The following is a 144,179-nucleotide window of genomic DNA, read 5'->3' as shown; positions in this document are numbered from 1 at the left end:
TGTTGATCAGTATCTTTATTCCCATTGGTCAGAAGGTGTTGATTAGTTTTCTACTAGTTTTCAACAGCAGGAGTCTCCAATGTGTATGGTAACAATTGGTGACGTTTTTGCTACAGGATTGTCTTTAGCACAGAGTGGTTTGCTGTGTTTGACTTGTGTCAAGAAAGAAAAAAGAAAGGCTGATTAGAACGGCCATTTATAGCTTCCTTAACATGAGGCATGACAGGAACTAACTTGTGTATAACTATAAAAAAAAAAAAGGTTAAATACTATTGTCCTAAGTGTCACTGGCAAATGAAAATACTTGAGAATGTGCTGTTATTTAGAAATATACAACTTTGGGGTTGAATATTAACCACTTTGTCATTAATTATTTACCTCTTACATCATGTGCAGAAATGTTTTCTTTTTTTTATTAATAGTAATATTTGTTGTGTTTGTAACATTCTAATAACATCACGGTTAATTACACCTATGATACAGCAGAGGTATTACAGGGATTCTTTTTTAACAAATTTCTTTTAACCTACCTTTCTCTCTTAGCTAGTCTTAGCTAGTTTTTTTTTTTTTATTATTCGTTAATTCCTTTATCATTAATTATGTTTACCTTCTGCTCTGTGTTTATGTCCTGTAAAGCTGCTTTGAGACAATGTCTATTGTAAAAAGCGCTATACAAATAAACTTGAATTGAATTGAATTGAAAGTTGTGATACCGGCCGTAATATACTGTAGGCTGCACATTAGATATTCACATACGTGGACTACTGATGAAACCAAGAGGGTCTTCTAGGTTCTGGCAGAATTCACTGATGCCAGACGTGAGATCTTCTCTAACTGACAGGGGGCAAGCATATGCCTGGGGGCAGTCCTGGAAAAACCTGGACCATTTTTGCTACAGTGCCTTAGCTCAGATGCAAACCTGGCTCTGGTCCTTTCTTATTTAATTATGCTTACATTGCAGCTGCATTTTCATTCTTGAACATTGCACCATGGTCCTGAAAGCATGGTTCTGATCATTTTTTTGTCTGTTGTCCACGTGTAGATCTGCAAAGGAGGGCCAATAGAAACTGGATTCAGTTTGCTTGATTGAGTGGATCCAGATTCACAGAAAACATAGATGGTAAGTTTGCCAAAGCCAAAGAGCTGAATCAGAAGACACAATCAGGACTAAAGTAAAGCAGAACTCGTATTACATAAGGAAAAAAAATATTCCAGTCCTTTTAAATCAAATCTCCAAAAAAAAAAATAATAAATAAATAAAATAAAATGGCATTGATATAATTAAAAAAAACAAACACACACACACACACACACACACACACACACACACACACACACACACACACACACACACACACACACACACACACACACACACACACACACACATTAAGGTGCCATTTCGATTCCACACAAAGGAATTCACAAACAAAGAGCTTTGAGATTGCTTGATTGAAAAGATAATGCTAATGATGACATTCTGGATTTGGAAAGTCACACCAGATTTGCTTCGATGCACCCACATCAAGTTTGTCTCTGCTCCACAGCCAGGTGGACTGAGAATGAAGGTTCTTGCAGCACCAACCAGGCAGGAGAAAATGGTGAAAGAGAAAAAGATGAGATCTCAAAGGCCCTTTTTTTCATCTTGTCTAAATCTTCATTCCAGCATTTGATAATTTACTGCTGATTATACAGTGGGAACTGTACAGGGACATCAATGTACTTGTCTGAAGCACTGAAGCATTTCTCTCTCTCTCCCTCTCTCTCTCTCTCTCTCTCTCTCTCTGCACAGCCCTCGCTGTGTTTTTGGCAGTTACAACTGACCATCATGTGCCATGGTGCCAATTTTTGTGAAAACTGGCACATATGGCAGCTGAAGTGCCATATGCCATAACAGAATATTTTTGGCTGTTTCCACCATTTGTATAATCGCTGGATCCGGTATAAAAGTGGTTTATTATTAATTTATTCCTTTCCCCCGGTTTGTTGCCCTCCAGATGAAGCATTTGATGTGAGTCTGTCTGAGAGAGTTAATTTAAGGTGCATTGAGAAACAGCGCACAAGTGACCTGGGGTGGTGACAGCGGGACTGTGTATGATAGAATATTAGGTAAAGAGAGAGAGAGAATGGGAGAGAGAGAGAGAGAGAGAGAGAGAGAGAGAGAGAGAGAGAGAGAGAGAGAGAGAGAGAATGACCTCTTTACCCTCCTCTTAAGAGACACATGCTACACTTGGAACTTCTTCACTGTTGTCAGGGCCTCAGGCTCCTTCCCTTTCCTCTTCTGCCCTCCATTGGAAAAACTATGGAAGACCTTTACTCAAGCTGACATTTTTCTAATCCGATGTTTCTCATTTCACTTTTAATACATGATGCAACAACACCCCACCATGTCATTACACTCCTTGTTATTTCTTCATGCCAATCATTATAAATATAGAATTCACAGATTTGTGTCTAAGGGTACATACATGATACAGTGCAACAGCCTTTTAATGACATTAAACCATACAACATATGAATCAATTACTAGATTCATCTTCAGTAAGCACTTCATCCAGGCTAGCGGTTCCATAGATCCATAGTGTATCCCAGGAAGATAGGAAAATAAGATGGAAATGGACTCTTGATGGACTGGCATCCCATCGTAGGACACCATGCACACATACACACATTCACATTACCCATGGGGAAATACACATACATGCATGTTTTTGGTAGCTGGTAGGAAACCAGAGAACCCAGAGGAAACTCACATGAACTGGGTGAAAACCAGAGAACCCAGAGGAAATACACATGAACTGGGCGGAAACCAGAGAACCCAGAGGAAACCCACATGCACAACTTCACACAGACAGTAGCCTGAGCTTAGAATGAAAACTGACACACTAGAGCTGTAAGGCTATTTGCTAGTCTAAGCTGTTCAGTTTATTTTGGCAGAAATGTAAAACTGTTAAATTAAATCATTTATGTTGTGATGTATAAGAACAACAAACGTATATGTATATCAAGTTTATCTGTTTCATTACAATGCTAAACAGAAATGTCTCCAACATTTCCAAAAATAATGCATTGCATAAATTATTTAACATGTACCGAATGTATAGAACTATAAGTGTGTTTGGTCCACACACTTCAATCAGACATTTTCATATTTCAGACAAGTACAAAATACAAACAAGAGCTAGTTGGCATGGTATTGTTTAATTAAAGTGTGGAAAAATGACATCCATTACAGGTGGATCTATAACTTTAAGAAATAGGGTGATATGGGAGAGTGACCGTTAACACCTTGACATGCTTTTTTAACAATATCCTTTAATTTTAAAGGGGCATTAATAATCATTAGACAATATACTACTCAACAAAAAAAATACCCATGTGCATCGTTAGTTTGAGAATGAGTCAGTAAGAAAGAAAATTGGAATCCACCAGCATGACTTTAGAAGATTCATAAAAAATGTCAGATTAATGGTTAATGTCAAAACAGAAATATTTCAACAACATTTATAGTACTACTACTACTACTACTACTACTACTACTACTACTACTACTACTACTACTAATAATAATAATAATAATAATAATAATAATAATAATAATAATAATAATAATAATATAATCAATATAATTTCTTTTCAGGAGCTGTTTTATACGGAACCCATTATAAAGGTTGCAGTAAATACAGGGAACACTGGATGTGAGGAAGAAACATACTCTGAAAAAGCATCCTGCACATGCATATTTACACACACACACACACACACACACACACACACACACACACACACACACACACACACACACACACACACACACACACACACACACATTCAAACTTAGGGACAATGTAGAGTACTGTTATTTGGGATGTGTGAGGAAACTGGAGAACCAAGAGAGAACCCAGCTAGACACTGGGAGATCATACAAATCTCTGCAGACAGAGTAACTCGAGCTCTGGATCTAGCCAGGGACCATGGAGTTGTGAGTCAGGAAGCATTCCTGCTGTGACAGCAAAAAATAATAAGGCATGTAAGTAAATTAATCAATTTATAAATATAACAACAACAACAACAACAATAATAATAATAATAATAATAATAAAAATAATAATAATAATAATAATAATAATAATAATAATAATAATAATAATAATAATAATAATAATAATATAAAAATATAGAAATAATAAATAATAATATTTTGTCCATGAAAGCTCATCAAATCGCTATTGATAAAAATAAAAATTAAAAGATAAATATGTGATGGAAAACCAAAGAGTGAAGAGTCAAACACAAACCGATCATGATCCACAGCGAATCTCAACAATTAATGATGACAGCAAACTTTCACAAGATAGATTCTACAATGAATAAAAAAAAAACATCTTACTTGTTCCTCACCTGATACCTCAAGTCTGATGATGTCTGTCAGTCACTGATTATAAAGAATTTCTGTCAAGTAATGAGAAAAAATAAATAAAAAATAAAGTGTATAAAAATGATCATGTTGCTCAGATAATAACAGACAAACTGCTTTACATTTAAGCTGACAGTATGCAATTTCAATATTTAACGTATGAAAAAACTTATAAAATATAGATTATCCTTTTTCTTCATCTCTTTGTTAAAGTCAAAGCATCATTTCAAGAAACAAGTGTCAGGTCAAGTCAAAAAGCTTTTATTGTCATTTCAACCATATAAAGCTGTTGCAGTACACAGTGAAAGTGTCTCATTAAATGCAGAATTAAAGGAATAGACATTTATTGTTAAACATCCAACTATTTTTCATTCCATAAGGAATGTGCTCTTAATCTCCCAACATCTTAAAATTACACTTTTTTTGGAATTACACAAAATCCAGGCTGGTATTAATGTGGGTTATTTTAAATAGATAGTGAGAGGAGGGGAAGTACACTGTGCATTCTGCTTGTGACCATAAACTGCTGAAGCAGATGGCTACTGATTGTGGCTTTAATTCAGATCTTTGTATGGAAAATGATCCTTATTATGCTACACTAGTGAGTGAGGAACAGGACAGGATTTATAGCCATGAATGCATAAATAATTTCAGGCTCATGGCAGAGCCTTACAATAAAAACATTAATTGTTTAGAGGTAAAAAAAAAATCATAAATTAAACTTAAACCAATGTTTCTGCCAGAATGCTTCCATTAGATATGTGGAGATATATCTAAATATCTAAATATCTAAATATTATAAAAGAAAGAAAAACACTTTATCAAGTAAATAACTTTTTTGATTAACCCAAAGAGATTTATCCTCAGTGCCGCTTTAATGCACAGTTAACATTGGAACACATTATGATTTAATTTACCATGGAGATCTCGTAAATTGAGTATTAGTAGTTTGTACAAAATAAAATATTAATATTTTGATGAATCTTGGTGTGGAAGATATTATCGATATGAAGCAGACAATTAGATATGTATTCCTTTTCAGCAGTAAGGTCCTGGGCATACTGGGTGTGAAACTGAAATACATCATGTACACACACACTCACTCACTCACTCACTCACTCACACACACACACACACACACACACACACACACACACACACACACACACACACACACACACACACACACACACACACACACACACACACACACACACTCACTCACACACAAACTCATACACTCCCATTTACACATTATGGGGCAATTTAGAGTATCCTAGCATGTTTGGGGGAAGTTATAAGTAACCAGAGATCCCAGATGAAACCTGTGAAAGGCACAGGAAGAACCTGCAAACAGTAAACCTGAGCTCAGAATTGAACCTCAAAAGCTGTGACAAGACAATACCCACTGCTCCATCATCCATGAAGCATGAAGCAATTTTATGTATTTTATTTCTTCTTAACTTTATAAGCATATATATTTTAGATATTTACTTAATATGAACTTAGAAAAAAAATCTTCTCAGTTTAAGTGATTAGTAAGTAAATACATTTTACATGACAACAAAGGTTAAAAAACATAGCTATAAATCTTAATTTAATAAAGACAAGATAAATCACAGAGTGTAATGACACATGGATTACACACAGAACACAGATTAAATTGCTCATTTGTACCTTCTTGAAGAAAAAAAAGCTTTAATGAAGATGTACCTAATATATTAAACTATTATATATTTAGTTTAACTGCATTAAAAAAATCACACCTTTGTTTGTGGAGTAAGACCGAATGCCATCACTGTTAAGTTGCAATAGTCAAAAGAAACTTACTTGAAGGTTTAGAACCCAGAAGATGTGAAGATTGTATCTTCATACATACAAGCATTACTATGATTATAAGTAGAAAAGTTGGGCATATACAGTAAGGCGTTATAATTATTCTTAAATTAGACGTCTTTCTTATTCATCATATGCTGTAATGTCCAGTTGGACATGCAAGAGACATCTTTTTTAATTTCCCATGTGCATAATTAGGATTTGTTTCAATATATGCAGATAAAAATTGTTAGTGATATATTACATAAATTAACTTCTTTTCTCACGTGAAAAAGTAATATAAGTTCTAAAAAAAAGGTAAACACATGTAGCACTTACCTGATATTCATCAGAAAGCTCCTTCTTGCCAACATATAGCAGAGTCAGGACAGAAATAGCTCATTAATGCGGTTCTTCATCCTCTCTCCAGGGTTCATTGGTGCGTCAATGCCGGCGCTTGCGACTCGGAACTCGGACAAAACCTGCCTTGATACGCGGCCAACTTGCGTTTAAGTTCATCTTTATCATCCGTGTCGACTCTCACTTATTTAATCCCTACGAAGTGTAAGCTGAGGTCAGGACGCTCTCTTCCACAGCGCGCGCCGGACAGCGCGCACGGCTAAACGCGCGTTCTCGTAATGAAGACAGAGAAGCAAGCGCGCGCCCGGGATGTCCAAAGAAGAAAAGCATTCCACACGGCTGAAGGGTTTTAATGAAGAAAAAAAACACTAATGTGCAAAACGATGATTGGCAACACTTAGGGCTAGGATGCTGTAGGATGCTGTACAACTGACAATTTGTAATCCAAGCATTGCCTATTTTCAGTATTATTCACGAAAACATGTGATACTGTACCTATGCTAATAGTGTCTTTATTGTTTTATGTGTTATACAGTTTACAAACATCATGGTATGGAATGTTATGAATTAAAAACTAAGAGATGTATATTACAATAGGCTATTTGAACATAGTAACCTCATGAGGATTGCTTGGGGAAGTGTATTAAAACACTAAAGAATTTTCCCAAGAATCAAGAATTCTGAAGTTTCTTTTAAGGGCCAAGTGACAAATACTGAAGCCCCAAAAGATCTCATATTAATCTATTGTTGTACAACTACTACATTTCTAGTACTTGTTCTACAATAATAATAATAATAATAATAATAATAATAATAATAATAATAATAATAATAATAATAATAATAATAATAATAATCACTATTGTTATTGCATGAATAGTATGAATATTGTATGAATAGTGCCGCTTTCTTATTTCATCGTTCTGCACATCTCCAAAATGTCAAGAGATTTTTGTTTAGTTTAAATTGTTACTCAGAACTAAAGCGCCTCAAGCTTGGCCTCGGCTAGTGAAGAGTTAAAGGGAGGAGACGGAGAGTGACACGCCTCATTGGGCAGATTATGCGCAGCAAACAAAAAGTGTGTGTGTGAGTGTGTGTGTCAGTCAGTCAGTCGCTGCTTCCCGGCTCCATCTGCGCTCGCACCCGCCGGCACTCTCACCTTCAACTGGAGAGGGAAATGCACTGAGTGCGCGGACTTCGCGACTCTGTACGCACACGATTCACGGCTCATTCTTACAGCTTTACAAACCTTGTGGATTATTGTTTTTCTCCTTTGTTGATCGGTGAGTATGTCGAGCTGAATTCTAAACAGCTTGGATGCGCTCCATTCATTGCGAAAGCATCCGTTTGGCTGCCTGAACAGCAGCAGCAGCAGCATCAGTGCTGAATTCGTGCGTAAAAAAGGAACTTAGATGAGCATTGTATTTGATTTAAATGAAGTTAGATAAACACTATGTGTCGTTTCAACACTGGGGCTTTACTGTACAAAAGATGAGAGAGATTTCAGCAGATTTGAATCCAGAGAGGACGAAAGGCACATTGACTTACTATATATTTACCTTCACTAAACGTCACTAAACGACGTAAACGAGTTTGCTCGTTATTGTGCAGTCGTAAATCGACATCATAACAAAGCCGCGCACTGAAAGGGTTATAAATTTCACCGTGAAGCCTGGGGTCAGTGGGTTCATCTGTTGTGTTTTGGAAATGCCCGGGCTCTGTTATAGTGTTTAGCAGAGAGATGCATATTCATCGGGCTCTTTGTGTGGCTTTGCCCGACCGACCCGAACAGCTACAAAAGAAGAGCTCAGTACTAAAACTGCTAAGAGAAAAAAAAGAAAAGTAATTACACATATATAAAAATTATTTGTGCGCGAATATAAACTTTTTTTTAAACACTACGATTGGATCTATAAAAAGTGTATAACCTCAGCTGCGCCTATAAATGCCTGTTAGATGAAGTCGGAGAGTCGGAGGTTCAGTTTGGGTTCGTTGTACGTTTTCAGCATGTTAATGTGCACTTGGATGGTCATTTGAACTCTATACAGACAGTACACCAACAAAACCAAGAAAAGGCAAGAACAGATAGAATGTGATATTAGCCAATGAATATGTTAATAATAATAATAAATACGGTAAATTCATAAATAATAAGACCGAATAAATACGAACTGAAATGAATAAGATAGCTATATTAGAATATAGAATATATACGGAATATAGAATACACTTTCAAGTGTGTGTGTGTGTGTGTGTGTGTGTGTGTGTGTGTGTGTGTGTGTGTGTGTGTGTGTGTGTGTGTGTGTTTACTGCATAGACTCAGTTTCAAATCTAAATGAAAAGAAATTTCATGGCACATTATTTGACATTTCAATGCTACAAATAGAATATGTTATTTAACGCTTCTACAAATAAATATTATGGCAAGGATATTAACTAAAGGATTCAATTGCAGTAAAAGTGTAGGACATTGACATAAAATTAGTATAAAGTCTTACGTATCTGTGTATATATGACCAGTTATAAGCACTAAAAGTCATAATTTGGTGCAGCTTATAATATGTATTATTATTTAAAGAATACAAATACAAGATCGTTCTTAAATGTGCATTTAAATGTGGGTTTTAAAAAAAGACCTCTTTTCATTTGTTGGTTTAATGACAGTCTCTAAGGGAAAGTGCTGGATTATGTTAATGAACGGACATACGTTAGGTTGGTGTAGAATAGCAGAGAAACCTTCTGCACACGAAATCAGCGACTTTGACACTGCACTTGAAATCCATTCGACATGCTTCTCCGACTCTAAATGCTGCTAATATCCCTTCGTATCAGAGCCATGAAAAACGTGCAAAATAGCCTGATGCCACTAGTACTATAACGACTGATACGTGATTGTACCTGCTATGCATAGAATAAATGCATTTTAAAACATAATAATAATAATAATAATAATAATAATAATAATAATAATAATAATAATAGTGTTTTGGTTGTTTTTGTTGTTTAAAGTATAAATTTTAGGGGAAATATTATTATGATTATTATAATTAACAATAATAATAATAATAATAATAATAATAATAATAATAATAATAATAATAATAATAAATCACGTGTAGCCATGTTTTCCTTTTATGTTAGGGCTATTTTAAGTCACATACGAGGGCCGCATATACCTAAAATTAAGGCTCCTGTTAAAATCCCACGCGTCTTACACGTGTATTTATTACATTTATTTGTATTGTTTTCTGCTTGCATAAAGCATAACGTAATCAGATCTTAGTTGATGAGCCTGTATATTAAACAGAAATGCTGGATTTTCATCCCGGATCATTTTCTGTGTTTTGGTTAGAAAGTGATGGAGGAGTCCAGCTCGCAGAAGTTGGCGTGGGACGGAGACGCTAAAGCCATGCAGCAGTGTTTAACCGACATTTTCACGAGTGTGTACACCACCTGCGACATCCCCGAAAACGCGATCTTCGGTCCGTGTGTGCTCAGTCACACGTCATTGTACGACAGCATCGCCTTCATCGCACTAAAATCCACAGACAAGAGGACGGCGCCTTACATCTTCAGGGTACGAGTCATGATGAATGATTCCCACATTGCATTTTATCACTTTATGTTCGAAACTTTGGATGCAACTTCATTGATGGAGCCGTGACCCAGACGCATGATTTAGTGTTCAGTTCTGATTAAATTATATTAGATTTTCATGTAATGAGTTGATGTTGTTATATTGTTAGTACAAAATCCCCAGTGCTGACTTCGCATTTCAGTGTTGAATTAATTCTAACCATATCCATTTGTTTCGTATGCTTAAACAGCTAGAATGTGTACAGAATGTGTGCTTTGGTTATAATATTAAATTTATTTTAAAAAATAATGTTGCTTATATCTATGGTGATAGGTGGACACGTCAGCTGCAGGAAGTACTGCAGAAGGTCTGATGTGGTTGAGGTTGGTCCAATCTGCAAGAGACAGAGACGAGCAGAACCTAGAGGCCTACGTGAAGAACGGACAGCTCTTCTATAGGTCACTGAGAAGAATTGAGAAGGATGAAGAACTGTTGGTGTGGTACGGGAAGGACCTGATCGAGCTACTCTTACTCAGCTCTAGCAGAAATATCAAAAGCAAAGGTAATTCTTTATTTATGTATTGTAAAACTAGTAAATATATTATTACATTTTGAATAATGTTTAAATGCTAATAAATAAATGCATTTGTGTAACTGACCCTAAATTATTGAAATACTTGATAAGTAGTATAAAACTTTTTTCAAAACATGATGTTACAAATTAAATGTTTTCCATGATATAAATTAAAATAACTGTATAGGGTATATACCGTATACTACAGAATAATGCAGTGCCCAAATTTTTATTTATATTGGGCATTGGTTAACCTTAGCAATGCTAGCATATTACTATATACTATATTACTATATATTCTTTTTTTATTTAATACATATCTTGCAGCACAAATTTAAAAATCACAATTTATTTTATTTTATTTTTTGGTTTGTACAGGATCGCCACCTTATCTGTGTCCAGACTGCAGTCAGCGCTTCCAGTTCGAGTTCCCTATCCTCGCTCACCTGAGATTCCGATGCACCAAGAGACTGCAAATGATGGCCGGTGGTGAGGACGACGCTAAGGACATTAGAGAACAAGCCAGCATGCCCACTTCCAGTTCAAGCCCCAAATTGGGCCGAGCCGAAGGTTTCTCCAGCCCCCAGGATGGAAAGCCATCAACAGACTTCCACAACCTTGCCAGGGACTTGGAGAACAACAGGACAAGTCCTGCCACTGACAAGGAGGCAGAGATACTGAGCGAGAGCTCAGGGAAGCGCAAATTTTCTGATCTAGAGGACCACAACCGGGCCATGGGCTCAACCCCAAAGTCAAAGGAAGAACTGGCTAATTCAGCCCAGCACTACCGTGGAGCCTATGGTCTGGATGATAACAGGCGACCATTCTCACCCTCCGAAATCCCAGAAATGAAACGCAGTGCTTTTACTGAAGTCAAAAAGTCACCACAGGGCTTAAAGCATGGTGCCAAAAATGGTGGTTTCAACTCAGAGAATAAGACAGAAGCAGTGAGGCCTGGCAGTGAGAAGCATCCTAGCATTAGGCAAGTGCTGAGCGAGACACAGCCGCCTCAGTCACGGATCGAAAGCTCAGCTGTAGCAAGTGCTTTTACTTCAGTATCCCAGGATTCCGGAGGCTCAGAGCGCAAGAGTGCCTTCAGCCAGCCATCACGTTCTTTCTCACAGCTTTCACCCCTTATCATGGCGCCCAAGCTAATGCCTGGCATAGACTGCCACCCTCCTGTAGGTGACACTGTCACTTCCAGTAGACTTTATCAGGCTGATCACCTGGGAGCCAAGCTTCAAGGTTCTGAACTGGGCACCAATTGTCCTGTACCAGGTGCCATGTCAAAGCAGAACCCATTCCTCTACGCAACAACTTTCTGGCCTAAATCGTCAAGCGCCATACAGCTGCAGATGCCATCAGCCCTTACACTCCTTCCCCCGTCCTTCACCTCTCTCTGCCTGCCAGCACAAAACTGGTGTGCGAAGTGCAATGCCTCTTTCCGCATGACCTCTGACCTGGTGTACCACATGCGTTCGCACCACAAAAAGGAATATTCCATGGAGCCATTGGTTAAGAGGCGGCGCGAGGAGAAGCTCAAGTGCCCCATCTGCAATGAGTCTTTCAGAGAGAGGCATCATCTCTCGCGCCACATGACCTCTCATAACTGACTTTTTGGGGCACTATACTTTTCAAACAACATTATTATTATTTTTTTCCTATTGAAAGGGGAATATTGTCAAATCTTGTCAAATTGGAGATTTCACATTCTTAAGGACATTTCTGTTTGGATTGTATCTTTCAACATGTCATGCTTTTGTGTATGCAAAACTTTAAAACCCAAAAACTCTAAAAATCTATTTGAAAAATCTATTATAATATGAAGCACTTATTATTTGTGGGGGAAATGGGAAATAATAAAATGTACATGTCATTTGTATTTTGTAAATATTAATGTATTGTATAATGTATAGAAACGAATTGAAATGTAGTTCAGTTTCATGAAGAAAAATTATTCAATTGTTTTCCATGTCTATATAGGCCTAATTAAAATAATTTGGATTATGATGTTGAACTATATTTATGAATGCATGTACATTAGAGTTATCTGTTTAAGATACAGTCTATTTACAACAATGTAAATATTTGTTTGAATACAACAAAGGTGTAATATTTTGTGTCCGTGAGGAATAGATTCTGTGTCTCATCCTTTTTGCTGAAATTTACTATTTGATAGTTTATCTAACCATGTTGAATGCTTTGACAATAAAATAGCTTTATTTTCATTTTTACCTCGTGATTCATTCCGCTACAATAAATACGATCAACTACGTTTAAGTTCGTTTCATGCAGTGATGATCTTACACTCACAGTGTCAGCAGAGCTGCAATGCACAAGTTACAGTTTACTGCGTGTCACCAGGTCGGAAAATGAGTCTCGCGCGCGGCGCACTTTTAATCCCCGAACAGCGCGTGAAGGAGTTTAGAGCTCAATTGAAACAAACACTATGTCAACTAAATTAATCCTAAATGAGCCGGATTCTATTATTATTATTATTATTATTATTATTATTATTATTATTATTATTATTATTATTATTATTATTATTATTAAATAACGTTGTCCCACAAGAATGTTTTGCATGGTTAGTAATTTGTAAGAATTGTTAAAATTAATATTTATATATAAAACATTTCACTAATTTATCTTTTTTTCATAATATTAATATTACTAAATATGATTAGATTCGTACAATTTCAACCTGAAGGATTTTTTATTATGATTATTAAATAAAATGTATTTTGCTGTTTGCTTATGAGCAAAAATTATTTACAGGGATCAGCTGTCCATACTTTTGAGATATAAAAAAAAAATGTTCCTCTAAGTGGTGTGTCCCAGTCAACGCTGTTTTGGCTATAGTGATGGGGAAGAGGCACAAGCCTTTAATGAGTATAATTTACCTCCATCCACAATGAAGACTCTATATCATTGCTGCCTATGAAAAAGGGGTTATAACCTGAGCTGTGGAATAGCCACAGGCTACAAACAACTATAATTTACAGATTATTGCTATAATAATCAATAGTTACTACCATATGATTGTTTGCTTTGCGTTTTATTACATTCATATGTCCCTTCCAGGACGCAATGCAAATCCTTATTTAGCCCTATAGCCTATTATGGGAGTGCAGGGCGGGCGGGGGGAGGGGGGAGGGGGAGGGGTTATGGGCAGTGGTGTAATCGCTCTGAAAATAGCTCAACAGGGACACCAAGCTCTCATTGTGAGAAACGCAATTAAATCCGTTTTCCTTTATCCTTATTCGCACAACGAGGCCCAACATTCTGACTTCATTTTTTTGATCAATAAAATAAAAAAATTCAACATTTACGACAAATACATTTTTAGCTTATTTAAAACGAGATGCTCTTGCTAAGTTTATCAAATTGCTTTATGTAAAATATTTACTTGCATATTCTAACACTGTACTAACACCAGGGGAAACATGATGTTGAGTGAATGAATACAGTCCATATACGTTATCACCACTGCTGAAAGACCCAATGAGTTCTATTAACTAGGATACTTTGTTTAAAACTATAGGTTTGTAAATGTGTTACATTTTCTATTTTTAACCATAATAGTTATGGGACTATATCTAATGTCCACACAGCAGCATACAACACAGTTACAGAAAACAAAGCAATGAAAGCAATGAAAACCCAACTGACACTAGAGACTCCTTCCAAAACAAACAGATGAAAGGAAAGACAAGTAGGTGAAAATATTACATTTAACTAACTTTCAATAATAATAATAATAATAATAATAATAATAATAATAATAATAATAATAATAATAAGAAGAAGAAGAAGAAGAAGAAGAAGAAGAAGAAGAAGAAGCAACCCAACAGGTTGAGTATAGAAAATGTTTATGTTGTGCCTACATATTACTAAACAACATATTGCTAAAGGTAAGTTGCACACTCCTACAGGTTCTCCAAAATGTTTGTTATATACTGCACTACTAATTTGCTTTTACTATGTAATATAAAGAGTTGTCTCAGAGTTGTCCATAAGTTATGACTGAGTACAGGTCCAGATCAATGTGAAATTCTTCTATATTCTTCTCTATTCTTTTTATATATTTGCATTACTTTCTCTTTGCTGCTGTAACATAGACATTTTCCCATTAAATAAAGTTATATCTTATCTTATCTTATCTTATCTTATCTTATCTTATCTTATCTTATCTTATCTTATCTTATCTTATCTTATCTTATCTTAAATATAACCATGTACACTGCAAGTTCTGTATATAAAGGAAGTGTAGTCACAAAAGTCCTTTCCGATATATTGACAGACCATAATAGCAAATTTATGAAAAAGCATCTCAAGACAAGAAAGACGTTATAGAATACACATCGATAAACACATTACAATACACATTGCTGTTCAGATATAGAAGTCACACTAAAAACATGCCATTACTCCCCCCTAAGGGTGAATCACGGACTAGCACACACATTATTTCTTCAAATTAATCTTTCAAGATTGAACAGAAGCACAACATTTACAGCTTGCAATTTACAGCTTAGCATCAGTAGTTGCAAGTGTAATTAATGCAAATGCAACATCCTTCTGTATATTGCATGCACAGCAGTCAAACCCCTCCTTCGGATACAGTAGATAATGGAGTAACTCCAGCTGGGAGACTCTGACAGTCTTTGGAGCTCTGTGCACCTCTGCTTACCAGAGATATTTATTGCCTTACCCTGCTTTGAGCCTGAAGTCACTGCCCACCCCTTTCCTAAGCTCCGGTTACATTTGTCAGTCAAACACTCAGCACCTACCAGTCAACCCTTCCTGTATATGCTCACCCTTGGCCAACCTATCTGGTCAGCTTCTCATGGTTAATGTGTGATTGTGTCCTGTTGTGAACTATTCACCTCTTCACCATCTCCACATTTGTCCCTTTTGTTCGTGCTCCTGTTGTTCTGTAACCTCTGGCAACTTGGCTCATTGCAACAAAATAGGTATGAGAAAGAGCAGCAAGCTTGAATGGTAAGGTTCACGTTCAGTATTTATAGATTCTTCACACCAACAACACTGTGACACCTGAGATGATGGTGAAATGGACGCAAAAGTGTGATTTACCCCCACTGATTTATGAGAGTGTATATGTGCTTGTAATGTAGGTCATATGTCATGTATATAAACTAATTTGAGAATTATATATATATATACTGTATATATATATATATACTGTATATATATTATGGAATACATCACAGTAGCATACAACATGCAGTTACAGAAAAACCAACTGACACTGGAGACTCCTTCCAAAACAAACAGATGAAAGGAAAGACATGGCGATGAAACAGATAAAAGGAAAGACAATCTTATATTTGCACTTTTAAGGTTCTCCCTCTGTCTTTATTGGCATTCCTGTGTTCTTGGATTACTGCTTGTATAATCTATATGTATGTATGACTCTCAGATTCTAAGCATTACCAAAGAACATTGAGGTTGTTGGCCTCACACCTGTTTTTCCATCTCTAATATCTATTTCTCATGAGTTCTGTTTAAAATCGGTCTAATATATTAGCAATACATGCTTGTATTCATGAGAATACGTTAAGCATAAAGACGCTAAAATGAAACAATTTTCAGTTTTTGATTTGATATATAACATCAACAGTTTTTGATTTGATATATAATCAATTCAGAATTAATTGCACGCTTCAAGAGAATGGGCAAAAATCTAGTGTATCAAATAATCTACTCTGCCTTTAAGCTCATAACTATAGGCTGAATGAATATAACGTTGATGCAAATACGTGGTTTTGACCTGCAGAAATTAGTAACAGGGCTAAAAATACATAATATTAGGGCTAAAAATACATACCACACTCACAGAAATAATAATTTAAAAAAACAACTTAATTTTAATGAAATAGTAAATTATGTGGCTTTATGAGAATTTGATCCTCATGGTGAAAGAGGTAAGGAAGAACCCAGAGTTCATCAACTGTTCCGTCTCAATAACATCATGCTGGTCCAAAGGGTTACACTAACGAAGCTCTTCCTAAAAGCAACCAACATAGTGGAGCAACTGAACTTTATTAAGCAGCGCTGGAACTACTGGAATTCTGTCTTGCAGTCAAATCTATTGCATAACATTGAAATGGTGAAATGCATACTAAGTAAATTCCACATTCCTCCTGCAATGGTGTCTGACCATGCTTTGGGTCCGTTGTGTGTCTGGTGGTCAATGGGTACCAGATGGCTTCGTGCAATTCAGATGGCATCATGAATCCAGTTAAGTACCAGGATAATTCATGCCCCAAAAACAGATTTCTTCTGCAAGAAAGTTCGGAATTGGTTGTAGATAGAGCTTTAAATAAGATTATGACCCACATCACAATTAGTGGGAACAAAATGAATGTCATGCAGAGGGAATAAAAAAATCTGTGGTTCAAATGAAAGTTGATAGACTATATACACAACGTAAGAATTTATCGAAGCTTGCAATGTTCAACATGTCAAATTTTCCAGATCAAATCACCAAAAACATACCTGAAACTAGACAATTAGAAATTGAAAAGCATTTTCTATTCTTTACAATGAATACAACTTCATCAGGATACACACACATTTCTGATTTGCAGTATTCGCTAAATGACATTTAATCACCAACTGGTTCGACTGTTCCACTCCAAAATCTTTGCGATATATCTTCAAACACAAATGGTTCTGGATATCATACATCATCAATGTCTGCATGTTATCATTTATTGGTTTGTTGTAGCCTATTTTTGTGGAATTTGATTAGCTTTAATTCAGATTATTTACATTTGAACAGGATTGTGGAAGCAATTTTTGGCATAAAAGCTGTGATTCTGGCAACCCTGGGTTCAAAATTCTTTCTACTGACTGTCTAGGTCCTAAATAAACCTTTTGTTATACTCAGTGTGACCAGAAAACCAATAAACATCCTGAAATCTATCTATATTTTACTCTGGTATTTTGTGCAGTCACATGATCAAGCTGAAATAAGAGGATGCCTCTCTCATTACAATAAGTTCTTTACCTTATGATACTGTAGCATGCTTATCTTTTTTTAGCTTATAGATCAGTCATTGGCAGGCATTTGCACTCAAAGCAAATACCTCCGGTTCGCATAGCAGAGGCGTACAGTTATACTGAACAAGTCAGTGTCAACGGTTCAATCGCTAACAATGCCACGCACAGCTGTTGTGATCCTACTGTGCTACTTAACAAAACCACAGAGGAACATAAATTGTCCAAGCTCAAGAGATGCACCAATCTTTCACACATCACTATTAATATGGATGCTATTAATATACGAAGATGGTCATACTGTCTTTGCTGCATCGGGCCCAGTCAACATGTTTGAATGTTAGTGATGGGAACAAGCCTAGTATACATGAACATCTGAGAATCCTGAGGCATCTAGAGATCTACCAACTCCAGTTGGACTCTGTGATACTAAAGAGGAGATGTGAACTCCATGTGAGCTTTTGCATCAAAACAACATTTGTCAGACTGTATATTTATAATCACACCATCCAGTGTCACCCATATGAGGCTGGCTGAGTATTGAATCTGGTTCCTCTCAAGGTTTCTTCCTTTACCATCTAAGGGAGTTTTTCCTGGCCACTGCTGCCTGAGTCACCTCAGACTTGCTCATTGGGGATAAATACATACACATTGTGAACTAAATCTATCTAATATTAATCTTGAATTTTGCATTCTGTTAATCTTTATATTATTCTTTATATTAACCTTTTGTTCTATGTTTATGTTCTGTAAAGCTGCTTTGAGACAATGTCAGATGTAAAAAGCGCGATACAAATAAACTTGAATTGAATTGAATTGAACTTTAGACAGGTTGCAAAAATTGCGAAAGTATACTGTAAGTTTGTTGCTTTTTGTCATCTTGTACAATGGAGACAAGCATTAGCAGAGAGCTAAAAAAAAATTACATAAGGTTGAAATAAAGCTTTTATTTCACTCGCAGGTTCTTAGTATTGTGTGTAAAGGTAAGTGCCATCACAACAAGGATTAGCTTTAGAAATCACATTTCTATATCCTCAAATTACTGATTTATTAGACAAGCAGCATCTTTTAAAAGTATCTTTCAAATGGCTGCTTCCACCCTGATATTAACTGCATTGTTCTCAAACTTGCATCTTCATTACATGATGCAATATGTATGAAAAGAGAAGGCTACAATTAGGAATGGGCTGAGCATTTATAACCATTTAGATGAATTGAATGTTTATTTGACATTTTTTATTAGTTTATTAGGACAAAGTTCCCAATGAGATGTGAATGCCTGGAAATTAGAAATGCAGTATGCACAGTGTACTTAGCTGTTTTTTATAGAAACTCTATTTCTATACACCAAGCTTGTCTTACACTTGTTGCTCTTAACACTCAGAAACATACATTTTATCTCATTTCATACAACTGAGCAATTGAGGATTAAGGGTCCTGTTCAAGGGTTTGGTGGACCTGGGATTCAAACAAACAAACATTCTGACCTGTTGTCCAATACCTTAACCACTAAGCTACCACATCCCTGGATCTGTACATCAGCCCTGGTTTGTCTGATATTTTGCATCTACTTCCTTTATCTAAGACCCTATATACCCCATGCCACATTCCACTTGCTGAATTCTGAAATCTGATTGGTCAGAAGGTGTTGATATATTTATTTTTTATAACTTTGCCATAATCAGAAACTAATAAATAGCATTAAAAATTGTTATTTAACAACAACAAAAAAACATATAATTGTGAATCTATGGAAGACTTTTTGAAACATTTATTGTTTATAAATAATAGAGAAAAAAATGTTCATAATTGGTATAGTGTAAGTGATAACAGGACCTAAATTGTCTCCACAATATTATGTGTATACAGATATAAAGTACATGTGATTTGTTAATATATTGATGAATGTAACTGTAGGCAAATTGCTATGGTATCAGTGTGATAAAATACTTATATAGGTATTAAAAAATTATGATTAATAACTACTGATAAGTAATCATGCTGTGCTGGAAGTTCCCATCCTGACAGTTTCTCATCACTGGTTAAGGCCTGCATTTGACAGGTGCTGCTGTCTATAATGAGTGAACAGGTGCTTCTTTATTCTTCATCGAACGTACCAGGCTGTAGTCAAAGCAGCGCCATCATTCCCACACATTAATGGACCCGGATCTTTTGTCCCATGCACATGTTGAGATCTTTTGCACTGATTAAATGCTCCGCTGAGCCGCAGACTGTTTTGACACGACGCACTGGAACTGATCGGCTCTCTCCGGGACTCACTGGCATTGCTCTGGCATTTAGGGATGGAGGGGGGAACAGGGTGAGACTCTTTGACCCTTAAAGCTCAAAAATATGTCTGTGGACTGAAAGGGAGAAGGGGATCGGACGCAGAATCCCGCTCTCCTGTTCCGCCATGCCAAGGCGGAATGTTCCACATGACTGAGACCATGTTCACAGAGCCAGGAGTGCTGAGAAACCTTTCTGAGAATTGTAATTGTATACACTAGTCCAGTGTTGTTTTAAGTACACAAGGCATCATTAATGCAGCCTACTGTATGTCACTAAAATTTAAATATCCAAAAATGAGTACCAAAAGGCAACTGTTGATTCTTCACAACCACTAAACCACATATTTATGAATGCTATTAGGAAGTTTTAATAAAATTGGAATTTTACTTTTTGAAAAATATGTTTATTTATAGTTTATATCTATTCAAATTATATATAAATATTGAGTTAAAACTCTAGTGTGTGATTATATTGTGAGAAATATATCAGTGTGTATGTTGCTCTTCAGAACACACTTATGGACAGCAGCTAGATAATGTATATTTCTGTTGCAGAGAATTTGGCCATTCATTTCACTTCAGCCTATTCATTTCACTTGGCGTATTTGTTTGTAATATTTATCAATCTTTATACATATCTTCATCCATCAACTTTAAAGAACCACACAGTTTTCTCAGGGAACATTTTGTTTAAATGATACAGTGATTTCTGTGTGATTAGTTGCTGTTGCTTTGGGAAATCTGTTAGCTGTAGATTTCCACAAGGTTCTATTCTAAGAACTTCTACTCTTCTCATTAAATGTGCTATTTTCTTTTTCATTAAGATTTCTTTTAAATCAATCAAAACATTGTTGACAGTCTAATTGATGGTGAGTTCGAAATTTCTACATGGATTTGTCAAAACATTCTGTAGCTTAATCGGGACAGAACCTAATTAATGACACTGGGTATTGAATTTCACAGGAAAGAATTCATTCAGAAATTAAACCCATTTGCTTAACTTATCAAATTTGGAGTTCAACACTTGGTGTCATTTTAGATTCTGAGCTGGTTTAGCATTCATTTATATCATCTGTAATGTTTAAGTTTATACAATTTAGGAGACATTGTTAAATTTAGAACTTTTCTCAGTCAGTTCAGAAGAAAACCGAAGAGTTAATAAACTCTATAACTTGCAGTAACACAGACTGTTACCAGAGAGAGAGAGAGAGAGAGAGAGAGAGAGAGAGAGAGAGAGAGAGAGAGAGAGAGAGAGAGAGAGAGAGAGAGAAAGGACATATTTTTCATTCATTTTCTCTTTTTCTTTGTTATTAAGTACTGTTTTTAACCATTCAATGGAGCATGCCAAACATCTGTCTATGTCCCAAAATGTGACCTAATACTGCTAAATAAATTACTAGTATAAAATTCAAAGAAGCGGTGAAATTGTTGTGGCATTAAATTTCAGGTTTTGTAAGGCAGCCAAGCTTTAGTTATTGAGTTTAATGTAACATATTTTTATTTTATTTTTCATTTAATTTTTCTCAAACTCTAGAGCATTTTCACTTCATCCTTTATTTGATAAAATTATTATTATTATTATTATTATTATTATTATTATTATTATTATTATTATTATTATTATTATTATTATTATTGTTATTATTATTATTATTATTATTATTTTGCATTTTACTTTAGCACTGTGCCATTATTATTATTATTATTATTATTATTATTATTATTATTATTATTATTATTAGTAGTAGTAGTAGTAGTAGTAGTAGTAGTAGTAGTAGTAGTAGTAGTAGTATTTGTTGATTTTATTATTATTTATTGTTGTTATTATACACATGACATTATACAGACCCTTGTTTGTTTCTGGGAGATTTCTCAATATTAGAGTTAAATAAACTTATTGTTTGCAATCTGGCTTTGTCTGTTTCGCTTGATATCAGTGCAGTCTTTGTGTCAGTACCACTTTCGCTTCTCCATGTCATTACACAAAAATACACATACTGCATATATATATATATATATATATATATATATATATATATATATATATATATATATATATATATATATATATATAAAATGTGTTTTGAGGTGGCATAGATACATAACAAATGCATTCTGGTGTTAGGATGATGCATGTGTAAATAAAAGATCCATTTGGAAGATGCTTTAGTGTAGCAACCTATAAGTGCTGTTACATTGCATTACTGTAATCTTACTGGCTATAGGATAATAACTCTCTTAAACGCTTTCCATAATGGAGCATCCATCCTCAGGAAGATCAGATGATGGCTTTAACACTGTCCAGACACCATCATGTGTGATGTTGCCTTCACACGCATCTCTTTGTTGGTGTGTAGATAACGATCAGTCATGCCACAGTAAGACAAACGGTTTTTAGGGGATTTCAGGAGTCTACCATAAAGCCTCCGAGGCAGCTAAAAGCCAGGAGCATTGATGAATCAGTCAGAGCAGTGGTTGTTTATACACATCTGGTGGATTACCTCACTCAAGTCACAGGAGGATCTAACAGGAACTAAATGACTTTTACAATTTAGGAAGTAAACAGTCTCACACTGTTAACATTAAAGTCATCAATCAAGACCTCTGCAATATACGGAACAAAAAAGACGTCAGCTTCTAAAGTCACACAGGGAAACTGGAATTGTTTTCACGATGCATTACTTTAAAACTGCTGGACAATCTGCTGATACATTAAGCCATCATGGACATCATGGTCTGACATAAATAACAGTAGGATTATAATGAGGTTCTGAAGGCAAGAAAAACTCTTCAATTATCAATCCAATGGCATCCTATGCAATAAATGTCCAACAAATATTGTGATTTTTGAACCAGTTAAAACCCCAAAACATTCTTAATAGACACTACTACTTTTCATTACAATAACTCTATATTCTGTTTTAACAAAACCTTCACTATTTAACACTAAGTACAATAAAATATTATATCATTCCAACCTATCAGAATTACACCCAGTTATAAAAACTGCTGGTGATTCTTCTACATATTGTTGTAAACCTTGCACACATTTCTTGTACCTTTCCCACATTAGGAAATGTACTGAAGTTGTACAAAATTTCAGCTGCTTTAAGCCCTGGTGATGTTTTTTCCATGCATCAGTTGTGTAGTCCAGGTGCATCTGTGTCTAATGTAGCTTTAGATTCTTGTTCTTGGCTGACAGGAGTGGAACCTGACCTGGTCTTCTGCAGTTGGTGCTCATTGGTTTGTCATATTGTGTATTTTGAGATGCTCTTCTGCTCACCACAGTTGTAAAAAGTTGATAACTGAATGAGTGTAGACTTCCTGTCAGCTTGATTCTGTGTGGACATTCTTCTATGAGCAAGTAATTTCCAAATGCACTGGATGTTTTTTGTTTGTAGCATTATGATGTATTTTAAAAAATAAGTTTCTTAAATATTTAAACCATCCAGATGCTTGATGTGAACATTAACTAAAGATCTGTATCTTTATGTCTTTATGCGTTACACTACTGCTACAGAATTGGCTGATTGTATACCTGAATGAGGGAACTATTAAATTAGTTCATAATATGTTCTAACTTACATTGTTCCTTTGTTAACTGAATTTCTTGTTATTTTCATGAATTTCAGTGTTATCTACTATGCAGACTGTGTATAATAGACTGTTTTGTAACCTTCTGATATGCAATGCTGCAGAATGTTGAGCAACATATGCAAACAACAGGAAATAATGAATAATTTCACAATGCATCATGATTTCAAAGCTTTTTAAAGAAACCCTTGAAATTCCCAGCACTCTTAGAAAGTAACCTGCTGTCCAAAACAGTTGGCCTCCCATAGCTCCAGCTGCATGGGGTGGGACCATCACAGCTGAGGAGTACTCCTGTGTCTGTGCCGTGTGATATCAGTGCTGATAATTGTTTGATTTATACAAAACCATTATATTTATATACAGTACTTCTAAATTATATGTAACTCTGATCAGGATGTATCCAGTTACTGCCAAATAAAGACAGAAAGACAGGCATTCAGACATTCAGAAAGAAAGAAAGAAAGAAAGAAAGAAAGAAAGAAAGAAAGAAAGAAAGAAAGAAAGAAAGAAAGAAAGAAAGAAAGAAAGATACTGTACACAACGTCCACTCAAGCACCTTATTGTCATCATACTATAAAAATTAAATTTTAGATCTCCATATTATTAATACAAATATTATGATTAAACATGATTCACAACAACTCACAGACTCTGGTTTAACATATAAGTGTTATATTTTACAGAGTGAAAAAAATGCATTAAAAGTCACGTGTCAACATGGCATAAAGATGCACGCGCGTGCCGCACAGCATCCAACAGCATTATGTTACTTGTGTCCTATAAGGCGCAACGGTCCGAGTGTAGGAAAAAGCTCCACTGTGTCTATTTTAGACTTTCTCAGGCGCTCTTTATGATCCAAAGCTTAGACTTGGAGGAAGTTCAGCTCGATTATAGTGAGACCCCGGTAGAGCGTCGTGCATCTTCGCGCGATTAGGATTCATATGAGCGCGCCCTGCGCGCAAACAAGCGCGCACGTGCGTAAAGGCATAGTTTTTGGTGAAGGACGGGGGTCCGTGTATGATTTGACGTGCCAAGTTGGTCGTGCAGTTTTGGAGGGAGAGAGAGAGAGAGAGAGAGAGAGAGAGAGAGAGAGAGAGAGAGAGAGAGAGAGAGAGAGAGAAAGCGAGCGTCCTTCAGGACCCAAGCACGCTTAACCCAATGAGATCATTTGCGATATAAATATCTTCTTGCCCGCGGATCCACGGTGCTCCAACTCCTGGCTCTTAGCCACCTGGACTCTGTGGTAAAAAAGACTGACAAAATGCAGGACATGACTTAACTGGTGCGTAGAGGGAGAAAAGAAAAGAAAAAACAGTGAGAGAGTTGTTTTGGTGAAGAATGAATGTTGCTCTCTTGCTCGCGCTTGGAGCTCAGCTGATTGTCACCGCGGCTGTTTGGTTGGAGGATCACCTGGTGGCCTCGGGTCGCCGCACTGGCACTCTGTACTGCAGGGTGGGCATCGGCTTCCACCTCCAGATCCATCCCAACGGCAGAGTAAACGGGAGTCACGAGCCCAGTCACCTCAGTAAGTACCTGATTGTGCACTTAAGCGCATTTACGCGAATTTGGAAATCTAGTGCTGTGCACAATATCATGCGTCAGTAACTATTGCAGTAGTACTACTATGCCATAACGTTTAAAAATGCAAGATGTTGCAAAATTCATCCTCCTTTGATATGCAGTGAGCATGCTAAATCAGGCTATAATACAAATAGACTACACAGTAACCAAACGTGCTCTTTAACCAGTAATAAACATGTTTTACTCCTTACTGACATGCACTTTTAATAGCAGGCTGCCCTACACTTTAAATATCTAACATGGCATATCAGCTGTGGAAGACTTGTGTAAATTTATCAATGACTATCACAGATATTATTGAGAATGATTGATATTAGCATTATTAAAATACATTAAATTAAATATGAAGTATATACTGTAAGTAACCAAGGTGTGGATTTAGGTTTTGCAAATAGTGCAGGGGTAAGGGGGGGTGGGGGATTGGGGAACTTGAGTCATCAGCACTCACAACTACAAGCTGCAAGTAGTCTTTTTAACAAACTAAACCTTTAATAAATTGGGGGGGGGGGGGGATGCCTTAAAATGGCAGTGTACCATGTCCCCAATGTACATAGTATAAGACACAGTCCTGCTGCAAATCATATCACAATTGCAATATAAATTAAATAATTAATTACTCCCAATTTTAAATATTATAATAATTTAGCTTCTTTTCGTTAGGGTGTGTGATACTTTAAATTACCATACCATATAGTTACAATTGTATTAGGTATATCAAAATAGCATCAAAGCAATTATTTGAACTGTTTCAGAATCACTTATGACAGTATATTAAAATGATATACAATCTTAGGTTTAGAATAGTTTAGAAACAAGGGGCCTTACATGTCTCAATATTTTAATAAATCTGTTATTTAGTGTCAGTTGAAAAGTCAGACAAAGTTTGGTTTAAGTCCATTATCACCCCATAAGAGAAAATTATAACAAAGAAGATTGCAAATCTGATTTATTGTGTTTTATCTGTTTACTTCTGTGGAATGTCCATGAAACAAGTTGGCTGCTCTAATCACTTACATTACAGCAGCTATAAACTGCCATTTCTGTACCGGGTTCTTTTTTACCTCTCCTTCTTGAACTCTATCTACCATTACTGAAGAGCAAGTCAGTATGTACTGCTTATGTATTCAAAACTAATAAAGTCCCTGGCATGAGTTGCACATGTGATTAACTTATTACGCTGTTCCAAAGTCTGCTACTGTTCATGTTGCATTGCTTGTGTCTGTTTGTTTATTGGGAAATGCTCTATGCGAACAGCTGCAGTGACTCGCATGAGAATGTTGCTTGGTCGAGAACCAGAATGCCATGCACTGAATTGCTGTTAATGGTTCTGAGTTCAGGTCACATGCTTTTGTATTAAGTCTGTTCAGAGGCCCAATATGTGCTGGACTAAAGGGAATCGGAAAAGAAAAATGACCTAAAAAATGGTTGTTGAATTTGTCATTACCCTGTAAAACCAGACATCTCTGGCTATACAGAACGATAAAGTCCGATAAAGTTATTCACTTTTATGATATACAGATTTGTTTTCCATATGGTATGTGCATTAGAATGGCTGATGTCTTCTTAGGAAATAACAAGGTAATAGACTTTTCATGTGGGACTGCAGCATTGCTTTGGAATAAATGGCCATCTGTATATTCATTGGTTAAGGTTATATCCAGTGACATGCTACTATAAGTTTCATTTTCTCAGATCACTTATCTCTCATCACCCACATAAAATGCATTTGTGATGGTCTGCAGGTCTGCTGGAACTGTTTTCCCTATCGCAAGGAGTTGTAGGAATCCGAGGAGTTTTCAGCAACCAATTTCTAGCCATGAATAAGAGAGGATGGCTTCATGCTACCGTGAGTCAATATGTACATGTAACACTCTTACATTACCTGACAAACTTATACATCGAACACAGATCAATTGTTTTCTTTAATTTTTTCCAGTCTTTTGTTTCTGTTGTAAACCATTAACATCATGTTTATTTTCCAGTTATCCAATTTACATGATATTATTCTATATAAACAAAATAATATAGCGTATTTGGAAATATATAATAATATAATAGAATATGTATGTAGTAGGAGAGAAAGAAATTTAAGTCGGAAATTCTGCACATTTTGTTTAGTTCTATTTAAAAAATTCAGATTTGACTCTCAATCACAGGCTTAACATACTAAAACAAGTTGCATTGCTTTACAATTCACTGAATTGTTAATATCATAGCTAGTGTTTACAATGAGAGGAAATAAGAATAAGAAGACAATTTTGAGTACACATCATTTTAAACATATAAACTGAATATATTATCATAAGCTAAACAAGATTCATTGCAAATCTGTTGGAGGAAAAAGTTCACTGGTATAAAAACATTTTATTTGATTATAAAAGATTTAATGAAAGATTTAATAAGAAATTGCTAATAATTAGTGACTCAGACCCTAAAGTTAAAAAACTAAAATAATATTTTTTATATAAATGAATATATGAGATAAAAAAAAAACAATAATGCATGAAGTTAGATAAATAAAAAAGTTAGATAGAAATAAATAAAATAAAGTGTATGTTTCTGGTGATTACAAGATATTTAAACAGTGCCAGCTTAAAATCCCATACTTCTATCTATCCTATTATGTAACGTGACAGGTTAAGCTGCAAGTAAGTAAATAAAATATTAAGAAGTAAATAAATACAGACAAATATTTCTATCTGTAGTCACACTGAATTCAAATTTTTCTGATCATGTTGGATCATATCTTGGATCAGTTTAGCAAACACAAAGGCCATCAGCTCTGTACGTCTTAATGATTGTTCGCTCTTGTTGTAAACTTGACACTTTCCATCTATAGTAAATCCTTATTTTGTGTATGAGTTTTGAAAAATCCTCTGCAGTTCAATATACAGTAGATTCCCGAAATTCATGGCTCGCATATGGAAAGAGCAGGATAAATGAAGTTTTCACACACGTGACGTCAAACTAGTGTCAGAAGTCACCTTCTAGATGAAGTTTTCCATCTCACCTCACATCAGGGCAAATGTCAGCTTTGAGAGCTTCTGCAAATAGGAGTGGTTCATGAATGATAAAGATTCGCTCATGCATAGCCGCACCATGTCGACTGCCGACAAGCATCTGTTTGAGCCTGAGTCCAGCTGATAAAAGTCAGAACTCATTAGCATGCGTTAATGGGAAAAGGCGGATTAGGAAAGAGCCTGGGATGTCTGATAATCAGGAGGAGGGGAATCAATAGCAAACAGAGACACACAGGTGCAGGAGAGAGAGAGAGAGAGAGAGAGAGAGAGAGAGAGAGAGAGAGAGAGAGAGAGAGAGAGAGAGAGAGAGAGAGATAGGAGCATCAATATGGAAGAATCTACAGACATCATAAAACAGACATCAAACTAGTATATCGATAATATTTTGACTCATTTGGACTTTTTCACATATTAATACTATGCTCAATTTTTTTCAAATATTCCAAAGTCAGGAGCTATTTAGCAAACTAACATGTATCAGAGTACACTACTTTGTGTACACTTCATTTTGCATTAAATAAGTTAGACCACATCGACAGTACTATGACCGTATAGGTTGCCCCATTATCGAATCACAAACCCAAAAGCAGATCTGTAAACACACTATCAAACATTAACATTAACTCGGAAAAGGAAAGGGAAAATGTTCTTATTTGAGGTCACATGCTTGTTGCTGACTAGATAAAGCATTTGATTATCACAAGGGGAAGAAAGTATTTACAGTATTGATTGGTTGTTGTTGTTTTTTTATTTTTACTTTAGCCAGTGTTTAACATATTCGTATTAATACTATGTAAAGGTGACAGCATGAAAGATAACATATTGGGAATTCCCTTAATAATAAAAACAAAAAAAATAAAAGCATCTGTAGATTAATATACTTTAAGCTCATATGTCCTCTTACTGCAAACATCCTCCAGCTCCCAAGACTGACGTACCCTGAAGACAATCTGCAATGATCATGTCATGTTCAGTAAGGACATATCCTCTCCATTAGGGTTTAATGTTAATGTGTTTTCATGTTCATCTTCTTAGCACCGATGTGCCCAAAAAGTGCTTTCTTGCACAACGCTGAGTATTTATGAAACTGCTGACAAGACATGGAGAGAGAGGGTCAGGGAGGAATGCAAGACGCAAAAAACCTACACATAAATCTGAAGATGATCCTTTAAGCTGCTCCAGAAATCATCAGCAATTAGAGCAGCTGCAGTGACTCCATCAGTGTTGAATTAAGTTTGATTTTCCTCAGGCCAGCTACAGTTGCAGGGGTTTATTTAATAGTCCTGTCAGCTCAGCATTTAAACCCCAGAGCACTGCTATCCGCATATGCGCCGGGCCGGCCAACACGGGTATCAGGTGACACAGTGTCTGATGTTGTTGCACTGTCTGTCATATTTAATATTTAGATGTTTTCACAGGGGCAATTTATTGCTTAGATAATGGCAGGGAGAAGACAGATGTATATCATGCTGCGTGACCTCTCCTCAAACCATTAAAAAAGTAATCTTTTTAAAGGTTAAAGGGTTACCTGGATTTATAAAGCAAACAATGGGCAAGGGGAACAGGGAATGTCCAAGTAAGAAAGAGAGAGATGTACCGCTTCTGCAGCTAGGCGAGTACACCAAGCTAATTTCATCCACAGTATTCATACATTTATTGAATTTTATTCCACGCAACTGTTTAGTTCTTGAATCTGAAGGTGTGGATTAATCCTCAATAGCACCACAGCTCTGGCAATCGTACCAGCTTTAATATAAATTGTAAGTTTCTATTAAAGAGTTTTTCCTAATAAGTTATTGTTTCTATGGTAACAACTCATTCACAGGGAATTGGTGGATGTTCCAGATAATATATATTTAAATCAGGGTTTCTATCTATCTATCTATCTATCTATCTATCTATCTATCTATCTATCTATCTATCTATCTATCTATCTATCTATCTATCTATCTATCTATCTATCTATTCAATTCAATTCAAGTTTATTTGTATAGTGCTTTTTACAATAGATATTGTCTCAAAGCAGCTTTACAGAACATAAACATAGAGCAGAAGGTAAACATAAGGAATAATATCTATCTATCTATCTATCTATCTATCTATCTATCTATCTATCTATCTATCTATCTATCTATCTATCTATCTATCTATCTATCTATCTATCTATCTATCTATCTATCTATCTATCTATCTATCTATATATCTATTGTGGTTGATCTATTTTCTATTAGGAGACATTTATTGAACATGAATACGTTGGGGAAAGTCTCCATGGGAAAGTCTTCTGGACGGAGGACTTTTCAAGACAAGCTGTTTTTTTTTCTCTTATTAAAGAAGGAGAAAAAAGAGAGAATGGTGAGGCAACAAAGTTATTCTCTAGTATTTACAAGCGATGACAGGAAACAACTTGTCTCACATATATCCCCTAGCATTGATAGTAACTATAAATGGTTGAATCATGTGATTGACTAAAAAATTATGAATTGCAATCACTGGAAATAGACTGCTTTAAGGGGAATAAAAGACCTTTACTGGAAAAATAATCTACTTAAGGATGGTAACAGTAACTCCACTTCAGGTTGGGCCAGATTCCATCACTAGATCATGTATGTATCATGTTCGTATGAACTAGATAGTATCTAACAAGAGGATGTTATCTACGACAGCACAGCAACATAGTAACACTACACTAATGATGATTATGCTGAGAGATGGAAGACATCATGGTACTCTCAGGGAAAATAATGAACAGTGTTAAAAACCTCTGCTGGATTGGATCCTACAGTATGTATTCCAGATTTTTTGAAGGATTTTTCTTAGTTGTTTGTTTATAAAAATGCTGTGACACTTTACTTAAGGGTATTTTTATAGGGTTCCATGACATCTACGTACAGTACACCTTTTGGGATAAGTAAGTTAAATTTACGTACATAACTTTTAATGAAGCTCTGGTGTGAGGTTTTATTAAAGTCTGCTTTGATTAGAATTGATGTTGAAGTTAAAAAGATAAAAAAAAAAATCCAACAGAACATCTAGGTCCAGTGAATATTTTTGGTGCACGGTTGGATGCGTTAGGTTTTCTTGGCTGACTGACATTAGAACGGTGTTATGACACACAGTAGAGTAGTAACCCTTATTTAGCAAGCTATAAGCATCACGATTATAGAACACTAACATAGCAGACATGCAATGAGATTGGTTTACTCATACTGTCTCCTAACAAGTCCATGTAAAAAAAAAAATACTACTGCTACTTTTCTTGGGACTTTATGTACAGTCTTTACATAAATCTATAATTAATGGAAAAAGTAATTATCTTATTATTATAATAAGCAAAAAATGTTGGACCACAGCACTGATTAGTCAATTGTCGGTTAATTTTCCTGTAACAACAGCTGTGCATTTCCTGTAGCAACTCATTGTTGGTCCAAAGTAAGAATTCACTGTAGTTTCCATAGAAACAACTCATTGTAGTGCCATAGTAATAACATAATTCACAGGGACCTCTATGGCAGTCGTTCCCAATATTCTGTCATAGACGTAGTACTGTATGTTGAAAATCTCTAATCATTGATAAGGTAAAGATTTCTGTTAGGAGACGTTAACAATTATAGAAGGAGTCTCCAGTGTCAGTGCTTTGTAACAGTTAGTAAGATTTTCACTATTAGGAGAGTCTTTCTGCTTCTCAGTAAATAATGACCAATAATGACTTATTAAGTTCAAAAGTAAGAAAAGACAGATTGGTGAGATTTGTATTGCTGTTATGAATCGAGGGATAATTGGAACTAACTTGTCTTGAGGACATGACAATAAAAACTGTGAGGAATTAGATTAATAGGGAAACGCCACAGTTACATCCTGAGTACTGTGGCAGCTCAAAGCAATCTATGTGCCTCCAGGATGTTATGGCCGGTCAATCTGTAATTGGCATCATTTTCTGCTATGCTGCGCTCTGCAGTAAACCAGAAAAAGTTTTATTTTTCCAGTGATTGAGGTTACTCAAGGCTCTATAGTGGGGAATGACTATCCTTGGGCACACAGTATAGTTTCCCACCAGTTTTATTTTTAGGAATGGGAGATGCAAACACTTGATTATTAGGATACGTGAAGTTTATTCGTACTTACGAGCTGTATGCTACATTAAATATATATATGAGGATTAGGCATTTAATGTAAGGAAATTACCCAAAAGTTGCCCAATAGTTCTAGTGATACACTTTTGTAGCATTTTTTTCCCACCTTTTTTCTTTCTCCACTTTGGGTTTATTTACCCCTTTTTAATCTCCATCATTGTATATAACGAATCATCACATATCAGCAGACTTATTTTGTCTCTATAGACTGAAATATAGGAAAAGAGAACCGAAGACAGAAAAAAAGACAATATATTGTATATTCAACATGTGGAATAACTGTATGTACTGTGAGCATAATAGTCTAATGCCTAATGATTGACAGCCATTATTCAAACAATAGTACTGAAAATTAAGCCAAAATGTCAGGAATAACAACAATTTCCTATGACATGTTGATGAATTACTAAAGAAAGATTACATATGACTCAAATTACACTGTAATGACACAGATCACAAACCGAACTTCAAAATTGTATTGACAACCCAGAGATATCATAAATCGTGTATCTCCACATAAATCCAGTAAATATAACATTACTTTGCATTTGGATGCAGTAAAAAAATGCTTTGTTCCAGTCCTCATTTGCGTTTCCCCTCAATTGTGCTGGATAATTATCACATGAGGTCAGTCAGCTGTTAGAGCCAGAAAAGCTAATGTTTAAGAAACATGAAGTTCTCAGGCAGATGGGACCTTTTTTTAAATGTAGCTATAAAAAAGGGTCAAATTTCAGTCTCTCAAAGGAGTATTTTTTGATTGTGTATCACTGTGTTCACCATGAAAAAACTGGAATTGAGTCATTTCATTATAAACTGTGTGTCATTAACTTGTCACCTCTTATAATTATTTATCAAAGTCGTAAAATGTCGAGCTCCTGTTTCAAAATTCTCAAATCACAAAAAATACCATGGCTACATTTGTGAAACCTTACCCAAGTGGAAATGTTGGCACAGTTTATCTGTAAAGATTGCCTGAAATAAGACACAAAGAGCATCTGTCTTTCTGCTAGATAATGTTATTTTATGGGCTAATGAGGTTTCTAGCCTGCACAACAGAAGCCCTTAGAGCTTGTCACAATTTTGAAGGCCTTGGATAGGAAAGTCATTTCCAGGACTGTGCCACAGATTAAAGTAAAAGACAATTATTGTGCAAGCCTCAAACGCTCGTTTGTGCTGCTCGGTGGATATAATCTCCTCGCTGCTTTTCATTAGCTTCCTTTATGAGGGGATAACTCAATCAAGCCACGAAGCGCTCGGGCTGCAGCAGCTGCTAATGTGGCTGCTGATAATGTGTGTGCACGGTAATTACCGACTGTTTATGCATTGTGTTCTAGCTTTGTCACACTGGTAAAGATGATGATTACTGAGATATCAGATACTGAAAAGTGTAACATGTGGTGAATAGAAACAGGACAATGTGCTCAGTGTAATATTCATTTCTAGGCAAGTTATGAATCATTGTCAGGTTACTGTACAGGTGTCAAGACAGGCAGCTAGTAAAGAGCATACCAAGAAACGCTACATGAAACAGGGAACTTGATCAAGTCAAACAAAAGCACAATAAGACACAGCAGAGTAGACAGAAATTTTTTTATAGACTATCACAAAAGAGGTAAACACAATAGGGCAACAAATCGATGACAGAGTTAAAGACAGGACTAGGAGAAAAGCTAAACCAAACACAACCACATTTCATTCGTCACCATGGGAACCGTGATGCGAAGAGGGAAACCCTAACAAGAATTAATAAAATTATATAAATTATAAATGAATAGCAAATTTAATACAGTACATATTTTTAGTCGGATTCTTGTTTATTAATATTCTTTGTGGTGGTGGTAGAGATACTTCTTAAAAAATAGACTTTGTTAGTTTGTAAACTTTTACCCAAATGCAATGCAACAAAGCTTCTACATATATTGGAGCATATTCCAAAGGAAATATAGAAGCTTATATTATTTTATTGGATTTATTTATTTGTTTTATTGGTTTAGAAATACAATATTAACTCAATAAGATCTTACGAGTTTTGCAAATCAAATTCCATTATATATAAATCTTTAAAGAAGGAATAAAGCAGAGACTGACAAAATATATAGTCTGATATAAACAAGTAATTTGTATGGATTTTATTTTAGATGTAATGGGCTGAGGTCTCACTGAAGAAACTTTTGAAACTAAAACTTTCAGAACTTTGGGAGGGATTGAGATCTTGTATTAGTGTTACATAGAGTTTTAGCCTGAGACATTATTTTACTGGCTATTCACATACCATTGCTTTACATCACCAAATCAGCAAGAGGGTTTTGTAAAATTAAAAATATAAGCCTTGGAACAATTGTTAGCATTAAATGTAGTTATCTAATTAAAGTATTACAGGAGAATAATAACTAAGGTAACCTTATACTACAGAAACATCATCATTGTCCCAGATGTGCTCCAGATGATCCCACTTTCATTCTCAGCCTGTTTTCATTACGATGTTAGATGCCATGGTTTGACCCTTTGTCCCAAATGATTCACTGCTAGTTCCAGAGTCTCCTTAAGTCTTGTTTGCTTGTAAGATTCATCTCAGCGTTACACTGATTGCAGTGAACCAAATGGATTTGTGAATTGTTTTTGCAGGAGAAGTTCACTGATGACTGTAAGTTCAGGGAGCGGTTTCAAGAGAACGGCTACAACACATACGCCTCAGTCATACACAAGAATCACCGGACTGGGAGGGAGTGGTTTGTGGCACTCAATAAAAGAGGGAAGGCAAAAATGGGCTCCAGTCCAAGAGTGAAGTCCCAGCATGTGTCTACGCACTTTCTACCAAGGATGAACCTGCACACGAAACTGGAACAAGGCTTTACAATAACGGACAAAGAGCAGGAAAGGACTCAGGCCCTGCCAAAACCTCAGAGCCCTAAAGTCACCATGAACACGAGGCAGAAACAAACTCGAACTATTAAGTACTGGCCAAAATTTAGGTTTGGATAGGCTAGCATTGTCTTAAGCAAGTTGTACTGTAAACAAAGCAGTTTTCTCTTCCGATTGTCAGCATTCCATTGAACAAGTTTTTGAGGCTGAACCTGAACCTGTTGACATGGGGGTATTACAAATCTAATACCTCTGCAAGAGCATTTCTCATTAAGTTCCTCAATGTTTTTTGTGACTCTATTTATACATTGAATTTATACTAATCTATATGAGCAATTGTCTATATGTGTCTAAAAATATGTGTCTATTGATTGAATTAGATGGACACACACACACACACACACACACACACACACACACACACACACACACACACACACACACAAACACACACACAGTTTTACGAACAATACCATTCAGAATGTGCCTTATTTAGAAAAGTGAGGATAATCACAAAGCACCAAAAAAAGGCACCATTGCACTTTTTGCATATTCATATTATCATTTAGTTTATATTTTATATAAACTAGCCAAGCTCTCTTTTTTTCTGACACTGTTAATGTTACACAGCAATTGCTTTATCTAAATTTTTTTTTAAACATATATTAAAACGTACAGCTACTAGCAAGCAAATCGATAACAAGATGACATTTATAAAAGTTTCCATAGGTTTTCATCCAGATTTCAGACAAACTGAAACTTTTCTACAAACTTTTACTGCGGGCTGAATATGAAATGGGGTGGTTATGTTTTGCTACAGCTGAGATAGAACACGAGAAGCATAGGTCTAATCATGTTTTGAAAATAAAAGCTTCAAAGCAACATAATGTAATGATTTACCACTAATCTTGCTTTCCTTTTTAAATATTGTATTTGTGTGTGGCGTAGCTCCTGGTGGTCCAGCGCGGGAGCCCATGCTCTCATTGCCGTGGCCTGCGTTCGGTTCCCGGGCATGACTAACTCTCAGTGCCTATCCTGATGCCAGGAAGGGTATCCATTGTAAAACCTGTGCCAAATCAAATATATTATTATTATTCATAATTTTAGATAATTATTTTTTATATTATATTATTTATTAGTCTTACATTTTTGTTGATTAAAAAATGAATGATAGAGTAATACAGCAGTGACGTGGCTGTTGAAAAACATTGTAGGTTTGATTCTCAGCTCACGTGCACCCTGAGTGTACAGCTCTATTCAGGGCTTAAAAATACATGAAAACACATAAGGTTAGATGAACGAGAACTAATTGTGTTAATATTGCTCATTTCAACCAAATAGAAAGAAGCTTTCTATTTTTTTTTTATTTTTTTTTGTAGCTTGTATTGCACAAAGTTAACACAGGATTCTTTAAGGGCTCATTGGATTATTTAACAAGCTATAGCTTCATATCAGTTTCATCTGCAACTAAGTGTATTTGATGGAACATCGTGTAATGTTTTAAACAACATGACCCATGAAGAATGTTCCTGATGTAAGATTAACAATTAACAATGAGCAAACTGATGCATTTTGACGTCTCAGATGATTAGACAAAATGTCATTAGTGTCAATTTCCACCGGTCTTATATAATCGCACATTCTAATGGATATAAAGGATGAGCTGTTGGTTTTCCAGAAAAGATGGCCAGAAAAGAAGTGAAACTGCAGACATCTGGTTGAGTCTGATGTGAAGCTAAAGCTTGGGGTGTTGTTGGATTGTCAGGCATGACAATGATCCAAAACATTCCTCCCAACATGCACAAAAATGGCTCTGAATTAAGCAATATCCATTTTAGTTACTTGAATAAAACTATATATTAATAAAAACAATTTAAAAGCATATTAATAAAAGTATCCTGTACTTTTCTCATAATGACTGTCACAGAAAACATTTAGCAAAAATGATCCAGGATTAAGAAAGCATTTATTTCCATTATGAAAGATATTTATGGACACATATTAATGGATTATTGACGTTGAATGTGGCTTTGATATTTTGTACTGTGTGCGCTGGTACTAGCATCTCCCTATGGATCCTATGTACAATGACACTAAGAATCTTTCCATCAACCAGGAGATGCTGCTACAACAAGGCAAATCCCATCCAATTTCAGATTGTCTACTGTGGCCAAAGTGTGGCGTGGAATTTAAAAATGTTCTCTGGATGAACAGATTTAGTTTCCTTCTGTATCAGGCTAAAAAGGGATCCGATTTCATCCAACAACATTTGTACCAAGCTCCATGGAGGACTGCTCAGTATCAGGTCAGTATAAACATCTGAGTATTGTTACTAACAATCAATCAATTTATAGCTTTCATTTGATCACTTGATAAATAATAATAATCCACCAAATAACTTGGCATGTATAAATGGCTCAGTAACATAACAGTAACCTTTTCCTGAACAGTGCTTAGACTGTGAAATCCTCTGAGCAAATTTCAAAACTTTGAGTCTGAGATATAACCAAAACCATTTAAAGCAGAATTTATGCCTGTTCTTCCTCTGTCTTATCTATAGCACAACTATAAATGCAATTTATTTATCTTTTTATTAATTTATTTTGTCTATTTGTGTTTACATATATGTATTATTTATTTATTTTTATTCCCATGTTGTCTCTGTGTATTGGAAGCTTATGGCACTTAATTCCTTGTCAATAAAGCTCCTTCTGATTCTGATTACTTTTAAAAACTTACAGCTTGCAAACACTAGATGGCGCAAGTGACTAACAAAAAGAGCCTAGGTACTTGGTACTGGTGTTAAAATGTGTTGTAGCATAGTTCAGCATAAATGTATACCTTATTTACGTCATTCACAATTCTCAGTATACCACTGAGGAAGAACATATGAGCACCTTCTACATTCCTAACATATGCACATAACACATGTCTGCTTAGAGGCCTGACCCATAAAAATGTCCACTGAGTTTTTATTTGTATTTTCAACCCCAAGATTTATAATAAGAAACAGTGACTTGACTGGATGTCATAAAAATAAAGTGGTAAGAAAAGCTAAAGCTACAATCACAAAGAGACTTTTAATGTTTACTATTTTTACCTTAAGATCCATTGACTCATTCAGATTCTTACATACTTTTAACCATCAAGCCATAGATTATGTGTATATATAGGTTATATAGCCATAGGTTTATATATATATATATATATATATATATATATATATATATATATATATATATATATATATATATATATATATATATATAGTTTTCAGATTGGTGTTAAACCTACATAATTGATGGATATATTTTTTTCTTTCTCCATTAGTTCTAAGTTGGATTGCCTTTTAATACAAGGCTAATTGTTGCTCACGTGCTGCTCTAGCGCTTAGAGGAGTCAATTCGGTCACGTGGCCCCGTTGCTATGGAGATCGATCACCAATCCTTTCTCAAACAAAATGGCGAAAAAAGGAACTAAGACGGATTTAGACGGAGTTATAAACGAATTTCTTACTTACGATGAGTATTTAGACTCTAAGATAACGACGTTAGACCATTATTACCTCGAGGTAAGTTTAAACTTCCCATCTTTGTTAAATTTCTTTAATTAGTTTAACAGGTTTTAGTTCATTTTGCTTTTTCTCCTACGCCATTAAGCTAATTTTCAATGCCAATGTGGCGTTCTTGTTATTCAAAAATGTTACTTGTTATACTTATAGAAATAGTACTTTGTTCTCCTGGCTGTTAAATGTAGTTACAGTTGGCTGAAATTTAATTGGACTACAGCGGTTATTAATTGAGCAGCGCATTACCCTGAAGTAACACTAGATGGCGCCACGAACGTGCTAAAGCCTAAACTGGCACGTAAACAAAAGGAAATGTAGCATATGACCATATATGGTGTCTAATGGTGTCCATTATATGATGTTAATTTCACTTATGTGTTAAATACTGTATATGGTATATCAAATATAGCCACATACAGGCTTAAATACAGAAATAAGCATTTATGGCTGTATATGAAAAATGTATGGTGATTATGTATAATATAAAAATACATTCAGGCTCTAACTGACCAGTTTGATCCCAGTTTACACCTTTATTGTGGTATATTTTTATTCCATATCTTGAATATACATTCAATATAAGATGTGAAATAAACATGAGCTTATCAGCTAGCGGTACATCAAGATATTGTACTTAAGTGTTGCTGAATGTAAATATGAAAAATATTCATTTAATAAATATAAAATAATGTAATAAAAAAAAGAACATGTTATATGTGTATACAAATAAATACACAGATTTAATCATTTTAATAGAACAAACAATTAAAACAAACCTGTTTACAAATATTCAGGATTGCATTGAAACTATCAGTTAATCCTGGGTTTAGTTTTCTTGTAATCTGAGACTAACTCTAATCCTGTTAATCTGTTAGTTTGAATACATATTTTATTTTAAACAGAGGATTCGGCTTACTTAGGTCTGCGCCGGTTTACAAAATAGTACAACGATGGAATTCCTTGAAGTTTGGATGCTGTTTTCACTCTAAAGCGAAGAGAACAATGCATTTGTAGTGACCGAGCCTAAGCATAATATTTTTGCTATTTACTTCTTCAGACTGGCAAATAAACCATGGCAGGTCATCAGAATTAATTACAGGTCAAGCTTTTAATCAGAGGTTAATGTAAAATCCTCTAAGAAATCCTTTAATTGTTTAATCTAACCCTTAATTACCGATTCACCCTAAACTAAAGTTCTTTATTCACTGATGACTTGATTCAGACATCCTTAACGTTAGTTTACTGCATGACTGTAGACTTGTATACTGTAATGCATAATCTAGTAATACCATAACATTTGTGATCTCAGTTAACATCTTTCCCTTGCTCTCTCGTCGTATCTACTTCATCCAAAATGAATCAGTGACTGCAGTCAACCTAAGCGAGTATCAGATTTTGGGTCTTTTTAAAGAACTTGAAGGTTGTGGGTACTTCTTCTGCCTGGTATGAATCCTGAGATTGTTCTGCCTGGGCCCCCCAAGGACCCAAGTCAGATTTCCAAATAACATTTTTCCGTCTGACTGCTTGCTTACTTGGGATTTGTTAATGTGGTGCTCAGGAGATGAAGTTTATAAATAATTCAAACATTAGGTGGAGGAATTGTCCGCAATAGTGAACTCATTATGTGTTTTGTTAACTATGATTACCCCAAAGGGACGGTTTCAGACACATGTTAGAGATCATTTTTCATTGACCAGGCCTCATTTTGGGTTACAAAAATGTGCGTTCTAAACTATATGGTTTGCCAGATTTTCAAAAGTGGCTTTCTTGCTGTCATTCCAAAATATGTGACTAATGTTCAATTAGTCTTTATTGAGTTAATTAGCCTTTGGTCAGTTTGTTATCTGATTGTTCAGAAGATGTTTTATAATCATCTGTAGCAGTAGATCAGACAGTAGTTCAGGGCACAAGGGAACTCAGAAGTTTACCACACAATATACAGCTAAAGCGTGTTAAAAACATGTTGCTATTTGAAAAAGAAAAGCTTTGTTAATATGAAGCTTTCTCTGAGGAGATATTTATGGAAGTGGTGTCCAGCATCAACACTGTAACAATCAGTAGGTTTTGCAACATCTTTCTCTGTTGATTTTCCTCTAAAAGCACAGGTCAAAATCACAGATCTGATATGCAGTAATGTTATGTGCTGAACACAGCTTGGGAATGATTATTCAAAGCCGAATGGCAGCTTTTGCATTATAGGATTAATATATGTTAACTTTTGAGGGCATGAAAGCTATCACCTGCCTGTTCCTGCGAATCTGCATCTTGTCACCATATTTTCTAATTATAATCATAAATTCTAATTCTAATTAGAATCCCTGCCACCTTCCTTTCCGCTAACCACATGGCCTGCTGCACTCACTAGTTTATGGTTCCTTCGGATTTTTTAAATGATCACAGAAGACTAAATGGACAGAAGAAGTCACAAACTGTACCACCTCAAAATGCTTGAAACAATTTTGCTGTCTTTAAGTTCAAATGAACAGTTTCCACTTTTTCCCACATCGCTGCTGTTTCCTAACCAGTCAGGCTTTGCCAACTCATTTCCCCATGGCCACATAAAAGCAGCCCTTTTGTTTGAAGGCTCAAGGAATCTTCCTCAGTCATGTGGCTATTGCATGGTCCATGCTGAGCCAACTCACTGACATGTGGCAGAAATCCTTGATCCAGAAAGCCATGGTGCATCTTAAGGAAGGCATATTAGCATCAAAACACACCAAACTACTTATACTGTGAAGTTTCTACTGCATTTACTTAACGTGGATTGACTTGATCACTATTATTCAATGGGTTTTAAGCACCCCTCCTGGCCTGTGAAAAACTCACCAGATCTGACTATTGCTCTTTCAGGATGAGAAGTTGGCTCGCCAGGTGGTGGAGCAGGGCCTCAGGGGCGAGGTCTGGAAGAGAGAGGAATTTGAGAGCAGGAAAGCAGCTGCTCAGGCCTCCAGGCTCTCCAAAAGGAGCGAGCAGAAGTAAGTTAATGTGTGCTGACTGCAGCAATGGATGATCTTCACACCAGTGTGTGACCTCGAGAGTGCATGTTTGCCAATGTGTTTTCCAGTAAGTTCACAAGTAACATGTTTATTCTACATTTCAGGACAATGGGCTGTGTAAGAGCATAATGTCACTAAAGTGTGTATACATTTGCTATAATTTTGGATATTGAGAGTAACATTAAGCTGGAAGTGTGGTAAAGGACCTGTCCGCTGCTGGTAGGAAAGGAAAAGAAACATGAAATTAATACATTCTGCAGCCCTGTTTGGATAAATTTGGGTCATGGAACAGAACATTTTACTATCAGCTGGAAAAAATTGAGAAATATAAAGAGGGTTTACATTAGTTTCTGTTGTACTATTTGAAGGCATTTGGCCAAAAAATGTCACCGGATGAGTCTCATGTGTGATATTCTAGGACTGTGTTGCCTGGACTGGGATAAGAGTAAAAGCAGTGCTTTCTGTGTGTTTGTGGGAGTTTTGAGATGCCGTAAACTTGGACTCGCACTCTGCGATGATTGCATAGTTGGTGTGGTCGGTCTTCAGGAAACATTTTTGGAGCACTATATTTGTGTTTTCTCTGGCTGCTTGTGGCCAGCTCCCCTGCCTAAACCACCTGTAGACGTGTCTCTTTGGTATTCAGCCCTACTTAAAACATGGTTAGACATTCTTGGTTTCAGCTTAAGTAAAGTAATACATCAAAATCAAAATGCTGATTAAAAAAAAATTCAGTCCCTGAAAAAAAAGTGAAAAGCAGAGGAAAAGTTACCAAAAAGCTCCTTCATAGTCTAAATCATGTGAACTTGGAAGACACCTTAAAGTCTCAAAATCTCTTAAAATTGTTGCTGTGGCTCTGTCTTTAGCCCAACATCATCTTTTTTAGGTTTGCAACAGGAAGGTTTGCATCTAAGCATGGCAATTGTTATAAGGCTATTTTGAGCTTTGGCTATTTTGAATCTTTTATCTGTGGAGTTCACCAGTACCTCTGAGACCATATTGTTATGCTGTTAAGACTAATGGAATGCACCTTCTAATTAGAGATTTGGAACTGCACTGTCACATGTGGTCATCAACTGCCCTGTGTTCCATTAAAAAGGGTGGTGCAGTGGCCTAAGTGTATTGGCTCTGTATTTATGTAAGTGCTAATAGTTTTAAAAGTGCTAATTGTGGCAGAATAATGATTTACAGCTCTGCTATGACATTTATGCAAACATCATGTTCAACACGATATGTTGCATAACATTCAGTCTTAATATTATCTGACACAGTGAGCAGCGTATCTTTTTTTTGCCAGACACACCAGAATTAAGCTGTGCATAAGCAGGTTTTATGAGTCGTTTTCATCACATTCGGCTTTTCCAAGAGCTGCTGTTTTCACGAGCACTTTCTTTCGCCCTTTGCGTAAGACTTGCTCGTCTCTATAGCTCTCCCCATTCTTTTCCTTCCCCTTTCTCTCTTTCTTTTCTGCAAGTCCTCACATTCTCAGAGAGCTTTAGTGCCTGCAGGTGTATAAATAGAGCTGTTTTCAATTAGTATAAGCTTTGCCCATAGCGTGCATCTGATCAATGAATGCCCTTGCACCTGTGGTAATAAAATACTAAGGGAAGAGGGAGATTGTGCAGTGAATGCTAATCAGATGTTGCCCTTTTGTTACCCTGCTAAAGGCTAGTATATAACATGCTTCATTTGACAGCTTTCCGTGGAGGTATCTTGCCAGCAAAGTGTGAGACGAACAAACGAAGGGATTTTGCTTTGAGAGGACTTGTGTGAAACTCAAACCTCCGCCCAATGAAGAATACGTGAATGAAAGAGGTGCCTGAATGAATGATGGCTGTTTGGGTGAATAGAGGTTCTGCATTTAGTTATGACTGCATTGAATCAAGGACAACAGTAAACTTAAGGTTTTCCTTTGTGTGATTAAACGGAGGCCAGGGACTGTTTGAATGACTCAGCCTCCTCTTGCCAGGTCTCTCTTTTTTCTCTCTTTTTCTCTGTCTTTCTGTGGTTTTCAGTGACAAATATAAATGAACCAAATCATTTTCACAAACCAGATTTGAAGTGTTAGAATTGGACGCTATGTCTACAGTATTTGTCTCTAAGAGCACACAGTCAAAAACTCACTGTGCATATAGTGATTCACAAACTGTTTAGATTAACACACAGTATCTAGACTATCAACTCAGAGCCCACTCATCACGTTTACAATTCACAGTATCTTCACAAATCTACAACTGCTAGCTGTGGATCAAAAAAACTTCAGGGTCACACAGGTCTCAAAGTGCCAAGCAGAGGCCTGGTGGTTTAACGCTGTACTGATATAAGGTACTGGCATGAGCCCCAAAACCCGCAACTTGGCCAGTGCCCAGCAGTAAATGTCAGCAGATGTCATGACCTTACGCGCCCGTAACGGGCACTCTTTTCCCTGCAGCAAGCTACCACAGTCATGCTCTTTGTCCATTGTTTTGCTCCTTCCAAAAAGGCCTCCACAAAATTCTAGTCTTTCTACCTCAATGGCCGGAGGAGCCATCCTTCCTTGGCCAAGTAAAACTGTGCAGCGAACGTACACTGTACACATGCACCACGAGTGTTAATCCTTAGTCTGCATAGGCTGAAATTGGACCCTGTGTTTTCAAGCCATAGACAAGCAGGCTTATACGAAGATGCCATGGTGTTCAGTGGTTCCTGGCATCAGAGGTTAGATCAACAGGAGGCATTTCTATGTTTTGACTAAAATGGAACAATGCTAAAATTATTTACTGTAGCTTCACTTTTAGCACAAATTTAACAAAGGTTTCTGAAAAATTGAAATACCATCCCATGTCAGATGGTTCTCATGGCACCGCTCTGTTCACAGCACTTGCCATGATGTGAAACATTTACAGGAGTTTTGTATCTTTTTTTTATCCATTATATTATTTATATTGCCAATAAATTATATTAAACATGTATAGTTTTAGAATATTTTTTACAGTTAAATGTTATACATAACAATAGTTACATAAACATAAACAAGAGTGTTTTAGTCAGCATTATAACACTATTATGGAGCCCACCTGGTTTCTTATGAGAAGGGTGAAGATGTAAAACTGCCACCAGTTTTGACTATATACTGTGTGTTCTTTCAGAGTAGAACAATGGAACAGCTTTTGCGAAAATGAACTGTGTGTGTTGGATAATAGTCTTTTCCCACCTTTCATTGCTGAATGTTCCTGTTGAATGGAACTGTATTTAAATCAGCTGAACAAATATCTGTATTCACTGGGTTTAAATGCCAGCTCTCTCGTTCAGCTTGTTAGCGTTGAAAAGAACTCAAAAATTGGCAAAAGCCGCTTCCTTGATAGATTTGTAATGCATCAAGGCAATCTGGAACAAATGTTCTTTTTAAAATTGTGTATACGCATGTGTCTTGAATGCGGTTGATAGCTGTGAACGTGCTATGAGCTGTTTCGAATGAAACTTGGCGGTGCAGAAATTAGCTCGGCACATGTGTGGCTCAAACCAGAGACCTGAAGGATAACAAGTTCATTTTTGTGTGATGGAGCTCTTGTCACGAAACTACCATACAGCTTGTAATTGTATGATAAAGACCATGGGAGGGCATGTCAGCAAAGCTAACGTTGTAATCTACGATTTACAATTTGGTAAAGGAAATAAGAATGTACTGAGCTTTCTTTAGCACATTTACATTTAGAGCACTTGTCAGTTTTGGATGTTGGCAATGGACACATAGTTATTACTTTCGTAGTGCAACACCAAATAGAATGTACTTATAAATATACTATACAACTACTCCTATACAGTAATTGTGTGTCTGTACCACATAACTTAATAAACTGGCTATAGATCATTTCTGTGCTTCAACTTGACACTCTAGTGAATTAACTTTTAAAATCTGATTGTCTTTAAAAAAAAGACAATAAAGACCTTCAGGGTGCTTTATTTAAGAAGACCCTATTTATGAGGCTCTTTTGAATTACAAGCTCGATGACGAGGACCTTAGTTAGCTTTGTCCTGGAATCATCTGGCTCTGTGTGCTTGTGATCGTTTTCACACCACATGTAACAACTGTGTGGTCAAGACTTAGAGATGGTTCCATTTAGACTGCTTTTTTAACTGATTAATCTTCATTGAGTCAATATCAGCTTCAAGAATAAGGGACGTAATCAGTGCTTACTCAAAGCGAATAAGTTATAGGAAGAACACCAAACCAATTCAAACAAGATTCGAAGGAAGGCGGGCTGAATTTCTGTTATGGCCATGATGAAGCCATGTGTTTGCTTTTCTGCTTTTAACCATTTCCTCCCCGCATGCCGTTTGTCATGTAAGCAGCATTTTTCGAGCAGGTCCAAGTTGGCGGTGCAGTGCAGTGCTTTTTCCACCCACTCACTCTGGACCTCTTAGTAAACCATTTTTATTAGGAACTGTTACAGTGGTTAGTGACCACGCAGAGGCAGGCAACGTATTCATCTTTATCCTTTACATTACACTCCAAGGCCTATGATGTTTGATGACTCATAAACCGGCCTCCAGTATTCAAGAGCAGAGGTGGAAGTGTTTTTTACATTATATAGCTGCACGGCACAGACAATAGACAGTACTGTCATCATCGGCTTTGTAGTTGGAAAACCCCCCCCCCCCCCCATCTTTTCCAAATGGTGGATGTATATGATGGATTCTGCAGCAAACTCTAACTCTTATGTTAAATGATTTCTCATGTAACACTTCCAAAAGAGGAGGACCACCTTTAAGTTTCCGTTGTGGTTCCATGGGATATTGGTGGTGAAAAAGCATTGATGATCAAAATGACTGAAAATGATAGAATTAACTGTTTCTGTTAATAAGTCGTTTAAAAAAAGTGTTTGCTTTGTATTTTAATCACTTTAATGTTAGAACAACTTAAGCAGTCATGTGTAGTGTTTTAAATATTTCACTATTGCCAGATCTTGTTAATATTTTAAGAATCAGAATCAGGTACTGTAGGGTCTACATGTAAAGGAATTTGTCTCGGTGTGTTGGTGCATAGTAAGAAAAGAAGCATAAACATAAGAAAGATAAGAAAACATGTTTAAGAAACAAATTTTATTTTAAAAAAATGATAATAATAGTGTAAACACAATAACAATGTGTGTAAACATAAAGATTTACAAAAAAGCAAGCAATTGGATGTACACAAGAATTAGAAATGTTCTTTTCTTTTGCTTATTTGTTTAACTTTATTTCTGACTTCAGGGAAATGAGCCATAAAAAAAGTGTTGCATTATGGGGTGATTCAGAAACCAGGGGCATAAAACTAATGAACTTAATTTAGCATTGCGTTTCATTTTTGACTCCATTAAATTTAATGTTCAGTTTACAGCTTAGCATCGGGTGTCCCAAAGACACCGATCATCCTTTTTCATCTCTTTTAGTTTATGGCATAATAATTGCCTTTTTGTGTCCTTTAACTGAAAAGGATGGAAAAGTTGGTGTGCTATTTGTTGATTCTTTGAGTGTGTGTATGTATGTATATGTGTGTGTGTGTGTTTGTGTGTGTGTGTGTGTGTGTGTGTGTGTGTGTGTGTGTGTGTGTGTGTGTGTGTGTGTGTGTGTGTGTGTGTAGGAAAGGCCAGGAACCAATCTATGGAAGCAAAACTACATCTTCATAAACTACGACTTCATTTTGTGTTTACTATTTACAACATATGCGATACATTTTCACCCTTATGCTTTGCACATTTTCTCAGCTGTCATGTTTGCTCAACATATTCCCATTGGTTCCTGACTTCTTTGGACATGCTGTTTAATGCACAAACATGAAAAAAAAAGTGTACAAACCTGCAAATACAGATGAAGTGCTTCATAGTCTCATGGTCAAACTAGTTATTCAGATGACTAGGATTCATGGTGCTTTTAAGTTACAGTGTGGTAAATGGCCACCAAGCTAGAGTATGATTAGAAGCTCTTACAAGCTGATGAGGCTAAACCCACAAAGCCAACATGTGCAAAGCAGATTAATGTAATAACCCATGCTTGTGTGTAATGGAGGAATACAGTTCCTGAACTTGGGCTATAGCTGAAGTCATGTTTAGGTCTTTAATAGTATGTTATTATAGGGCTGGAAAAGAATCAATCATAATTAAGTATGGAAGATTCATTAAGGAAACACACTTAAATGGATAGGCAAGTTCATACTTCCTGTCTGAAAGTATTCAATCATCTGACATAAATTAAGTTAAGAGTGAGACCTTATATAATTCTCTTTGCTCGTTGGATTGCTTATGGAGTGGAACGTAGTCAGATTTCTGTCCTAGACTCATTTAATTTGAAAAGGAAAAAGTTTCATAAATTTAAGATGTTGAAATGGGGTACAAATTATCCAGCTTGGAAAAAAGAAATTAACAAAGGATTAGCTGACGCCTATGTTAATAACATTAAAGCAACCCTTTGGCTCCATGTTTTTAAATGCAAATCAGTAGGTCCAGAGAAAAAAACACAGATTATGTTATCACTTATCTCTCGTGTCTAAATGTGTGACAGCTGTGGGACTCATTTTCGGGGCACCTTCTAACACATACATGAAGAGTTAGTAATGAGGGTAGAACAGGGAGTACAGCATGTGTAATTGATACATTTGGCTCAATTTAATCAGAGGTGACAGAGGATTTCCAAAAAAAGAGAGTTAAGTAAATTGTCATGCTGTGTGGAATTTCCCTTGACGTTCAACAGACCAAAATAATATTTTCCATAAGATTCTTTTCACCCAAGTACCCTCAGGAAAAATATTCAAAGTACTGTAAGTGCTGATTTTTTAGAAATCACTGTATTATTTAAAGTTGCCATCTGCCTAGCTATTGAGCTCAATTTTATTCTCCCGAACTGTAACAAAAGGTTTTCACACGTCTGTCCCTCCCTGAAATACCCCAGACTTCTTCATGGAATTTGAACTTTTCTTTTAGGATCATCCAGCCGAGTCATTTGTTTGTAAATTGTGGATGAAGCTGGGTTTTATGATGGATGTCAAACATTTTCCAACAAAGGGATTCTGAAAACATTTAATCCATAACGACTGAAATGATCCGCTGTAACACATTTCAAGGTGGAACAGAAAATGACAGCAACGTTTAATGATAATTAGGATTCGGTTAGTATCAAATTTGTTAGACGTAGGTGATAGAATAGCAGAGAGTTAGTCCTCAGGGCAGTGCGATGTATTGGATTTCTTTTATTATATTCCAGGCATTAAACACTGCCTCTCCTCTCAGCTGTACAAACAGATAGTAAATCTGAGCTTGAGCACAGCTCAGAGATAAATCATTATTGAACATGTTGGATAGTACAAAGTTAGGGGAGCGCCACAGGAAACACCTTTTGTCGTGCACTTGATAAAATTGTGCTTATTTTCTGGGTTTCAGTCTCTCAGGTCCTTAACAGTTCTTGGTTATGGTTGCCTTGTGATTTATTAGTTTTAAAGACTTTTTTTTTTTTTTTTTTTTTTAGTGTACTAGTGTTGTAGGAGAACATTGATTTGACCACTCTCAAATCATTTGCAGTTGCCATAACGTTCGAGGAAAAATGTCCACGTGGAAGAAAGGTTAAATGTAAAATACAGTTTAAACATCTGCTTGAGGTAGGAGGATTTATGAGGAACTTTGGCCTTCTCATGCTAGTGGTCATCTGTCCAAAGCAAGCAGCTCTCTCCAAATCCTGTTTATCCTGTGCTTTCATGCAAGAGTGAGCGAGAGAGAGAGAGAGAGAGAGAGAGAGAGAGAGAGAGAGAGAGAGAGAGAGAGAGAGAGAGAGAGAGAGAGAGAGAGGAAGTAGACGGCAAGGATCTGAGCATCATCCAACTCAACACACAAAATAATACATTTGTAACTAAACATACTTTACAATGTCTCATGAATGCATTTGAGAAGAGAGTGAAGAGCTACAGTACAGCCACAGTCATCACCAAACTGCTCATGCTCTCCGTTCTTTTTGTTTGTTTGTTTGTTTGTTTTTTATCAGGAAGACAAATGTCTCCTATATCACTTCCACGTATTAATCGTTAACATTTTTGTAGAATGTTTGCAGATTTCGGCTCTTGCCTTCTCTTTACTTTTATGAACTGTTAGACTAGATTGTGACAAATTGAGCCGTCCAGCTAAAGTGTTTTTGATGCATTTGCCAGTATGCAGCTGAATGGAACATATTAGAGATGCCAAAGCATTTGCTGAATAAATTGTTTGAAAGATTATTACAGGAGGTAAAGGGTCCCATGAATCTGTCTTGTCCGTAAGCATCCCCTCACACTAATGTGTTGTTTATACCGCTGTAAACACATTCAGAGATAGTTCATAGATACTCTGGCTCCAGTGACAAGCCGTTTACCCCCAGCAGAGACTTGTATTACTTTGTGGTGGGTCCATTATTAGGACAAAGTCTTATTTCTATCAGGATTTATTTTAAGGTCACCAGAGTATTTACAGTAATGAAAAGTCTAAGAATTCCACATTGCAAGCATGAAAGTCATGAAAACATTTAACGTTTGCCCTCATGATCACTCAGTCCTGTTTAATTGATTAATCTAAATTTAATTGGTATACTAATTACAAAATCGCATATATCCAGTTGCTTATATGTCATTATTTTGATAATAATAATAATAATAATAATAATAAGAAGAAGAAGAAGAAGAAGAAGAAGAAAGCTATAGCCAGTAATGTCTTTATTTTTGTAAAGCACTTTGTATATATATTTTCTAATATATGAATATATATGTAAACATGTAATGGAATTGTTGTTAATTCAGCTCTAGCTGCCATGTAGATTTTTTTAAATTAAACAATGAGAGGTATTATTTATTTATGGGAACAAAGCAACTCTACGTATGTGTATTATTCAGTTCAGTGTGTTTAACTACTTTATGTGGTATGTTTAGGCAGGTGAGGACACAGTATTCACACTTGCAAATTAAAACAGCTTGATTGAGGTGGTGTTGGGCCAATTTCAGGCTTCAAAATTTGTCACTGGATCGACCCAATTGCAGAAAGTGAACCAAATATACTATGTATTGTGGGATGCAGTAGGAATTTTATTGACATGTAAGCTGATTAAGATTAATGCCCAACTCCCCATTCAAAGAGGATTGTCAGTTTTGCTCTTTTGGAATCCAGATGTCTGTGCTATTATTGGGATTTTGCTTTTGAAGCTGCTGAATCTTTGTCATTTTGACATTTTAGTATGTTGTATCCAGTTTGCGACACAACCTTGAATACTCATTTCATCTAGACATAATGACTTGCCATTTTCAGCCCTCTAATTAGTCCACATTAATGAAATATTTCAATCTTCACATTTATCCCATAGAGGAATTCAAATTCACAAATCACAAAGTTATTTCCTGTTGCTTTTTAATTTAAGAAACCTAAGATAAATCAGGGTCTATGTAAATGTGTAAATCGGTATGTGATCATTTGATCACTATCTGCTACCACTGTGTAATAACTAAGGCTTAATACCCACAAATGAGCCTTAATGAAGGGTAGTTCATTTTGAAAAGGAAATAGATGATATTTATGTGTTGCATAGAAGGATATTTTATGCTCTCATAGCGTGATTTTCAGTGTTTCTCTTGCTACTGGATGGGGGTAACCCCATTTACGCACCTCCTCAGCACCTGTGTTTACATTGGGGCCTCGGCCTCCATGACCTAGCAACTCACACTGAAGATGAAGTGGGTTCCCAGTCTTCAAATATGTGCTGCCCCTGCACTTTCACCACTACGCGTCCTCTAAGACTTCCATTATGAGCATTGGCCAGAGAAGGGTATAAATTACATTCCTCCCTCAAATTTAAGTTTATTTTAACATGCAAGGGGGTAAGAAAGAGGAGAGCCTGTGCAATATTACTACAGTGTATAGGAACGGAGCAAGAATTTTATGATTGATTTTACAGTTTACTGGCTGATATAATAAATCCCTGTGAAGGTGTAACACTTAATTCTGCTCTAAATTATTAGTCCACAGGCAGGCAAAAAAAGAAGAGGGAACTGGAAAATCAAAAACAAGGAAATACCAGGAGAATAGGAAACACAGGAAACCAACGAGATTTGGCTCAAGACACAGTAACACAAACAGACACAAACAAATGAGTATGCATCAGACTAAGAAGACATAATGTTAACTGTTAATGAAAAAATACAACCTCTCGTTTGTCCCAATGGGCCATTTTTTCTCAATATACCCTGTTATCAGTGCAATAGTATGATGTTTAAAAGGGATCATAGATTTAAGACGAACACTGCCCAATTCGCACCGATCTTTTATCTTTAGATAATGTCTAAAGTTTAAATCCTTTTATTTGAGGCTGGTGTTGGATAGATGTAAGAGTTTAGCTGTTTTATATACTGCATGTTTAGATTGTATTCCAGCTAAACAAGAATGGTCTGACATCTCTGTAAATACATACTTGTGCATGTTTATGGGTTGGCTGTTTCATTCATCTAAAAAAGAAGAGTATGTGCTTCTCTGTCCAGTCTAGTTCTATTTAGCCTTTAATATATTCATAAATTATATCTACTTTTATTTTTTTACATTTCATTTTCTAATATAAATGTGGCCAACATCTGTCCAGAATATTTTGTGCATGACTGTAGCAAAAAAGTTACATTATACAAAAATAGTACATCCGAGACATCTCACTCTTGTGTGCGAAAACAAAGCATTTTCCTCACAACAATTTTGGAATTCAAAACATCTGGAACACCAACTGTTTGAGCTAAGGACTTTTGACAGGACCAATATATTTCATGACAGGGGTTGGATACTGATATTAAAGTGTAACACACACTATTGGATTTGGTTTACAGCTGGAACCTTTCACTTTGCAGGAATGAAAAGCATCTATTCATTCAGAATTACAGTGACATTTGTCGTGTGAGGCCTTATGGTTTCTCTCGCTTTATGTCATTTACATTCTTTGGGCTGTTCACTACTCCAATAATGTACATTTTAAGGCTTATCTTCATTATTGTGATAATTACACACGAGAGTTAAGCATAAAGCATAAAAGACCATCTGAAATCCATTAGGAGCAAGAATTTCTTTTATTGCACTTAACTGTGATTAATTACTTCCTTGATGTATCCCTACTTTAAAAAGTGACTGTGTGCACAGGTTCAAGCATTCAAGAGGCACTGCTAAAAGATCATCTAAGAATTTAAATAGTGTGATTTTAGCACTTTTTTTTAGAACAAGGACAGATACCCAAGACATGCACATACTGTACACACCTTGTAATCTCAGTTTGACATCATGCAGCTGAGTGGCATGTCTTAAATCCAAAACACCCTGAAATTGGATGTAAATAACAAGGCCCATGGTGTGCATCAACACCATATTTCAAGGCCACTTAGGCTTGTCCTCTAAGGACCATTTATCATAGCCCTATTAAAATAGTGATGGATTCAGATGCTCTGAGACCACATGACCATGCAGCAGAGTCCAAGACAAACTATTTCCCCCAGACCTGTACTCCTAGGAGTCCTTCCATTCACTATATAAAGCTATATAAAAATACATATGTTTGCCTATATTTTTATTATTCAATAAAATCACATACTTTGCAGTTTCCTTGCTCAGTTCTCAAAAGGTTCTCATACAAAACCGTTCATGTTAATGGATGGAATCATAATCAGTTATCTCTATCTCCATCTTCACCACACATAGCTGCCAGAAAGTAACAAGCTTTAAAGGTATGCCGGATATGAGGAGCAGTGTTGTCGGATTTTGTTGGACTGTAATAATGTTTTCTCAGAAGCTTCCCTCCCACCCGTTGAATACGTTTGCGGCATCTGGAAAGCGAATAAATGTGTACTTTCCAATTTGCTATGTAAAATTGTAATTAAGGCACATCTGTTTGCCCCTTGCCCAGAAATTCAAACACTGCACAAATGTGAAATTATTTAGTTTCATCACAAGCAAGAATAATCTACTTCTCTATGGCTATATAGCTTTAGGAAATATAACAACTCAAGTGAAATGTGGAATGTAGTGGCTTTTTCCATGTAATTCTTATGTTGCCGTTGAGATTACTTTTGTTATTCCAGTTATAAACAGCTGTTTATTCTACAACTGAAACCTTACAATCCCGTTACAAATCGCTGACACTGGAGACTCCTTCCAAGGTCACTGAACATCTCCTCACAGAAACCGTCGCAATATCAACAACTACACACATTTTTATTCTGTTTATATGGAAGGTCAACCATAAAGGTACAGTACTGGTGTAATTTGTTACTATAGAAAAATGGCAATGTGTTATAACAGCTGCCTACTACGTATGTAAATTACAGCAGGCAGGACTGCTGTTATAGAAAATTCATCAACACAACCTGACTATTCAGAAAAGAGAATTTAGAGGTGTTAAAATTTTTATTTTTTTTAAAAGGATTAGGAATGTCCATGTGCTTTTTAATGACCACATGATTTAAGTACATGATGTAACTAACTCAACAGAGCCATCACTGATGATATGTCACATTGGCATGAACACAAATCTAACTAGCTAATAAGTCTTTTTCCTGTCATTTTGTTTACCTCACAGCTCTCTAATTGATTGATAAAACCCCCAAAACCTTTTGGCAATTTTCTGATATCATCTAGCTAATAATATGTCTTGTGGAGTAGGGAGCTAGAGGGTTGATATTAATTAATATGATGTTTCTGATCTATCAGTGTAAATTGTTCCAGTGTTCCATTGTTAAACATTGTTTTGGTCTGGAAATGCCTTGCACAGCTGCATCAGGGGTGTCCAACTAATCACTCTCATAAAACCTTTGTATAGCCCTCTATAATTAGGCAGGATTAGGGCTGTGTCCACGAAACACCAGCCCAATGTGATTCCTAAGGATATGCAGTACTTTATTACCCAACGTAGTTAGAAAACGTTAACCTTTTACTGGCCCAAAATATAAGCTTAGTTTCAAATGCTTAGTGAACTTTTAAAAGTTTGCTTTGAAAAGTTATTATTACAAGGGTGGAGCTTTAATATAGAACTGCTGTTAGTGAATTAAAAGTAATGGATATCATTTGGAGGTATAATTTCCCCATAACTACACCAATCTTATTCTGACCACGATCACTATCAACCTATTCTCGATTTTGATAGTTTTTCCTCAATACTGTTAAACAGAGAAACAAATTAATCACTGTTCTAAGTATTTTCCAGGCAGGTTTGCAATCAATACAAGATCTTCCTGCCATATATCATGTAAGGAATTTGAAATCATAAGCAATCATATGGACTGGGTATGCTATATAATTAAATCAAGATAAGCTGTTGTGTCAAAACGCTGCATTGTAAGTGTTAACATTTAGGAGAAAAATACTTGTTACTCTGAAGATTTTGTTCTTATTAGCAAAAGCTCATGATAGATAGTCAATATAATGTAAATGTATATACAAGAATATGGTTCATTTTTATTACACAGTATTGTTGGTATAGCAACAGTGGACATTACAGACAGTACTGTTGAATGTTGATTTGGTAAAGAGCAGATGATTCATTTTCTATAACAGCATGACTCAGACAGTAGTACCAACTGAAAGGTTAATATTAATGCACTATGCTATCATCTGCTGTAACAAGTAACTTACAGTACACAGGGTGGATTTTTCTGTAAGGCAATGTATAGTGTTTATGGAAAGAGTCTCCAGGGTCAGCAATTTGTAACATTGACACAGGTGTGATTTCACAGTAACACGACAAACCACATATTCAAGAGAATTATATTGGCTGGTAATGGAAATAGCCCACTGTTTATAGCTGCAATGATACGAGTGAAAACATGAACTTCATTTGATGCCCTATTAAATGGAAATATAAAGAAATAAAAAGTATGACATTTAGCAATAAAGATCGATTGTTGCCAAATGGAGTAATATAAGACAAAATGTTTTAAAATGTGGTGTTACAGGACCATTATCAGTTTTGGTTTGATAAATGAACTGAACTTTGTGTCAGCTGATCCCTGTGATTATTTACCTACAGCACATCCCTAGAATTGTTTTCCTTACTCGATTGCGGGTATGATCATTTACATACCTCAGCATAGATATTGTTGACATGATTCAAATATTTACAACAAAAATATATTATAAAAATATGATATGTAAATATATTAGATGTGTATGTGAATCAGTTAGTCAGTCATTTTGAGTCTAACTTTGGTGTTTCTGTCTAGTAAGGTGTTTGGTCTTGCTAATTTTACAGTACTTGGCATCCAGCTGCAGATTAGGTCGTTCAAACTGCCAAGTAGGATGATGAGCAAAACAAATGGCATGTGTGTGTTACATTTACTTAGAGCTGCACCAACACACACACACACACACACACACACACACACACACACACACACACACACACACACACACACACACACTTTTTTTTCTTCATCCAGAATAAACAGAAGAGGCTCCAATCACATCATGGTCTGCTAAATCCTTTCTGAGTAACGAGGCATGTTTGCAAAAGGTCTCTTACCTGTCTGTCTCTGACCTGAATTGGGCAACAAGTGATGACTTAAACTTAAGAGTGTTTAGAGGTCCATTAGGAATATTAGATCTTCTGACCTGTGCAGGTGTATAGCTTTTGACTTCATGGTTATGTATAGGTCAAAGCCATTATGTCTTTATTCCTGTTCAGGAGAAAACAGCTAATGTGAAAAACAGACCAATTAAAGTGACCTGTTCTGCCAGTATACCATATATCACTGTGAGTTTGGGGAGGAGATTGTCTTCCACCATCATAACTGAGCTTCTTAGAAGAGTGTTAAATTAACCATTGAAGATGAATGTCAAACTGTATATGCTTTGCTTAATGTCCATAAAGATAATTTAAAATAAATCTTAATTACTTTTCAGAATATTAGTGTAATAATTAAATACAAGTTATAAAGGTTTCTGTAAAACTTGCTGTAAATCTTGTGTGTGTACTGTATGTGTGTGAGGGAGAGAGAAAGAGAGAGAGAGGAGAGAGAGAGAGAGAGAGAGAGAGAGAGAGAGAGAGAGAGAGAGAGAGAGAGAGAGAGAGAGAGAGAGATGACCTGGGTCAATTGCAGTAAACAGAGAATGCAGTGTAATATAATCTGTACTGTATATGTTCACCAGGTAAGGATCGGTCACGCTGTACCCAAGCTACCCTTTTCACCTCTCCGTGCACCTCACAGAACAGTGCGTAAACCAGAGCAAGTTCTCAAATACCTGTTTACTGGCAAGCAGATGATTCTGCAGACATAATGCAGACACTATGAAAGCTGAGCAAAGTGAAGGTTGGAGGAATGACAAGGCGCTATTGCTGGTACTGCACTGTGAAAGGTGCAAGATGAGTGCAAGTGTTTTGTCAGGTGCCACAGATCCTGCAGCATGCCAAACCTTTGCTTCCATGGCAGGGAATCCAATCATGCTGAAAAGCAACATTCAACATGAGATAGAGGTGAAACGCAGGAGAGAAAGTAAATTCATGCAATAGCATTTCCCACTGTGATTAATTACCTCTAAAATCCTGTTATTGGACCAAAATCACTCGCTGGGACTGCGCACATTTTGCAATTCATAAATCACTTCTTGTTTTGTGGGTTACTCGGTTTTGATTTAATGCCATTTGGCTGCATTTATTTTTTCCGTTCCATGTTGAAGTACTTAGGGGTTTAATGTATTTTAAAAAATGAGACTCTTCGTGCGGCAGGTTCAGGCCATGCATCTATGTAAATTTTCACTTCAGCACCGTCTAGTTCTTTCTTTTAATTTTTTTTGTGTTAATGTGCCTTGCTACATCCTGCTGTCTTAGTGAAAGCAGCAAGTTAGTTTACTATTCGATCAGCTTTTGTTACCTCAGAAACAGGTGATTAGATGTGATGACTGCTATAAGAAATGAATTTTTATAAAAAAAAGCACACAGCGTTTGTGTGTGTTTAATTAAAGAAAACTGCCGAGAGAACATTTTAGGCATTAAAGACCTTTTAAAAGGAACATTTCAAATGCTTTCTTTGTTGACTTTTCCAGGACCCTGGCAAGTGCAGGAAAAGAACTCAAAGACAACTTCCTGAGAGCCCTGGCCGAGCGTGAAGAGGCCAACCGCAGTGGGAAAAATAATGTGAGTACATTATTACAGCACTGTGTTCACTACCTAAAGGGGATTCCCCCTGAAAATATTTAGCCAATTCCATCAGGACAAGAACATAATCTACACTATGTTAAGCAGGGGAAGGCACATACACACACACACAAACACACACACACAAACACACACACACACACACACACACACACACACACACACACACACACACACACACACACACACACACACACACACACACACACACACACACACACACACACACACACATTTTTCAATCCCACATCACACCATTATCCATAGCAGTTAAGTTTACACGCACAATTAAAAACTATCTTACACAAAGATCAGAGAAAAGCCTTTTAGTCTGATTGTATGGTGGAGATAAATTTCTGTTTGCAAATTTGCCACATCATTCAGTTTAATTACAGTAAACAGAAGCTCGAATTTTATGTGATGGGAAGGTTTATTTTCTCATGACTTCTTGGTCAATGGTTGTTGTCAGAATTTTTAATCAAATTATAAATATTGAAATTATCGTTTTTTTTACTGCTGCAAAAGTAGTATAATATTTTAATAACATTTTAATAATTTTTGGTTAAATTGCTTCAGTGCCTTAATAATCTGGCCAGTTGCACAGCCAGAAATATATATTAATAATATTAAAACAAGAAGAGGCAAGAAGAACAGAATTCAACAATAAGCCCAAAGTGAAAGTCGTCGACACTTCATATTGGTACCATGTGGTACATTCTAGTATAGTATATATATATAGTATTCTTGTACAGTAGTACAACATAATGCAACATGAAAATTACATGTTGAATTACATATGGCAGAATATATTCCTTATCATTCACCATATTCATAATCTCTAAATCAAGATTTTCCCAATGATTAAATAAATTAATGCTAATTTCAGTAATTCATTTACATTTACAGCAGAAAATGAGATCACTGGTACTTAGGGTGCCATCAACCTATAACTCTGTTCAGGGTTATACATGCAAAATAATAATAATAATTTCTTCAACTGAAAACCTGCTGTCCCAAAAAAATTTTTTAAATTAATTTATTATTTTAGGTTTTTTTTGTTTATTTATTTATTTGTTTATTTGTTTGTTTGTTTATTTGTTTGTTTGTTTATGGGGGTAAGACCTCTTGCTTTACTGTCAAGTTCTCTCAGTCTTTTTTCTTAAACTAATTGTGGTTTTCAGTAAATACAAATTAATCAATATGCATAATTTAAAACTATATATATATGTGTGTGTGTGTGTGTGTGTGTGTGTGTATGTGGTGTGGTAGTTTGTCACAGGTTCAGGATTAAAATGACCTGTCTGTTGCTTTGACCTTTTACACAGGGTTACATGTTTATCATCACTGCTTGTCACATGCATCAACTAGTGACAATATTACATGTTTCTAATGAAACAAGAGCCGTGCACCACAAGGGAAATGAATAAACGACGACCCGGAGACAGGCATACATATCCCCACAATTTGTTCGGGTCTTATATGACCCTTTTGCATTTGCAATTATAAGATCACAAGAGGTGCAGCAGGCAAGTGTAGACAGAGTCCCTGACCAGATTTTTCCCCCAAAATGTTGATTCTGTAAACAATACTACACCACCACTTCAATTTTAACATTATAAGCTGGTGTTACCGAGGCTGGTATAAAAGACTTAGTTACAGCTTGTTCATTTACGCAAATATTCAAAGAAACCTCTGTAACACTGTAAAAAAAAAAAAAAAGCTGGTAATTCACAAGCTGTGAATCAAGCACTGTCTGGTATAGCGCTTCCTGTGTTTAGAACTGAGGAGAAGAAAAACATCAGAACAAAACACCGTTGTGTATTTCCAACAATATTATGCCAGCATGACCCCCTGACCCCTTTTTGCATTTTGTTCTCCGACTAAAGTGCTTCCTCTGATAAAATATGGCATTTGGAAAAATGTTTATTTTTTTCTTAGCCCCCTTACATCCAACCCTATTTAAAATCAAGCCAACATTTGAGAACGTAGTAACATTCCCTAAAAAATTCATGCAAAATTATATACACTCATATGCAAAGGTTCTAAATCATCTGATATGCATTCATGTTATAGACTGTTATTTTTTATAAAATTGCATTATTTAACATATATTCGTAAATAGGTGTCACGTGTGTCATTTTTCTCATTTCCTACACACCTATGCAGATATACTGGCGCCAGCAGGCTTTAAATAATGTAAATTGAGCAGATCAGTCAAACATGCTTATAGAAGAAAGCCTGAATTATCCCCACTGCTCTCATTTTCTGTGTTGGTGTTCTTCCTCAACATCCTACCTTGGCATAATGTAAGGATTGTACCTCCTTTAGACCGGATAAAAATAGTGCTCTCTGAATCACATTACAAAAAAGAATCACATTACAAAAAAAAAGGTTAATCTTTGATGAAGCAGAATATTAAGACCACCCACTTGTGTAAACTATACTGTAAAGAAGTCTATCTGAGCCCTCAGGATTGCCTGATCAAACATGTTCTCTCAGCACATAGCGCAGTCCTGTTCACTATCACTAACACACTGTGTGAATGATTAACCATTTTCTGACTGATGTAATGTGATTTTCCATGTGTGAGAACAGGAGTGTAACATTTGGTATAGGCTGCTATGTCATTAAAAACAATCTACTCACACAAATCTCTTTGGAAGACCACACAGCTTTAATACACGTACTTTCTTTTATGTCTCCTCTCATTTGGATCACAGCCCATCTATTTTTCAATAGACCTGAGTCAGATAAATGACTTGTTAATAATCTGTGACAGCTTTAAAAATAGTAATAAAACTATTTATTTGTCTAACCTACAGGCAAGACCTGAAACACTGATCCCATCAAACAAAATTAAACAATAGAAGCTACAAAAATGCTAGTGTCATTACGTGTCTTTGCCAGCATCCTTCAGAAAAGGGTGTGTTGGAAGGAGCGACCCGACCCTTCCAAGCCTTTTTTTTTTTTATGTTATCTGTGCCATCAGCTGAGCTCATAAAGCCTTGAGCTCGGACGCATTGTGCTTCTCCTCCCCCGGCCCTGTTGCGAAAGTCGCACCGCTGCCAAAAGTCACACACAAACAAAAGGTGCACCTGGGCAGCTTTGGCATTATTTACTCTGGGTAAGAAGTTAAGTTTATCAAATCCAGGTCACACCTGTGCTAAGGTGCCTCAGGGGCTCCTTTGTTTGGGAGGTACGCATTTGAAACCGAAGGTGTTCTAACCCCCACCTCACCCTTCACCGCACACCACCCTCCTATTTGTTTTTTTCTCTGTGTTTAGCAAGTGATATGATGATGTCAAAAAGGATGCCCTGTTTGTATTCTGCCAGCAAAATTTGAAGGAACAGCTCTAGCATGGTTTCGGGATTCATACAAGTTACCTGAAGGTCAGATTAGGATGACGGTATTGCTTGTAGTTTCTTTTAACGGATTTCCAATCATGAAATCAAATTAAACAGCTCACACGTCACAGAATTCCTACGAATGTTGTGAGGGTCAGGAATTCAGTATATCACTATACTTTAGCCCATACATCGATTTATTAACACATCTCTAAGCCCACATTTGAAGTCTTTTGGAAACCACATCCATACATTCCATGTGTAGCTGTTTCAAAACCACAAAGCTCCTAAAAATTTATGTTCAGAATGTCAGCACAACATAAATACTGCACACATATGGTTGTTAGAATTTAATGCTGTGTCAGGACTTAAAACACTAACACCCACAGTCACGCGTATTGTGGCTGGCGTCAAGGATTTCATCTCTGAACACATTGTAGGCAAATGTGTTTAAAACGTTTTTCTTGCAGTTAAGACATGTAAGACCAGAATCTTTCTAAACTAAAAATAATAACTACTGACCATTTTTCCATAGCACTTGCAAACATCAGCCATATAATTTGGTGCTTCACTTACCTTTTGTGCTTGCTAATTAATAGTGAACCCTATATATAACCTCAGAGCTGATAATGTCCTATCATCTAGTAAAAGTCCATTAGAGTTACTAATAATCTTCTAATTATTTGTAGACATTGTTCCCTTAAAGTAAATATTACCATGGTAATTAATTGAGATAGGACACTTGCTTTGCTCAGCTTGTGAAGGTGTTTTTATTTGATATCTGATTAAACTTTCATTAGCATGCAAAGGAATGACTGAGAAGTGTTTTCTTGAGAAAACAGACTAAAAAAGATTTTTTTCTTTTCACTAATTCTCGAAGATTTTATTTTAATCTGTTTTAATGAATAATGAATATATTGCCACAATATTCGTCTGAATGCTTTCCTGAATACAAACTAAATTTTACCTGTTATATCAATGGGACTTCCTGTACAAAGCAGGTGCTTGTCTTTGGTCTGTGGACCCATCATGGTGTATATTGATAAGCCTTGATCACGTATAGATAATAAGGTGGTCAGTCATGCAGTCCACAGACCACATTTTGTATAGAAATGAGAGTGGAATTCCCAGCCAGATCAGTTTACAGTCAGCGTGTGAGTCGGTCAGTCAGCCCTTTGTCCCCGTCATAGCCGGTAAAATAACAATAGCATGTTGGTTTCAAAGCACTTGACCAAAGGTGAAAGCACCTTCGAAAAAGAGTCATACAGAGCTATCATGTGACCCCGGCTTGAAAACCACACAAAGGACTGGGGGTCGGTTTTTGACCCCCAGTTTAACCTCATTCAAAAAGTGGACAAAGATATCCTTTTGTAAGAGGTGTAAAAATGTGAATATTTCAAGACCAACCTCAGGGATTCATGGAATCAATTTTTGTTTTGCAAACACTATCATTTCCCAACACCGAAATTTTTCTGTCTTGCCTTTCTTTTGGAAGGCATCAGAGATAATTACAAATTGATAGATCTTAATTAAAACACACAGTTTCAAAGCCATGATCTGAGATTGAGCCACGTCCTTTCAGGAAATAAATGAATCGAAAGAGGTTAAATGAACCTTCATATGAACCGTCTGGATGCATTTTAATACAAGAATCTTTCAAACCATTTCTTATGGCTGGTGCTTAGATGCGTTATGGAAGAAATCAAAAATAATTTCACAACTATCACTCTGTTATGACACGTTTGATGTTTTAAAGCACAGTGAAGGCAGATCCCTTTTCTCCATTTTTTTCCCTGCAGATATTTAAGATGATTGGCCCCAGTTGGAAGAAGCAGCTGCCATTAATGAAAAGCTCAGTTCTCGCACCATACCCACCAAATGTGACCCATGAAATGAGCACTTTTACAGATGTAATAGATGCAAGGTGCAGTTGAATGATCTTGGCCCAGAATTTACGGTAAAAAAAAAAACTAAAATCAAGTCAGACAGACTCTGGACATTGCAGTGTGATCTGAACATTGATAAAAGGATGGTAAAAGCATGGAAGATATCCTGTTTAATCATTACATCTAATGGACAGCTGTGACCTTTCTCTAAAATCATCAAAAAAAAAGATTGAGCATAGCCTGATCTATTTTTATACAGCACATTTTCAGGCTGAGAACAGTGTAATGTGCCTTATCTGGAACAGCTCAGTGAGAAGTACAACTTCCTGCTCTGTCAAAAAAAGACAGTTTCCAGTCTTCTGAGCATTAAAATGTATTTTTAAAGTAAGATTGGATGGAACAATATATCATTTTCACTCCCTTTTAGAATTCGGGTAGGACAATATATGGCAAAAATATGTGGACACCTGACTATCACACCCATATGTGGGTCTTGCCCACAAAGTTAAAAGAAAAGGATTTTTAAGAATGTCTGTGTGCAAAGTAGACTTAAGGATTTTCTTCACTGAATTTAATGATCCAGAGCATGTTCCTGCAGGACAGTACTCCTGTGCACAAAGCAAGCTTGATTAAGATGTGGTTTTCCAAGATTTAATGCCTGCACAGAACTTTTGGGATTAACTGGAACAACAAGCACATCCCAGGCCTCCCCACCCAACATCAGTACCTGATCCCACTAATGCTTTTGTGGCCGAATGAACACAAATCCCCACAGCCACACTGCAAAATCTGGTGGAAAGCCTTTCAAGAAATTCAGAGGTTGTTATGCTGCAAACTGCGGACCAAATATGGAAAGGGATGTTCAAAAAGCACATTTAAATGTGATGGTCATGTGTTTGCATACTTTTGGCAGTATACTGTAACTTTTTGCTACACAAAAGGATTAGAAAACAAAAGAATTCTTAATTGGGAGCCACTATAACGAGGGATGTGGTAGCCTAGTGGCAAAGTCTTTGGCCTACCAATTGGAAGGTTGCAAGTTTGAATCCCAGGTCCACCAAGCTCCCACTTCTGGGTATAGAAATGAGTTTTTAAAATTAGAAATGTCACTCTGCATAAAGGCATCTGCCAAATGTGGTAAATAATAATAGCGTGATACATTCCTTACCATAAGGATTGCTGATCCAAACATTAATACCAATCAATGATTAAATGTAGTTTTAAGTCAGGAATAAGCAAATATTTTCTTTTACAACATTGAATCTTTGCTTTGAACACAAACAGCTGTGATAAAAAAAAAGAATAAAATGTATCTGTCGAGGATGATCCCTGTTTGCACCTTTCGAATACCAGCTGTATCATAGAAAACACTCTGCCCTGTTATCCTTGTCCTTTTGATAGGTTCAGTGTGCACCTGTTTTTTCACTGCAACTATGGAATTCCATCTTATCCACTTTCCGACATCATGATATTATGATAGCAACTCCCACCTACAGACCTCATTTTTCAACATGACATATGACATGTGTTCATGTACGTGTAAGGAACCGTTTAACCTCTGCTCCCTTAAGGATTTCTGGCTCTTCTTTCTAAGGAATGTACACCTGCTCCATAACAGCCAGCAATACAATTTCCAGGCATTTATGTCCAAACCAGTGGTATATATTACATTTTAGAATTTCACCTGAAGTTGGCAGAAATCTTTACTTCCTATACAGCTTAAAGAGTTATATGAATCATTTAGACAAGAGCATTCGTCTTAATTTTCTAATCAACTCTGAAGTTTATACATTTCATCATGAGTGATATAACACCGTTGTGTCTATAGAGTTATTGCTGGAACTCTCACATGAACCCATCCTGTTGGTCAAGGCTGACTATCCAACTGGGAAATGCAATTACACTTGAGCAGGCTTAGGAGCACATGGAGCACATTCTTTGGAATCCTCTTTGTTTTGTCACCACACAGTGGCCTGCGTTGATGTGTATTATTCCACCTGAGTAAATACTGTACAGCATTTCTCCCACATAGGTCTGAACACGTCTTCGATGAGAGAGTCTTTTTCCACCTCTCTCTTTCTCATTCACACCATTATATTTTTCTCTCTCCTGCTTTTATTCTAACACCTCCGAATCTCGAAACTTTTAATATCGTTAGAGCCGAAGGAACGTTTTTGGTACGCATATCTGTTCACCTAAAATTTTATTGTACTGTGTGAAGACACTTCCTGGTGAATTATTGTTATAGTTTAATGTATGCACCAATGAACTTACCTCATTGTAAAACTTGTGATTTAAAAGGATATGGCATGCCAAATTCCTCATGTAGTTCCACCTCATTGCAATGCATGATTACAGGTACATAGTTCAACTTCAAGATTTATGAATCTGCTAGAAAGTCAGATAGAATTAAATGAATGACTTTACTCTGAGATCTTGGGCTTCGAATCTCAGGAATTCACAGTTAAATATGATTTCTTTCACACAAATCACAAGCGTTTATGTAAATGTAGTATCCCACACTTCATATCTTATTTTTTGAGGTCTCAAATTGGGTCTGTTTCCAAAAAGTGTGAAAGGATCCGATTTGGTTGAAAACAGATTCCACACAAATTGTAAACCCGGTATAATGTGAAGCAGCCATCATAACTCATGCATGACTGATGAAATGAATATATTCTGAACTCATCTTAAACCTATTAAAGTCATACATTGAGACAGTGCTAATTGATTGCTGGTCATTTAAGAAGTTATTGTTCTGTCCTCAAGTCTGTCACTGAGATAAGTATTATCAAATGTCTTCATTTCATATCACAGGCTTGCACTGTGTTGGGGAAAATTAGCAGTCACATCTCATTAAAGAAATCCCTGAAAGTTTGTGCTAAAACCAGCCATTATCCTCCACATGTTCTTAAGAGTTAAAATGTCATCACTCTCCTTATCAGCTTCCTGAACCCAGCCACCATCTGGCTGAGCTGATATTGCTGCTTCGTGATGTAAAAGTGCTCCATCTTGTTTAGCTTTACCTCCTGACAAACAAAATCTGCTCATCTTTAGTCAGAGGAAGGCCTGGTATCTTTCAGTGCAAACTGACAGCAGCGATAAAAACATTTCCGTTGAATAAGCACAGGCTCAGCTTCAGCCTGAGTGCCACTGCACCTGATGTTAAGTTCATGTTCTGTGCAGAAATAAAAATAAATGTAGTAAATATTTATCTCTGTTCTGCTTCTGGTGTATCAACATTAAAACAATGCAAGAGAATACCAGATGTCTACTTCCTTAGAGTTTATTTGTTTACCAGGATAACCAAAAAATGTCCATAAGCAAAATATGCAGAAACTCTAATAAGTAAGATGAAAACTCTAATAAGTAAAACTGATGAAATCTTATTGATGGCTACAATCACAGGTTAATTTTGAACTGAAAACTATTTTGAATTGGTTTATGATGTGAATGATGTTACCTACAAGAAAAAGAAAAAAGAGCAAAAAGACGATCTGTCCAGGATTTAATTCCAGGTTATTACAGAATTTGCCATAGCCAGGAAAGTGTTGTAAAAACACTGAACCTTCAGGAGCACAGAACACCAGCACAACTACCTTGTTTCTCGTTGGCAGTCTGGGGGGAGCTTCTAACAGGACTCGCAGGCCAACCTAAACAGTGTCATGTTTGAACACCTATTTCCACTGGGAAGAAGGAAAAAAGAACTGCAGTACATTAATCAGAATTTCACAAACAAGCAGGCCTTTGATAACAGCCCATGCTGTCCATTTATCTTTCTTCTCTGAAGGGTGTGCTGGCTTATGTCACCCACTTTGATCCTGCTTTTTTGGAACATGATGTCGGATATATCTCCTCTGCAGTTCTGCCTCTAAAAACAGACCTTTAGTTTGGAATCCATTGCGAAATCTACTTGAGAAATTGTAACCCCTGATGCTTCCCACTTTAGGTGCTGTAAGTTCTGTGTGATATATACACAATTTTTTGGTTGGAGTAACAGGTTTATATTTGTGGTCCTAACCAAAAAACAATTAATCTCAGCAGCTAATCTTAACAGACTTTTTTTTGAAAAATTTTTTTGATGCCTTGCCATGACTTTATAGGAGTTCCCAGAAACTGTTATTGAACACTTCTATTTAATATTTTGATCAAAATTCTTCAGCTTGATTTGACAGGACAAGATATTTTTGCAGACAAGTCCTTTTTTCTTATCATTGTCACTAAGGAGATATATATCCAGTACTAAGTGTCAGGATTAAGGTTGATACACCGCCATCAAGTTCACAGTGTACGTCTTTGGAAACAATAATCCTGCCAGGACTTCTTCATGGATCAGAGACATGGATACTGCTCGAGTCAAGCGCAACAAGCTTTACCAAATGCAACGTTTATGTTGAACCTCAGAAGTTTCCCTCCTCCTTTAAAACAAGCCCACAACACTATGATGTAAATAGCAACCTACGATTGAAGAGGGAAAAAGAGGCGAGAGACAGGAATATCAATGTTTCAGCCAGATTTGCCAGCCAGCTACCATGTATACTTCTCTGGAAGCCAATATTTTGTGAAAAGTGCAGCAATGAATATCAAAAAAGTGATTAGTGATTAACACTAGGAATGTTAACCTTCATCACCAAGCATGGAGAATTACTAAAAACTTTTGATGCCCACAGCAACATCCTGGCTCTATAGTAACCCTTATCAAGATAGATAACTGTGAGCTTCCTAAATAATGCAACGCTGCATTACTGTATGTACAATGATAGTACAACAATATTTGTCTTTGTCCTGGTGGAGGCCAATAACAGCAAAAAAATAAGTATCAATAAGGTTCCTTAGAATAATGAGTCACAGTGCTTTAAATTCATAGAGAAAGAGGGCAACCTATGTATTTACTGAGCAGGGTGACTTACATTGATTTGAATTCCAGTCCCTTTAAGGAATGGTTAGCCTGAGTGTACAAACTCCTATAAGTACTTTCAACACCTGGTTCCACAAATTAGACAGCCTTATGAGCCCAAGGTCTAAGCTAATTACTTAATTCAAGAACTGCATTGACACAAATGCTTTGGCATACTTATTTTTCAAACACTTAGCTTCTAATGATATGTGTCCTAGGCCCAAAGTTAATCCTGTTATTTAGATTACAGACAGTCTAGTGAATGATGCAGTGTCCATTCAGGCACTCAGACAGTTAGCATGAGTTTGAAGACAAATACCTCTGACTAAAGAGGACATGTCCTGCTGATTTAAGATATCTAGAAGACAATGCGAATACAGCTAGCCCAGCAGAGCCTCATTAGTACAGGCCCTGAATTAGCAAAACTTTCTGTTTAACACACATGTATAGCACCAGGCACCTTACAGTGTATACTGTACATGAAGAAGCCCATGGTGTTTGAGAGCTAAGCTTAAACAAGCAGGCCACTTGGGCTTGCTTTCTTTCCGGTCACACATATAGCTGCCACTTATCCAGATCGACTGCAGAGCCTCCACTGGCCAGACTCAATGACTAAAAAAAGGTTACTAAAAAAAAGTCTGACTTGCAAAGGAAAATTTATGAATAGCTTTCAAATTACAGGGAGACTGAAAAAACTCTGGTTAGTGTCAGTACGCTGGTCATTACAGTCTTTCAGTACTTAATAGCTACAGGTGGGACCTGTTAAGGAATCAGCTCTGTAGGAGTTAACCCTTATTATCACTGCACATCACTGATGTAGCATTAGCATGGATTTTAACCGCTTACTGTATGTTCAGCTACGGTAAACAAAACTATTTGTCACAAAGACGGTTCCTAGTCCTTACTAGATGTCAGGCCATCTAACATAATGTGTCAGGGGGTGTGTGTGTGTGTGTGTGTGTGTGTGTGTGTGTGTGTGTGTGTGTGTGTGTGTGTGTGTGTGTGTGTGTGTGTGTGTGTGTGTGTGTGTGTGTGTGTGTGTGTGTGTGTGTGTGCTTGTACAATACACCAGCTATTTGCAGTTGTTATTTTATTGTACTCTCAGAGCTCACTCTGAAGCAGGGTTTAGTAAGATGTTATACATTTCCTTATACTTGCTCATCTTAATATTTACATTTTTCCCTGCCTTCAATGTAAAGAAATGATACAATTTCTGTAAAATTCTGTGCTCATGCCAGTGTAATACTTTATATGTGGTTTACAGTACCATACTGTAGGCTGCATGTTATTCTGCGAGAATAATGACAGATTATAGTGTGTCAAAGAATCTTACTGTGTTAATACTGTAACACTACAGAGCTATATTGTAAAAATAGAGTACAGTCAGATGCTAGGAGAATTTTCCTGACAAAAGATAGCTTCAGTTATTTTAGGGGAGCAGGTCAAATGCAAAGTGTTTAATTACGAAGTCAAAGCTAGGTAGTGCTAGGTGATGTCAGCATAGCTAGGTAGGTAAGGTAGTACCTGGTCTGATAATTTAAATAGGCAATAGTTTCTTATTATTATGTACAGAGACTTTTTGAGTAAACAAACCAAACTTAACATTATTAATTAAGAGTAGGCCTTGAGCACAAACATTTGTTATTTCTAGATTACTAATTTAGGACTTGTAAATCCATATTCAAAAAATGTTTTTACATATTTATGAGTTTGTCTACCTGACCGTGGTTTAGTTTCAGCTTAGTAAGTCTTAGCCTCTTTATCAGAGTTTGAACAGTACTGACTGGCATTTTCAAGTGTTGAGCTATCTTTTTATATACATTTTCCTGCTTTATAAAGTTCAACTACCTTATTACCCAGGTCCATTGGCAGTTCTTTTGTCTTCATCATTGTGCATCCATCACCTCATGAGCACTCATTCATTATTTATGTACAGACATTAATTACAATTACAATGAGTGAGGTGTGGAAACGTCCCTTTAATAGCCATTTAAACCTTTGTGTGTCAGCCTGTGTGTTTATCATGTGGCCAAATATTCAAAGATATGTAAACTTTTGATCAGGGTTCAAAAGGTAAGTTCAGATATCATTAGGTTTTAAAAATGTTTGAGCACAACTGTACAGTTGTGTTGCATAAGGCTGGGGTATCACAGAGTTGCCCCGTGATTCTGTCCTCTGTCATTTATGAAAGTCGTTGATAAAATTCATTAACCTAGCATTAAATGAGAAAGATTTTAGTAAAAAAAAAAAATAAAGATGTTTTAAGGCCAGGATTAATGATCAGGCTGCAAAAAGCCATTTAGGCTAATAAATTTGCATTGGATTAGAGTTAGGATTTTTTTTAAATAAAATATTGTGTCAGTTCAAATAGCTAGAGTAATTGTTGATTTAAGGAGAGCCACTGAGGAAAAGCACAGTTTGAAAATAATAGTGTAAACTTTTGAATTAGTTATTTACTAGAACACTCAGAGCTTTTATATGTTTTGGCAGGGCATCTTTTAACAAAACAGAACAGAATGTCTAATGTCCATAAAACTGCCTGTTATTTTTGGCTTAGTGCTAATATAAAATTAATTGTCTGTTTATGTGACTTTATTAAAAATACATTTTGCCCCTTTTTCATATATCAGTATATATATATATATATATCAATTCTTTCACATTCTTAAGCATAATCAGCACTCCCACAAAACACACTTGACCGAGACACTGATTTCTGATACAAAATCATGTTTATATCATGTTAATATATCTGATCTATTTTTTTTATGAACTCATAAAGTTGTACTTGTATCTTTATTACACTGTTGACTTAAAAATCCCACTTCACTCATCATGCGAGGTGAAACACGGATAATATCCGTAGTTGTTTGTTGTTAGAAGTCATTTTCACTCTGTAGATTTTCTCGTGTAGAATGCAGCAGTGTTTTTAATTCTAAATATAGAGCAAACTTGTCTTTCTATTTAAGCCTATTGTATGATTCAAAGGTCTAATCATATCCTCATTTCCTCACTGTGTATATTTTTGTATGCTTAACCTTTAATTACAAAAGTAAGAATCAATCGTTAACAAGTCTTTCATTTGTTAAATAGTTTTTGACCACTGAAATGATCAGCTGTGTTTAGAATCCAATAAAATGTTACCACATTTGCAAGTGCTTATGTAAATGAACCCCAGGCTAGCATCTCTGTTTCTATTCTAACTTTTTTTAAGTTTGAAACTCTTTGAAATCACTTTTTTTTATTCACTGCTGTCTTCTTTGTTTCCTTCTGTTTAAATAAGTTCTTGTCAGCCAAAGTTATAAAGGATACATTTAGGTTTTAAGCATCTTAAGACTATAAGCATCAGCATCATTTCCGAATTCATTATAGTTTAACATGTATTTCATGATGATTGTTCATTATCATGTGCTGAATTTTTATTTAGCTGGATGTTGGATACAGGGCTTGCTGACTATTGTGCAGTTCATAATTATAGTGCCAATTACACATGAACTTTAGTCGCATCAGATACGGCCTGATAGTGGAGCTAGAGGGTGGGAGTGACAGGAAGGAGGTTCTTTTGCCAGTCTGCTATCAGTTTGAGAAAAACAGATGTTGCAGTGTATTTTACTCTATATGAGTGATGCACTAATTTAAGTGGTTTTAGCATCCTGATGATTTTGCCAGTACTTTTTAAATCAATATTTTGCACATCTTTAACTTTTTATCTTAAACATTTTCTTTCAGTTTCATCATTGGTGAACGAATTTCTGCTTACCAGCTAGCTCTCCTATACATACAACAGCTACCAAACAGGGAAGGTTAACATGTGCCTTCTGAGATGCTGAAGCTTTTCCAGCTGCTGTCATGGTGCATTGCAAGGCAGCTAAACACAGTCTGATTAAAGTGATAGCTTTAACATTAATAAGCTCACAAATACTACCCAACGTCAATGCCACTGAGAGTAATGCCCCAGAGCTATTTTTTTTTCTTGGACTCGACATAATGCATGGATAAGGTTTCATCAGGATTCACACTCACAATCTCCTGATGATAATGAAAATGCTTTTCTGTCAAATCAAATTTGTTGCAACAACTTTTTGCCTGCTTTGGTTTGGCTGATGCCAGAAAACATCTGTGTGTATATTTGGGGTGGTGGGGGGTGTTTGAATGTTGTACGCAAGGTTCAGATGTGGAACAGAAATTATGATTCAGCACTATAGTGCCAACTTCAAATTGATAAAGGAAGCAGGGGTGCAGCCTCTTGCCAAAATTTGTGTTTCTACACATTATAGTTTTTTTTATTATTTTTTTAAGACTATGAAGTACATGAAACCTTATAAAACTTATACAGCTCCAGAATTTTGGACTGTCTAGACTCATAACAAGAGTATTATACATTTAGTTCTTGTTTCATGTAGGGAATGTGTCTTTGTGTGGTTGCAAACCAGCTGCAAATATTGACCATCAATTATCTTGTGCATACTTTACAATACAGTAGGTTAGCTAGTATAAACAATCATTACAACACATTTATAATCTGGTGGGTTTGGGGTGTGGTACATTTAGTGCTTAAATATGTCACTTATACTGGCACTTATCCATAAAGTAAGTGTGTGTTTGCAAAATTTACTGCAGTCAATCATGGCCCCTATCACTTCAGTACAAAAGGAGAAAGTACTTTGTTATGAGCATTACCTTCGCTAGTTAACCATTTAACTTTCGCCGTATTTTTCAGTTATCCATCATAGCATTATTCAGTAACTGTTATGACTTTATATTATATAAGTATTGTGAACCTAATAGAAAAGTAGAGAGTGAGGTATTTAAGCCTGGACCAGCCAGCAGGTCCTGGTTAAAGTTATCTTGTTTAAACACTATTGTTCAATACACAGTGGCATATCAGGAACTGGGCTGTACGTATGTACATATCTACACAATATGTACATTGTGTCACTACAAACGTAGATAACAGATTAGTCACTGGGCGCTGCTCTGCAAACCTACAATCTGCTTTGTAACTTACCATGTCACCCAGAGTGTATGTAAATAATTTATCCATTTATCCATAAAATCTAACAACCACAATGTTAGTCGTTTTCAGAAAAATAGCCCAGTATAATTATACTTTTAAGTGTGTTGGTGCAAAAACTGGATGAAAGAGGTCAGAAAATTTAATGCTTGACATAAGAGTGCAGAATGTGTGTTTTCTTTTAGGTCCCATAGTAGCTTTTTGATCAACTTGTTAAGATCACAATGTTGTAAACATCCAAGGGTGGAAATTACTCTCCACCCAGTGCTTTGAAGACACGCATCCTCCCCTTTTCCTGTTTTTTTTGTTGTTGTTGTTGTTTTGTTTTTTTAACCAATGATTATAGCATGAGTCCTGCATATTTAAAAGATAAGTTAAAGAATCAGGGTGGCTTTTTTTTTCATCAATGGTGAGTATCTACAGTAAATAGTGGTATGTTTTACATTTATCACAGATTAAAGGAAAAATAGTCATGATTTTTGCTTGGATTCTGGAAAGCTCTGACAATCTAAATGTATTTTCCAGTGCAAGGCTCTACATTTTATTGCATTTAAATAATGCATGTACATTAGTCTGTGATTACTGTAATTATATAGGACTAAAATGGTGGCATAGCTTGTAATAATCTTGGCTCCTAGGCAAATTTACTGTACCTGACCACTGGTCCATATGGTTACAAGCCCAGCATTCCCTAAAATGAATCTGTGTGGGCAGAAGAAAAGTATTCTTTAACTACAGTAAACAGCACAATTCTGAAATCTATGTCATCACAGTTGTGTGATTTACAGAAGAGAACATCAAAAATGGGTTTGAATCACAGCCATGGGTTTTTACATGTATACTTAGGTGAGGTTAGGTATTGTTGGACTTTATTTGTAAAGAAGATGGTTGACTAAAAAAAAGACTTAAGAATAACTTAATAAATAAGGTTTTTCTTTTTTGGTAAGGAAAAAAAACTTTCTTCACACACTTCTTTGGTGGTTTCTGAGTGTAAAGGAAAGTATATATATATATATATATATATATATATATATATATATATATATATATATATATATATATATATATATATATATATATAAATGGTGGAATTAGACAATTCCCTTTAGTGTAAAAGAAAGCAAAAGCTGGTTAGACCTGTACCAAAAATGTGCAAAAGAGAATAATTGCTTCTCAAGGGTTTTTGGGTTTTGACTGGTGTTCTCCGAGAGATACAGCAGAAACACAACACCCTCCACCACCACCTCTACCACCTCACCCCCTATTGTGAATGCAACGTGCACCTGTGCGGCCTTCTTTTGACATCCTTTGTGACATTTTCACAAATCACACTTCTTTTGATCAAAGTGCCCATGAATTGTCTCTAGGAAAGATATTAGATCTCATGAGATAGACTTTGGTCTCTTTTTCCTGCACCTTGTCAGCATCTCTGAGAACAATGAGCCAACCACTGTTATGCAAGACGGGTGAAATGGCTGTGGAATCCATGCTGTGTAAACATACAAGGGTGCTTAAGATCTGCTCTCTCTCTCTCTCTCTCTCTCTCTCTCTCTCTCTCTCTCTCTCTCTCTCTCTCTCTCTCTCTCTCTCTCTCTCTCTCTCTTTCTTTTTTTCTCTCTCTGATGTGCTGGACCACCTGGCAGTGCTGGCTCTCAGTGTGAACCAATGAGCCTGTTCAAACTCAGCTCAGCTACAGATAAAAAGCAAAGCTAATTACACAGCAGCCTGAGTAGTCCTGGCTAATTCCACTGGTCGCTGAGCTAAAGCCTTTAGCTCCATTCCAAGCAAATGGACGAAGAATAGAACAGTCAGTAGGGCAGAAGAAAAGAGAATACTCTCCCCAAATTCCAGTGTTCACAGGGGCAGGAATGTTATCACACCACATTTGGGACTGTCCCTCCTAATTACAGGAGGCTTGGTCTGTTCAGGCCAGAGGCACTGTGTAATTATCATGATTGCAATGCATTAGGATATATTAGACTGCTTTTTTATCAGGACCTAGGCTTGCAAAGCATATATTTGAAAATCCATGCCATTCTAATGACCTTGAGACATTAGCCATAATATTTCAGATGTAGGAATTATCCAACATATCAGGTTTTATTTTGAATTAATACAACCCTGTTTTGTTAGTGGTTTGGCTAAGATAATCATTTCACAGCTTTCACGGCTCATGTATATGTTCTGACAGCTTAAGTGTAAGAAGAAAATGTCAAGGCAATAGGAAATGGTGCAGACGATGCGGAAATTTCTACCATATCTCTTAGTCTGGCTAAAATAAATTAAATGGCATTTGTTTATTACCATTGGTAGAAAACCTGTTCTTAGTTGCACAGCTCATTCTCTCTCTCTCTCTCTCTCTCTCTCTCTCTCTCTCTCTCTCTCTCTCTCTCTCTCTCTCTCTCTGCGTATGTGGTTGAGAATAATGAAAGGAATGTCAAAGGGAGTCACCCGATGTGCCGTCCAGCTGCAGCAAACCCCAAGCTTCACTTTTTAAGTTAGCGAGGCACCCATTCTTTGACTTTTTTTTTTTTTATTACTCCCAATGAATACCTATGTGCAACATTTATTTGCCCCTTACTCAATTTAAAACATCCCTCTTAAATAACAGGAAGGGAGTACACTGCAAAATAAAGTTGGATGTGGCAGACCTTTTATGTCTGACCAAGGAATTTGAGAAGGTTGATTTTCACATAAACCTTCCTCATTCATTCAGGCCGGTTGTTGTGGGTGGTTGTAACCATAGGATGTTATGTTTTAGTAGCAAGTGATTCACTTGTTGCCGGATATCGGTAATGCTGGATTTAACTGCGGTAAGAACATTTCAGCTCTTAATTTAAAAAAATAAAAAATTGCAATCACTCAACAGATGTTCCAATCTAAAACAAAAAGGAAATCCTAAAGTGTCATTTTTAACTGCTAGCTTTATTTTATTAACAAAAATGAAACTGTCGTTTACCTAAACTTAGGTTGGATTTCCTGGCTGTAAATCAGCGACCATACTCAATGGTCCGAAACATCCTACTCAAAACCAAGGCAGGCAATGATGAATAAACGTAATGTGCCTTCACAATCCTTCCCATCTTGATAAAATGCTCTTGACAAATCCCAGTGCTCAGGTGCAGCTCAAGTGCACCTGCAGAAGCAAGGATGTAGTTTATGTAGGCTTTCAGCCTTCTGTTAATCTCTTACATGGGAATAAAAAAGACTCTGCCCATGAATCCGATAAATTTTTTGTGAAATGCATTTTTTCAAGTGAGCAACTGCAACAACAAAGAGAGCATGCTTTGAATTAATATTTGTGTGCACTGGCCTGTTAAAAGAGGATACAAGGAATGAAGAAGTTTTGCATCAAATTTACATCAATGATTAGTAATGCTATTACAGTGAGCTATTTTTTTATGATTGAACGCACACATTTAGGGAATATCTGGTTTAAATTCCTGGTTTAAAGTGCTGATGATTTCCCAGTGGCCTTCACCTTTACACACTTGTGTTGATGAAGAGTTGAAGTTTTTTCAAGTTTTGATGTGGAGCAGTTCTGCATGTTTTATTCAGGCCTGGTTAACCTCAGCTTTGTTTTGCTTTGCATTATTCTCCTGTGCAGACAGTGAACACTTTGAATAATAACAATGTCATTTCCTTCTCTAACCCAGAAACCTTCATTACTTTGCACAAATGTCCAGGTTCACATCAGAAAGCCCAACTCAATTCCGGAAACTTGGGATGCCCAGTCAGAGCAGGGTGTGTAAAGTTAAACAATGTGGCCAGGAGAGCTTTTCAAGTTTTTGTGAACTGAAACACAAGTGGTGAAGAGACACAGTTGTTCACACTCTGCCTGGTGAACACAGAAGACATAAAGAAAATCCCATCTCTCCTACAGTAACTGCTGCTTGATTAGTCTTCCTAGTGTAGTGTAAAAATCTACAGTGACTCAGAAGCATAAAAAAGTTATGACTTGGAAAAAAAGGTAAAAAATAGATGGTCCTGCAATCCATGTATGTCATTCTTTGGAAAAGTCAAAGCAGATTCACAAATTTGGAAGTCCCTTTATCTCCCAAGAGCTGAGGTACTCTACACATGTCTGAACTAAACTTCAAATTTTCTTTCCCAAAAGTAATTTGCAAGCCAAAAGTATGTGGAAGAAGAAAGTCATGTCTATGTTTGGTTGAATTAGTGTAGGAGATCGAGGCTTGACTGATTTGTGTTTTTGTCACTGGTGCCAAAGTTTTTGACCCTATAATTCTTGATATAATTCAGTAATATATGTTTTTCAAGGATTTCATATGTGTATTTCAAGACATTTTTATTTTCCTCTCGGCAGGAGCTATTTTGGTTTTCTGCTGGGAAAATATATCCTGCTTTTTCCACCTGACTCTCAAACTGAACATCTCTGATTTAGCATGCCTTTTTTTGATAGTCAGTTTATTTGAATACGTTATTTTACCACTTTCACTGGTAAACTGGTGTTGCTTGGCCTGTACTTGCACACTGGAACATGATAAGTCTTGTATAATTTATAATGCTAAGTATTAACTCACATTTTCCAACAAGGTTTTTAGCTCACTCGTGTTGTGTAGAAGAATGTGTCAGTGTATTGCATTAATCATTTTTGCACCTCGGACCAGTCTGCACATGCATCTTTAATATTTTAATGTTTTTAATTATCATTAGTTTAACTTGACTTTGTGATGAATAGATATTAATAGAAGTAAAAAAAAAACTACTTTAATCTATAACTGTAGCTAATTCATTTACTGTCTATTCTTCTCTATATTTGTCTCTGGAACAGATAATCAGGCTTACTCTGTTAGTTAGTTTTGATTATAAATATCATGGCTGTTGTAAGCATTAAAAGGTGAATTGTTTTCTTTAAATAATTTTTTGAACACCCAAGTTTGTTAGAATCTAAGGGGTTTTCATTGTGATTTGGCAGTTCTATGCATCAGGTAAATGAAAAAAATTTATTACTCTGGCAAAATTTTCTCATCCTCCTCCTTTTTGTCTTCCTTCTCCTTGTCATGGGTTGAGAAAACAGCAGATGGCTTATTAGTTTGTCCATCCCACAGTGCACTCACCTCATTGGGCCTCACAAATCTCACCACTTCTTGCTCAGGGATAGTAATCAAATGGATGTGTAGCTATTTTCATTTGTTGTCAGCAATCACCAGCATGCATTCAAACCAGTTGTATTTACAGAGAACCCAGCAGTGAGTGCACTTAACATGGAATACAATGTTGCGACAATCTTTTATGGTGCAGCAGATCTAAAGTGACTTCATTTCTTTCCATTATTTCCATATGGCAGAATGTGGAGCTGCTCTTTCCTTTGCTCCCAATGCGCTGTGGTTTTAAGATCTGTTAGCCACATACAGGTTTTTACAGGGCTGTCCTTATGCTTTCCTGATTGAGCTGTAAGGAAGAGACATTACCCAGAGCTGTCATGGAAGCAATCAAAAAAAAAAAGGTTTGTGAAGGTCTAAATCTTAAACCTTAAAAAAATAAAACAAAAAACTAGAGAGCATTTCTGATTTTCAGTGCCTTTTAATTTGATGTATGTGGCTTCACAAAACCACTTATTTTGTGGTTTGAGCTCTGCTGGCGACTTGCAAAAAAGGAAAAAAGAAAAAGGAAAACAAGCACCAAACACACTCTGCTCTGAGCTGTATGCCAGGCTGATTGACCAACTCGTCTACAGCTACAGTTGTTCTCTCACATCTTACATTTGGTTATTAGACGTTTGGCGTTTGGACAAGGGTTAAGGAGACACCTGGCCTTGTTTTGTTTGCTTTCCTGCACAAACACCTAAGCCCCAGAGATGCACATGGATAAACAACACTTCTAATCCTCTGACTCCTCCCATTTATATAAGAACATTTTCTGCTCTCCTCTTCTTTTTCTTGCATCTTTGGAACACATGCTGGGCTACTGGTGACCACATAGCACAGCACAGCACAGCACAGCACAGCCAATGAAACTGCAGTTCCAAAATGAAAAAAATCCAACCATAATTCCACCACCTGTTTTTAATGTGATTTCTATAGATAACAAGTTTTCTTTTGTTTGTGCACTCACTCTCATTTTCTTTCTTTCATTGTTTTTTTAAGTGGTTTTGATCACACAATGCAAAGAAGTACCTAAATTAAAGGAAATACATATCGAGACATCTTAACCACCCAGCCGTGCAAGCAGCGTCTTGGTACAGCTAAAGTATTTTTTTTTTTTTTTTACCTTGTGCCAAGACATCTGTCTTGGGACACACCCTATGATTATAAGTGAAAGGAAACAGCATCTTTTGATTACTTTCCTCCATTTTGCACACACATGCAGAGGACTGTCAAAGCCATTAAAATAAGATACAAAGCATTTGTCAGATTTGATTCATTTGATGCAGATTAAGAGAGCTGCAAGAAGACACTGGTAACAATTTACTGACAGATTAAAGAGCTAAAGCTATAGCACAAGCTAAAAATGCAGGCACCTGCAAAACTAAACATGGCTTTTGACTAATTATCACATGGAGTTTTACAGTCTTGCAAAAGTGTTAAAATGCAAACAGAAGAATTTATTGCACAAAAAGTACTACATCATGCTATTGCAACACTCCCATGGGCTGCATAAAACACTTAGGAAATTTACTGTAAGCAGAATGAAAATTATATAGTCCTCACTGTGCTAGCAATTATATTTAAGATCTTAGAGATTAAGTGATGCATTTGTGTCCATTGTTGGTCGTACATTGCCTGACATCACTGTCAGCTTTAATTAATTTGTTTCACAGTGCTTTGTTTGGCAGTGTTTTAACAACAAAAAAAAAGTTTAGTGCTTTTAGTTGTTTAGTGCTTTTAATGTTTTGGACAATATTGGCAAATTTTCAAGTGAATGGAGCTTAGTATATCTAAAAATGTAAAATACACAGTGTGTTATTGCTGGGTATATTTTGCATTAAGAAAGAAAAGGCGAGAGCTTTAGTGAAACCTATGGTGATACAGAATGGAAACATGTCAAGGATTTTTTTCCACTTAAATATTTTTCTTATATCTCATTCCTTGGATAATAATCATGCCTTTTGACAAGTTGGCCAATTTTAATACAGGAAACCTGTTCATTTGGGGTACCATTATAATGCAGACTCTATAGAACCCAACACTCAAATCTAACCTAAATTTATCCATTTACTGTTGCATTTGTTTTTTTGTTGTTGTTTTTTGTTTTTACTTTCTAGCAAGCACTTATGTGTTCTCAGTTGATCATCATGCCAATCTAAATTGAAATTTCCCATTAAAGTTAAGTATCAGGTTGCATCCCAAGTGAGTGGAATTCTGTTCGAACCCAGCAGAAGCAGCACACCTCAGCACATCTGGTTTCCACTGCTGCATCTATTACACAAGTCCTACTGTGTGAAGTAACTTCCAAGTCAAATAAGCCCCCCCTTCCAAAAGGAACACCTAAAGAGGGACAAGGAGTAAGCCTGCCAAAAAAAGGACTAGGACCTCAAACATTCCTGTCATCCAGGCCATGTTTTCATTACCCCAACAAATTTACACAGTTGTTAGTGATGGCCTGGGATTCCTCCTAAAGCACAGCCTACCAATAATAAACATAGAGCAGCTGACACTCTCAGACACCTGCACAAGCCTTCTTGACACTGCATGATTGTTCTTGTAGTGAGGTGGTGGGATAGAAGGGGATATACCAGGAAGCCTGAATGTTGCTGTGAAAGAACACTTCTGCACTGCTGTCTTGTGCCACCCTGATACTCACCTCTGAGATAAAATGAGTCTATGGAAAATCCCTCCCTAGCGAAAAGCACTTGTCCAATCCTGCGATAAAGCCATTCGGTCATTTTCCATTGCCCCGCTCAGAGTTTCTGAGGGGTGGGTTTGTGGGGGTTTTCAATGCTTTGCCAAAGGAGCTGTGAACCTCCTTATGCAGCAGAGTCCATAGCCAGGGGATATATTTTAAGTACAGTGGTCCATTTGTAATCATTTTCTATGCACATCATTTTATTAAAAAAAAAAATAAGAAAAGATTGCTTAAAAATCTATAAAACCATCTCCTACCAACTGCATTATAATTTGGCTAGTGTAAAGGACGCCATTCTGTCTGTGTTCTCTAAAAACATATTAGCCATTTATCATGAAGTATTTAATATTGATACTAACTCTACAAAAAAATGCTGAATGCAATGATACCATGTGTTATTAGGGAGCAGTTATGGTCAAACACTCATCATGTCCTGCCCAATACAGTATGGGTCATCCATGTAAGCCGTCCATAAAATATTCACACTTTTAGACAGACAGTGTTTTCTCGGATTCATTTCATAGATACATTTATAGTAGGTACAACTTGAACCAAGTCAGTTTGAAGTTGATTCATTTGGTCTTATATGAAATACCTGACCATAGCCATGGGCTCCAATCTCTGCTTCACAACTCGCTGAACCTTTTAGATAAATCTATTATACAAAGCATTAGACATGTCAGTGACTACAATCCCACGAACAAGGGTAGGCTTTAAACTAGCAGCTTCAGTTCAGTTAACCCAAACCACTGATCAGGTTTGAAGGAAAGTAGTATACAGCTCAAGTGGGATACAATATGTCTAGAATTGTTTAAATGAAAACCTTGTGATAATGAAAACCTTGTGATAATGTTTTTCCCCAAAATTGATCCCGGATATAAACTGATTCGGTATTTAGGCCAAACAGCCTTAGATTTGATGACTTCTTTAGGGAAAATCTTGGTTTTACTATAGTTAATACTAAAAATCTCTTCAAGTCCTTCTGAAGGGAGAACACCTGTTCTCCAAAACTACATGATGGGACCAGGCAAGTTGCTTTGAGCCACGCTTTTGTTTTATTACTTTGACTCATGAGTTATGAGGGTGAAGGTAGCTGTGGGCCGAAGCGTTTTGATTCCCCTTTCTGAAATCGAAAGATGATCCACTTGCCTTGTTCTTCCCACTGTATTTATTATCCCCCGTCTGATGATTTCTTTTCAAGGGAGTGCAGAAGCCACAGATAAGGTAGATTGCCCGGCCTCTGGCAGCTGTGAACCTGATAGCATCTGTTTAAAGTATATAAAGAGGAACTCGCTTTTTTTTTTTTTTTAAGTCTGCGGTACCAGTTATCTCACTTTTATCCCACACATGTAAGGGAATCCACAGATGGCCAGAGTTCAGACAGAAATACAAATGTGATATCAGTGACTCGAGTGTTGTTAGGTGGAGGGGAAGCTTCACAGTAGAAGTGTAACCCTCTCATACAGAGGTAAACACACAAGCCAAAACAAAGCTCCTATTCACAGCTTATGTTATTGGAAGTCATTCTTTCATCATTATCATCTAGACAAAATAACCACTGAATGTTTTTAAACTGCTGTATGCATTTTGTCTGGATGATACCCTCTATTTTAAAAGGATTATCTTTTATATCAGATTTGCTCAAATTGTTGCTGTTTCATCCTTTGCCATCATCTGCTTCAGAACGTTTATTCTAACTCTGAACCATGTCCTACTTTATTCTTTTTAAAATCATTTATTAAGTATTGATTGTTGCAAGCAGTGTAAGAACATTCTTCCTGATCGTTGTTTTAAATTATTTTTTCTGTCTTGCAAGTGTTGTGTCACTTACATTATTGTTTTGTCTGACTGATTGAAGAGATTTGTGTTGTGCTTATACCTTAACTGTGTATTTTTGCAGACAGTATCCATCTCCACTGCTGGATTTCTCTTTTTTCTCCATATTCTGTACAATATTATTCAAACAACATGTGTTGTTGTTTTTTTGCAGTCCATAATTTTCATTAGGGCACACAATGCCCGTGGACAGGAAATATCTGGCTATATAGACTATTCCCAAAGACTCCAATGTGAAGACTTTGAACCATATTTCTGTGGGAGAATAAGGCTTTTGCCACGGCCAACTGACTTAAGGTAAGAATACTTGTATTGTATCTTGCTCAAATTAGCCATCAGTAGCTACTGTTTATTAGTAATGTATCTTTACATTTATGTTTAAACCTTGAAATGTATAACCTAAGAAAGATCAACACTTGCCGTAGAAACTACACAGGAATTGTAGGAATGGACTTTTTCCTGAGAGGTACAGAGAAACCAAAAAGCCTCTGCTTTGAAGACGGTAACAAAATTGTTATTACAATTATGCAAATTACTGGAATAACTCCTTCCATAAAGGTTTCATCAACCTCCTTACAGAAAGATTAACCATATCGATCAATCTGTTTTCCTTAGTTAAATAATGTTTTTTTAGTTCTATTTATCTTAGATTTTTGGAGTGTTTAGTCCAAAAATTCCCTGCAAAATAATTCCTGATACATTCAAGAATAAAAGGTAACATATATTATAGTTGAGTGTATGCATTTAGCCATTACCTTCTACCTCTTCTACTTTCATTTAATATTCATAATGATTCAAACTAAAATACACGATCCAAAAAACAATCTATTCCAAGATTTATTGTCTATGTCGTACTTTTAGAATACGTGTCCATCAGCACAGACTTCCAGCACATATTTCAAATAAACATATTAAACACTTTCAGAAGTCAGAAGTGAGTCATCAAAATGTGTTGGGCATTAAAAACTAATGTTCTTCGTTCGATGCAATTGTTTGCTGCCAAGGAATTTTTAAATGCAGGCAGTGATTCATTTGAACCATTCCATATTAAACATGTGATTAGCCAGTGGCAAAATTGAACAAATTTAGATATTTAAAGATCCCATGAAAATTGGTTAATTGTTTGTATGTGTGTGAGAGAAGGGGGACATGTGTCTTGTGTGCATATATTGGAAGCAAACAGCTTTGGATCTTTAAATAAGATTTTTACACAAGATACATAAGATTTCTATCTATCTATCTATCTATCTATCTATCTATCTATCTATCTATCTATCTATCTATCTATCTATCTATCTATCTATCTATCTATCTATCTATCTATCTATCTATCTATCTATCTGCTGTCTGTCTGTCTGTCTGTCTGTCTGTCTGTCTATCTATCTATCTATCTATCTATCTATCTATCTATCTATCTATCTGTCTAAAAAAAGAAAATAACAAGATGAATTCTAGTTGCAGACATGGAGAATGATGCAAGCTTTCTGACACCTGCTAGTCCATACCTCTCTAAAAACATTTTTAATTTAAATTAATATGTTAATAATTCATAGTTTTTTTGGTTTAGATTTTAGAACTCTACACTACATGCTCTTCTAAATTAAAGATAAATATTTTGAGCTTGGAATTGGATTTCACTTCTGTAAATTGTTCTATGTGGTGTGTATTCTGTGAGTCTACACCTGAACTACTTCAGGATTCACATACACTCGAGAACACTACCAATGCTAAAGAATGTAAGCAAAGGAATTAAGTGCAGTATAAGACAAGGCTAGAAAACCCAATGACTACCCCCATCTCTCTCTCTCTCTCTCTCTCTCTCTCTCTCTCCATCCCACGAGAAAAATAACAGCCAGTGTTTGCGGTCGCTTGTAACATAGAGCAGATGAGTTCTTCCCGTACAGATGCACAATTCTACACCACAAGTTGGACTCCGTCCCCCACATCATAAAAAATAGAGTTGAAAATAAATAAAAAAAAACGTGGCCACCAGCTGAAGACATTTTCAGACCATTGTATGTGCAAGGAAGATGTGTTTTTCAAGAGCCCGAAGAAGAGCCAGTGTATGAAACATCCACCTGATTAGCTGTCATGGTTATAATCGGATGTAATGTTCATGACAGGCTATAAAGACACCTTATAGTGCTCCAATCCTGCATACATGCTTTTAAAAAATATATGAAGAATATTGCGTTTCATGCTTTAGTTAAGTCTGAAACAGAACGTATACAATTCCCGGGTAGTTTCTTCCACCATCGGCTGTGTTTATCCCACACTGATCATCCTGACAGATGTTTAGAAGCATTGCCTTTGTTGGTGTATCCGATTGTACCACAGTGGTTGGTATGCACAAATATTTCTTTGTCTATTAGTTTTTGTGTGCATGTGCAGCATTTGTAAACACATCCAAACAATAGTACAAAAAGTCCGTATATAGGCATATAAAAATTTCTCAAGGTGTCTCCTTGGCCAAACCCCTTCTGTGTCCATCCACACTGCATTCCTGCAGTGCACCTGTTGCTGTATTTTGTGGCCTTAAAAATATGTGCACTTCCATCCTATTTTACTAACCTTCAACATAAGTAGATCTAAGATAAGCCCAGGAATAAACTTTTTAGGTTTAGATTAACATTGTTCAGGTTAATAGAAACATTTTTCATGCCACAAGTTGATGTATGTGGATAGAATATTTTGAAAGGGCAGATATTTGTAAAATATCACAGCATGTGATTAAGTTTTTTCTGCATGCTAGTTTTAAAATATCTCTATAAATGATGGAGAATAAAATTGATTCTGTATTAATCTCTTTATTTGGAGTTAAATATTATGAGCCAGTTTCCTACTCTGATGTACTACCTGAGATCATGTGAGTTGAGACACATGCACAAAAATGAAAGGCTCATCGTGTTGGTAATCATCGTATTCATCCTACTTGCACAGTGTAATTCCATCCTTTATAAAGCTTTTAGAAATGTTAAGTGTTCACATTCAGTAGGATTTGTCTGCCTTTTCTAATAGAGATCATCTGAACACAAAATGGTAAGCAATGTGAGTCATAATTTAATATAACATGTGCAGACTTCTTTTTGTCCTTTCTAATGTAGTCAAGTTTAATGCTTAAGACACTTCCAAAACAAGCCGACTTTTCACACATTTGCAAGGCAGCATGGTGCACATCCCTTCAGGGAAAAGTAAAACCAAAGTGCTGTATTGCTTATGTATTTCTCACAATGTGACTGTCTGGTTTGAAAGTTTTAAGTCTCTGAAACACCAGCTTGCCCATCTTTTCATGTTCTCTGTTTAAATATCTCACATCTGTCCTGTTGCTTCGACCCAAAAGTAAGTGGTTCACCAGTGCATAAAAGTGGTGAACCCAAAAATGTTAATTGCTAGATGGCATTTCAGTATAAATAGACACCAAAAACGCTGTCAAACCTTATTCTAAAAAAGAGGAAGTGCCATTGAATCTCCAGTTCCAAGCTTCTCGCCAGATCATTTTCATTATGTATACATTTAAAGCCATATGGAGAAAAAGAAAGAATTTCCTTTCTCTTTAGGAAATGAAAGTAGACTCTCCAGGACATTAAGCAGCACAAGAATGTTTGATCCAGGCTGCAAATGGAGCATTGGTTAGACTTTCATGCATCATTGTATTTGCCCCATAGAACCTAGGCTCTAGTGTTAAATTCTGCCATGTTTACTGTTAAGGCAGTCCCCATGTAGACTGACCACAAGGGAAGACAGAAAGGTCTTTCCCCGATGCAAGATGGCAGGCACGGATCCTGTGAGGATGTTTAATACAGACCATTACATTTTGTTTAGTTCCTGTTTCCCTGTCTTTTCATTTGAGGCACACTTTTGTTTGCTTTGGTGCTGACAGCGACTCCATGGTTTCTGGTTCGTTTTGGAGGAGTGTATAGTAAGCCTTCAGGCCAACTCTTTTTCTCACACTTTCTTTGCATTGTGTTTGTCAAAGCCATGGTGATAAATTGTCAAAATGTTACAGCCATATGGATGTGGTCATCAGCAGGATGAGGCCATCTGAGTTGTGGAATGATGAACTCTTAGGCTGATTTTTTTAAGGTTTGGAAAAGAAAACAGGTCCAAGTATGCTGGAATACCAGTTACTAACTAAGTTTCATTTTAAGGTTATACTTTATCTCAGATGGCTATCTGTAGAATCCTAAAATAAATAGGCCTACACTGTCCCCATGCTTATTCCTTCATGCTTATTCCTTCCTGCTTATTCAACATTTCTGTGATCACCATGCACATGCATCATGGGTCTTTATGCTTGTCCAGAGACTGCTACTGAAATCAGTCCACCAGAGTGTAAATGATCAGCCAAATGTAGACATCATTTGAGTCTATGAGTGCTTGAAACCTGTGAATTTTCACTTTAAGGTCAAGATTTTTGCATCTGTTATTAACAACATACAGTATTAGACATTTAAGCAACATATCAGAATACATCATGTATTGGCTGTCAGCCATCGTGTTATCATGGACTAGGAAATCTTGCTTAATAAGTGGCTCTTTCAGTGTTCCTCTCCCTTATTTTTCTAAATCTCATCCACACGAAGTCCCAACTTTGCTCATGAATGACAGACTGTTGTTTAGGAATAGCTGAAATCCACTTGTCCAACCCAAGTGTGATATTTGGAATCCTGCTTCTGCCAAGCATCTGTCTTTCAGTACTTTAAAAGAAATGTTGTAAGAACTATTAAATGATGCCTAACACTGTCAGGCAAATCCTGAGTCTCAGTGTGCACACTGCAAGTTGTGTGAATCAATAACACAATAGATTTATAAGTCTCGGTTTCGGTTGCTGCTAAGCTTCAGTTAAAGTGATATTAATAGTAAAGATTTATATGTAACCTGCTATATTAAAAGCTCAGTTCTATGGGGTATTTATTCTTGTTTGCTTATTTGTTTTAACAACAAATTATACATTTTCAATTTCATTATGCGATTCTTTTAATCTTTTTCCAAGTTTCTACAACTGGAAAACAAATGAAGTAGCATCATGTGACAGTGAAAACTACCGGGTGATCGCTAACAAACCGACTGGTATACTCTTCATGAACAAGCAGGACCGAAATATTGTTAATGTGGACCCACAGGTAGGAATCATTCTTTTAAATGTGTATCATTTGTATATATACTATCTTTTTTTAATTTAATATAAGCTATTCAAGGTTGAATTAATGTTAATTAATAGATACTTTACATGCAAATATTTACTGGCGTTGACACTGTGGTGCAGTGGGTAGTGTTGTTGCCTCAACGCTTCAGGGGCCCTGTTTTGATCTTGAGCCTAGGTTAGTGTTTGTTTTTTGCATGGGTTTCATGCTGCTTCTGTGGTTCCTTCCACCTCCCAAAATATGCCTGTAGTTGGATTGGCTATGATAAAATGCCTCCAGGCATGAATATGTGTGTGCCTGGTGCTGTGCCATGAATCCGCAACCCAGAGAGGAAAAAGTGGTTACTGAAAATGAACCAAATCCTTATCTATTAACACAATGAGATATTAGTTATTGTCCCTATTATTATTCTGTATCACATATGAGGTAGACTGGCCATTTTATCTGTGTTGGATGACAGAATTGTACATAATCTATATAAAATTTCCCTCTTTTTCAAGGTTTCCATTTTAGACAAGCGGGAAGGTTGTTTATTTAGCTGGATGTTTGTTCGTATAGCATAGTGAATCATGAGACCACCCAGAATGGAAGCAAGATTCACTGCCACTGAAGTATCCTGTGATTTCTAGCCAATCCAATGAAATGCAGTAGCTCGCGCTCTCTTCTTGATTTAAAAATGCACTGAATACAATGAAATCCTGACGTAATTGCACTGGGAAAAGATCTTTAGATAGGTGCTTCCTTACTGTCTTTGCACTGGTCTGGTTTGATAAAAGACAGTAGAATGTGCAGTGAATTCCAGCCTGGAAAAATGTGCCACTTTGGTTTCTTCATCTCTGCACTTTGAGGACGGGCTATTTTAGTAAAGAAGCATGGCTGCAGACGGGCCGCTTTGAACGCACATTGAGGCCAAGATGGCAGAGGCAAATTGTGCCTGTGGTCGAGCACACCCCGACCAGCACGGCTATTAAAAACGAAGGGAAGGCTTGAGAAACCCAGACGCCAAAACCACCCAAGCGCCCTGAACCCAGCCCAGGCCCCTACTAGTCATGACCTCATTGTCCATATAGATGCATTCCTGTTGACAAAATGGCACATGAATAATTGTTTACATTTTTGCTTTAATTGTTGCAGTGACCCAATGTATGGTGGGTCTCTGATCATGCTACCCATTTAAGTGATTTTATATACATATGTATACATAATATATATATTTGTTTGTTTGTTTGTTTTGTATTTGTCTTATAGAGAGCAGACACATCTTCACAAGGGGGTCCTATAAAACTTGAATTTCAAAATGCTCCATGTCTCAAGTTGCTTTAAATGTTGTTTTTTTATTTTGTTTTGGTTTGGTTTGGGGTTTTTTTTTGTTGAAGAGGCAGAATTTATGTCATCCAATTTAATGCTAATGTTTATAGAAATCAGGAAATCTTATTAAAGTTTACTTTAATTTTGCAAGCTGTTTAATTAGGACTACTGTTCTAAAATTAAGAATTTTCTTTAACTCCGTAGGCACCACCTTGTGAACACTCCCCAAGAATATACCCAAGAAAGTCTGACATCTATTCACACGTTGCCATCTTTGACCATTATATCAAGTGTACAATCTGAAACACACTGTATTGTCTGCATTTATTCTAATATTGTATATATTACTACTGTGTGTAATGTCGATGCCGCTTTACTCCAAGTTCTCTCCAGTGGTCTGGAGGTCCTTGAGTTTTCTATTTTAGTATTAATAGTCTAATACTTAATATTGCTTTCTTAAATGGAACAAAAATCTCTGTAACATTTTCATGTTTTTTGAAAAAGCATTCCATGTTTTTCTTAATTAATAAATTGTATCTTTTGCACAGCATTACTGCATGTCATTTCATTGTATTACATACTTTATGCCTTGATCTATGGTATAATTTTCAATTTAAATTTCTTCCTACACATACCAAGCACATGTCTGTAAAAATCACCTTGCTGGATATCATGGAAAGAGAGAAGTGATCACTTCTTGCCCCACTGGTGCGGAAATACAGACACCAATAGTGATGTACTTAAGTCTCATCCATGACCCTGGTGTTTATGGATGGGACATGATGCCTTTAATGGCCGTATATGTATTGATATATGATTGATCATTTCCATTTATCATTCAGAAGTCTATAAAATAATATATGTTAAATTTCTAATTGTTTTTTCTCTTCCTTTTTAATTTCTTTCTCTCTTTCCCTCTGTCTGTCTCCCTGTCTGCATCTTTACTTCTTCACAATTTCTCTCTCTCTCTCTCTCTCTCTCTCTCTCTCTCTCTCTCTCTCTCTCTCTCTCTCCCCCCCCTCTCATTTTTCTGTTTCTCTATGGTTGTCCTGTGGATGAATCTAAGGTGAAGTACACCAGGGTTCTCCCCTAAGCCCTATAAATCTGCAGCCCATTCCGCTTGGCGCTCATATGAGAGCAGAGAGTGGACGCGATTGGCTGTCGCTTCAGCAGCGCAGTGTCCACGCACAAAACCCCGAGAGCGCACCAGACGCACCACACTCAACACACTTCTCACACACTTTCTTCATCGACACCATCACACTACAGCTTCGGGCTTTTCTTTTTCGCTCGTGTGATGATATCTTGTAGGAGAGTTAAGCACTCTTGACCAACATATCGTGTTCTAATAAAGCTTTCCCTGGCACCATGGATCGCCTGCTGGTTCTCCTTCTGGGATGGAGCTGCGTGTGTTCTGGATATTGTGCCATGCTGAAAGATCACTTCACAAGACTAACGAAGGATTTTGGACACAAAACGGACACGTATCAGTCGGAGAAGTCCGTACAGGATACAGTGTCTGAGCACATGCAGATGCTCTACAGCAAATATACGAGCGCGAGCTTTCCGCTCCGGGACGGAAACACGGTGCGCAGCTTCAAAGCGCACCCGGGTATGTCATTTCTCACAATCACCTGTTTTATTCTAAATTTAACAAAGAGATGTTGCATGAATTAATGGGACTAATTGTGATTAATCACTGTGAGCACAACAGCTATTAGACCACACGTTTAGTTTTTGCGCGAGCGCTGTTAGGGGAAATCCACCTGCTGAACTCGCACGACTTTGCATCAAATATTGAGCGCATACAATTTTCAGTCCTGTTAATGAATAGAACACATGGTGTAAAAAAGACTGAATTAGTAAGCTGAAGTGCTAGTATTCTTAATTGCAGTGCCATCTCCCTCGTATGACGTCAAACCCTGCGTGCACTTTGCGTCCCTGCAAATTATAGGGTGTAAAAATTTAAGACTGCGCACGTGTCAGCTGTAGAAAGTGTTCCTAGTTAAATATCCAGACCTCTTTCTAGTGTTACAGTTAATGTTGACTTAGAAGCATGGGAAATCGTGCTCATACGGTATCTATCAAACTCATTATGCACTAACTTGAAGAATGAACTCGGGTTCAAGTCAGACCTTGGTGGACCTTGAATATAGTGCGTAATCCTAGGTGTGAAAACAGTGTTCTTGTATACAGGGATGTCAATGATATACAAGACAGACCTGAAAGTTTGTCTGACAATAAATGCAAAATCTTTAGACCTAAATCAATATAAAGTACATAATAAAAAAACTTGGATATTTGTCAGATGACAAATGTAATAACCGTTTATCTCCATCCAGGTACCATCAACAACAAACAGCTTCAAATATTCAATTTAACATCCCTAACTAACTCAGAGGACGTTCTCTCAGCAACGCTGCACTATTATATGGGAGACTTTCTGAACAGCAGCCAAAGATGCTTGAAGTCTAAATCCTGTGCTCGTCATGGCATCAGGCGTCACAGCAACATTCACCTGAGGATCTGGAGCTTCGCCTCTGTGAATGACAGTACCAGAACCCTCGGACAGTTCCTCATTAACGTCTCCACAGTGTACAGAGACTTCATATCTTGGCAGTGGAGGGACATCACTCGTGTAGTCAATGAAGCAAAGCATCATGATGAGCTTCTCATCGGCATCGCTGTCGATTCACAAGGACAGCAACCATGGAAGAATCTCATGTCTGACCATTCGCCCTACATTCTGGTTTATGCAAACGACTCGGCTATCTCAGAGCCCGAAAGCGTGGTGTCCACTCTCCAGAGACACAAAGGGAGCTTAGTGCCTGGACTTCAGAAACTTAGACTACACAACCACAATAGCACTTTACCACACAGGACAAAGCGCTCAGCCAATATCCTTTTACCACTGCAGAACAACGAGCTCCCAGGTCCCGAATACCCGTATGAGATCCACACCTGGGATGAGACTAGCCCATATGACCCTGTTGAGGACAAGGCAGCCAAGCGATCTCGCAAGAAACCTCGCAAGAACCCAAGAGACAAAAACCCCCTTCTGCAGTTTGACGAGCAGACCATAAAGAAAGCAAGAAAAAAGCAATGGAACGAGCCAAAGAACTGCGCTCGCAGATATCTGAAGGTGGACTTCGCCGACATTGGCTGGAGTGAATGGATTATCTCTCCAAAGTCTTTTGATGCTTATTACTGTTCAGGATCCTGTCAGTTTCCAATGCCAAAGGTTTGTTTCTTTACATGTTAATCACCTCATTTTATGCATACTTAATTGATGTTCTTTTTATATTCCAGGTACCTTTTTTACTTGATTTTTTTATGTTAGGACAAAGTTCCTTACATTAGTCGATATAATGTTGAATTCTAACGCTTGCTATTTCAAATAAATCTTATGAGATCATAATCATCAGTGCATCAAGAATTGGTTCTCAAATATAAAACTTGTTTACACAAAGCAGGGCCGCACACATATGTCCGAATGGATAATCGGCTCCATCCAGTGGTCGGATGTCGAAAACCATCAGTAAAGGAACATTTCACTGTACAGATACACACAGTTATTATTTGTATCTGTGGCACTGTTTAAAAGTAAACCATACACTTTGAGTAAAAAAAAAACATTTGTATAAGCCAGTTTAAGAACCTTCAGTTGGTATGTGATTATATATCATGCAATATAAGGACCGAGGAGGATCATTAACAAGTTAAAAGCTTTTATCAGTAGTGCTGATGTGTTGGGATCCAGTAAATCTGGGAGTTCGGTATTAAAATCCAATTTAATGCCTTCTCACTAATGGCTTCTAGTTATCTTAGTGTGTCATCCATCTAATCGCCATGTGACCTTTCAGCTGTTACTTGTACGTTTCTTACTTTTTGGAATTCTGTATTAAATTGTATGTAACTTCCCAACATTTAGTACAAAATTAATGTCAGATAGTGTTTAAAGGTGAGTTTGGCAAAATTATTACTTTAGTGTATTCAAGTGCATTATACTGATTGAAAGTCATACTGAATATTCTACATTGTTCACATGCGTGACTAACAGCCATGCAGACAAGGATGTTCCTGAACATGTCTGTATAATCTGTATATGTCTCTAAACTTTACTCTGCAGTCCCTGAAACCTTCCAACCACGCCACCATCCAGAGCATCGTTCGAGCAGTCGGGGTTGTCCCTGGCATCCCAGAGCCCTGTTGCGTCCCTGAAAAGATGTCCTCACTCAGCATCCTTTTCTTCGACGAGGACAAGAACGTGGTCCTGAAGGTCTACCCGAACATGACAGTGGACTCCTGTGCCTGCCGATAATGTCTCGTGTTATCCGTTCACACACCAGACGCTGCCTGATCATCTGAGCTTCCTGTTTATCCCATTCCCATTTTGCACTGGATGAGAGACTACACCCCTGTAGCTACATGAAGATTTCTCCATTCTATTTCTAAGGACAACTGCAAATTTGTAAAGCTTCATGTCTGAATGAACTGTCTGGAAGTAAACCACAGATTTTGCAAAATTACTCACTCATCTGAACACAAGTCATTCTGTGACATGGCTGTTATGAACTTTTGAAGAGACTTTTTTCATTGGATGTGTAGATTTTTGTGTGTTGAGGATGTAGGGATGAACGATAATATGAAAATGTACAGGGTTTTTTCTCTTTCTTTCACTTTTAAGCTGTTACTATTACTTTACATTTACTGAACTCATAATCAATTTAATATTAACATTCTTATCTATTGCTGCTATATAAAGAGATATATTTTATTCCAACACCAAAATGGTTTTTTTATGAACTCAGTATGTCGACGATTTAATCAGTAGCATTGTAATGAGTGATTTAGTACAATACTCACAAGCACCATTTGCTGTAGTCTGTTCAAATAAGCTCCTTAAGAACATAAATTAGAATGATAAATAAGTAAAATGAATGAAGCAATATTTGTTTTTATAGTACAAATACTATATAGTACACAGACCACAATACTTGGCCACATGTAGCTTCTTTTCAGTCTGATCTCAGTCTGATCTCAGTCTGAACTCACTGACCAAGTGCCCTTGTTGACTTCATACTGTGTAATTCTACATGAACGTTAATGTGATCATGCATTTTTTTTTCCTGTAAATACCACAAAACCACTATTTTGGCTCAGAATATATTAACTTTGTGATTTATCAAGGTGTCACACAATTTACCCAAGTTTCAGAACAAATGCTTAGAAGCAAACCTCTGTTCGTCTGTTATTGTAAACGTCACATATTTTAGGGCCTCGCGTAATAAAGTTCACTATGTTTTTCTTTAAAATGTGGAATAAACTTCAATATGCCGAGTTACAAATAACATATAAAGTATACTAATTATAACACATACGAAAATATATCCAGGTCTATGTATTTGTATATAAGATATGGTTTTCTAAAAGTGCCTTCCAAAAAGATATCTTAAATATGATAAAATCAGTTCATTTGGCATTTATCTATAAAATTACCAACATATTTGTTCCTTCATTCTGTTCCTTTCTTTGACTTTTTATATTTACACAGAAAAATAATGCTAGTCTCTATTCAAATGCATGGTAATAAATGTATATTTTCCGACTGGACATTTTATACACATGCAACATATGCAGATTAAAGAAAAATATATGTAAAACTATCTTAATATATAACACACAAAAAAAATAAAAATGAAAAATACAGAGTGCTCCTTCAATAATTGTATAATATATTTTTTACAGAAAGGCTTCCTATACTATACTATGTAATCTATTGTGTAAATGATTTAGGTGTAAGGTTGTGCTTGTATAATAAGCTTCATAAGAAATTATATTTGTATATGGAAATGAGCTTTAAATGCATTTATTTATTTTCTGTATGTTACATATCCTGTCAGTTTTTTTTTTCTTTTGGGGCAAAGAAAGCCTTTAGTGAGATGGAGCCTTCACATGAATAATGTAAATGCGTTTATAGTTACTGACTGAAAGTTTGTTTCTGTTCATTTACCCCACCTGTAAAATTGCTTTTTTTAACAGGCCATAAATAAAGTTTTATTGTCCCACTGATCTGCTTTTATTATGAATTTTTATCTGTAATTTAAGTAACACTGTGGACTACATATCCAGAGGAAATACAAACCAGACAATCCCATAACAGAGCGTCCTAATATTAAGTAATAATGAACATTTATACTGTAGATGTGCACAAATCTTATTAGAATGTGGGTTTGGTCTCAAGTGCATGAGTAAGGTGAAACTTATATAGCACCTTCCAATCTCTACACACAGTTTCTCAGTGGTTATAAATATTTCACACAAATCCCTTTGAAAGACAAAAAATATCAGCAGCTGAGCTCATCTTCTGTGGTCAGACTCCAAAGCCACATCACTGGTGTTCACACCCACAATCGGTTTGTGAGTTCATGAGTTCGGCACTTGGCTCATCGCTGCTTCCAAAAGCAGCCACATCTCACCTTCTTGGTTCTCCAGGTCAAAAAAGGTAAATATTTTTTCTGGTTTCACATCATTTTCTTCGCTGTTCAAAGTCCGCAATTTAAACACAATAAAACCTCTTGGGCAAAGTACTTCTGAGAACTCTGTGGTATACTTGACCCAGCAGTTATAGTCAGTCCATCTCCGTAAACGGACAGATAAACAGGATGAAATTACGCAATACACTAATCAGGGTTACTAACATAATCCCCGGAATAACACTGGTCTAGTTCTTTTCAAATGCCACATTCCCAGCTGGTCCTTCCTCCTCCACATTGCCACCTACTCCAGCACAAATATGGCCTGCGCTCAAGGCTGTGCTTTGTCAGAGAATGTGCCATACGCTGGGTTTCTGCTGGCTTTGTGGTTGGGGGAAAAGGATGATGTAGGAGTTTTGACCTTGTTCACACTGAGGTATTTAAAGTAAGGGAAGGAAAGGTTGTTAAAAGTCCATGTCCCATCCAGAAAGTTCATCAGGGGGAATTTCATCGTCAGGTGGATAGTTGTCAAAGTAACTGTGGTCTGTCGGTCCTTTTAGCTAGAAAAAGAGCAAGATTAAGAGATATGTCTCTTTGAAATGCCTCTCTTTACCTGAATTACTGCTAAAGATTAAAACAGTGAACAGAGTTAAGATATGCAGGAAATTTCAATATGTTCGTTGTTTTGCTGTTAAATCAGAAGAGATCATTTACATCATTTAGTCTTTTAGAGACATTTTTCTCTAATACCTTTTTTGATTATAAGCTTAACGATCATCATATCGTTCTAGTCAGCAAGCTTTATCATCTCTTACCTCTCTTTTCAGTGGTGATGTCAAAGTTCTCTCTTTCAGGCCATTCCAGCTGAAGCCAGTAAACCACCTAATAATTAATAAGCACAGTGTATTTTAATACCACGTTACATTTCACGACCTGTCCTCGGAATTATATTAAATACTCAACACTGATTGCATGCAGAGTTAGTGTTTATCATAACAAACAATGCATAATGAAATATGTGGATGTCTGTCCAGGATCCTGTCTGAACTGGGAGGGGAAGAGAGGATATTTTTCTTGACTATTAGTGGACCATCCGCTACGCCTGGGGCTGTGCGTGGCAAATCAGATCAAGCCACAGATTGCAACAGAGATGAAGATCCATCTGCTTGACTTTATGGACCAATTGGATTAGAAATTCTCAGTGCAGCACCTTAGTTTACAACAATGACAAGACTAAGGAGATGCTCATCTAAGTTTTTTATATTCAAAAAGTCACATGTTAACTTTTATCATTTATCTGTGTTACAGAAAAACACAAAAATAGACAACTATGTAGAATTCAAAAGTTTGTTTTGTATTGACAGCATTGGCAGGTCAAAATTAGCTCATTGTTCATTATGTTAGCATTTGTGACCTCCCCTTTATAGTGAACTACAGAACAAGATACAATGCAAATAGAATTTGATTAAGATTAAAAAATAAAAATAAAAAAAAGCTAGAGGAACTGCAAATGAGCAGCAGATCCCAGCTTTCCCTGTGAGTCCAGACTCTTTAATTACAGTCTAAATCAAGTCTGGCTGGAGAGGTCAGGATGAAAAGCACAGTCTTCCAAAACTCCACAATAACACACTGTTCAACCTCCACCTGTACATGGGTCTGTTTGTGTGTGTTTCCTTCACCTGTGCTTCTTGATATCTGTTATTCCATTTTTCATATTCCCTAGACGCTCTGAAGGATTTTGCCTAAAGGGAAAAACAAAATGTTGAATAGTCTTGTTTATTTTATTTTTTTATAGTAATGATGGATTTAAAAAAAAAATTGTACCCTCTAAAAACTTGTAATTCAGTAATAACAGTGAAAGTTATTTTTTAGCCCTGTTTTTCTCCCAGTTTGCCAATTCTTATAATCTAGCTAGCTTAGTGTAACCCATACAGTAGGTGTTAGGTTTAGGGTTAAGTGCAACCAGCCCTCTTCCTCATACATCAGCTCACACATGCTTTTTAATGAGCAGTGTCTCTCTGTTTGACAGGGGAGAGAGTATGCCATCCCTCCCTCTCAGACAGCATGGCATGTTTCGCTCTATTTGATAATTGCGACATCATTTGATTCGAACTCCAGATTTGCTTAAATACACGTTTTTGTTTTCAGACAGGTATGTAGATAAGACAGTATGAAATGTCATAGTGGGACTTTCAGATCTTACTTGCAGAGCTTTCGAATGAGATCCCCAGGCCTTTTTGTGATCCTCTTTGGAAAGTCCATCTTCTCCATGCCTTTCAGAATGAAAGTGTATGTCATCATCTGGTCTGAGCCAGTGAAGGGAGGGCTGTGAGAGGAAGAGAGTTGAGCAAAACTACACAGGTTTGAGTACAGTCTCCTTTACAATCATCAATCATTAAAATCCTTTAATTAGCTCAGAAATGGATGCTGCACCAAATGAGGAGCGCTTTAGTAGTGTGTTTGTGCTCTCCAGTAAACGTTGCCAATAAACATTCATTCATTCAAAAGACTCCTTTTACCACAAAAGCAGCTAAAAATACATGTATTCTTTTTAGCATTTAACTGGGTTTTATTGTTCTTTTATGACACTGGACACCCTTGTTATATAATTTTATATTTATTATTGTTATATTTTTTTTTTACTGTTACGAATTATTGCACTGTTATTATTACTGCTTGCTTATTTTTGTTCTATTTTTGACTCCCTACTGTAGAGAATTATTTCCCTGTTTTTTACTTACACAGCATTTTGATCATTATATTAAATGTATGTAAGTAATGGTGCAATATAAATAGTGCTATTTATATCAGGTGTATAAAACTGCACATCATAAGTTTGTATGTTTGGAAAAATTGTGTTAAGCTAAACTAAGGGGTGGGGGCACGGTGACTCCAGGGTCGGGGTTCGATTTCTGCCTTGTGTGTGTGGAGTTTGCATGTTCTCCCCGTGCCTCGGGGGTTTCCTCCAGGTACTCCGGTTTCCTCCCCCGGTCCAAAGACATGCATGGTAGGTTGATTGGCATCTCTGGAAAATTGTCGAGTGTGTGTGTGTGTGTGTGTGTGTGTGTGTGTGTGTGTGTGTGTGTGTGTGTGTGTGTGTGTGTGTGTGTGTGTGTGTGTGTGTGTGTGTGTGTGTGTGTGCCCTGCAATGGGTTGGAACTCTGTCCAGGGTGTATCCTGCCTCAATGCCCGATGACCAAGGCACAGGCTCCCCGTGACCCGAGATTGTTTGGACAAGCGGTAGAAAATGAATGAATGAATGAATAAACTAATTGTTTTAAGATGAAAATCGTTCATTTTGTTGTTTATTTCTTCTCCTTTTCATGCACGGAAGTTCTTTTAATGGATTATTTGTTTGTGATCTGTGATTATTTTGGTCACTTAAACATAAAAGACACATCCATTTTCAAAAGATTTTGTTTTCCTCTATTAGACACGAAAATCTTTCCTTTCTGGTTCGGAATTAGACATGAAAATCTTTCCCTTCTGGTTCAGATACTTGGTAACTTAATAACACCTAAACAAGTTTTGTAGCTCTTCAGTGCAGACTATCTCATTTTCAGTCATGAATAAAGGAGCCAGTGGGATATTTTGTTGGTACAAACCTTCCAGTCAGAAGTTCAAAGATTAGGATTCCTAGAGACCAAAAGTCGACACTGAGGCCATGGCCTTTATTCAGAATGATCTCAGGTGCAACATACTCAGGGGTCCCACAGAACGTCCATGTCTTCTGGCCACATTTGATCTTCTTTGCAAAACCAAAGTCAACCTAACAGAGAAAAATTGACAATAGTGAACCATTCAGTGTTCCTAATGTTAATCAGCAAAAAATATCAGCAGCCCACTTTGTTTACCAGTTTTACATATCCATCTGAGTCTAACATAAGGTTCTCAGGCTTCAGGTCTCTGTAAATGATTCCTTTTTTGTGAAGATACTCAAACGCTTCGGTCACACAACCCACACAGAACTTGGCAGTGTTCTCGTCAAAGCTTCCTCTAAAAAAATATCAGTGATACAAGAAGTCAGTGAGAGTGAAAGATTGAAAGATCTTTACATTAGTTATATTGAAGCTAACCTGTCTCTCAGCAGACTCCAAACCTCTCCACCCAGACACGCCTCCAGCAACATGTACACAAACTTGCTGTCCCTAAATGTACGGTACATTCTAGAGAGAGGAATCATAAAAAATCATTTAATGTCATTGTGAAAAAGTGTACAAGATCATTTGTCAATATTATTCCTATAATATTCCTAAATATGTACAAATTTAGGTTTTTTTTTTTTTTTTATCTAAATAATTTTCAGACAATAAACATACTTGACAATAAATGGGGAGCTGGTCTCACTCAGTATTCTTCTCTCTGAATGAACGTGTTCTTCCTGTCTGTTGTCCACTATGTGACGCTTCTTAATACACTTCAGTGCAAAGGTCACATTCTCATTTTTCACTTTCACCTGGTAGAAGGCATACGCAAATGTTCAAATAAACCTGAACCAAAAGGATAAATATAGATACAGGAACACTAAACATAAAGCAGTATCCACTGAAATTGTGATAAACAGTCTGTATGGATATAAAACACCAATATGCTCACCAGTTCAACCCTTCCAAAGCCCCCTACTCCTAGAGTAGCGATGATCTCTAGGTTCCTGAAGGAAAGAGATGAAGTAGGGTCCTTCTCTTTGAGCTGCATCTGATCAATGGACAAGGGAGAGCTGGGAGTACTGCTTCCTGACCTCCTGCATAAAAGAAACAACACAAAAACCTGAGTAATATTTATCTGAGATCAAATATAAATGGATGCTATACCGGATGTTATGTCTATATATTATGTTGTATAAAGTAATTCTATATTTCCTCCCAACAGAAAAATATTCAAGTTATCATCACGTCAAGATTTGATAAAATTTCAAATGCTGATGATGACACAGTCATCCTTGGTCAGGGGTCCAGCAGAGCAAATCTGGCCTTTCTCAGTTGGTGGGAGGGATGACACGTTTTCTCTCCCCTACCAGTCACAGAGATGCTAGGCACTGATGGATGTCTGTAAGATGGAATATATGTGGAAGGATACTGTCTTTAATAGGAAAGATCTAACTGGTGGATGGCAATTAGCTGAGACTAAGTTAGTGAGAATATTATGGGTGTTAAAACATTTTTAGAATTCACTTAGAAGAAATCACACTTTGGTAGCAAGGTTTTAGAAATCTCTAATCAAACTGACTGTTTGAACCGATGTGTTGATTAAATTGGCTCATTAACCCATCAAAATTCCTCCTCCTTGTTTTGGTGAGATATGTTTAAGGTTAAGTTGGTCTATTATTTTATAGGTAGATTATAAACTGTATTTTGGACTGTTTTAAGAATCCAGTCACAGAGATATCTGACAGGATTTTCCAGACCGCCATACATTTATCACCTTTAAATATTAATACTCAGTCCCTGAGTGAATTATACAGCATATACATGTACATATAGCAATTAAAACTAGTTGTATGTATCTAATTATACCTACAAATAAATACTTCCTTATACATACATCATTATTTTATGCATACTGTATGTGCGTTCCCAAGCTGGGACACTCTACACTCTGTTGTATGTTTGTTCTTACATCTTGTTACAGCTGTGTATTTGAAAACATATGTTTATACTTGCATAATTTGACACACTCACTTTGCATTTCTCTTCTTGTCATCACGGGCTAAAGTCTCAACATAGCCTTGAAGATATTTCTTAAGTTCATCAAAGGTGCCAACAGTTTGTGTGAATGTTCTGGGAAGAGAATGATAAGAGTTATTAAAGAACAAAGTGAACCAGAACAAAGCCACAGACAAAGGGAAAAACGGTTCTTACTCCCTGTCAATGACGAGGCATTCAACACCATCCTCATCCGCTATGATATTAGCCGATCGGACGTCATCGCTGGAAAAAGGAGAAAATTACATTATGCCTGTAAATCTAACATAACCCTAGGGCTGTTTGAAATGTCATTCTGGCTTCACTAGAAAGAAGAATCGCTTTAATTAATCATTAATCATAAATGCAAACTGCTATCAGCAGCTAATATCTGCAAGCAATGTGTGTCCTAAGATTTTAAAGAGAAAAATATTACCTGATGAGGGCCTTTTCTCCAAAGTAATCACCTTTCTGTAAAGTATTGATGACCTGGGGTTCCTTGTGATCCTTAGTGCTTTGGGTAACTTTAATCTGAGAAGAATCACATTCATTATGACATTTGGAGAACATATGGCTCAGTCCACCATTTGTGGTGATTCACCAGACATAAGTGATGAATCGTGATCCATTAATACTAATTAATGAATCCCAGTGGAACACTGTTCTCCAATTATATGACCATATCCATATGTGAGGAAAGAACCATCCAGAATGCTGTAGATCATAACCTAATATTGTGTGATTTTATATCTAATGTTTAAACATTGTCGCAACACAAAAACCGGCATCATTTATTCATTAACCAACATTTCTGTAATTATATATCATATTTATTCCAAAGCCACTGTTCGGAACTTCCGGTTCTCTCCTCTTAGCCCATGATTAGACAGACAATTCCCTTTGTAAAGTGATCCATAGCTGACCCTCTTGACCTAATAGGCAGCTTTTTGGTGGCTAACACTAATGGGCTTATTCCCAACACGGTGTCTTGGACAGCGTGGCGACAGGCTGACGAGAAGCATCATTTCCGGCACTTAAATCGCTCTCAGAAAAAAAACATCTGTCTTCCCCATTGCAGTCAGAGTTGCAGCTATGGTGGGGGCCCATTGGGGGATCCATGACCGGGTAGCTCATGATAAACAGTTCCTGTTACTTCCCAGAGGAGACCTCTGTCTCTTAACCCTGCAGTGTCAGGTTACTGATTTATCTCTACATGCTCTACCTCCCACAGAAATGGAAATGCATTTCCTCTAGATCCCCAACATACCGGTATTGAGGGAATGTGACCACAGAAGAAGCCACTTTAGGGGTCGTGTTTTTGGGTGAAGAAGCTAGATTTTAGTTATAGAGTTTAATATTAAAAAGGAGGTTTGAAATATCAGGATTAGTTACAGAGTTTTCCCAAAATACAAGTTAAAACTAGTTCTAGCCAGGTCGAGATTATGTACAAACTGCTAACATCTGATAATCTAAAATCTGGATAATTATAAATCCAATATGTGTGCAGTGATACTTTTACCTTTCCGTTGGCAATGATGTAGAAAGTGTTTCCTTCCTCTCCCTCCCGGATGACATAGTCGCCTTTGTCATAATACTCCTAATGAGGAAATACAAAGAAGATCTTATTTAGCTATTGATTTCCCATTGAGTCAGTGCCATTGTGTTCATGTATGGATATTTTTATCTGAGAATACAAGAAGGTTGTAATCTTTCAATCAAAAATACACAATAAAAATATCTATGTATAAAAGATAGATATAAAAGTTAGTTAGTTAGTTAGTTAGTTAGTTAGTTAGTTAGTTAGTTAGTTAGTTAGTTAGTTAGTTAGTTAGTTCTAAATTGTAGTTATATGTATACAATGTTAGTTAGGTGTTAGGAAACAACAAAAAATGCATGTTTGGGTTTAACTGTATTTAAATATCATAAATGTTTCAGTACTTCTTTCTAAAAAATAACCCATTTTGTGTAATTGTTTGAAAATAAAATGCTGCCCTAAACAACAGGTTTTCCGTCCAGACGCTGCCCAGTACTGTCTGGAGGGTCACAGAATTGGGAGGAGTTTGAAGTTATCACATCCTTGGCAGTGAGTTGTTAAAAAGGAGAATTATTCCAGGAACAATAAATGTCTGTTTACACTATCACACTCAAACTAAATGACATCATCATTACTTAATACATGTTGGTCTCACTCTGAGGTGAAAGTGGACAGCATCCAAGTTTTACGTCAACGCCAATCATTTTTCATATTGCTAGCATATTTTGGGTGAACATTAGAGACCAGTTATAATTTCCAGTTCTAGTCCTTTTCTCAGGAGTGTGATTCCTATCAATTTACTCATGATCCATCCACGTGTCCTCCTGGCACGGCTCTACGGTCATTTCATCCAAGAAGTTCTTCAAGAGAGCACTGGACCTCTTTACACCAGGAAGTCCAAAACATTTGTCCAATCTAAGACTCTCTCAACACATTCCTTTCCTCAATGTTTAATGTTAGAGTTCCATATTATCTGCATTTCACAGTATGAAACATCTGCACCACTCTTGAGTTACATTGCTAACCGTCCCCCGGGAGGGAATTTAATCAACTCCATCAGAATGATTAAATAACAAAATTCTCCCATTCGAACCCATGGACACATGATCAAGAGGAATGTTCTTGAAGTATTTGCAGAAGGTAGGGAATGTGAATGTAGGTTATTTGACACAAATCTGACAAAGCCCACACTCTTTTAGAAACATTCGCTTTGGCCCCCTCAGAAAGATTTGAAATAAATCAGTCAGCAGCCCAAATCAGCTGTCCAACAAATCTTTAACAAAGCACAGACTGTGCCATGTTTCTACCCTCAACTTTCAAATCAGGAACACTTTACTTCTCCCAAGTCAAATAATTATGGCAACAATATGTCAAGTGATTATGATAACAATCTACCGGTCCAAGAGATGACAGACGTAACGCCTGCACTCTCCAACACAAAGGTCGATAGATGTGGAATTTTTGGTGTTCAGGAGAATACCAAGAATAAAGATAAGATCTTTACTTACCACCTCCAGGCAGTCAACAATCTTAGTCAGCTTGTCTTCTGGAAGATTGGCTAAAAGTGAAACACTGGAATAAAAGAGAAAATGAAGTGAATGAAAAGAAACTAAAACATATTTCAAGGGTGATACAGATTTTACTGCAAATAAAATCTGTGCTAATTGTTATAATAAGGATAATAAGGTACAGTTTTGTGTCTTAGATCCAAATTCCAGTTTTGTTTTCGATTTAATTTGTGTATTTAGAGTAAGAGAGATTGTTTCAAAGCATCTCCAGACTCAAAGGCACAGGCAAAGTTAACTTTTGCTAAGGAAATATACTATTTGTATACAATTTAAATATTATATTATTTATTTATAAACGCAGCTTTCAGCTGAGAAATTACTATACTCCATAGTTATTATAATCCATAGTTTTAAAGCATAAAACAACATGTCAACAATTATATTTTATATGTGTTTTCTTTGTGTATGTGAAGCGTCTTCCTACAAGTCTGACTATAAGATGTTAATGTTAAATAAAATAAGCTTATTTAATACAGAACTGCAATAAACGGTGCTGTTACAGAAAAATAATTAAAACCTTATGACCAATCAGATTTAAATTGTGATATTTTAAATGCATTAAATAGCTGAGGGTGAAATGTTTGGTATATCACCTTCTGAGGAAGTTGCGATGTTGCACGTGTCTTGCCTCAGAGGTCATTCGCATAATGTTGTGAAAGACCTCTCGGTCAAGAACCCAGGTTCTGACATTACTGGCCGCTGCAAGAACAACAAAACTGCAGGTAATGTGAGGGAACTGCCAGCGTGGTCCCGAGGCTTAGCCTCCACCTCAATGATGGAGACCAGATTAATATGTGGTGAAACAGTCACCAAAACACATCTACATCAAACAGAGCCATTTTACAAAGTGTTTACATTTTATTGCAGTTTGTCAAATCAAAGCAAAAGCTAGAAATGGAGGTTAAAATTTCCAATGTGAAGTTATGCTTATCCGCTTGAGCCAAGGCTTTCTAACAAATATTGGTATAATGCATCTATTTTCTGAGGTTGAACGCAGGAGGGACAGATGAGGTCAGAGTTTTTTATGATTAAGTTTATGATGCATTTTACAAAACATTAGGGAAAGTGTCTTGAGCCAAAAAAAATTACAATTTCGATATCCAAAGGCTTTGTGCTACAAAGAAAAAATTTGACAATGTCTAAACCTTAAAGATCCTCCAAGTGTGAGGTCACTATGTTTAGTTAACACACACATGAACTGCTAATCTAAAGAAGAGAAAACATTCAGGCTATTTTACTTTATTAAATTCTCCCGTATCTAAGCCCAGGACAAATTATTGTCATTATCCAACATCAGCACGTGTTTATTTGCATCATCCACTATTTTCATGTTACATTTATAACATGTGTGTTTATACTCCTAAAATGAGAACGGTTAATTATTAGTTTAATCTAGTTTCATATTTTCATTGTACTCCAAAATTCAAAACAGTTACAACAATACTTCACCTTTAACGGATGCAGTCCGGGTGCAGTTATATAAAATGGCTAATTCACCAAATGTTGTCCACACTGTGATCGACGTGAGCAGTTTATTGTTCTGATAGACATCCAGGTTGCCGTCTATAAGTACAAATAAGAACATGACATTAAAAGCTCTGATTAAGAACCACGATGTTTAATTTTCACAACTTTAATGCACACATTATTTATATGTATAGATTTTTCTCTTTTTAAATAAAAAAAATGCTTGATGTATAACTATGAATATTTTTATTAAAAAATCATCGTAAAAAACATTGTATTGTCCTCAAATGTAATTTTACAAAATGGTTAAAGAAACCTGTCATTTCTGATATGGTTTTCTGTGAGATGTTTAACATTTTGGAAGGAGTGTCCAGTGTTAGGACTTTGTAACACCTTGTCAGAGGTAAATTTTAGAGGTAAAAGTTTTTCCAAAATGGGAAGGTATTCACAATTTTCCGGTTTCTCTCCAAAATGACAATTTGTGTTTTTTTGTCACCTTAACTTCAAGATAAAGGTTAAAAAGAATCTGATCAGTAACGATGGCTCCAGTGATAACTGGAAGTAATTTGTCACACATGATGTAAGCTGTTATGACATCAGATATTAAGACAGTAATGATGATGATGTTAATAATGATGATGAAAACATGGCCCGGTTACACAGTAAAAGGTTAACTGGAATCTTTTGTCAGTATCATCCATAACATGTTTTTGGTGTAGCAAATTTGAACCAAATAAAAAATGTGTACTGTGTTTCCCGGTTATATTCCATATGGATTCTTACCTGCCAGCACAAACAGGTGATTCCCCGGCTCACCCTGTTTGATGACACACTCTCCTTGTTGGTATGTTTTCTCATACATGCATTCCACCATGTCTCTGAGCTGCTGTCCTTCCAGTCTCTTCAGATATCGGTTCTTATTCAAGGCATCTGTTAAGAGTTTCTTCACACTGACATAAGTAGAAAATAATCAGATAATGAGCTTTATTTAACTTCTCTTTAACATGAAATTGAACATGATATTAAATCTGTGTTGATCAAAAACATAGGAATTACATAAATACTGACATCTCAGCACCTCATATTAAATGTACTGGGTAAATGAGGCCAGATGATCAGTGCTCTCTGGGCACTGAACTGAGTAGGCAGATGTTTTTGCTTTATTTTTTAATTATTCAGGACAAACTAATTAGACAACACTTCAGAACCTTTCTTTCACTTATCAAATGCAACAGTTCTTCAATTGTCAATACCAGCATGAAGAATAGTTAATGAACCCCCAAACGGTATGATTTAATATAATGAGAGCTATCACAACATGGTCACTATGGAGATTACCATCTGAATGGCACGTCCTAATTAGTCATGTATAAAAGATGAGACGATTATTTTTCATAACACTACGTAACTAAAATATCTGCCTGACTGTATAGGTTATATTGCAGGTTTTTTCTGACCTTGGCTCTTTCCACACTCGTGCACTCTCAAAGTAGAACTTGGGCATGCTACTAGAGTCATATGTCCTGGATGATGGTTCTGCAGAAACTCCAGCTTTGGCTCCTTTTCTCTTGTTGAGTGTCTCTCGCAGCAGACCGCTGAGTCTCTGACTCGCCTCACTGGGCGAGTTCATGAGTTCCAAATCTCGCTGTTTCTTCAGAGCATCCTGTAGACTGCTGAGCTGGAGACACTTTGTTCTCAAAGCATCTGAGATGTCAGCAATGACTTGGTTATTCTGGACCAGCTGCTCTTCCAGCTGTTTGATCTGTAGCTGCTGGGCACACAGTTCTTCATCCTTCTTCTTCAGCTGACCCTCCAACTCTTCCACCTTTATTTTAAGGCGCTGAGGACCACCGCTTGACTCGGTGTTGAGCTTAGATTTTGCCGAGCCATTGACGTGTATGAAAGGATTCAGTTTGGCTGAGCTGTTTCCCATTCTGCTACTGCATTAAAGAAAACAATGGATATTTCTTACAGTTAACAATGCACTGCATTTCAGAAACACTAATGAGAAATACTAAAGGTTAATAAAAAAAGATTTTTGAGAATACTACTCCTACTGTATATCATGCTTTCTCTTCTATTATAGAAATTACAATTGTAAAGAAATCAACAGAGAAATGTTTTGAATTTAGTTTTTCCTCCTTCCATAACCACCACTTTATCTGAAACTTAGCATTGCATAATACATCCTTTTTTCTGATATAAACAGTATGACCAAGTTTATGGACACCTGATCACCGCACATGTTGAACTTCCCATTCCACATGTTCATGTTCATGTTTGCTGTTATAATAACCTCCACTCTTCTGGAAAGACTTTAAACAAGACTTTGGAACATGACTGTATTAGTGCATTAACAGCATTAGTGAGATATTACTCAGTATTATTATATACACTGCATGGCCAAAGGTATATGGGCACCTGACCATTTCAACCAATATGTGCTGTTAAAAATTCCTTTCCAATGTCAAAGGTATTCATATGAAGTCAGTCCCTGCTTTGCTTGTATAATAATCTCCACTCTTCTGGGAAGGATTTTCACTGGATATTGAAATGTGGCTGTGGGGATTTGTGTTAATTCAGGAACAAGACCATTAGTGAGATCAGATACTGATGTTGGGTGAGGAGACTTGAGAAACAGGCTGGGTTTCAGTTCATCACAAAGGTGTTTCAGTGGGGTTGAGATCAAGGCTCTGTGTAGGACGCTCAAGATTTTCCACTCCAACCTTGGCAAACCATGCCTTAATGGCATATTGTCATGCTGGAACAGGTCTAAACAAACCCTTAGCCATAGAATGTATATCAGTTTATGTGTCATTGGGATGTTCATTTCTGTTAAAAACATTAACTTAATTGTAAACACATGAAACCAAGTTGTATTTTTAAAACATTATTTTTTCCTATATTCAGATATTAATTGTTTCTATAGTATATCATTTGCATTTCTGTACAGTTTGTTTACACATCCCTTTGGGTTGTTTGGTTTTTCATGGTGAAATAAAGTTTTTGATTATAAAAAACAACAAAAGTCAAAAAAAATATATTAAGCATGTAAATTTATGCATATTTAATTCAAACAGACCTAATTGGCAAAATTAAACAGAACTTTTAAAAATAACTTTCTGTTAACATTAACTATCTGTACAGAGTATTACAGTACAGGCACTGACATTTGGGGTTATAATTTGTATGGTAATCCATGGGTGTGTTATTTTGTTGAATTTATGATTTGGTGGTTGCATTTGCATACTACACATCACAGCTCTGTTTGATGGTAAAGGTTATAGAGACATTTATTTATCTATTAATGAATGATCTCCCAAATGTGAAGTGGTACTGAGCAAGAGAGAGAGAGAGAGAGAGTGTTTGTGTGTGTGTGTGTGTGTGTGTGTGTGTGTGTGTGTGTGTGTGTGTGTGTGTGTGTGTGTGTGTGTGTGTGTGTGTGTGTGCGCACGTGTGTGTGTGTGCACGTGTGTGTGTGTGTGTGTGTGTGCGTGCTCGTGTGTGCACGTGTGTGTGTGTGTGTGTGTGTGTGTGAGAGAGAGAGAGAGAGACAGAGAGAGAGAGAGAGAGAGAGAGAGAGAGAGAGAGAGAGAGAGAGAGAGAGAGAGAGAGAGAGAGAGAGAAATTTAAATGTGATTCAGGACCCCATGATTCATCCTGCTCATCAATTATTCAGAAGCTATGATGCTATTCAATAGCTCCCTCACACACCATGTGTTTACAGTGTTGGTGGTGGTGGTCATGATGACTCTATTCTTTATTTTTTGTGTGACATTCATTGGTTGAATGGGCAAAATTTACACAAAACATTTATACAACAATGCTGGACATTATTCAGTTCATACTCCTACTCTCAGCCCAAAACTCTCAGTATAATTGAGCCTACAGTGTTTACAATAACAGACATGTGACTCATAGAACCGCCAACACACTATTATGGCATGCAAATGTACAATTTAGTCCCACTCAAAGGACTCTACTAAGATAACATTCCTACTATAAGACCATCACAGAATTCCTATGGAATTCCTCTGTAAAGATCATATACATGTTTGTCCTTTCCATCCAGTGTACATGACTACAACATGCATCAGTAGGTACATTTCACACATGTACTAAAAGTAGAGCTATATGAATTGTCCTTTTTTATAGTGAACAAAATATAAGTGTTAAGCAGTTAGACATTAACTGACACATTCAATACATACACTTCCTGTGTTTACTTCTCTAAACAGGACACAGCTAGTAGAAACTCACTGAAATAACGACTGATTCAAATTATTTTTAAATGATAATGACATGAATTAAATAGTGAATTGTTTAAAAAGTGGTGAATTCATTATTTATCTTTAATTAATACTCCTTTTTTGTTATAGAGTGTTTTTAAGTTAAATAAATCCAAGCATTATACGAACAGAAATGAGAAATGAGTTTACAATAAGGTATAGCAAAGTTCAGATGAAAATACTATACAATAATAACTACAATGTTATTGTATAACATTAATATTATCACTATAAAGTATTTTTACGAGGGTGATAAAATGTCATGAAAACATTATTAGAACAGAAAACGGATTCATTTTCTCGATTCCTCGCGATTTTACTCAGTAAAACTCCTCCCTAAACGATGCACCTGTTTTATTTGTTTTTTTTTTTTGTTTTTTTTATCACACTTCTGTTTACACGTCACAATTGTAACTCAGCACATTTATCAGCTCACCTGTGTGTGTTTAAGAGCCTCACCCAAGTCTCATTCGGAACCTGAAAGTGATGGGAAAAATCTGGAGACAATCCGAGTGATGATCCTCTGCGTCCGATTCAGTGCTGTGTGCACATCAGCTCCAAGTGTGTGTGTGTGTGTGTGTGTGTGTGTGTGTGTGTGTGTGTGTGTGTGTGTGTGTGTGTGTGTGTGTGTGTGTGTGTGTGCGTGCGTGCGTGTCTGTCTGCGTGTGTGTGCGCGCTTCACGCTTCACTGTTTAACCCGGAGGGTCTAACAAATCCTGATGGATGAATAATATTCCAACAGTATTAAAATGATGATGTTGTTGTTGTTGTTGATGATGATGATGATGATGATGATGATGATGATGATGATATTGACTTTTTTTTCTTCTTTTTTAACTATTTACATCTTATTAGATGAAGCTGGACCAAGGACACTTTAACATGCACATGTACATCAGAGGTCAGTGTGTTCAATTCTGTGATTAATACACACTGAACTATTTAAAATTAAATATTTCATGCTGTGAGCAAGAAATCATCCTCGAGTTTCCAAAATCCCCTCTGACCCCCTGACAAACTTACATAATCACCTGTTCAATATATAGACAGCAGACAGTGCGTCACTTATTCCATTATGTAAAGTGTCTAACTGATGCGTTCAGGGTTCATTTACATTCACTGAGTTATTGTTCAGCTGATATTTTTGCTTTGAAACGAATGTTGCAGTAAACTCTTCCCTTCTGCAAGTCATCCTCAGTATTGTATCATCATTGAAGCTATTTGGATTGATCTGTGTGCATTTAACTGGATCACAGCCAGAGTGTTACATTAGTGCAGCTACAGCGTCTGTCTGTAGAAATAATCAATAATTCAGTACGCAAATGTTACAGGAAAAAACGCATGACCCCAAATTCTATGCAGCTTTGATTTTAGCAAATATAAATATATAAATATAATAATATAATTTTTTTTAAATATAATGAGCTCTATGTACGTCCATTTTTATTTCTGCTCATTTTATTCTGTGTAGTTAGACAGAACTCTTCTTATTCTGATTACATTGTGTACATGTTACATGTTTCATCTGCCTCATATCAACTCTACAAATCCCAAATATCATATTATATTCTAATAATAATAATAATAATAATAATAATAATAATAATAATAATAATAATAATAATAATAATCTCAAGTGACTGCTTAAAATTGCCAAATATCAAATTTTATTTAAAAAAAAAATAAAAAAGAATAAAATTAAATTAAATTAAATTAAATTAAATTAAATTAAATAAAAATAAGCTCAAGTGACTGTTTAAAAGTTCCAATAGATGGAGACAAATCCTTTCTCTAGGGCTCTCCATTTCCTCGAGTCACTTTTAATACCAAATTTAGATTAAGAAAATCAAGAGAAAAGTGAAATATCCACCGCCGACTAAAAAAAAAGCCAATTAAAAGCCTTTAAAATATGGTTGTCAGATATGTTTTTGAAATGATTTAGCCAATAAAAATGTTAAAAAACCTAGAATAAGTATTCGATGTTGTGAAAGCTTTAACTGAGCTCTTTTGGAAAAAAAGACACAGTTTCAGTAATTTATTGACCTGATAATATTGGTATATTTTGCCACCTAGTGGAAAAACAAATACTATGTTTTATTATTTATAATTTGATTATGAATTCATTTGGTAGTCTAGTGCTGCTGTTTAAAGAGTCACTAACACAACCATATTTATTTATTTATTTATTTATTTATTTATTTGGTTCGTTTATGTATTTATTTGGTTATTAATATTGTTATTTATTTATTTATTTATTTATTTATTTATTTATTTATTTATTTATTTTTTTATGTTTGTTTGTTTGTTGGTTGGTTGGTTGGTTAATAACTGTCCAGTGTTAGGGATCTTTTTAAAATGTTACTGTTGGCTCAAAGAAGCTTAATAGGTGTTTTGATTGGTTTAACGGTACGTCAATCATATTTGGCTTTTGTTTATTGGTTTAGATTTTGACAATGGGCAGGCTAAGAGCTAGAGCAGGTATGGTTATTATTTTAAGTAATTGTTACTACATGTTGGAATAGTTTGATTAGTTTTTTAAGGTAAAGTCCTAAGATGTATTTTATTTTTGTGGGTTTTTTGTTGTGATAAATTTGATGGTGACAAACCTATTTTAATTTAGTTTCACATTATTATTATTATTATTATTATTATTATTATTATTATTATTATTATTATTATTTACTATTTTACGACTACATGTTAAAAAGAGTTTTTAAAATGACTACAAACTACAAACATTTTTTTTCTCAATACAGAGTCTCTTATTGTGTCGCTTAAAAGTTTAGGGACCGTCTCTAAATATCAGCAAAAAGAAAAAGTGTGAAATAAGTGTTGTTTTTGTTGGATATGGTTAGAACAAAGGAACATTAAGAAAAACAGCTCCAAAACTAATCACCTTTTATAAGATTGAAACATTGGACATATGTAACTTTATATTTGTAACATTTAATTGGATTTGTAACTAATTATCATTATAAAAACTGATATTCATATAGAAATGTAAAATCTTAATTCTATAAAATTAATGTATAAAAGTGGTTGAATAGTTATTATTTACCAAAATTATTTACTAAACTGACATCATGATATCTTCTGCAAGATGACAGTGTTGCTCTAAACAAGTTAGACAATATAAATTATACCGTACCTGATAGTTTGGACACTTTTGCTCTTTCTATATTTTTTTTATTTCTTTACAAATGTTTCAGTATTTCAATAATTTTATTCTTTGTGAATTCATCTTTCCATTGACACAAACTCAGCTCAGAGGTTGAGAAGTGGTTTCTGGGCTTGTATTTGCGAGTTGGCTCAATGTTCAGCTGTCACCGTTGACACACATACTATTCTTTAAACTAAAAGACATTGATCATTACATATTAATTGGCTTTCCAGTTGCTGGAACAAATTATCCAGTAAACTCAATTTTTCTTATTTTTTAAGAATCATTTCATAACATTCTGGCAGCATTTTATTTTGTGTAATAGCATCATTTAGCACCTTTAGTTGTCAGCATTTTACCCTAAAGGTTCTGGTCACAGTGTTATATACTATATACTATGTTATAACATTATAGTTAGAAGACCGCTGATATGGAATGTTTTGACAAATTCTGCTTTTAAAGTACAAAAGGTAAGTAATTTCTTTTACATTTTTATAACAGGAGGTTTGTCAAAACCCATAGCATTCTGTTATGTGAAGTGTTTCAAAGTTTGCCAAAAGTTTCCTTTAGGTTTTATTTATTTTATATATACAAAATAATGTTTCAGGTACAGATAGCCAGTTTAGGCCAACATTTCCATAGGAATTACAATTGATAGGCCACTGTTTTAAATATTTGGCACATTAAAACAGAATGCAGTTGTAAAGAGAGGATATTTTAGTTACCCTAACCTTCTTCTCCACTCAAATCAGGTGTATAAGTGTATAAGGGCACAGGTAGTTTACGTAACATATATGTTGACATACGTGACCAACTGGTGATTTATTAGTGGTTACAACAATATAAAAAATATATATTAAAGTGTGTTTCTTAAGGATCGTCCATGGATTACAATAAGAATGCATGTTTACATAAGGATTATTTTATTGAAATCCTTTTTTTTTTTTTTTGTCTATACAGCTATACAGATATATCTATCTCATTTGTTCTCTTATCCAGAAAATGCATGTGCACGGGAGAGAAAAACACTTTATTTGTGTAAAGCTTTGGAAAATTTTCTTATAAGCAGAAAAAAATCCACATGGTAAACTAAACATCAGGTAATATTAACCTCTTTAACTTCATGTTGTATGTTAGTGCCCTGAACATGAGGCTGCCTCATACAAAGTTGATAAATATAAAATATTAGCACAATATCTTGTAGCTACAAAATGTTTATGTACAAATGGACACAGAACAAAAGGTAACAAATTTTGTATAAATCACTTAAAAGGGAAAATTACAACACAGTATAGTCAGAGAACAGGAACAATCTAATCCTTAAAATAATAATAAGAATTTCATCAACAGATCAGGAAAACATTTGTGTAAAATAACATGCTGCTGAACTAGTCCTACAGTAACGGGTGTGTAGTATACTGTAGCTTGTGTTAAATAAAGCATGACCAGCAGGGGGCCACATAATAGCATCATAGCAAAACTAGCTGGCGTAAACAGGAGGTAGATGAACAATGTGTTTCAGTGGAATGAGTGAAAAATTGTGTTCCTATAGTAACACTGCTAACAGAATGTAAGTGTTCGTGTCTCCTTCATTGATACATATGAACAGGGCAAAGCCCACATAAAAGGTAATAAGAATGCTACTGAAACTTAAAAAAACAACAACAACAGGTTACAAGAACCGAAAAGGACACCCAGTGCATTCAGCAGACCTTGACGAGCCGCTCTCGTCCACACTTGGCATTCACTCACACGTGTGAGAAAAACACATTACAAATACCTCAGGTATAAAATAACATATCAAATACAACAAAAAATAAAGAGAAAGTAAATCTATACTTAAATATTGTATACTATGAATATAAGATACTGTTACAAAGTACACACAATGCTGGTTTTAATATTAGTCTTCTTTTGTTTTTTTGTTTGTTTTTAAATATTCTGTTCACAGAGTTGGCCATCCAGCAGCAAACTCAGAAGACTATGTGCATCAAAAGCTTCAAAACACCTCATGAGACAGTGGAAAATTCGTCATGAGTTGCAGCCATGTGACATCGAGAACTCAGCATGTTTTTTTTTCTCCAGAAAAACATTAGTCTTTTTGAAGGTACAATAAGTGATAATCTTTACAAAGTGATATCAAGTATCCATCATACACACAAAACACTTTCAAAGTAGTGATTGTCGTTTCCTTTAAAAATCAGGGATACGTCTCACTTTTTGAGGTGACAAAATGGGGATGCAGCTGGCTATAAGAAGCTTAACATCGCTGATAAGACTTTGGTTCTTCAGTAGAACTACATCCTGTTCAGCAGAGAGGACCTGCAATAAGAACACAGAGATGAATCAGGACAATGTGGCTAAATAAATGAATTTTCAACCCTAAACGTTAAGAACTCAAGGAGTGCTACCAGACTTCTTCCTTCCGCGATGTCCTTTTATATAATTGGACTCAACTAAAGCAAAGCCGTTTGTCTACCTGACACCAGCTGATATGTCCCATTTCCTGCCTCTTATCTCTTCTTCTCTGTCCACTACAGAGTTAATTTCCTCCCACTAAAGCACTGACAGTTGCGCTCTTGCCCGGGCCTAAGCACGTTCTGCTGATCCACACAGAATCTTGTGACAGATCCTGTCGCAGTGGGGAAAACGCCTCTCTCTATCCATCACCCGCTCTCTGTCGCCCCTCCCTCTATGTTTTGGATGGCTGTAAGGAAACGTGACTGCATACACAGCCAAGTGGACTCGGGGAGGGGTTGAGTTTAGTCATCTTTTGCTACCATTACCAGTGTTCCATGCTGTGCCTTTCAATACGGTGCTGGACCAATGTTTTTCCACAAATCAGCATAATCATATTCTTACTGCTCATCTTACTGTTTCATGAAAGTTTTATTTATAATGTAAAGGTATTTTTAGGAAACATTTTCTTAATTCTAATGCACTAATCTATCACACTATTTTCCTATAACAGCTTGCTACCAAATGTTTATTCCTTACTTAATTGTACATCTATAATGTAAAATGTGTCATAACAGCTGAGTAACTAATGCATGATGTACATACTGTATCAACAAGTCTGGAATATGATACCTTTTTGCCCACAAAGGCCCAAAAGGTATCATAAACCATTGTTCAGCCGTGATGATTAAATGCTCACACTCACACACCTAAGAGATTTCCATCTGTCTTTCTCCATGTTGTTCTCCGGTCCCTCGCTCTCGTAGGACGCCTGATACAAAGCTGTCAACAGACAAGAGAGAGTACAATGTGTCACTTCATCAAAGGCCTTGTTTTTGACTCATTTCTATCTCATGTGCATTCTCACAGGAGGAAATACTTCACACTTGAGTTAATCAGAGTATGTGATGTGTGTAAGGCACACTCTCTGTCTTTACTCAACACCTATCAGATTATACATGAGGAAAGGAATGAGACAGCAGTAGCAGGTTCTGTATAAATGATGTGTAGTCACTAAATAAATAGCAACATGTGTTTGGTCAGCAGCTTGGTTGTGCACTATGGGTGGTAGGGATGTTATTACTCTCTCTCCCCTGTCAGTCACAGCGACACTAGCCAATCATGGACGTCTGGCAAGATCGTTTATGCGCAAGCGGGCAGATAACACTTTCTTCAATGTGTGTTAAGATGCCGAGTAAGACAGCATGTGTTAACCTTAACCCTCCCCACTATTTAGCTGCTGTATAACAGAGGAGGACTAGCGTATGTGATGGAATTGGGAGGTGAAAGAAATGAGGAATAAATGAGAGGGGAATCATCATGGTCTAGCGGTCTATGTGCTTCCAGTATGATTGAAAATGCTTACCATCCTCGCTAAAGATGGGAGCGGTGAGGAGGTACTGCAGAATCTTGCGGTCCTTCTCAAAAGGACATTCCACTTTCTTCCAGGTCATAAACTCGTTCACCTGCTTGGCCAGCTCCCAGAATTTCTGCCAAACAAAGCAGGACATCAAATGTTAACCGCCATCCTCAATTCTCAGCATTCAGCAAATATCCACAGCACAAAAGCCAGTAAGCTTTACACTGCAGACTTCCTCATTTTTCACAGCTTGCATACAGAGTGTGTGCATGCATCATTGTCCTGTAACTGCATGTGGCCATTGCTATGCAAAGCTAAAAGTTTCCTTAACAGTTATACAACTAATGGACAATAGTTTTTTTTTTCCACTTCTTTAATAAAAAGGAACTGTTAAAAGGAAAAAATACCCCATAATTGATCTGTCCATTAGGGAGCCGGTTAGCACATCCTTCATTGAGGAAGACAATGTCCTTGATGAAGAGGCTGAAGAATGGAATAACAATCTGAAAGTTGGAAAAAAAAGTACAGTAATGTTACAAAAATTGTTTTGAAGGATGTTATTTTAGTTACTATGCATGAGCCCAAACAATTCAGCAGCATGTGCACATGTCCGAAAAATCAACAAAGTTCAGCCCTGTGAACAGATTAGGTCATGTTTGGTCTTAGAAGATGAGATGCAGGTGATAACTACAAGATGGGTTAGTTAACATCTAAAGTAGCATGTCAAAAAGTACACCTGTTTCTACCACTCTAGCGTGCAATTACAGTGACTCATGAAAGAATGCAGACACCGTGTAAATGAAACAAGAGCTCAGCTGTCACGCAACACCTAAGCTGAAAACCCTCGAAGCAAAATGCATGATGAAGTTGTGCTTGAGCCCATACATGAAGAAAACAACAAGAACGGCCACCGAACGCACAAAAATATATGTTGGATTTAAATTAGATATCGACAGCTCGGTATACCTTGATGCCTAAACCAAATAAGATTTTATTAATCTGTCATTAGGACACAATATTTCAATAGTTATTCAGGGTTTTATGTAAACATTTACATCACTGTTATCATCAACAGCAAAGATCAAATAAAAAACCTACCAAAATTAAGGTTACAATTTAAATACCCTTACTATACTGTATCTGTGTACTTTCAGTTCACCAAAACTGTAACACACAGTTTGTTTTGTTGCTGAGGAACTACTGTGAGTACATGAGCCAAACTTAGGATAAGCTGAAGCCAGGAAAAAATATGAACACTACACATAAAGCTGATATTGGCTAACTGTCTCTTCTAATTAAAAGGATGTAAATGAACTACATTAAAAATTCTGAGTAGGGGAAGTCAATGTATTGAAAATGTAAATTCAGAGACGTTATGCAGACCTAAGACTTCTGCAGTGATTAGTTAAGTTGTTTATAGTCTGCAGCCTTTTTGTAGGAGACACAACATGATTTGCTTTGTTTCCGGTGTGTCCCCAGCGTGACAACTAAATCCAAAGCAGGTCTGATTTGGGCAAAACAAAGTTGCAGTGTCACCAATACTCTGAGCAGAATACTCTGTCAACAAACACCCACACCCAAATGAACAGGGTAGGAGAGTTGAACATTCCAGACTTTCTTGGGAACATTCTGTCTTATGACCACAGAAAATACAGCTCCTTCCCACACCATTTTCACAAAAGGTCATCATTAGCTCAGAGAATGAGGCAAAAAATGCGAAAACAGTGTCCGCATTTGTGTCTAAATGATGGAATGCGGCATATGTCTGCAAAACGTTGAATGACTGAGGGCAATCTGAAGCAGGTCGACCAATGTCTACATCGTTCATGGAACTGGCCAGTTGCCATGTTGTTCCAAAGAACAGAACATTTTAAGGAAAAAGCAGCATGTGCCTTATGACGTCTTGCACAGACAATTATGTCCCATTTATGGCTCAGTACGACCAGCCTTTGCCCTAAGAGGAAGCTTCATTACATAACATTGTTTTGGCCATAGCTGTGCTAGACACAGTTTGGTGAGAATACTGGGAGTGCTTGATAGCGGTAATAAAGCCCATGGAGGGCAGTGTTACAGATGATCTCAGTTCACAGTATTCCTGATATGGTCCTCGTTTTACAGCTGGCTGAACCAGTCAGCTACAATCTTGAGATACAATCTTTCTCTCTGTCATTATAAACAGTGAAATGACCTCTCATTACTACAAACATGGGCCTGTTTATTGCTTGCAAGTCTTTGATATATGTCAGATATGTCAAGAGCATTTTTAAGAAAATGAGGTTAAAAAAATATATACAGAATAACTACGTATGTGCAACTATTTGAGTGATAAGGCCCAGTGAAACAAAAGCAAAATGAGAGACTTAAAAACAAGAAAAACTTGTGCAGTGAGTATGGTGTTGACTGACAGCAGCTTTACCTTTTCTCTGCTGGTATGTGCAGTTATAGATCTTTGTGTGGCTCCACGTAATGCTGTTCTGTAGTTGTAGAAGTTGCTGGACGGGTCCATCTGGTGCTAAAGAAAAATAGTGGAGAGTTGTACATTAGGTTTGTACAACAGCAACCTGCAGGACGTTTTCTTTCACTGTGATTTTTGCAGCTATTACCGCTGAAATAAAGGAATGTTCTTGCATGGGAGCATGGTAATGAGTGCTATCATATACAAAGTAAAAATTTCCCCAAGATGTCTAAGTGGTTTAGACATGACCTGAATGTGAAATAAAATAACGCTAGTCCAAAACCGCAGGATTTCTTCGAACGTCCACTTAAGGATCCTGCCTGCAGCTTTAACAATCTAGGTTTTGACAGGGAAGACAAAGAGCCAACTAAACCCTTTTATCTTTAAACCCTCAGATCTCAGTGTGTAAGGAAAAAGAGAACATCGCTATACAAGCTTCTGTCTGCTGGAGGGAAAAACATCAGTGTGATGGAACACTAAGTGTAGGTAGACAACAAAAGACTCCATTCCCAATATATAGTTAAACTTTGAAATTCCATAGCCTAAAGATTTGGGACGATCCCTATGGTGGTGGAGAAAAGGGGATGGGTTATGTTTACAAAGCCTGCTAATCATTTGTAGATGTTAAATAAGCAGCATGGAGGAAGAATCAATTTGTTCCATTGTTTTATAAACTTACACTTAAACACATTATATTTAACTGGAATGAACGGGTCAGCATATTGTCATGGGATAAGCACCGTACATGCCTGAGACACTTGGACAGCGTTAGTAAAGTGTTTGGTGTGCTGATTTAGAACATATGTAGTAATTCGACATTGTTTCGCTTCTCTTGATATTCGCAAGCATACTCTTAAACATTCATATCTCACACATATAATGCATCGAGAGGAGCCGCACTTCTTTATATGAGAAAAAATAATTTAAAAAAATAAATACTAACCTCCAGAATATCAAACTTGGCCGTTTTGACTTTGGCCCAGGTCTTCTTTAGTCGAGATACTGGACTCATATTCATGCCAGCTGTAGGAGACACATACACACATCAAGTCAGCACAGGGCAACACCCAAGTCCCATTTCCTGCCACAGCTGCGATTTTGCAGCTTCTAATCCTCAGGAACAATAGCTTTAGGGCTGCATCACTTCCCCCTAAAAGTCTGTTTAGTATTTGAAAGGAATTGTAACAGGTCAGAGCAATGAGGTCCCCGCACTAGTGACACTATCTGATCAATCTGTTCTACACTGATCTGTCTAGTGATGACCAAAGCAAGAGTCATTCAGTAGTTTTTATCTGATGGCTGGGTCACTATGGAGGCAGATGATCTTATGATTTAGTTATGGGGGATTGGCAGTCATGAGAATAAAAGAATTACTATTCATTGTCTGTACCACATTCTTTTTTCATTTAAAAAACTTTCTTCTTCTCAGTGCAATTGTTTAAAAGCAGGGACATTGGGGCTTTTGCCTAAAAGTTGCCTGAAAGCTGATACTATCTACAGACAAAATTACAAAAGAACCCCATTTATACTGCTGGCAGGTGTTAGGTACAGATCTCTTCCATCTCCCTACACTGTCTAATGTCTTTGAAATTAGTAAGAATAATGTTTGACCTCATGCCAGGACGCATGCTCATGGTCCATTCACCCAACACAATGGTGTAGCTTCACACAGTAAACCTTTCACATGACTATTTTGTTGAGTCTAACATGTGCTTACTCGCTCTCCAGGGAAAAACACTTGTGTAAGAGTATTGGCCTGTTGGTTTGCCTCTAGGGAAAGTCCTAGAAAAGGACAGCTGGTTTCACCCCCTCCCATCTTTCCCTCTCTCATCTATGGAGATGATCAGTGCTGACCATCTGCGTGCAGATCCCTGGCTCCAACCCAGCAGCTGTGTTTTCACCCCTACAAACTGTAGTAACATTACACTAATGTACTACAGATCTAGCTAGTGTGCTACCACTAGCCATCACTGCTACCACAGAGCATCAAAAAAGGGTTCTTTATGTTGACTCACTAATGTGATTTTTCTTAAAATATTTCATGATGTAAAAAAGGCATTAAAGTTCATGCACTTATTCAAAATCATTCTTGTATTATAATCATAGGTGGTACAACTGATTAGAATGTGAAAGATCCAGCTAAACAAACACTTAACAAGATCCGTAGGCAACACAAGGTTTTCTATGATAACTAAAAAAAACGCAAATTAAAGCACTCACAAATGATGGCCATGAGAGAGTTGAAGTTGCCAATATTAAAGCATTCCCGTGCCACATCGATGAAGAACTCGATGACACGAGCTCTGTGCTTTTTCTTCACAGGCTGTATGGTGAAAAAAAGAAAAGAAAAGCAATGTTTATCATGCAAGTTGTAAATGCAAGGACAAATTACTGTCTACTGACAACAAGGAGTATGTCTTGCTTTCTAATAACAAAACACCCCAACATAGGACAGCCCTTCCCTGGGGTTAGGCAAAAAAATTACACCTGTAAATTAAATAGCTGCTCTGACGTTTAAACCTTGTAATTATCTCCTGTCTGAAAGGCTTAATGGCTTAATTTGCATAGGTAATTGAAGGGCATAGAGAGAATCTGTCTTGATACAATGAACTCACCATACAGATCTCAGTGGCTACCAAGTAGCTCAGCCTGTTGAACCACTCCACATATGCCTCCAGGTTGCTGACTTTCTTGCGATCACTAAAACAACTCTGCAAAGAGATTTTTCACAGCTGTAAATAAGCATGGTGCAAAAACAAGATTCAGACATTATTAATATACTCAATACTGTTCCACCAAACACATGAAACTAAAGAAAACTGCCAAATGGACCGTTAAAAAAAATACAAGATATGTTAACAACGGTGTAATAAATAAGGAATAAAACAGAGAGAGCATTTCTAGGACATTTATCAATACATTTAATTCAGTTCATTACCTATTGTCCTACAACAGCAGTCCCATTTATCATTTGCTTTATTGCAGCTATAAACTGTCATTTCATCACCAGGCTCTATTTACTCTCCTTAATAAGACAAAAACTATGCAGCTTGTCATGTTACAGAGAAACAGCAAAGCACAGCACCTTCTTCCAGAGTGTTGTGAATTACAAAGTGCAGTGGTATAAATAATACAGATCATTTAAGAAGGAATGCATAAAACCCCTGTTTGAACAAAGACTTAAAAAAAGGAAAGCTAATGGTATATAACCCCAAACACTAGAGCACTCCATTAAAGCGTCACTCACTGAGACTAACTCCCCAACCTCTGTGGGTCATGATTCCCACAGACACGTAGGCTAAACACTTGTGTTTGATTTTGAGTGAGAGTTTCAAACTTCTTTTCTGCTGCTCATTCCTTGCATTCCTCTGCATTGACTATAATATTCTCCTCACAAAGGGTGTCCCTGCCTGATGTCTCTTTGTGATCGACAGCCTCATGGAGGCATGTCTGAGACTCAAGCACTTGAAAGAGACTGCTAACGCCATACAAGAAAAAGCGCGCCAATGCATCATTCCACTGCCTGTTGCTTGGCAGCTGACTGCAAGTATTTTCTGACAACATGGTGGGTCTGAGCTGACCTTGCGATGGGAGTTTCATGTGAACCAGCAAAGAGAGTGAGTGGAATTTTACAGTTCTCAGTTTACTGTGAGTAAAAAGTCACAGTATCGCCTCAAGCTAATGCAAATATTAGCTGCATTGATTTGTTCGAGTTTGGTATTTGTTTTGGTGACTCTGGGGAGAAGTCCAAACAAAAAGTTCATTTAATGCTTGAACAGTAATGTTACCTTTCCATTGTCAAGAGAATCTTTCTGAACAAACGCCTGGACAAATTCTTCAGGTCCTATGTAACTTAGTCGCTCCTGGAAAATTAAACAAAAGATGAGGTTAGCTTATGTAGGTAATGTAAGTGTGATTGTAGGAGTAGGAATATCGATATCACACGAGTACATACCAACTCAATATGTGTTAGCTGTTGAGCTAGAGTGAATGTGTCACTGCAGATGGTCAGGATGTCTCTCTGGATAGACTGAGGCTTGGTTTTCAAAACCGTTAGTCTGTCTGGCACTGTGGAGTTGATCTTGGCCAGGTTTTCTTCATACTGACTGTGCGTAGTGAGTTTACGGATCAGGGCTTGAATCATCTGATGCACAGCTTTCCGGTAGACCTAGAAAGACCAAAGAAGGATGGGCAAACTTAGTGCTGAACTTGCGCCAACATTTTCAACTATGTTAACTTTTACTATTGGCTATTACAATAATGATTGAGCACTTTCATGCAGAAAATACTGCTTGGCATGTAGAGATAAGAAAATAATCTTTTGACATATGAAGAAACATGAACATTTTCAGTGAAGGCAGGAGTGATGGTGGCATACCACGTATGGAAAACTGAGGTGTAAATGAAGAGGGTTTTTTCTCTTTTGACTGGTCGTTTTCTTTTTTTATTATTTAATTGCCATTTGATTTGACTGGTCAGCCATGTAAAAGAACTAAAGCTCAGCTGATGCTGATGGTTACATAAAAGACTTCCTGCAGTATTATGCAAGAGTAGTGCTGTCCACAGACATCCTTCTAATAGAACTGGCAGGCAACCCATTTCCTCTCAGAACTCTGTCCCCTAGGTCCTGTAATCTAATAACAAAAGCTTGACATGATTCAGAACAAGCAGTTGCATAACTAGAATGGAGCAGTGTGAACTTATTATTCTGACTGTAGCAAGAGGTGTAAACTGTGCCGGTCTAGATCGCTGAGGGGCTTGCTTATTCTGTAAATACGCTCGGTCTTAAAGCCCTTATTTACGCTTGATCTAAAGACCACTAATGCTGTTTAATATAGCTGTATGCACACACGAATTCATAACCTGAAGGTACCGTTTAGATTGTCAAACACTTCAACCTAAGTTGAAATACAGCTGGCTGGATTTCTGGATTTCTGTGATGCTCTGGAAAGACACATAGGAAACTGAAGGCTGTCCTTCAATCTAATTCTTAAAGCTTCTCTGTGGCTTCACAGCTTAGAGGACATAATATCCTTTGTGCTAAAGAAACCTTATTTATAAAACTATGTGCTTAACATGATCCCAAGGATCATGCTAATTGGATCAATCGGAAACAAATGTTTACCATATAATTTTCTTTTCAAAGAAGAGATCCTTCTGCTCATACAAGACCAATTTGTAAGAGATCAAAAAGGTTGCTTCTTCAGGATCCACCATATGGGAAAGCTCCTGGCATCACCACAAAAAAGAGCAAGGAGCGATTTATTTTTAGAAACAATTCATGAAGATAACTGGTTGACATTTTGAAGCAGCAGGGAATTCACGCTTGTTGTAGAAAGAGCTGCTTCTACGCCTTCTCCTCACTTGACTTCGGCATATGTGACAGCTAACCTCGTGGCACAACCTGCTGTGCCCTGGCGTAAACAGGGCCTGTGTAAAAGGTGAACTGAAGCCACCAGCCAGGCACAAATCACAGAGCTTGCTTACACTGGGCTCTGCCTTCCCTATATAGATGACCACATCCATAATGACAGTCTCAGCACACCAAGACTCTAAAGACCAAACTGTGGCCTGGAGACAGATGTTACAGTGTTTATTCTAGTCTCTTGCTTACTATTGGCTATCTCAGGACAAATAAGGAGGTGTAGATAAAGTAAAAGCATAAGAAACTGCAGCAGGAATGCACTTGTGATGAACTCCTAGCTCCTAGTATGTTAGAAATGAAACTTCCATTGCCAGACGTTGTACTGTATTGGACAGACATAACATTGATCTAAAGCAGGAATGCATTCCTTTCTCCAGCAGTCCTCCCAATCAGTCACATATACAGAGCTAATATAAGTGCAACGCTCGTGATTATGCTGCAGCAGTGTCCTTTAGTATGTTTTTAGATTGATTTCTCGTAGGTGCGACTGATAAAAAAAAAATCTTTGAGAAAAGTCAATGGGAGAGTGATATGTTAATTCACCAAGCTCATGGGTTTGTGTTCACTTTCTTCAATGGTCTGCCCTAAGTTGCCTCCTGCTGCTAGCTATTATGCTAATACCAAGAAGCAACATGAGCCCAGTGATGAAGGCTTTGCTAAATCTATTTTTCCTTCAACACTTTGTTACAAATATTGTTTTGCTAAGTACAGAATGAAAAATGGACTGGTTGTGGCAGGAGACAATTGCAACCTAATTCATTTGGCACAAATAAATCCATGACATGTGAAAACGTAAATCCTGCAAAGAAACTGGGCTACTCGCTGTAGTCAACTACGTTTCGACTGAACTTTAGATGGAGTTTACAACTAACAATATGCAGGTTTTTTCCCCCTTTTTTGAGAAAACAAACGCTAAAGCAGTGAGTGTTATGGGGCACCAAATGAAACAAAAGCGGCTGAACAATAAAGCTTTCTTCTCTCTCCTCTTGTCAGACACGACAAACTGCTTTGGAACTGGAGACATTTCTCCCCTCCCCCAAGAAGTGACTCTTGCTTCACCCCACGTGTTGGGACCTCCATAGTTTACCGATTTTAGGGCTTGCAGTGGGGTCTTGACAGACTGTCTGCATTAAGTATCATTTGTAGTTGGAACAGAGTTTGTGTTTGAGTTTGTTGTACCTAAACCAAAGTGTATTTCTGAGAGCACACTCACCTCATCTCCAGTGCTCAACCGATGTGTTAATTCTTTTAAACTCCTCATCATCCTTTCATCTCGGAAATCATAAGGAAAGGTCTCTGTCCATTCTGTTAGCAACTGTAAGACTTTAGGAGCGAGTTTTCTGGTTCTCATCTAATGAACATCAGATATACATCCAAAAATATATCATTAAAAATAGCCACAAAATCTGGTATTCAACTGTTGTGTGATTATGGTTATGATATTGTGATCACAGTGCATTATTACCTTGTCTGCTGATGGATCGCTGAGCTTCTGATGGTCTGTGCACAAGTGGCAGACTTTAGACATGAGCTCATGTGGATGTATGAAAAGACGAGAACTGAGCAAGAATGTGAAGATATACGTCCTCTGTGGGTTAAAATTAGGTAGAATCAATTAAGTCCTATGCAAATAAGCACATATTTATTGCACAGAACAAGGATTAGGCTTTACTACTGACTGAGTAATGTTATGCTATGTTATGTTTGTAGAAGAGATAAACCAGTCCTCACATCAGGATAGTAAGCCACAGTGGGGACTAAGTGCTGAATGAGGGCCTCCAGAGACCCTGACACCAGGTTGTTGTCATGGTAATATAAGCCGCTGTAGTCCTCCTCTTTTGTCTGGTAGAGGTTGTTGTTGTAGCCACTGGACCCAAACATCGCTGGAAATGGTGGCGTTTGAGGCATTTTGTCCTGTTGAAGGCCACACAGGATATAATTAGTCCACATTCTCAGTCCTGAAAGCTGCATCTTTGGTGCATTTGGGTGTTTTTAAATAGTATGCCATAATGCTAGTCAAGATTTTGTTTACCTTTGCACATAAAGGTCCCTGAAATCATTATGGGAAGTTGAGTGGAAAAATACTCCTTTTTGGAGGTGCACTCATGGGGATACATCCTATATGATTAATCTAGTTCTGCAAACACCTTGCCTGCTTCTCTTAATTTCCACTCAGAAGCACTATGATGAGAATACACGTGTTCTCACAAACTTAACATTCTAAATTTTATAATCCATCATAATAGCACAACACAGCTGTATGCACTCCGACTGTGTCTTCAACGGTGGTTTAGGAACAAAAAAGCATTTAATTCACTCTTAATTCACGTGGCCACTCAGCACAGCTCACTACAGAGAACCTATTTACTGAGATGAGACAAACAAATAATGCTGACCTATGAGAATCAGTGCTTCATCACGTACCATGAAACGTTTAACCTGCGAGCACTAAGAAATCAAGAGGTTTGTTTCACACACATGCCTCGTGCAACCCTTTACCTTGGGCGCTTCCTGAGTCAAAAGAGTTTGTATTCTGCCTAGGATGAGATGTAGTGCCATCTCACTGCTCTTTTATAGGAGCAGGCAGATTCCTCGAGACAGTGGATAGCCTCAGGAGGACACATGGGCCTCTCAATAAAGGCCTTCTCAGTCACGGCACAAGGCGCACAGAGACCTGCAAATAATGGCCAGTCCCAATAGACGCCTGCCTATTCAATCCTGCATTTAGCTGCAGGCGTAAGAGTGCCAAGGTTAGACGCGGGTGTGCACTAAAAAAGGGGAACGCCATACGTTTTATCTACGCTCCTCTTCTTGCCTTTTTTCATAACACCACAGACATTAGCATTAAAATGGGTGCTAAAAGTCAGAGCTGCGCCCCCGCATGCATCTGTTGCAGCATGTGTTTCACAATCCCTCCATGCCAATGGGATGAAGAGACCAGGATAATAATCAATAACTACAATTTCATGCAATGATTGGTCCCAGTCAATCTAAGGGAAACGGTTCTGTAAAATTCTACCCTAACAAAATTTAACTGCTTGCAATAAATGTGTCAATGTTACCAAAGTAACAAGACACTAAACTGCTGAAAGTGTAACAACTAGCTTATGCTGGTAAAATGTGTTACCCACATTTCAACGTCACTGCACGTAACGCTTGGAAATATGTCAGTCACAGCAAAAAAACCTACCCCACATCGTTCTGCTTAGAAATACTACTTTAGTGCTGAATCTAACCACATCCAAACTCTCCAATAGAATTTAAAATTCATAACATGAAATGTTTGCCCCTCAACAGAACCGTATATACATTTGTTTTTATACAAATAAAGTATAGGAAAGGAAACGGGAGAAAAACAATTGTTGTTGTTGCCATGTTTTATAATAGCCAACAAAAGCATGCCTCAATAGTAATTGTTATTGTTTACTTATTGGTACCACTGTGGCTCATGGATGGCTTGACAATATGCACCATAAAGAATCTTTTGCATATCTCTTCATGAGCCAAGAAACTTTTGGAAGGAAAACCAGTACTTGCAAGTACAAACCTTTTTTTTTTCACATTCACAGGAAGTGGCAGGTGCTGTAAAAGCTAATCCTATAAAAGCGTAAAACAAAGCAGAAGCTAATTATATGTCAGCCAGCTGACTGTGTTTGCTCTTCAGTTGTCAGATGCAAGTACTCCAGGTCAAGTTTTGTTTATCCAGTAAAAAATATTCTAGTTTTTTTTTTCCTGATAGCGTAAAATATCATCACAGAATGCTTGATTGCATACAAACCAAAATAAGAAAATCAATAAAAGTACGAGTGGATTAATCTTTTAGCTGTGACCACAAATTCTTTATATAGTCCAAAGTTTCTATATATGGCAGTTTCAGAACTGGAAATTTCTATCAGTCACATGTCGTTCATGTTTCTTGTGACGAGAGAGGTCATAGGGACTTTCTCTTCAAATGAGGAACTCATAAGGACATGGAAATTGACACTTCCCTATATGTGTTTGGAAACTGTAGTGAGCTACATTTGTTTGTATTAACACAAATCAACACTTTTGTATCAGGCAAATAAAAATTAATAAATAAAATAAAATAAATTGATACAAACTGCAGTGCTGCCATCTCCACCTTAAGGTGTAGTAAATATGTGTTCAACATAAAAGTTCACTGACATAATGACCATGCAAACACCACAAGGTGTTAAGAACTGACATAGAGGTTTTGTTAGGGTCACAAATCAGGACAAAAAATGACCTTGATGACAGGAAAAAACACATCAGTCCTTCATGTCTCTGGAACCAGCTGTGCCAAAGCTGGTGCTGAAAGGCACTCAGAGGGAACTATACAAACAGAGCTCCTCCTTGTTTACAGTATTTTAAGCTTGAGGAATCTGGGTTTGCCACAAGATGTAGAAGAGAGAAAAAAACAGCCAATACCATTACAGTACTGAGGTAACAAGTCATGGGGCAATAAAACCATTAACATAACGTGGACACTGAAAAAGTCTGTTCCTGATGTCTGCACTGTGTTTCCTTTTAACACTCAAGATAACAAACAACATCCTTACTCAGTTTTAGGTTTCTGTTCCAGCATGTTAATCAAGTGTGAGTGTTTGTGTTTCTTGTTAGGAAGAAGGGAATATTTCTCTAAAACTACTATTTAACTGTGCCACGCTGGGCAAAAATTTCCGGGCAAAAATTAGTATTTGTAATTGTGCTGCTCATTATCAAGAATCTTCGAGTGACCTAGCAGACGTCTGCGACACATCGTTTCACAAAATGTCATTGATTCATCTTAGTGTATTATTAAAAGACAAAAACACAACTTGCGACACATACAGTGGAGTGATAAATGTAATTTCAATTCACATTCAGGTCATGTAAAAGGTAGATGACCCAGCAGAGCTGATATGAAGAGATTATTAGGTCCTGTGTTTGTGGAGAGAGAGAGAGAGAGAGAGAGAGAGAGAGAGAGAAAGAGATGAAATACTCTGTCATTATTATGAATAATAAGCCACTCCTGAAAGACACCTACAACACCTGCTTTATGTTAAATTTAATGTGATAATAAAATTCTGAATATTTCCTCTTGATATTAGAAATGATCCAAAGCATTAATGTTTGTGCCTGAAGACTGATGTAAATTACAGCACCAGAAGGTTACACTTCTTCTCTCAAAGCTTATAATATAGTCTTAAAGTTTAGGACCCTTTATCTTGTGCACTCAGTACTCAGCCCTCAGAACTCGACCATCAGCACTCAGTACGCAGTACACAGCACTCTGCCATCAGTACTCAGCACTCAGCCATCAGTACACAGTACACAGCACTCAGCCATCAGCACTCAGTACTCAGCCATCAGTACACAGCACTCAGCCATCAGTACACAGTACACAGCACTCAGTACTCAGCCATCAGTACACAGCACTCAGCACTCAGTACTCAGCACTCAGCCATCAGTACACAGCACTCAGCCATCAGTACACAGTACACAGCACTCAGTACTCAGCACTCAGCCATCAGTACACAGCACTCAGTACTCAGCCATCAGTACACAGCACTTAGCACTCAGTACTCAGCACTCAGCCATCAGTACACAGTACAAAGCACCCAGTATACAGCACTCAGTAATCAGTACACAGCACACAGCACTCAGTACACAGTACACAGCACACAGCACTCAGCACACAATACACAGCACACAGCACTCAGTACACAGCCCTGAAACCTGCCCAATGATCTTACCTCCAGATTCTAGGCTGAAGTCCAACACCGTAGTTTTCTGTGTCAAAGTGCAATAAGAGCCGCTGGACATGCACGCACGCAAACGCGATATATATTAAGGTTGTTGTTGTTGTTTTTTTTTTTACATTTACGTGAAGAACTCAAAAGCAATACCGAAAATGTCTTGATGAATAAATCCGAGATGAGTTCAGCAGATGCGCTCCGCTCGTGCGCTCGAGTGAGTGAGTGTGGGGAAAGTGCGCGTCCGCTGAGGACGTGATAGTAGGCGATGACGCGCGAGCTGAAGTAAGCCAATCAGAGCAGTCCGCCGTACACGAGAATCGAGCGCGACCCCGCGTATCCGCGTGACCGCTCTTAGTGGTATTTAGACCAAACTCAGAAAAGGGAAATTAATTTGAAACTGAAAGTGGTTTCATCCCTGGTGAATTCCGTAGGTTTGTTCATTCCCCTTTATTATAACGAACCTAAATTATGAGAAGTTCTGCCTTATTTACTTCAATATTTTGTGGAAAAATTCCCAGGGAATTTACATTCCAACACACCATCCTATTATTGATCTATTGACCTATTATTATTAAAAATAAATACCTGTTTGGTCTGAATGGGCTTAAAAGCTAGCATCAACCTGTACCTAAGTTATTATATCTGTATAGACTTCAATATTAGAAAGATCAAATGAAGGTGCATAGTTTTATTGTGTATATATATGAATAATGTTTACAATACAAATTACATCAGTACAATCAAGCATCTATCTATAGTTTTATAGTCTTAAAGTTTAGAACCCTTTATCCTGTGCACTCAGTACTCAGCTATCAGCACTAAGTATTCAGCACTCAGAATTCAGTACTCAGAACTCAGTATTCAGAATTCAGTACTCAGAACTCAGTTTTATTGTGTGTGTGTGTATATATATATATATATATATATATATATATATATATATATATATATATATATATATATATATATATATATATATATATATATATGAATGTTTACGATACAAATTACACCACTACAATCAAGCATCTTTCAGTCCAAACAGCTATAGTTATATTCACAGTTTCCTGCCACACATTTACAAAAGCCACCAACCCGCATACAACGTTGTGCGTATTAAACCCTGTGATGAATTTCTGTCACATTGAATGTAGATAAACAGATCTTTGTTACAAATGACATTTGCTACTGTGCCCTCGTACTGTATTTCTGGAAACCAAGTACCAAATTATGGCATATGACCTGCTCCTAAATGCTGTGCTTCCACAAGGACTAAAACAGATGCGAGAAAACAGTTCAGTGAAAGGCTTTCCTTCTCTTATTACAGTTCAGTGGATAAGAAGTCATCTGTTTACTTTTTAATAGGCATCCTTCAGTAGTAGCTTGAAGCATGTTGCTTAATCGTCTGCCTATTAAAATGATATGTGTACTACACTCATAATGTTTTATTTAAAAGTGTAGATGTTGGAAAAATGGAGTAAGATTAATTCTATGATTAATTAATCGTAAGATTAATTCTATCTTTTGTCAAATCTGATTTAAACCAGTGATGGATTTTATGCTGGGAATGCATGATTCAGATCTTTACTGTCAGTACATACTGTCATCAAATAGGCAAGTTCAGCCTCACACAGCAGAGGTGGTTCGATTACCACTGATATCAAATGATATTGTGTTTTGCTTTTGTTTTAATGGAAAAAACTATGATTGATAATGGTATAAAGTGTATTAGTTTGATGTGCTGATACATTTATGTGGGCAATATGAAATTTTGCAGATAGAAAAGTTAACTCATTGCATGTTGAAATTTCTCATTCGCACTGAAACTTTAAACAGATCAGCAGGGGTGTGTGCTTCCTGGAACCACAAAAAGGTGTCTGAATTACCTCCTTAATCTGCATCGCAAAAGATCCTGCCAGAGCAAGATCCTGACAATGAAACTGAACGTATCCTCTATCATTCAGCAGCAGAGAGCAGCACCTTTGACAATAACAACTGCTCGCCACTATCACGCTCAACACCTACACTCCAAGCCCACAGTTACATAACCACTGGTGAGAAGACTGTATTGTTCTTTGTGAACGGGTGAAGTAGGGAGGTGTGTGGTAATCTGCATAGATGTACCTTAGAATGGACTGTATAAGAAGTGATTCGTTTCACAGCCGGGTGTGTGTACATTAAGGAGGAGGTGGTACATAAAGGTCCCATGTAGATACCTGAAAGATTGCACTTTTCAAAAACAGTAAATACCCTTGCTTCAGGGATAAAGTCAGCTGGACACTGTATATTTATTCCAAATCATCAGTACTGTAATGATACATACTGTGCTTATCCCTTTTCAATCATTTAAACACTCTTAGTCAAGATTAGGTTTGAATTTACTCAAGTTTTCTCGAGGAGTTTTTTCTTGCCACTGTCAATCATAACTACCTCAATCAGAGATCTAAAGCTGCATATGCATTAATCTAAATCTGCTTTTTGACAATGTTTAATGTTCTATTCAAATAAAAATAGAATTGAACCAAAAGCTTCTGTGATGGTTTTATAATGCAGTAAATAATTTCTCTGAACTGCAGAGAATGATATCATTCTGAGAGAAGCTGACCATGCCCTTCTTCAGGCCTACATGGGGGAATCACACGTCTGCTTAATGCTCCCTGGCAGAGCGTAATGCTGAGGTGAGAGACTGACCAAATCATTCACATATTATGTTTGGAAAAACATAAAACAATTGTTCATAGTGCTATTGTTATTTACATATGTTTTTTTATGTTGTGAAGGTGTCACTGTTCAGAATCTGTACAAGTGTTTTTGTGACGTTAGCCAAGTAAAGAAATGCTTTTTTTATACAAGACACACAAAACAGTGTGCATGGAGAACAACAGCTCGCAATTACACACACGCCTATGACGCTTTTGGAGCTAATAATAGAAGTTGTTTACAGAGACATGACATTATATCTCCGTCAGATTACTTTCAGGTTCTTTGAAGGTGTGCCACCTTTCTGTGCCTGGACCAGAATATACTTTTCTTTCCTCAATTCACAAACGTATCATTGTGTCTTTTGTAGTATTCAAAACACACATCTAAGAAACTACAAAACAACTACTGTAATTACTGTAATTGCTAGATTCTGATCCTTGTTTAGAGGAACATTTTCTTCTCCCAGAGGCAAAGCAGGCCACAGTCCATGTCGTCCGTGTTAAGTAACAGTGCCTTTGAAGTAAAAGATGAAAAATGCCACAAAATGTTCTCCTGCTCGCTTTACAATTCACATATGAACTCTGCTTGCATACAGTATTTCTGCCTTTGCCGTTCCAGCAGCACGTCCTCGGTAATTAGTTTGCATTCACACTCTATCCATTGGCAGTAGTTGTTTTTAATTGAATTGACTGTTGTACTGTAGTTTTGTGAGGTTTATTTTTTCATGTCATGTTTAGGATCATGAGATGCAGTTAGCCTTTTAATAAAGGAAAAAAACGGGTTAGACCATGTCAGGCAACAATAACGAAAGTGTTTAAGGTAACAGGGATGAGTTTTCTCAACAGGGTTGAGGTTAACCAGCATCCAAGCTAATGGCATTAGGACATTTTATTGGTTTACGTGCATTTAGTTGATTTTGAAAAAGCTTTACAGCTTTAATTTCAAAAGGGATAAGAGTGACCTCATCTGTAAGCATCACACTGTCTTAGGACATAGAAGGGAAAATATTAAGAACCTTCCTTCTTCCCATGATCATCAGGAAGTGATAATGAAAATGATGATGCACTTATTTAACGTGACGCTGAACATGTGGCTTGTGTTCAAAGTTTATTAAGAGTTGTTGGACACTTAAATTACATTTTTACACAAGCTTTTACACAAGCTTTAATGTCATGGAAAATGATGTTAAGCATTTAAATAGATGTACACATTAATGCAATAATGATTATATTGAGAGGTAAAGTGTAGTTATATTGAGCTAAGACAAGCTGAACACTTTCATACACACAAACGTAACATAATCTGAGAAACAAATGGAACACCAGTCACAGATTCACCCATATACTTCAGTGAGCCTAACCTGGTTCAAAACTGTACTTCCCTTCACTGTAATTATTAGACAAATGACTAAAACGGCTTTTAAATAAAAAAGCCAAACATGTACACACAGACTAAAGTCAGGTCAATGTGAACTGCTGCTTCATTATTCACTGGGTACATTAGATACTCACATGTTACATCATGAGACTGCACACACGGAAACGTCTGCTCGGACTTGCTGTACATGAGCGTGAATCATTGCTGAATTTAGTAACTTGTTGAGGCAGGAAAGAAGTGCTTCCTGAGATTAAAAATCTCTTAAGGATATTGAATCCGAGTTTCTCAAAACAGGGCTCTTAACTCTTCACTAACTTAAAATAGGATAAACTGTTTACTCAGTGTCAAATCTGAAAAGAAAGCAAACATGCTTTTGTAAGATGCTTATTTAGAGCTTTCTTTCTTTATTTTATTATTATTTACAAAAGAAAATCTCCAATGATAAGAAAGGATGTGAAATACACATAAACCTACTAATAAAATCCAACTGAAATATATAACCAGGTGCTCAAAAGTTCACCATTAATTTTTCACTTTTGTCTGAAGGCTACACCTGATGCACATGGTGGATATGTTAAGAACGGCATCTGCTTTTTCTTGCCCCACTCAAACCAGAGTAAAGTGATACGACCGCACACGTGGACTCCCAGTTTCAGTCAGGTCAATCACTGTCAAATCCAATCCCTCTGATCAGCACCATATGGAAATATGACTGGATTTAATTCAGCAGGAATGTGGTGTGTATATGTTTCAACTGTAATTTTAGTAAATCTTCCTTCTCTAAGAGTTCTACGGTTCATGTGCTTACATAAATTATAACTTTATGTTAATCAGCATGAGTATCATGACTGAACCTTCAGCTTAATTCTACTTCTAAACAAAGTGGAATTTACTAAGTATTCATGAGTACAGCAGAGGGAGAAGTACTCGCCATCAGACGCAACTGGCAATATGATTCAAATTCAAATTTCCACTGGGCTACTAAGGTGTGGCAATTTACACTTCTGTCAGGAACAACCATTACTGCAATTAACACACACGTCCCAGTTTTTCCTGTGTTTGATCTGGATCATGGAAGCAGTTAATAAACCATTAACCACTTCGTTGGAGGCTTTTCAGATCATCTCCCCCACTGCCTCTTACTCTGATGCCCTGCATGATAAGACAGGTCTCGAATGAAAATAGATAAGATCTACTGAAAATTATTCAGGTAGAGAAAAAAAAATATACTGACAGAATCAACCTATATATTTTGTCTAATTTTAAGTGTGTGAAGTTTTAGAAGCGTGAATGCAAAACACATGAACTAGTAAAGAACACGGTCTCCTGTCCAACACACTCAGAAAGAAAAGCCTGCGTGAAAAAAACGTGCTTTCACAGCTTCCTTCAGTTCATACGAATATAAAATGCATTATAACTTGTAATAAAATAACAGAAAGTGCATGTTACAGTGGTCTCTTGCACTTTACAGCGCAATTCGATCATTTCATTTGCATGATCAAAATTTTAAAAGGATTATAATTTGACTACTCTTCACGCACAGAAAAAACTCACAGGTTATATAAGAGAAAATCAGCAAAGCAGATAGAAAGCATATCAAGCATGTTTATATGTGTGTTTTGTGTCACTTCATAAGTACATAACCAGCTGTCCCTAACATAAACAACTTCCAAAAGTACTGATTATTCTTGGAAAAGCCAATTTCTGTCCACTTCCCATCTGGGTGTTGCACTGATGGGTGGAGTTGGGATCTGCTAAGTCAATCAGGGGACTGGAGACACGGTCATGAGTCCATCTGTCACTTGGGTGTCTGAAGAACAGTACTGACAGTTTAATTAGCTTTTATAGAGGTGCCTTGGAGTGGGAGAAATGTCTTGACAAAAGAGCAGAGGGCAAAAGATGGAGAAGTGTCCAAGGAATAAGCAATGCAAGCCATATGTCTGATGGGTCAATAGTCCCATTGTGAATAAACATATATGGCAGAAACGACTGTGTGTATCTTGCAAATCTAGTAAAATCTGAATTTTGTGTAACATTAGATTGTGGCTGGACCTTAAATGATTCAGTGTTTCAGCTGAAATGACTCATCAAGTGTTTAATATTGGAACTCACAGTGTATTGTTTAGTTTATCAAATTAAGTTCATCACAAAAAAGTGCTGAAAAAATATCCCCCAATCACTCTAAATAAATGTCACTCACATAAAAAGCTGAAGAAGGCATGTGGGAAACTTGTTCAGACCAATCCAGCTGGAAACAGGGAAAGAGAGAGAGAGAGAGAGAGAGAGAGAGAGAGAGAGAGAGAGAGAGAGAGAGAGAGAGAGAGAGAGAGAGAGAGAGAGAGTGTGTCAGGGGTGATTTAGGAAATGGAGGAAAATAGGCGACAACACCCAGACAACCTCTCTCTGTCTCGTCCAAGGCGTCAACTCCCCCCACCTTTTTGTCCCCTTTAACCTCGATGTGTGCTTGAGGGCTGCCGTCTTCCAACCACCCACCTCCTGTCTCAATAAACAACATGGAGCCACCTGAGGAAGACGCACAGTTTAGTGTTTCTATTATTAGCCTGTTCCCAGGCCCTTCTCCTAACATCCAATACGAATAACTTCCCTCTTAGGACTTGAGAAACAGTCTAGATTTAAACACTTAATGTCTTAGCAAACACTTTCACACATTAAGTTGCTTTTTGTATGAGGACACGATCATCACACTAATTCAGATATTATATCTAAAAATGAGTGTGAATACCATCTCTACCCTTTATACTTATCAATAAATAGCTGGATAAGTATATAGTATACTGTTCTTTAGCTGGTGTTTAATTTTCTGTTTTGATTAGCAGTTATAATCACATTTAGTAGTTTGTCTGTCATGAACATGACTAAGAAGTTTACCTCTGGGTAGCATTTATATTTTTCTCTCAGTAACTGTGAAATGATGTATTGAGTGTATATCGCTTATCAGCTGTGGATGTTAATCAATCCACCTAGTGGTTGATGTACAATTCAGGAACATCTTGGCTCGCTCAGAAAGAACTTTATTGTCATTGCATTATTACAGGTACACAGCAAAGAAATGCAGTTTGGCATCTACCAGAAGTGCAAAATGTAGCAATGTATGAAGTTTATCTGGATTTTGAAGATTGTATTATAATAACAATGTCATGTTTTTTAACACCAACATGCAGTGTGTATTAATAGTTAAACTTTTTATCTGATTAGTTTGTTTTCCTTCTGTTTGTAGACATACTTGTATACCAAGAAACTATGAATAAAAATGAATAGCCCAGGCATGTTATCCGCTTGTCCTGAGTACAAAGGCAGCTGATTTGTCCATCGCTGATTACTGTCTGACCTTTAGATAGAAAAGGCAGCTATGAGGCATTTGAAACACAGTTTAAACACAAATCAGGTCATCGGTGGTGGTCATTGTTGCTTTAATTCTACAACAAGTCACATTTTGAGTATTTGAGATTTGTTAAAGTTCCAAAATTATAACCAAGAAAATGAATCAAAACCATAGATGAGCACAGCTACTACCAGTTCAGAATATTTCAAACTGTGTTATTTTATTTTATTTAAATCTTAATAGCTCTTCAGTGCATCCATCAGCTCTATTGGAATATTTAGAAATCAGCAAGAAATTCTTGGTCAGCAAAGAGGTGGTCCTGCTCTCCACTGTCTCCACTGAGACAGCTGAACAAGCCCATCTGTGACCCAGTGCTCCTACATTGATTCGACAAATGTGCACAACACTTGGTCAGTCGAGCAACAACATGGCTGCGTGCTACTTTTATCATTGCTCAGCGGGGATTCTCACGTTACTTGTGAATGTCACAAAGTGATGTATCTATCACACGATGCAAAGATGCGACTGACTAGTCACCCAAAACCAGCAAACACAGACATGTACAGTACTTGAATTACATAAGACTGTTTCCTTTCAAAGCCTTTCAAGTCTAACAGAGAGGCATCACTGACCGTCTTTAGCCCGAGGTTAAGGAGAGAAAGCTGGAGAGGTTTGATGTACAAGGCACAACATATCCAATGCATTCCATTACATAAATCAGATTCATTTATACGAGAGACCCGCTGGTATTATCTAGGTCAGTTTTCAGTTCTCTTGTTGACCTGAGAGACTGAATGCTCTGCTCTCCTGACAGTCTTGGTAATGCCCTAGGAGCCTCAAAGAATGTAGAGGCAGATGGCACAGATGCCATGCCAAATGCCACACAAAGCTGGCTCAAATGGAGCTTGACGTGGATTGGTTGTTCCAATGAAAGCAAGAGTGAAGGCATCTCACTGTGAAGTGATACAGAAAGAATCTACTACGAATTCAAAGCAGGGTTGTTTACTACACAGCTGAGTTTGGCTCTGTTGTTGTCTCCTGTTTGTGTTTAATCTGCTATTGTCACAATAAGAATCCTGGAAAATGCCACCAGATTGCTTCCTGGAAAAGCGAGGATGCTGGACCACAGGACAATAGACACTTATGCAACGACGAGTCTGAATTTAGCCCTGCTTTGGCCTGAGATGTTTTGGTTCTTATAGTACAGGGCGAGGGCTGTTTTTTTTTCTTCTCAAAGCCACTATAAACATGTGCTTTAAATTTAGATGTACTAAAAGCAGAGATGTGGGCAAAATAACTGGCAGCGTGGTAAACACAGCTGTTTGGAATCTCACATTGCAAAAGAACAGAAGCTCACAGCTGTTTAATGAAACACAACAAGTGGTGGAAATCAAAGAATCAGGCCTCAAATCACACAAATTTGTGCAACACAAGATAAATATCTATTGGTAGTAAAAAAAATTCTTGTCCATTGATGTGGCGATCAAATCAAGGAGTATGTCATTGTAAAGGCCATGGTTTGCTTATTGTTAAGAAATGAGAGGGATTTCTTCAGTTTGTACACAGTTGCTTAAAAATAGTGTATTGTACATGGCAAAGAAAACAGATTATGCCTAAACATAAGAATTAGCTACATGTTGTCCTTACTTTATATCATCTACATTTGAGTTAAGAGGAAAATTGAGGTGATTATATCCTGTAATAGTAAATTGACATTCTTAATATATTGCTATGTTCGCCTCACACCTCCAGGGTTGGGGGTTCGATTCCCGCCTCCACCTTGTGTGTGTGGAGTTTGCATGTTCTCCCCGTGCCTCTGGGGTTTCCTCTGGGTACTCCGGTTTACTCCCCCGGTCCAAAGACATGCATGGTAGGTTGATTGGCATCTCTGAAAAATTGTCCATAGTGTGTGAGTGTGTGAGTGAATGAGAGTGTGTGTGTGCACTGTGATGGGTTGGCACTCCGTCCAGGGTGTATCCTGCCTTGATGCCCAATGACGCCTGAGATAGGCACAGGCTCCCCATGACCCGGGGTAGTTCGGATAAGCGGTAGAAAATGAATGAATGAATGAATGAATATATTGCTATATATAGCAGTAGACCGATTGGAATTTGTTGGTATAACTACTACTACTTATATTTTAGAAAAAATGGCAAAGTCTTGTTTTTAGATTGAGAACATGACATGATTTCATTTATGACACGCTGTTAGATACAGTACATATTGAGCTGCAATTTTAAGACTATGAAAATGATCATATAAAACTGTTGGAAAAAGGACACGAAATGTCTATTTTTGTTTTGTAAAATACATAAGAGCGCCAATATTTTCATTTAAGTTAATACAGCTTTTTTTTTTAGTCACGATGGTAATCAGAGGACATTATAATGTCAAAATCAATTAGCTGGTTGCAGTCTTTTTGTGGGAAATGTATACAGTAGCTTTCATTTCCTTGCCAGTGGTGATTCATTATGATCTAGCTAGACAGGTATATTCATTCATCATTCATTAAGTCAGACAGGCAGAAGGGGTTTCAACATGAGGCAACCTCATTAAAAACACACAGGTTTGCATACACACATTGCTTGATGGTAACAGGATTTGAATCTCTTTTTTTTCTCTTTTCAATCTACCTCAAAAACACAGGTAAATCTAGAATGTATGTTCTTGTTTTTAAAATAAAGGTAAAAACACCCATAATATTTTTTCCAACTGTATGTTTTCCTAAAAAAATAATTTACTGTTTACTAAATAATTTACTGTATATTATACTACTGTATAATGTACTTCAGATGGAATAAAACCGTGTGTTTTTTTAATGCCCTGACTTAAAAAAGATACATCGAGGGTTTAATGCTAAATAACTGTGAAAAAGATGATATAGTGTATGTATAAGGTGTTTTGGAACTGCATAATGGGGCAGAATGGTGGCACAGTAATTAATGTTGCCACATGACAGCTCCTGGGTCGCTATTTAGCTCCTGATCTCAGGATCCTCTCTGTGTGTTTTACATGTTGGTTCCATGTCTGTGTTGGTTTCCACCTGTTTCTCTGGTTTCCTCCCACCAGTAGTTGGTGAGTGAGTGAGTGAGTGAGTGAGTGAGTGAGTGTTGTGTGTGTCTGTGTTCCTGACCAGGATAAAGTGCTTACTGAAGATCACTGAATGAACTGTATTGTATGGTATTAGTCCTGGGTAAAATGTCTGTCCTGAGTTTTGAAGCTAATTTACAGATTAGAACCCACACACAAGCATAAATCGTTGGGGTCTTTCAACCTTGAGTCTCATTTGTGTAAGACTCTGACAGAGTGCGTAGGATTAATGAAGAACAATTAATGAAGAATGAGTCAGAAGCTTCAGGTCAGTCTGAGACAGCACAGGTCTCATCCTCCCACCCTCTCGTACACCATTAGTCACAGAGCTGAGCATGTCAGCCAGTCCCTGCACCTGTTCTGTCCCACACACTCATACACACACTCTCACACTCCAGGGAATAGTTACTGCCTTGGGAAAATGCCCGTAGCTCCGTAGCTTGGTGAGTCTTTTTTTACTTGATTCACACACACACACACACAGACACACACACACACACACACACACACACACACACACACACACACACACACACACACACACACACACACACACACACACACACACACACACACACATACACACACACACACACTTCTGCACATCTTTATTGCACCAAATTATTGCAATGCTAAACCTAAATCCAACCCCTTACCTTAACCTCAGTAACGTTCCTTCCCGACTGTATTCCTAACATTTTGAGTATATTTGATTCTCACCAGGATATTAAACCCCAAAACACACACCCATTCTAATTTAATAAATACATTCTGTTCTGTTTCATTGGCTTGCTCTGACCGTGTCTCAGCAGCACCCTCAGCCAGAGACCCGCTGTAAAAATTCTCTATGTATATACAGGTGGAGTGTTAAACCTCATTAGAAGAAAATAAAGAAAGTAAGATTTATGACTAGCTTTGTTGGCTATTAGAATGTAATATGAGAAAAAGAGAGTACAAGGGGATATGGCATGTAAAAAAAAACAGGAATGTCATGACTGTGAAATAACCTCTGTAAGCCATCGAGAGAGAATATGAAAGAGTATGATAAACCTCGGTACAGTCAGTATGTACTGAACTGTACTCAAACATTTCAGCACACAGGAAATAGATACGGCCTTGAACATGGCTGATTTTTTGTTCTATTACTCACTAGTTCAAGATCAGACTGTAGAGGGACATTAAAACATCTTTAGATTGCTCTTTTCTTAATATTTCCAAAAAAAATGTTTTGCTCATATTTGCTCATATTTATGGACTCCGTAATCACTTTAACCCATTCAGACTCATGCTGGATTCACTCCCTTTCCCAAGAACACTGGACGCACAGAAGTTTTCTGAAAATTTATGGAAGAAGCCTTGGGTGTCAGCTATTTTTAAGAGTCACAGTGCTTTGTGTAATTTCTTTGCACGGGAAAGTCTTCAGGACAAGAAAGTTTACACTTCACGGTATAATGACAAGCTGTCTCATTTAACGAGAAAGAAAGGCTTCTGGTGAGAGAATGACTGATTATCTCGGATATTGCATGAAAATAAGGATTAACTATAGAGGGATAAATTTGTAATGATTGCCAAATCACTGCAGTATAAGCACAATAACTCATTCCAGTCCACAGTGTAGTAAGGAATAAAATACAGTCCATCCTAACATTTACGTTAAAGCCAGAACTTCTGTCCGAGTCATGCTATCATAGAAAAGTAATCCACACCTAATGATTTGATCATTCATTGCTTGGGTATAAAGTCACAGAATTACAATTTTTACATGTATAACAATTGCTATATTCAACTCTAAAGCTGAATACCTTACTAATGAACAGGTGGTTTTGGAGAATCCTGTACAGAATAGAAAAGCAGAGGAACAATGGACAAAAGCAAATCTCAAATGTATTATCCTACTGAATAACATAACGATTACATGTTTCTTAACAATTTTTTAAAAGATAAATAAATTTGATCTCTCTTAACTAAATCATTTCTTAGCTTGCCAAGAGCTGGCATAGCATCATGAAATAAACATGACTCAACCTCCTTAACCACGGAGACAAATGAAAGGAATAAAAAATATTCCCTACTTCCTTCAGGCTAAACATAGATTTCTTTTGTCTAGAACAAAACTCACAGCCTAATTTACTCCACTGATGTCTCACTGATTCTATTGAAATGAACCAAGCAGAATAAAGCTTTATTTTTTACAGATTGGCAAGGATTTTCCTCTTGTATTAGAAGCTTCACTGAACAACCGCATTGTTTGTTTGATGTAGAAGAAGCGTTTTATTCTGACAATGTAAAGTGTGAAAATGCATGATCTCTTTTTTACCCTCAACATAAAAATAAGAGCCTGGTCGACAGATAATTTGAGATCATGCATTTTCACATTTTACATCGTCAGAACAAAACACTTCTTCTGCATCGAACAAACGATGCGGTTTGTCTTCTGACTTTTAACAAGGTAGCTTTTCTTTTTTGCAAAGTAGTACTCATATTTTAGGAATATAACATAAAAAAATAATGAACAGTTTGTATTCACAGTTATTGAGACAACATTAATATAAAACTAAGGCACCAGAACTCTTTTCTGTGGCTGAATATCCAAAACAAATTTATATTCCCAAAGTGTGCCAATAATTATGGAATTAAACACCTAATGGTAAAGCAACTGTTCGCTCGTCTTAAGACAAGGAGTTTTATAATGTGGAGACATCCTGCTGATCTTCAATGTTGAAAGCACAAGCTGAACACAGAATCACTGTACATCTTTACTGTATTTATTTTCTAACCAACGGTCAAAATGATCACTTAAAAATGCTCCAAGTGCACAGTTCTAGGCCACTAAAGACACAAACCAATTTGTTATTGGAATCTGGAACCGGAT

The 144,179-nt window shown here is 36.8% G+C and overlaps 6 protein-coding genes and 1 long non-coding RNA gene across 9 annotated transcripts; 4 read left to right on the top strand and 3 right to left on the bottom strand.

Moving 5' to 3' along the window:
- Window positions 1–3,675: 3,675 nt before the first annotated feature.
- Window positions 3,676–7,317, bottom strand: LOC125145560. Of its 2 annotated transcripts, none has more exons than XR_007143956.1 (3): window positions 6,572–7,317; window positions 4,391–4,452; window positions 3,676–4,003 (listed from the first exon to the last, which is right to left on the bottom strand). It is a non-coding gene; the product is annotated as an uncharacterized LOC125145560 (long non-coding RNA). The 2 variants fall into 2 exon arrangements; XR_007143957.1 differs by having other exon boundaries at window positions 3,676–4,000.
- Window positions 7,318–7,676: 359 nt separating this feature from the next.
- Window positions 7,677–12,971, top strand: prdm8b (PR domain containing 8b). The gene is made up of 4 exons (XM_027138343.2): window positions 7,677–7,875; window positions 9,945–10,169; window positions 10,503–10,731; window positions 11,122–12,971. Exons 2-4 carry the CDS (start codon window positions 9,951–9,953, stop codon window positions 12,354–12,356), a joined length of 1,683 nt encoding a protein of 560 aa, XP_026994144.1. The 5' UTR covers window positions 7,677–7,875; window positions 9,945–9,950; the 3' UTR covers window positions 12,357–12,971.
- Window positions 12,972–24,442: 11,471 nt separating this feature from the next.
- Window positions 24,443–36,191, top strand: fgf5 (fibroblast growth factor 5). The gene is made up of 3 exons (XM_027138596.2): window positions 24,443–25,176; window positions 26,975–27,078; window positions 35,011–36,191. The coding sequence occupies exons 1-3, from the start codon at window positions 24,990–24,992 to the stop codon at window positions 35,365–35,367; spliced, it is 648 nt and encodes a 215-aa protein (XP_026994397.2). The 5' UTR covers window positions 24,443–24,989; the 3' UTR covers window positions 35,368–36,191.
- A 2,470-nt stretch (window positions 36,192–38,661) lies between these two features.
- On the top strand, window positions 38,662–89,731 carry cfap299 (cilia and flagella associated protein 299). The gene is made up of 6 exons (XM_027138373.2): window positions 38,662–38,818; window positions 41,666–41,790; window positions 57,834–57,924; window positions 82,884–83,026; window positions 87,723–87,852; window positions 89,386–89,731. The coding sequence occupies exons 1-6, from the start codon at window positions 38,708–38,710 to the stop codon at window positions 89,482–89,484; spliced, it is 699 nt and encodes a 232-aa protein (XP_026994174.1). The 5' UTR covers window positions 38,662–38,707; the 3' UTR covers window positions 89,485–89,731.
- Window positions 89,732–90,242: 511 nt separating this feature from the next.
- Window positions 90,243–95,253, top strand: bmp3 (bone morphogenetic protein 3). The gene is made up of 3 exons (XM_027138372.2): window positions 90,243–90,793; window positions 91,524–92,422; window positions 93,311–95,253. Exons 1-3 carry the CDS (start codon window positions 90,550–90,552, stop codon window positions 93,500–93,502), a joined length of 1,335 nt encoding a protein of 444 aa, XP_026994173.2. The 5' UTR covers window positions 90,243–90,549; the 3' UTR covers window positions 93,503–95,253.
- Window positions 95,029–110,801, bottom strand: prkg2 (protein kinase cGMP-dependent 2). Of its 2 annotated transcripts, none has more exons than XM_047818769.1 (19): window positions 110,633–110,801; window positions 107,365–107,847; window positions 106,691–106,857; window positions 105,890–106,003; window positions 105,034–105,139; window positions 104,381–104,444; window positions 102,858–102,935; window positions 101,775–101,869; window positions 101,516–101,584; window positions 101,336–101,434; window positions 100,254–100,398; window positions 99,977–100,113; window positions 99,734–99,823; window positions 99,512–99,653; window positions 99,263–99,426; window positions 97,861–98,010; window positions 97,337–97,399; window positions 96,473–96,539; window positions 95,029–96,217 (listed from the first exon to the last, which is right to left on the bottom strand). In XM_047818769.1, exons 2-19 carry the CDS (start codon window positions 107,838–107,840, stop codon window positions 96,122–96,124), a joined length of 2,322 nt encoding a protein of 773 aa, XP_047674725.1. In that variant the 5' UTR covers window positions 107,841–107,847; window positions 110,633–110,801; the 3' UTR covers window positions 95,029–96,121. The 2 variants fall into 2 exon arrangements, with proteins under 2 accessions (XP_047674725.1, XP_026994172.1); XM_027138371.2 differs by having other exon boundaries at window positions 97,861–97,983; window positions 110,633–110,800.
- Window positions 110,802–114,367: 3,566 nt separating this feature from the next.
- rasgef1ba (RasGEF domain family, member 1Ba) lies at window positions 114,368–131,038 on the bottom strand. The gene is made up of 14 exons (XM_027138529.2): window positions 130,792–131,038; window positions 126,785–126,967; window positions 126,519–126,641; window positions 126,267–126,404; window positions 123,584–123,796; window positions 123,417–123,491; window positions 122,244–122,339; window positions 121,849–121,951; window positions 120,572–120,651; window positions 119,590–119,685; window positions 117,581–117,676; window positions 117,180–117,303; window positions 116,524–116,596; window positions 114,368–115,678 (listed from the first exon to the last, which is right to left on the bottom strand). The coding sequence occupies exons 2-14, from the start codon at window positions 126,959–126,961 to the stop codon at window positions 115,654–115,656; spliced, it is 1,419 nt and encodes a 472-aa protein (XP_026994330.1). The 5' UTR covers window positions 126,962–126,967; window positions 130,792–131,038; the 3' UTR covers window positions 114,368–115,653.
- Window positions 131,039–144,179: the final 13,141 nt, after the last annotated feature.

The sequence above is a fragment of the Tachysurus fulvidraco genome, chromosome 9, assembly GCF_022655615.1.
Source record: "Tachysurus fulvidraco isolate hzauxx_2018 chromosome 9, HZAU_PFXX_2.0, whole genome shotgun sequence".
Classification (NCBI taxonomy): domain Eukaryota; kingdom Metazoa; phylum Chordata; class Actinopteri; order Siluriformes; family Bagridae; genus Tachysurus; species Tachysurus fulvidraco.
This window is presented reverse-complemented; position numbering and strand designations above follow the sequence as displayed.

Bases quoted from the DNA above. Each gene is read 5' to 3' on its own strand.
- prdm8b (XM_027138343.2), top strand. From the start codon at position 9,951: ATGGAGGAGTCCAGCTCGCAGAAGTTGGCGTGGGACGGAGACGCTAAA. The intron at 10,170-10,502 runs GTACGAGTCATG...CTATGGTGATAG, and splicing joins CGGCGCCTTACATCTTCAGG to GTGGACACGTCAGCTGCAGG. The intron at 10,732-11,121 runs GTAATTCTTTAT...TGGTTTGTACAG, and splicing joins CAGAAATATCAAAAGCAAAG to GATCGCCACCTTATCTGTGT.
- fgf5 (XM_027138596.2), top strand. From the start codon at position 24,990: ATGAATGTTGCTCTCTTGCTCGCGCTTGGAGCTCAGCTGATTGTCACC. The intron at 25,177-26,974 runs GTAAGTACCTGA...GATGGTCTGCAG, and splicing joins TCACGAGCCCAGTCACCTCA to GTCTGCTGGAACTGTTTTCC. The intron at 27,079-35,010 runs GTGAGTCAATAT...TTGTTTTTGCAG, and splicing joins GAGGATGGCTTCATGCTACC to GAGAAGTTCACTGATGACTG.
- cfap299 (XM_027138373.2), top strand. From the start codon at position 38,708: ATGGCGAAAAAAGGAACTAAGACGGATTTAGACGGAGTTATAAACGAA. The intron at 41,791-57,833 runs GTAAGTTAATGT...TGACTTTTCCAG, and splicing joins TCCAAAAGGAGCGAGCAGAA to GACCCTGGCAAGTGCAGGAA. The intron at 87,853-89,385 runs GTAGGAATCATT...TTAACTCCGTAG, and splicing joins TTGTTAATGTGGACCCACAG to GCACCACCTTGTGAACACTC.
- bmp3 (XM_027138372.2), top strand. From the start codon at position 90,550: ATGGATCGCCTGCTGGTTCTCCTTCTGGGATGGAGCTGCGTGTGTTCT. The intron at 90,794-91,523 runs GTATGTCATTTC...ATCTCCATCCAG, and splicing joins CAGCTTCAAAGCGCACCCGG to GTACCATCAACAACAAACAG. The intron at 92,423-93,310 runs GTTTGTTTCTTT...TTTACTCTGCAG, and splicing joins GTCAGTTTCCAATGCCAAAG to TCCCTGAAACCTTCCAACCA.
- prkg2 (XM_047818769.1), bottom strand. From the start codon at position 107,840: ATGGGAAACAGCTCAGCCAAACTGAATCCTTTCATACACGTCAATGGC. The intron at 101,435-101,515 runs GTAAGAACCGTT...TTCTCTTCCCAG, and splicing joins TGCCTCGTCATTGACAGGGA to AACATTCACACAAACTGTTG. The intron at 98,011-99,262 runs GTTTGTACCAAC...AAACCTGTGTAG, and splicing joins TTTGAACTTCTGACTGGAAG to TTTTGCTCAACTCTCTTCCT.
- rasgef1ba (XM_027138529.2), bottom strand. From the start codon at position 126,961: ATGCCTCAAACGCCACCATTTCCAGCGATGTTTGGGTCCAGTGGCTAC. The intron at 119,686-120,571 runs GTTAGTATTTAT...ATTTTTCTTTAG, and splicing joins CCAAGTTTGATATTCTGGAG to CACCAGATGGACCCGTCCAG. The intron at 117,304-117,580 runs GTATTTTTTCCT...TTTGTTTGGCAG, and splicing joins ATGGACAGATCAATTATGGG to AAATTCTGGGAGCTGGCCAA.